At 37.2% G+C, this 125,302-nt stretch overlaps 3 protein-coding genes, 3 long non-coding RNA genes and 1 pseudogene across 12 annotated transcripts; 3 read left to right on the top strand and 4 right to left on the bottom strand.

Annotated features, from left to right (window-relative positions):
- Positions 1 to 10,544: 10,544 nt before the first annotated feature.
- On the bottom strand, positions 10,545 to 14,995 carry LOC129350126 (uncharacterized). 5 transcript variants are annotated; one of them, XR_008603384.1, is made up of 4 exons: positions 14,868 to 14,995; positions 13,852 to 13,952; positions 12,002 to 13,118; positions 10,545 to 10,947 (listed from the first exon to the last, which is right to left on the bottom strand). It is a non-coding gene; the product is annotated as an uncharacterized LOC129350126 (long non-coding RNA). The 5 variants fall into 5 exon arrangements; XR_008603383.1 differs by having other exon boundaries at positions 10,545 to 12,102; positions 12,977 to 13,118; XR_008603385.1 differs by having other exon boundaries at positions 12,002 to 12,102.
- A 6,773-nt stretch (positions 14,996 to 21,768) lies between these two features.
- LOC129350228 (uncharacterized) lies at positions 21,769 to 23,279 on the bottom strand. Its single transcript, XR_008603578.1, has 2 exons — positions 22,048 to 23,279; positions 21,769 to 21,984 (listed from the first exon to the last, which is right to left on the bottom strand). It is a non-coding gene; the product is annotated as an uncharacterized LOC129350228 (long non-coding RNA).
- Positions 23,280 to 31,578: 8,299 nt separating this feature from the next.
- med23 (mediator complex subunit 23) lies at positions 31,579 to 64,408 on the bottom strand. 2 transcript variants are annotated; one of them, XM_035955086.2, is made up of 31 exons: positions 64,254 to 64,323; positions 62,291 to 62,322; positions 62,083 to 62,170; positions 61,877 to 62,001; positions 60,449 to 60,560; positions 59,732 to 59,830; positions 59,535 to 59,636; positions 59,369 to 59,438; positions 58,471 to 58,583; positions 58,297 to 58,392; positions 57,689 to 57,706; positions 50,919 to 51,125; positions 50,543 to 50,686; positions 48,797 to 48,942; positions 48,465 to 48,710; positions 48,242 to 48,384; positions 47,243 to 47,417; positions 46,388 to 46,551; positions 45,573 to 45,697; positions 45,265 to 45,470; positions 41,695 to 41,875; positions 41,422 to 41,592; positions 41,103 to 41,319; positions 40,798 to 40,907; positions 40,330 to 40,456; positions 39,891 to 40,056; positions 39,248 to 39,320; positions 38,338 to 38,552; positions 38,140 to 38,260; positions 36,000 to 36,131; positions 31,579 to 32,061 (listed from the first exon to the last, which is right to left on the bottom strand). In XM_035955086.2, the coding sequence occupies exons 1-31, from the start codon at positions 64,302 to 64,304 to the stop codon at positions 31,834 to 31,836; spliced, it is 4,203 nt and encodes a 1,400-aa protein (XP_035810979.1). In that variant the 5' UTR covers positions 64,305 to 64,323; the 3' UTR covers positions 31,579 to 31,833. The 2 variants fall into 2 exon arrangements, with proteins under 2 accessions (XP_035810979.1, XP_023140802.1); XM_023285034.3 differs by lacking the exon at positions 57,689 to 57,706 and having other exon boundaries at positions 64,254 to 64,408.
- An 868-nt stretch (positions 64,409 to 65,276) lies between these two features.
- On the top strand, positions 65,277 to 76,438 carry il20ra (interleukin 20 receptor, alpha). Its single transcript, XM_023284995.3, has 7 exons — positions 65,277 to 65,586; positions 66,738 to 66,861; positions 67,944 to 68,152; positions 68,830 to 69,005; positions 69,269 to 69,413; positions 70,431 to 70,567; positions 71,770 to 76,438. The coding sequence occupies exons 1-7, from the start codon at positions 65,538 to 65,540 to the stop codon at positions 72,826 to 72,828; spliced, it is 1,899 nt and encodes a 632-aa protein (XP_023140763.1). The 5' UTR covers positions 65,277 to 65,537; the 3' UTR covers positions 72,829 to 76,438.
- Positions 76,439 to 78,567: 2,129 nt separating this feature from the next.
- ehd3 (EH-domain containing 3) lies at positions 78,568 to 106,879 on the top strand. Of its 2 annotated transcripts, none has more exons than XM_023285021.3 (9): positions 78,568 to 78,858; positions 79,267 to 79,518; positions 86,624 to 86,800; positions 89,429 to 89,526; positions 99,034 to 99,175; positions 99,273 to 99,372; positions 99,718 to 99,888; positions 101,298 to 101,462; positions 102,492 to 106,879. In XM_023285021.3, exons 2-9 carry the CDS (start codon positions 79,292 to 79,294, stop codon positions 103,017 to 103,019), a joined length of 1,608 nt encoding a protein of 535 aa, XP_023140789.1. In that variant the 5' UTR covers positions 78,568 to 78,858; positions 79,267 to 79,291; the 3' UTR covers positions 103,020 to 106,879. The 2 variants fall into 2 exon arrangements, with proteins under 2 accessions (XP_023140789.1, XP_054871729.1); XM_055015754.1 differs by having other exon boundaries at positions 78,568 to 78,934.
- On the bottom strand, positions 78,882 to 86,629 carry LOC118471299 (uncharacterized). The gene is made up of 2 exons (XR_008603445.1): positions 86,094 to 86,629; positions 78,882 to 79,665 (listed from the first exon to the last, which is right to left on the bottom strand). It is a non-coding gene; the product is annotated as an uncharacterized LOC118471299 (long non-coding RNA).
- Positions 106,880 to 121,051: 14,172 nt separating the features above from the next.
- On the top strand, positions 121,052 to 123,602 carry LOC129350262 (C-C motif chemokine 3-like; annotated as a pseudogene).
- The last annotated feature ends 1,700 nt before the right edge of the window (positions 123,603 to 125,302 follow it).

Raw genomic sequence — 125,302 nt, 5'->3', positions numbered from 1 at the left:
CATAGTATAATAAGGCATTTTTTTACGCCAAAATTCATGATGATTTTTTTTTCCAAAGAAAACCTTTCTGGAGTGTTTTTCACGGCCTCCTTTACATTATTTCATCATATGGCACGTTTTTACAACATGTTGAAAAATCGAATTTTTTTTCGACATAGTATAGTAAGGCGTTTTTTTTGCGCCAAAATTCATGATGATTTTTTTTTCCAAAGAAACCTTCTGGAGTGTTTTTCACGGCCTCCTTTACATTATTTCATCATATGGCACGTTTTTACAACATGTTGAAAAATCACCTGTTTTTTTCGACATAGTATAGTAAGGCGTTTTTTTTGCGCCAAAATTCATGATGATTTCTTTTTCAAAGAAAACCTTTCTGGAGTGTTTTTCACGGCCTCCTTTACATTATTTCATCATATGGCACGTTTTTACAACATGTTGAAAAATCGCCTGTTTTTTTCGACATAGTATAGTAAGGCGTTTTTTTTGCGCCAAAATTCATGATGATTTCTTTTTCAAAGAAAACCTTTCTGGAGTGTTTTTCACGGCCTCCTTTACATTATTTCATCATATGGCACGTTTTTACAACATGTTGAAAAATCACCTGTTTTTTTTCGACATAGTATAGTAAGGCGTTTTTTTTGCGCCAAAATTCATGATGATTTTTTTTCCAAAGAAAACCTTTCTGGAGTGTTTTTCACGGCCTCCTTTACATTATTTCATCATATGGCACGTTTTTACAACATGTTGAAAAATCACCTGTTTTTTTCGACATAGTATAGTAAGGCGTTTTTTTGCACCAAAATTCATGATGATTTCTTTTTCAAAGAAAACCTTTCTGGAGTGTTTTTCACGGCCTCCTTTACATTATTTCATCATATGGCACGTTTTTACAACATGTTGAAAAATCGTCTGTTTTTTTTGACATAGTATATTAAGGCGTTTTTTTTGCGCCAAAATTCACGATGATTTTTTTTTCAAAGAAAACCTTTCAGGAGTGTTTTACACGGCCTCCTTTACATTATTTCATCCTATGGCATGCTTTTACAACATGTTTTAAAAAATCGAATTTTTTTTCGACATAGTATAGTAAGGCGTTATTTTGCGCCAAAATTCATGATGATTTTTTTTTCCAAAGAAAACCTTTCTGGAGTGTTTTTCACGGCCTCCTTTACATTATTTCATCATATGGCACGTTTTTACAACATGTTGAAAAATCACCTGTTTTTTTCGACATAGTATAGTAAGGCGTTTTTTTGCACCAAAATTCATGATGATTTCTTTTTCAAAGAAAACCTTTCTGGAGTGTTTTTCACGGCCTCCTTTACATTATTTCATCATATGGCACGTTTTTACAACATGTTATAAAATCGCCTGTTTTTTTCGACATAGTATAATAAGGCGTTTTTTTGCGCCAAAATTCATGATGATTTTTTTTCCAAAGAAAACCTTTCTGGAGTGTTTTTCACGGCCTCCTTTACATTATTTCATCATATGGCACGTTTTTACATCATGGTGAAAAATCACCTGTTTTTTTCGACATAGTATAGTAAGGCGTTTTTTTTGCGCCAAAAGTCATGATGATTTTTTTTTCAAAGAAAACCTTTCTGGAGTGTTTTTCACGGACTCCTTTACATTTTTTCATCATATGGCACGTTTTTACAACATGTTTTTAAAAATCGCATTTTTTTTCCCGACATAGTATAGTAAGGCATATTTTTGGGCAAAAATTCATGATGTCTTTTTCAAAGAAAACCTTTCTGGAGTGTTTTTCATGGACTCTTTTACATTATTTCATCATATGGCACGTTTTTACAACATGTTCAAAAATCGCATTTTTTTTTGACAGTCGAATTCTAAGCGTAGAAGGATGTCTATGGCCCATTGGACCTGGTGTTGGGCATCTGATTTGGAGAAGTTTTGACAGTACAGCCACTCTCCAAATTCGAGCAGAATGCTGACCTTCTGCCACCGAGTCTCTGTGCTTATGAGAGAGGTCATGGCTTTCTGGTAGCAGGTTAGCTGTTGAGTTAAACTGCCAGCACATAGTGCCACCCAGTGCCGCATAAATGAACAGCATTCTTCTCCTTCATGTGTCATTCTAAAATCGTTATAGTATAGCATGTCGCTCTAAAAACGTCATAGTATAGCATGTCGCTCAAAAAAGTCATAGTATAGCATGTCGCTCTAAAAACATCATAGTATAGCATGTCGCTCTAAAAACGTCATCGTATAGCATGTCGCTCTAAAAACATCATAGTATAGCATGTCGCTCTAAAAACGTCATAGTATAGCTTGTCGCTCAAAAAACATCATAGTATAGCATGTTGCTCAAAAACCCTCACAGTATAGCATGTCGCTCAAAAAACTTAATAGTATAGCATGTCGTCCAAAAAACGTCATAGTATAACATGTCGCTCAAAAACCCTCATAGTATAGCATGTCGCTCAAAAAACTTCATAGTATAGCATGTCGCTCTAAAATCGTCATAGTATAGCATGTCGTCCAAAAAACGTCATAGTATAGCATGTCGCTCTAGAAACGTCATAGTATAGTATGTCGCTGTAAAACGTCATAGTATAGCACTTCGCTCAAAAAACGTCGTAGTATAGCCTGTAGTCCACAAAACGTTGTTATGTCCTGGCTGTCTGAAGTAGGTGAGGGGCAACACAAAAACAGTCCAAACGCTGGTTTCCAGAGGGTTAGACGAGTATTTATTTGAAAGAGTAAGTTTACAACAACACAACATGTGAGGGGGTTAAAAAAAAATAGGTGTTAGTAAAATAAAAATAAATAAACAGAACTAAAAGTGAACTTCATGTTGACATTGATGGACATTCCAACTAGGAACAAAGTAAAAGATAATCAATACGAAAAAAACTCTTCCTGTTCACCTCTTCAAGCCCAAAAACACACCGCAGTAGCATCCTAAACTAAAACTACCAATGAGTTCCCTGTTTTCCTTTCTGAACAAGTCAAAGGTCCCTCTCTATCTCCCCACACATCCACCAACCACTGGAACACATCTCCAAAGTTCTGCTGGACCAGCTCAGCTTCCCCTCAGAAGAAGTTCCGCCACCTGCCAGATGAAGGAGCCTTTTGAGAGGCAGCTGGCATCGTGATTGGACTGTACTTTGGTCTGTTCCAATCCAGCTTCAGCTCCAGAGACGGCAGGCGGGACGAGTCAGCGGAGGCCGGGTGGACGAAGGCATGTGGCTGAGTACAATCCAGAAAACAAAAGAGGAAGAGTGCAGCGGTGCAGGGCCAGAACAAGCAGAGTATGTCTCTTAGAAAATATCATAGTATAGCCTTTGGGATGAAAAAATGCCATCATATGCATCGTAGATTGTACAAATAACAAGTCAAAGGAAAGAGACATGCATTGTAGAATTGTAGTAATTGTGGGCTGACTGATTTACTGATTATCAGTATTTTATTTTTTACTGATTTACGGTAATAAATACATTTAAAAATGGTGCTACTTTGGCTCTGAACCTTTGTCTTCCTGTGGTCGCTCTGTTTTCTGGAGTGATTTGATTGGTTATACGTCACGAATAAAACTCCTTTAACTTAACATCTGTAAACAAAACAAAAATGTGTCAACAAAGTTTTCTGTTAGAGTTTGTGTTCTTCTAAGTTTAACTCCAAGATTTTAAATACTTTCATTTACTGCAAATGAATATCTACTCCAAATGTCTCACTAATAATCATTATCAGCCTTAAAAACCCACAAAACACCCCTCTATACTCGACCACACTTAGTACAGTCCGGTTCCCCCTTCTATAAATCTGCTTGGAATCTTCCACTTCCTGTTTGTCAAAGTGGCCTTCTACCTGGACAGGTTTTGTTGGAGCTCATGCAACAAACATTTTGGGTAACTGCACTTTAATATGGATGGATGACACTGAATTAGAGTCTGTTTTAATGAGACTGAGTTAAGATGTGTAGCTCTGTCATTAAATAGAAATTATTTCTCAGAATTCACAGAGAAAAGTCTGAAATGTTTGCTAGGTTAGCGTCCCACATGTTCTTTGGCTCAGCTAAAGCTAACTCTCTCCAACTTCTGGATCTCTTGAGTTGCTTGTTGTTAAAATATCTTGCTAGGTGCTGAAGCTCAGAAAGTCTGAGATGTTTGTTCAAAATAAGCTCATTCTCAAGTCTTATCTGAACTGTCCTCTTTTGTTTGAACTTTCCCTAAACTTAGGAGTTAATGACAGAGCAGCACATCCAGACTCAGTCTCATTTATGTAGAGATTAAACTTCAGTGTCATTCATTGATGTTAAAGTGCAGTTTTTCAAATGTTTGTTGCACATGCTCCCGACCAAACCAGTCCAGGTGGAAGACGATGTGAAGAGAAAGCTCCAGAGGATGAATATCACACATTTACGTTGGAAATAAATGTCCTTTAATTAGACATTGTCATGCAAAAGTTGGATTTCCCTTTAATGATGTTCAAATCTTTGTTGAGTGTTTTGTTGATGTTGGTTTCTAAATGTTTTTTGACACTCGGCCCCAAAGATTAAAACCTTCTACGGCTCACAAGCTGCAACAATTCACACATTATCAACTATCTTTCTGACTAAACTAAGATAAAAAGTGAAAAACTGCCTGATTCCTGCATCATGAATGTAAATCTTTTTGGTTTTTATGACAGTAAACTGAATATATTTGGGTTTGACATTTTATAAACCAAAACAAGAAATGAATTACTGGAGAAAACAATCAACAGATTAATGGACAAAGAAAATGTGTTTTCCAACATATATGGCTGAATTACTCCAACATTACAAGATACATACAATTTTAATTCAATTTTATTTATATAACGCCAATTACAGGTCAAATTGTCTCAAGACGCTTTATTTTTATATTTTTTGTCATATTTAAAATATGACAAAGTAAGAAATTTAAACCTCTTGACTAATCCAATTTATTATTTGGTTTTTAAGAGACTAATTGACAATTAAAATAACTTTCTCCACTAAAACTAATAAACATGAGGTCAAATAGAAGGAACAGTTTTAAATACTGCAGTCCCACGACGACAAGAATAAAGTTTGTCAACAAAAACTAAATCTGCTGGTGGATTCCATTAAAGTCCTAATAAATGATAATAAAGTGTGATACTAAAGGTTTGTGGTGCTAAAAATGTCAAAGTAAAGATATCAAGTTGAACATCTGGATGGAGGTTGATAAAAGTTGACCTCCCTTCATTTCTCTGGAGCGACTCCATGGATTTTATGGATGGTGGTTAAAGACCTGCTCTTCTAGTCGTCTTCCTTCTAGTCGCTGTAAAAAGTCAGTCCATCCTGGCCGACTTCAACACCTCTTCATGACAACTTGTTCTGCCTCCGACCTGGTGGAAACTCCAGAAACTCGGGAAAACCTGTGGAGACTCGAAGAACTCGTGGAGACTCGAAGAACTCGTCGGGCGGGGGAAGGTGTGGTGGTGGTGGGGGGAGGTGGGGGAGTAGAGGGGGGAGGCCGCCACCCACCTCCCCGCCTACTCTCCGCCCTGACTCCACCCAGACTCCGCCTTGGCTCCACCCATGTGGTCACTTCAGGAACTACGATGCCAAAGGGACGACGAATTTATTTCTTTTATCTGATCTGTAGCTCAGTGAGTTAAGGATTTGCCTATGGAGCTGCAGGTCGCTGGTTCAAGACCAGACACTTCTTAAATTTTCTCAAAATCCTGACAAAGACAAAGAAAGAAAATGCCGTGGCGGGTCTTGAACCTGCGACCTTCCACTTGGTAGTCTCTTCTTATCCCCTGAGCTACTCGCTCAGATACTAATTCTTCTTTTTTTTGCGCATTTATCATCTATTTTTTGTCGTTTTCGAGTTTTTTTTTAACTCGAGTCTCGACTCGACCGTTTTTCTCAGGAGGTTGGACTTCAGCCTTTGTGCTGGAGGGTGGAACCCTCAGTTCCAAGACTTTCCAAAGCCTCCAACACCTCTCGAGGTCCTCAGGACCTGAGCTTTCACACAGTCTGAGGGCTGAAATTTTCCTAAGTCCCCACAGTAGTTCCCTGTTAGATTGAACTTTCAGACAGTCCAAGGACTGAAATCTTGTAAGTTCCTGAGTAGTTCTCTGTTAGTTTGAACCTTTCGACAGTCTGAGGACTGAAAAACTAAAAGTTCTTGAGTAGTTCTCTGTAGTTTGAACCTTCAGACAGTCCTGAGCACTGAAATCCTTCTAAGTTCCTGAGTACTTCTCTGTTAGTTTGAACCTTCAGACAGTCTGAGGACTGAAATTTAAAAAGTTTCTCAGTACTTCTCTGTTAGTTTGAACTTCTGGTTAACAGAAGCCTTAAAACTTGTGACCCATGACGTCTGATTTCACATTTTAGACCATCCATCTGAGTTCTTCTCAGACCTTTACCTGTGGGTTTTTTAGAAATCCTCAATAAACTTTGATTCTCTTCACTGAACAGTAAAGTTTGTGAAGATCAGAAGGTAACAGTTTGATCAATGCCTTCAACTAACTAGTAGACTTTATCTGGAAAGCAGTTTTCTGAAATGAGTTCTTAGTAAATCTGTCTACAATCAAACCAAGAACATAGAAAGAGGGAAATGTTTGAAGAAACAACTTGATCTTTTCATTTCAGACTAGAAAACACTTTATACCTTATCTGTTTTTGCTCTTTTTGATCGTTTTATTGTTTCTCTGTTTAATTTGATCTTCTAAAGTCTAACTGGTGTATTTTCAAATATTTTGTCTTTAGTTTGATTCTTCTTAACTGTTTACTTTTGCTCTTTTCTCACCTTTTATTCTTTTCTAATGTCTGATTTGATTTAGAAACGTTTTGTCTTTTTAATGTTTAATTGTTTGTTTTTTCAAATGTTTTATCGGCTTGTTTGAAGAATTTCCTTTTCTTTCTCAATGTTTAATTTTTCCATTAAATCTTTAAGGTTTTTCTTTTTAAATGTTTTGCCTCCTCTTTAATGGTTTAATTTTCTTTTTTGAATGCTTCATTGTATTTTCTGTTTAATTCCTATTTAAAGTTTTTATTGTCTTTAAGACTTAATTTTCTAATTAAATATTAATGTTTTGTCCTTTTTAAAGGTTTAATAATCTAATGTTCTGTATTTTTTTTAAATGTTATTATTCTTGTTTAATTGAATTTTAAAAATGTTTAATTATCTAAAATATTTCATCTTTAATGTTTAATATTTGTTTAAACAATTTTGCTTAATTTCATAATTACATGTTTTGTATCTTCTATTTAATTATCTAATTAAATATTTTGTCTTTCATATAATGATATTTAATGTTTAATTTTCTTTTTAAAGGTTGTATAGTATTAAATGTTTTTTTTTCCTTTGATTTAATTGCTTTTTTAATGTAGTTTATTTCTTTAATCTTTTTTTTCTGTCAAGATATTAACCCCAACATTTAAAATGAAACAAACCCTTAAATCACAATGAAAATACTTCTGTTGTCACAATCATGAGTTAGTCAATTATTCAGTTTATCAGCTTTATTTGTTTAGCACTTTTCACACAGATGACAAAACTAAACATGCAAAGAGAAAAAACCTATGCTAAAACTATGATTAAAACTCAAAAATATACTTAAAAAAAAAAAAGATTTAACATGGTAATAAACTATGTTGTGTCCAGGGGATGGAGGGAGTTTATTGAAGTCTTCTTGGGCTCACATGGTAAATCATTTAAAATATAAACTTGATATTCAGTCTAAGGAAACTGGAAACTGCAGAGCGACGGAAGAACCAACAATATCTCCTGTTTTCTCCTTTAAGGAGTCGACTCTTCTTGTGCTTTCAGACCAAAGAACTACAGACTCTTCATAACCTGCTCAAACTCTTGGTACAGGACCTCACCACACGGGTCAAGAAGGTTTCTGTCTCATTTCTACTCTGAAGCTCACCTTCTCCTGCTCAAACTGCCGACAAATGTTTCTGCTGCTCTAAAGTCTGGTCTCCAGAACTTCCTAAAAACTCTCAAAGTCTCTTCTGCTGCAGGTTGCTTTGTAGAACTGTTGCAGAAAACCTCACTAAACCACATGGAGGGGCTTCAAGATAGTCGTCCAAACGAAACCATACAAAAACCAAACTAGCACAACCCAAACGCTAAAGTCTCCTGCAGCCTACCAGAGAACCTCTGAGAACAGAGAATCAGGACAGGAACTCTTACCTTCTGGACAACCAACGCTGGTTCACAAACAAGAATACAGAATGTGTCTGACCAAAAACCTCTAAAGACTCACTACAGCCAAGATAAAGACACAACTCACCTGCACCAAATCCACTAATCACTGCACACATTAGCACCATGTGCTAACTGTGGCTAAAGAACCTCATTTACCAAGACAACTATCCAGTACAAAGCCCTAAAACACACCAAGAAACACATTAAAGCCTGTTTTACTGCTGGAAGCTGCAAGCCAATGCCTAAAGAACAGACTAAAGCAACGGGGCCAAACCAGGTTCAGTGGTGAAGGGAAGCAGAGGAAATGTTTGCAGCCAAATAAAGCAGGAAGACAGTGAGCTGCTCAGGTGTTCCTGATAACACCAAGCAGCCACCTGGACAGCCAATAGGAACACAGCTTACTGGAAGTCCAGAGGGCTGGGTTAGTGAAGGAAATTTAGTTTAAAGTTGAAGCAGAAAGTTAACAAAGAAAGTTGAAAACCACCTTCTGATACCTGAAATCTCTGAGTTTTCACACAAAGAACACCTGAACATGTCAAACTGGTTCCATAGTAGAACCATCATTGTAAAAACGTCATAGTATGGTGTGTTGCTCAAAACCATTACAACTTGGCTGTCTTGGGTCGCCGAGGAGCAACACAAAAACAGGACAAACGCTGGTTTCCAGGGGGTTAGGAGACTATTTATTTGAAAGAGTAAGTTTACAACAACACATGTGAGCAGAAAAATCACAAAGTCTGTCTTTAGTTCAGCTGAAAATATTAGGTTTTGTCTTTTTTATTGACCAAACTTTTTAGGAAGTAGATGAAGAATAATTAAAGCTCTCATGTAGAAGTCCAACTTATTTTGGATCCTTATGGAGAGTTTAATCTTAGAGTTTGTAAAGCTGTTGAGTTTTTAGAATCACATGGATTGTTTTGACATTTAATAACCGAGTCCTGAAATAAAATTACAGTTGTGGATTTCTGTCATTTAGTCTGGACTAAACAAATAACAGCAGCATAAATCTCAAACATCATTATGAGGAGTCTGGATTGAGGTTTCTCACTTGATAATGATCAAAACATGAAATTTAGGTTGGTTTAAAGGAATATTCCACCTTAAATCTTTGAATGTTGACCTAAAAGGTTGGTTTCAGGAAGTATTCCACCTACAAGGTCCTCACACATCCACATTAAAGGAACATTCCACCAAAAATCCTCGGACATGCACCTAAAATGTTGGTTTAACCGAGTATTCCATCCAAAATCCTCAAAGAGTGGTTTAGAAAAAATCCTTCAATGTACACCAAAAAGTTAGTATGGAGGAATATTCCACCGGAAATGTAGACCTGAGAAGTTGGTTTGGAAGAATATACCATCCTCAACATCTTTACATGTAGACTAAAAGATGGTTTGGAAGAAAATTCCACCTAAAATCCTCCAATGTGGACCTAAAAGGTGAGTTTAATGGTATATTCCACCCAACATCCTTGAACATAAACTTAAAAGTTCATTCAAAGGAATATTCCACCTAAAATCCTTCAATGTAAACCAAAAATCTTGGTGTAAAGGAGTATTCCACCTTAAATGTAGACCTAAAGGATGGTTTGGAGTAATATTCTACTCTAAAATCTTCCAATGTAGACCTAAAAGGTTGATCTGATGGTATATTCTACCCAACATCCTGGAACATTTACCTAAAAGGTTGGTTTAATGGTATATTCCCAGAAGAACCCTTGAACATTGGGCTTAATGGCATATTCCACCCAAAATACTTGTACATATACCAAGAAGTCAGTGTAAAGGAAATGTAGACCTAAAAGGATTGTTTAAAGGAATATTTAAACGATTATTTTCATTATTTAATAATCTGTTATCAGTCAGAACCCTGGCAAACTTATTTTCATCAGTTTTTTTAGTGGAAGTCACAAATAAAGGAGCTCTTGGTTTTTCCCAGCGTTACTGAGTCCAAAGCTGCTGTTTCAACACAGATACGTTCACATGCATCCACAAACCTCTCAGCACTCAAACACCCACAGACAGGAGGCCGGCTGGACTGAGACTCGGCGGCGTCCTCAGACCCACGAGTCGGGGAGTCGCTGAACTTGTTGGTCCGGTTTGAAGGCCTCCATGTGGTCCAGTAGAAGTCCACGTAGTCGGTGTTGGCTTTGAACCGCAGCGACTGGCCACCATCAGGTGGACCGGCTCGTCCTCGTAGGACTCCTCCTGAAGCCTTGAGGGAACCACAGGAACATTCAGTAGCTGTTGGAGTTCTTCCTGTCAGGCTCGTGGTAGAACGGCTCTGAAGAATCTTGTACTTGTCTTATCTGGAACAATCTAACAGCCTAAACTGTTAACAGCGGTGTAAAGAAGCAAACACAGGCATAGATTAGGACTCAAACTAGATTTATTTTAGAAAACAAATCAACTTAGAGGCATTTGTTCACACGTGGCTGAATAGGAGGCCGTCCAATCAGATTTGAGGTCTTCACTCTGTAGGTTGTTTGTTCGGTGAGACTCTTGGACCTCCATCAGCTGACGTGGATGTTTGATGGTCTTCCTCTCTAGTGCCAGATGATTCATCCATGAATTCAGCAGCTACAGACTGAAATGAAGCTCATGCTGCCGTTATTGAATTCCTGTTCCAGATCAAATGTTCAGATCTCACCTTGAATGCAGCCGTCTGCTGTCTGATAGTTTTTCTCATTGCAGTCTTCAATAAAGTCTTTTTCTTCATGTCAGGATGTGGTGAGACTCTTTCTCAGTCTCTGCAGACGTCCCTCATTGTGCATCTCCAGAGAAGAAACAGAAAAACTGGTCACTGCTTCAGCATCACAAACACTCTCCAGCATTGAGAGTGTATTAGGAATTCATTCATTGTGTTGTGAACTTTGAAGGAGCAGAAACTTTACACCTCCCCAAGATATGAGCTCCAATTCTGGATGTTTTAGGAAATGAAGTTCATCAAATGAACACTGTTTCTGTAGGAATAAATAAAAATAAAATCTGTTCATTTCCACATTATGCACATTTATTTATTCTTAATATCTCAGACTGAATAGTAGCTGGCAGTAAAAACAAACTCATCTGCTGGACTGCATTTCCCAAAATGGAAACATGGACAAAATTTAACACTCATGTATCCATGGCAACGCTAAAGTTTCTGCTTCTTACCAAAGTTCACAACACAAGTAAAGATTTTAATATAAAACTTCAGGGATGACTGCTGACCATAAGTATTCTGATCAATACTTCATGATCAATATCAGGACAGATGTTACAACTCCAGCTGTTACATTAGACTGCAGTTATTCACAGAGAAATTAAAACCTCACAGTCCTCATAAAAACTAGATGGGACTTTTATTAAATAAAGTGTTGGTGAATAAACAGTGTAAAAAGTGCAAAGCAGCTCCATTAAATCAGGAGATGTGAGACTTCCACAGCATGGATCACCATCTGCTGTGTTGATTCATAGCTGAATGTCAGAATGAACTGAGATAGAAAAGCTGCTTTGAGCTGCAACATTACGGTCTGACAATCCAACACCATCACAGTTTTCATCTGGTTGTTTTGCTCCAACATGCTGTGAAGTTCAGTTTTTACCTGAATCAATACAGAGATTCTATTTCCAACCAAGACTGGAATAAAAATTAAAATGTTATGAGGTTATTAATACATCTAGATCCTTTCAGATGGAAGGATTTACTTCTAAGTTCTAATTCAAGTTTCAGTTGGAGCACATTGCATTCACAAAGAAAAACAGCGATACCTTCATAGCAACATTTAATAAACCTAAAGCTTCCCTGTTGGCTCATTGGTGGAGTTTGTTACTGAGCATCTGAACCTTAAATCCAGTGAGACGACCATCTTCAGTCGAGGCCAGTCAGAGAACTTCAAGACCTTCCATCAGCTGGACCAGATGTGGCATCATCTCCCTCTGAACATCTGGATGACAGGAGAAAAGACAGAAATCAAACACAGAAATACAATTTATTCACTTTCATCATTTTATAAAAGTAGCATGAACTTTATTAAAACTTGACAACATCAGTAATGAAAGTAAATGTTTTTATCTCGTGTTGAAGCTAAATTTAAAGTCAATTTTAATGACAGTTTATCCTGAGAGGAGTGAGAATGGAGCTTTTCTTTCCTTTTTAGAATATTCCCTCAAAATATTCTGTTTATTATTGGCTTTAGAAGCATTTTTCTTTACTTATTTATTTTTAGATACCTCAGACTGATACACTTTGCTGGTTTGCAGATAATTTCATGTACAATGAATATAAAGATCTTCTATTGTAACATATTTTGATAAAACAAGAACTGCAAACCTTCTCAACCATCTCTCAGTCTGCAAAATTCCGACTGTGACAAAAAATTCTGATGTTGTTATTACAATCTGTACTGAACCAGCCCTGGAATTAATAAAAATCTGTATATGGATATGATTTTCTCTGATTGCACCACTAAAACTGCATACAATAAAGTAAATCTCTTCTGCACTGCACACATACTACACTTTTGTATAACTCTGGATGTCAGAGTAAAGGCAGACAGATCCACCAATCAGCCACAACATTCTGACCACTGACAGCTGCAGAGAACAACATCCATCATCTTGTTCTAATGCAACGTTCTGCTAGGAAACCTTGACGTTCATGTGGATGTTTGACATGTACCACCACCTAAACACTGCAGGACAAACAACCCCCTAGTCTCCATGGCAACAGCAGTCCTTGATGCCAGCTGCCTCCCTCAGCAGGACAAATTAAACTGTTCAGGAGTGGTCCGAGTAACACGACAGAGCTAAGCTGTTCACCTGGGTTCCACACTCCCCACATCCAGATCTGATGGAGCATCTGTGGGATGGTCCAGGATCAGCCTGGTCTAGGTAGGACCCACCCTGCAACCCACAGGATCCACAGAATCCACAGGACATCCCCAGAGGTTCTGATGAACCACTGGGTCAGAGGAGTTTTAGCAGCATAAAGGGACCAACACAGTATTAGTCAGGTGGTCAGAATGTTATACTGTTATATTGTCATGCTGATTATGTGATCAGTAAATGTTACCATCAATTACAACGTCCACATTGATCAGGAAAAAAAAAACAACTATCAGTTCCTTCAGAAACTGTGGGGTTAACCTAAAAACACGGACCTCAACAGCAGTTTGTTTCAAAGCAGAACACCAGCCGGTTTTCAATAAAGAAGCTTTAAGAGCAACAATTAAATGACAGTTTTGTTCTCATTAAGTTCACAGAGTCAGAGTCAGCCAAAATAATGTACACACATCAAGAAAAGAAAAACTTTTATAAATATTTCATTTGTATAAGTACTTCTATACATATAGATTCCTCTTTCTAAGTTTGATCAAATCAAATCATCCTGTTGTACAATGTTTTCCCAACAGATGGCGCTACCCTCATGAATGGAGCATCAACAACAACAACAACATCTACAACACAACAGAAATGTCTGGAAGCCAGTGGCCACCACTTTGAGCACCTCTTGTAATTGTAGAGGCCAAAGATAACTTTTATTAATCTCATGATGTCTGAATAAATTTAGTATTGAAATATTTATGCAAGTTTTTCTTTTCCTGATGTGTGTAAACATTTTTTTGGCTGATTCTGTATAATAGGTTTCTGACAGGTCACCAGGCAACATCTTTTTATAATAATGACAAACATACCTGCATTCTACAGGAGTGATTTTCCTCATGTGCAGGTAAAGATGTGTGAGGAGCTTAGAGATGACAGGAGCAGGAGTCATCCTCACTAATTCAGCTTCCACCTAGAAACAGAAAGACAAACAAATACACTGATATACTCTAAAACGTTCAACCTCACAGCCTCAAAATATCTGTTTAGGAAGTGTTGTGTTTCTAAATTGTGCTGAAAGCATTGACAGACATTCTCTTACAAGGTTGTGTAAAAAGCAGCCTGTCCTCTGAGCTACTGAGAAATCTTCCTGAACAAAGTTTATACGTGTAAATCAGCTCAACAAAAACTAAAGCCTCGGTCAGAGATAACAGGTATCACAAGTGATAAACAACTTTCTTTGTTAACTCAGACTTTCTGCTTCAATCTCACATAAAAAGGGGGGTTTAACTCATCAGGTGACTGAAAATGAACGGCTTGTGCAGTTCTAGATCCAAAAGTTGGATGTTTCAACTCATGTTTTACTACAAATACATACAGTAATAAATAAATACAATGGCTGGTTGGTAGTTTATTCACTATTAATGTCATTTTATATACTGGATTGAACTTGAGCAGTGGAAGAGAGAAGGAATTTAATGAAATTATGGAGATTCAGAGAGGTAATGTTGCGCAATGTTAAGTTAAGCGAGGTTTAATTCAAACCAGCTGTATGTTAAACTTCAGTGCAGCTGAACGGGTTTCAGTTCACCTTAAAGTAAAATTACTTTTTTAAAAGCTAAATTACACAGCAGAGAAATACAGGTTGAGAAGTTCATTCTAATCATGAGGACAGCTGATGCATCAACTAACACAGGTATTCAGCGGTAAGTTAGCCACCTGTGTTAATTAGCCCGCTAGCTAACTTAGCCGCTAGCTAACTTAGCCGCTTAGCTAGCTAACGCGTCCGGACCAACTGCTCAAACACGACAAAACACAACGCTTCACAAGTCGCTGACTTAACGTACAACAAAACAACGCTACAGGTTAGAAGTATTTATCTTCTTACCGTATTTTACTCCAAAAACAAGATCAACAGCAGCCACAGATGCTACCAGACGTGCCTACCATAGAGACATAGCAGACTAGATACGCTAGCTCGCTGTCTTCTATGTTATCTATGGTCTGACCAATCACTGCTCTCTGGCTCCGCCCTCTGAGAATCTTGTTGTCGTTTGGCTCCACACTTGCTGATGACCACTTCCGGTCTCAAAATAAAAAACTTGATCTTTTTTCGTTTCTGTCTCTTACCGAATTTATTTTTTTGTTATTCTAAATATAAAATGAAAATCAAAACATTTTTAAAATTTCGTATATCCCTTTTTGATCATGAAAAGGAAAAACGCCTTGTATTTCAATTTTAATTTTTGTATTTTAAAACGAAAATCAAATAACCACTGGTTTTTTGTTTTTCAATACCCGTTTCAGAACGGAAAATCCAATTACCAGATAAATACACGGACCTTGAATATGTGCATGTTCACTTAGTTGCTGAGAGTTGAACACATTGATGCCACTCTCATGTTTGTCCATTTAGCAAAGAATTGATTAGCTAATCTTTGTAGAACAGACCAAAATAAGGGAACACTGCAAGCTTATCTCTGTCCAAAGATCTGCCAACGATGAGTACAGTTTTGTTTGAACACTGTGGGGTCTGAGGAACCTTGTCTAGTAATCTTTTTTGCAGTGGACGCTGAATTTCTTGCATTCTGGTGATTTCTTTTATGCACCAACGTGTAGCTTCTTTAATCTGTATTGTTGCATTTATGGGAGTGCAACTTCTTTCAGTGTTTTATTGGTGACGTATACACTGTGTCTCTATGCTTATGCCACCAACCACTGTTCCCTCTAAGCTGCGCGTGTGCGCAATTGCGCACTGCTGACACGGTCTCCGTGCACAGAAAATCTGCGCTGCGCACAAAAAAAAAATCCAACCTAAATTGTAAATAAAATAAACGTAACAATTCATTCTGTGCTATTTTTCAATGTGAGTCAGTGAGTGACCGGTGACTGGCTGCTGCAGCCAATGATGCGATTCACATACGTATTTACCATAGACTGTATATAATGGTATTTACGCAGCTAATCAACGTCAGGCGTCCTTATGTGCAGCCACCGTTGTTCTCATAGATATGAATGAATAGATAGGACACGCCCCTTTGAGCTGTGTGCTACGGCGAGGCTAAGCTAGTGGGGGAAAAGTTTCAGTGCATTCTGTTGATGTAGACGGCGTGAAAACGGAAACAAGTATGCTGTTTGCCTGTGGAGTTGCAAGTCGCTGGTTCAAGACCAGACCCTTCTCAAATTTGTATCAAAATCCTGACAAAAACAAAGAAAGAAAAGTGCCACTGGTGGGTCTTGAACCTGCAACCTTCCATTTGGTAGTCTCTCTTCTAATTCCCTGAGTTACTCAGATACCAAATCTTCTTTTTTTGTGCATTTATCATCTATTTTTTGTCGTTTTCGAGTTTTTTTTTTTTTTTTTTTACTTGAGTTTCGACTCGACCGTTTTTCTCAGGAGGTTGGACTTCAGCGTTTGTGCTGGAGGGTTGAACCCTCAGTTCCAAGACTTTCCAAAGCCTCCAGACCTCCCGAGTCCTCAGGACCTGAGCTTTCACACAGTCTGAGGGCTGAAATTTTCTAAGTCCCACAGTAGTTCTCTGTTAGATTTAACTTTCAGACAGTCCGAGGACTGATATCTTCTAAGTTCCTCAGCAGTTCTCAGTTTGAACCTTTAGACAGTCTGAGGACTGAAAACCTAAAAGTTCTTGAGTAGTTCTCTGTTAGTTTGAACCTTCAGACAGTCTAAGGACTGAAATTTTAAAAGTTTCTCAGTACTTCTCTGTTAGTTTGAACTTTCTGGTTAACAGAAGCCTTAAAACTTGTGACCATGAGTCTTGATTTCACATTTAGACCATCCATCTGAGTTCTTCTCAGACCTTCACCTGTGGGTTTTTTAGAAATCCTCAACAAACTTTGATTGTCTTCACTGAACAGTAAAGTTTGTGGAGATTAGAAGGTAACATTAGTTTGATAAATGCCTTCAACTACTAGTAGACTTTATCTGGAAAGCAGTTTTCTTAAATGAGTTCTTAGTAAATCTGTCTACAATCAAACCAAGAACATAGAAAGAGGAAATGTTTGAAGAAACAACTTGATGTTTTCATTTCAGACTAGAAAACACTTAAGACCTTCATCTGTTGTTGCTCTTTTTGATCGTTTTATTGTTTCTTCTGTTTAATTTGATCTTCTAAAGTTTAACTGGTGTCTTTTCAAATGTTTTATCGGCTTGTTTGAAAATTTTTTTTCTTTCCCAATATTTAATTTTTCGATTAAATCTTTAAGGTTTTTCTTTTTAAATGTTTTACCACCTTTTAATGTTTAATTTTCTTTTTAAGTGCTTCATTGTGTTTTCTGTTTAATTCCTATTTGAAGTTTTATTGTCTTTAAGATGTAATTTTCTAATGAAAGATTTAATTTTTAATTAAATGTTTCGTGTTTTTTTTTTTTTTTTTTAGAAATTTTTTTTGGCTTTATTTTCACAAGCACAGTGAAAGAAAGACAAGAAACAGTGGAGAAGGGCTGGGGGAGGACATGCAGCAAAGAGCCGTGAGCGGGAATCGAACCCGGTCCTCTGCATCAGGGACCAGCCCTGTACATGGGTCACCTGCTTAACACGTTGAGCTATACAGATGCTGTTCTGTCTCTTTAAAGTTTTAATAATGTAATTAAACGTTTTGTGTTCTTTTAAACGTTGAATGTTCTTCTTGTTCAATTGTATTCTTTGAATGTTTAATTATCGGAAATATTTTATCTGTAATTCTGAATATTTGTATTTGAAAAATTCTGTATAATTTCATAGCTACATGTATTGTATCATGTTGAATTATGTCATTCCATATTTTTGTCTGTTTAATATAGTTAAACATTAAATTACATTAAATTCTATTAAACAGACAAAATATGGAATGACATAATTCAACATGATACAATACATGTAGCTATGAAATTATACAGAATTTTTCAAATACAAATATTCAGAATTACAGATAAAATATTTCCGATAATTAAACATTCAAAGAATACAATTGAACAAGAAGAACATTCAACGTTTAAAAGAACACAAAACGTTTAATTACATTATTAAAACTTTAAAGAGACAAAACATTTAATTACAAAATTAAATGTTTAATTAGAAAATTAAGTCTTAAAGACAATAAAACTTCAAATAGTAATTAAACAGAAAATACAATGAAGCATTTAAAAAGAAAATTAAACATTAAAAGGTGGTCAAACATTTAAAAAGAAATACCTTAAAGATTTAATTGAAAAATTAAATATTGGGAAAGAAAAAAAATCAATTTTGTTTTATTTCATAATTACATGTATTGTATCTTGTTTAATTATCTAATTCAATATTTTATCTGTTTAATATAGTTAAACATTAAATACAATTAAATTCTATTAAACAGACAAAATATTCAATTAGATAATTAAACAAGAGACAATACATGTAACTATGAAATTAAACAGAATTTTTCAAATACAAATATTCAAAATTACAGATAAAATATTTTCGATAATTAAACACTCAAAAAAATACTTTTTAAATAATAAACCTTTTTAAAAGTTTTATTGTATTAATTTTTTTCCCCTTTGATCTAATTGCTTTTTGTTATGTAGTTTATTTCTTTAATCTTTTTTTGTCAAGATATTAACCCCAACATTTAAAATGAAACAAACCCTTAAATCACAATGAAAATACTTCTGTTGTCACAATCATGAGTTAGTCAATTATTCAGTTTATCAATTCAACTTTATTTGTTTAGCACCTTTCACACAGATGACAAAACTAAACAAGCAAAGAGAAAAAACTATGCTAAAACTATGATTAAAACTCAAAAACATATTAAAAAAAAAAAAGATTTAACATGGTAATAAAATATGTTGTGTCCAGGGGATGGAGGGAGTTTATTGAAGTCTTCTTGGGCTCACATGGGAAATCATTTAAAATATAAACTTGATATTCAGTCTAAGGAAACTGGAAACTGCAGAGCAACAGAAGAACCAACAATATCTCCTGTTTTCTCCTTTAAGGAGTCGACTCTTCTTGTGCTTTCAGAACAAAGAACTACAGACTCTTCACAACCTGCTCAAACTCTTGGTACAGGACCTCACCACATGGGTCAAGAAGGTTTCCGTCTCATTTCTACTCTGAAGCTCACCTTCTCCTGCTCAAACTGCTGACAAATGTTTCTGCTGTTCTAAAGTCTGGTCTCCAGAACTTCCTAAAAACTCTCAAAGTCTCTTCTGCTGCAGGTTGCTTTGTAGAACTGTTGCAGAAAACCTCACTAAACCACATGGAGGGGCCTCAAGATAGTTGTCCAAATGAAACCATACAAAAACCAAACTAGCACAACCCAAACGCTAAAGTCTCCTGCAGCCTACCAGAAAACCTCTGAGAACAGAGAATCAGGACAGGAACTCTTACCTTCTGGACAACCAACATTGGTTCACAAACAAGAATACAGAATGTGTCTGACCAAAAACCTCTAAAGACTCACTACAGCCAAGATAAAGACACAACTCATCTGCACCAAATCCACTAATCACTGCACACATTAGTACCATGTGCTAACTGTGGCTAAAGAACCACCTTTACCAAGACAACTATCCAGTACAAAGCCCTAAAACACACCAAGAAACACATTAAAGTCTATTTTACTGCTGGGAGCTGCAAGCCAACGCCTAAAGAAATAACTAAAGCAATGGAGCCAAACCCAGTTCAGTGGTGGAGAAGCAGAGGAAATGTTTGTCTGCAGCTAAAAAAGCAGGAAGACACTGAGCTGCTCAGGTGTTCCTGATAACACCAAGCTGCTCAGGTGTTCCTGATAACACCAAGCAGCCACCTGGACAGCCAATAGGAACACAGCTTACTGGAAGTCCAGAGGGCTGGGTTAGTGAAGGAAATTTAGTTTAAAGTTGAAGCAGAAAGTTAACAAAGAAAGTTGAAAACCACCTTCTGATCCCTGAAATCTCTGAGTTTTCACACAAAGAACACCTGAACATGTCAAACTGGTTCCATAGTAGAACCATCATTGTAAAAACGTCATAGTATGGTGTGTTGCTCAAAACACATTAGGACCCGGCTGTCTAGGGTCGCCGAGTAGCAACACAAAAACAGGACAAACGCTGGTTTCCAGGGGGTTAGGAGACTATTTATTTGAAAGAGTAAGTTTACAACAACACAACATGTGAGCAGAAAAATCACAAAGTCTGTTTTTAGTTCAGCTGAAAATATTAGTTTTTGTCTTTTTTATTGACCAAACTTTTTAGGAAGTATATGAAGAATAATTAAAGCTCTCATGTAGAAGTCCAACTTAATTTGGATCCTTGTGGAGAGTTTAATCTTAGAGTTTGTAAAGCTGTTGAGTTTTTAGAGTCACATGGATTGTTTTGACATTTAATAACCGAGTCCTGAAATAAAATTACAGTTGTGGATTTCTGTCATTTAGTCTGGACTAAACAAATAACAGCAGCATAAATCTCAAATGTCATTATGAGGAGTCTGGATTGAGGTTTCTCACTTGATAATGATCAAAACATGAAATTTAGGTTGGTTTAAAGGAATATTCCACCTTAAATCTTTGAATGTTGACATAAAAGGTTGGTTTCAGGAAGTATTCCACCTACAAGGTCCTCACACATCCACCTTAAAGGAACATTCCACCAAAAATCCTTGGACATGCACCTAAAATGTTGGTTTAACCGAGTATTCCATCCGAAATCCTCAAAGAGTGGTTTGGAAAAAATACTTCAATGTACACCAAAAAGTTAGTATGGAGGAATATTCCACCTGAAATGTAGACCTGAGAAGTTGGTTTGGAAGAAAATTCCACCTAAAATCCTCCAATGTAGACCTAAAAGGTGAGTTTAATGGTATATTCCACCTAAAATTCACTACTGTAGACCTTGGAGGTTGGTCTGATGGTATATTCCACCCAACATCCTTGAACATAAACTTAAAAGTTCATTCAAAGGAATATGCCACCTAAAATCCTTCAATGTAAACCAAAAATCTTGGTGTAAAGGAGTATTCCACCTTAAATGTAGACCTAAAGGATGGTTTGGAGTAATATTCTACTCTAAAATCTTCCAATGTAGACCTAAAAGGTTGATCTGATGGTATATTCTACCCAACATCCTGGAACATTTACCTAAAAGGTTGGTTTAATGGTATATTCCCAGAAGAACCCTTGAACATTGGGCTTAATGGCATATTCCACCCAAAATACTTGTACATATACCAAGAAGTCAGTGTAAAGGAAATGTAGACCTAAAAGGATTGTTTAAAGGAATATTTAAACGATTATTTTCATTATTTAATAATCTGTTATCAGTCAGAACCCTGGCAAACTTATTTTCATCAGTTTTTTTAGTGGAAGTCACAAATAAAGGAGCTCTTGGTTTTTCCCAGCATTAGTGAGTCAAAAGCTGCTGTTTCAACACAGAACGTTCACATGCATCCACAAACCTCTCAGCACTCAAACACCCACAGACAGGAGGCCGGCTGGACTGAGACTCGGCGGCGTCCTCAGACCCACGAGTCGGGGAGTCGCTGAACTTGTTGGTCCGGTTTGAAGGCCTCCATGTGGTCCAGTAGAAGTCCACGTAGTCGGTGTTGGCTTTGAACCGCAGCGACTGGCCACCATCAAGTGGACCGGCTCGTCCTCGTAGGACTCCTCCTGAAGCCTTGAGGGGACCACAGGAACATTCAGTAGCTGTTGGAGTTCTCCCTGTCAGGCTCGTGGTAGAACGGCTCTGAAGAATCTTGTACTTGTCTTATCTGGAACAATCTAACAGCCTAAACTGTTAACAGCAGTGTAAAGAAGCAAACACTCAGGCATAGATTAGGACTCAAACTAGATTTATTTTAGAAAACAAATCAACTTAGAGGCATTTGTTCACATGTGGCTGAATAGGAGGCCGTCCAATCAGATTTGAGGTCTTCACTCTGTAGGTTGTTTGTTTGGTGAGACTCTTGGAGCTCCATCAGCTGACGTGGATGTTTGATGGTCTTCTTCTCTAGTGCCAGATGATTCATCCATGAATTCAGCAGCTACAGACTGAAATGAAGCTCATGCTGCCGTTATTGAATTCCTGTTCCAGATCAAATGTTCAGAGCTCACCTTGAATGCAGCCGTCTGCTGTCTGATAGTTTTTCTCATTGTAGTCTTCAATAAAGTCTTTTTCCTCATGTCAGGATGTGGTGAGACTCTTTCTCAGTCTCTGCAGACGTCCCTCATTGTGCATCTCCAGAGAAGAAACAGAAAAACTGGTCACTGCTTCAGCATCAAACGCTCTGCAGCATTGAGAGTGTTTTAGGAATTCATTCATTGTGTTGTGAACTTTGAAGGAGCAGAAACTTTACAGCTGCCAAAGATATGAGCTTCAATTCTGGATGTTTTAGGAAATGAAGTTCATCAAAGAGATATATAGAAGACTAGATCCGCTAGCACGCTGTCTTCTATATTATCTATGGTCTGACCAATCACTGCTCTCTGGCTCCGCCCTCTGAGAATCTTGTCGTTTGGCTCCACACTTGCTGATGACCACTTCTGGTCTCAGAAAATGAAAAAAATGACCTTTTTTCGTTTCTGTCTCTTACTGATTTTACTTTTTTGTTATTCTAAATATAAAATGAAAATCAAACCATTTTTAAAATTTCGTCTATCCCTTTTTGATCATGAAAAGGAAAAACGCCTTGTATTTCAATTTAAATTTTTGTATTTTAAAACGAAAATCAAATAACCACTCGTTTTTTGTTTTTCAATACCCGTTTCAGAACGGAAAATCCAATTGTCAAAATATACACGGACCCAAACTGGCTGAAAAATGCATTTTTATTCTCGAGAGGCTGTTGAGTTTCCTTCAATTCTGGCTAAAGCCTCATTAAAGGCACCAAAAAATTCCTCCATGCACAAAATACCCTGGTCATGTTGTCTGAATCTTCAGAAAAAAAAATCTTTCCTGCAGCTTCCACCAAGGAGTTTTAGCAAGTCATGATACCACTAACAGAATAATTAAAAGGATCCGTGTTCACTCTGATGTTCTGCTGCAGTGGGATTTTTATGATGCTGCTTGGAAGATAGAAAATCAATCAGAAACCTGCATGATCCTCTGAGAAAAGTACAAGTAGTTCATAATAAAGCAGCTGCTGGTGAGGGTTTGACCTGATTTTGTGTGTTTGCGATGAGCTGGGCTGTGAGACGGGAAAAGGGGAAGCGACGAATTTATTGATGGTTCACTTTCACGCATCAGGCGGCTTCGTCTTTGTCCCTCAGACGGAAATTGTTTCGCCTTGGCGTTAATAAAGGCTCCGATTTGCACAGCAGGAAAAATGCCACCAGCAAATTTATCCGTGAACCGACAGGACATGAGCAGCAGAAACATAAATTGAATCACTCATTGCAGAGAAAAACCATGTGGTTTGATTGTGTTAAGAACTAAAAGCTCCATGTTTTGGCCTTGAAAGCCGTTTAAACCACATTAAATTTGGTTTACTTGATGCAGGCTGCAAAGATTGGAGCTGAAATAATAATCCTTCCTCTCTCTGTTTTGCCTCAATCAGAATAAAAGTGAGGAAAAGCTGCTGCTCTGGGGGTTACGTCTGGAAAACAAAATCCTTATTATCAGGCCACATTCATGCGAACACGCACACGAACTCTCTGCCAACACCAGCGCCTGTTTACATGTTGATCAAGTGGAAGAAACTTGCAAAACCACAAAGATGTGTTTAGCAGAGGCCGACGAGGCTGTTGCACACAAACACACAGCAGCTGCAGTACAACAGGCGGTAAAACATGTTCCAGCTTCGTTTTGGCAGCAGAGGAAAAGATAAAACCCTGATCGCAGAGCTGATGCGGGTTTCTGCCACATTTCTAACCGCCGTCGCTGATTTCTGTTGCTCCAAATGTTCCGTTTGTCCTTGGACAGCGTTCATGTAGCAACACATGACTGAGGAGGTTTGTGTGATTTTTCAGTTCTAATCAGTAATGATGAAAATGAGAACATCCTCCGTCGTTTCACAGATTACCATCTGCTCTCACACACATGCTGCCGAGCAGGTGGGACCGAATCAAAGTGAATTTAAAATTGTTCACCCTAGCGGAAATTAGCCACCAGCGCTAAAGTGAGTGAGGGTTTAGTATCAGATATGTACTCTCTTTACCTACTCAACAACGTGTGTCCAGACGGAAATGTGGAACGAGATGATTAAGGTTCTGGTTGCTGCATTCTGCTGATGATTTTAGGTTTTCCTGAAGAATGTGGATGTAATTCTCCTCCTTCACTTTCCATTTACTTTGTGTATAGCTCCAGTTCCACAGAGCACAATACTGCTACCACCATGCTTGATGGTAGGTTTGATGTTCTTGGGGTACCAGACCCAGCAGAGTATATGTAATTATAAAATTATATTATATTTTGTGACTTAAAGGAATTATTGGAAACTCAAGACTTCCAAGATACACACAGTTACCACAAGTGTGTAAACTTCTGTTCACAGCATCATCTGACCTTTCCTCAGGGTAGTAAAATAATTTCAGTACTATTTAAAGATTACTAAGACTATTAATTTCCAAGAAAATGCCGGAATAATGAAAATTGATTATAGCTAATAGTTGTTGGGGAAATATGGTAGAGGGGCTTCTTACCATGTTTTACTCTTTAATAGCAAAACTCTGCACTGTTTTGATATTTTGTGTGGAAAGGTCGCAATGAATGTGTAAATTGGCATCTCTGGGAAAAGAATAGAAAGGCTATTGCACATTGATCTGTTTATATCGACCCTATAAACTATTTGGTGCCATTTTTATTTACCGATTTTCAGGCCGGTCTAAGGACTAATATTTGTCTGTTTGGTTCCGAGTCCCATCTGAAGAAGATTTCTGAGTTTTGGGAGCAGGTGTGATTTTTGATCAATCAGCACCCATCAAATTTGACATCACCACCTCCTGCTGTCAGTCCATCACTCCTTTCCCTTCACCTCCCCCTCCTCTTCCTCCTTCATCTCACTGCTTCCTGTCAAAGCAATCAGATCATCGGATGGGATTCAGGATTGTCGGGTTAGAAGATCATCTCAAACACACACTAAACCAAACACCTCCCCCCAGATACATCCGGTTACCATGCCGACCCCAGGCGAGGAGGAAACCAAGCGCTCTGTGTTTGTGTGTCTTTTAGTTTGCAGGCTTCCATTTAACAGTAATTGATTGTAAAAGTTTGAGTGTTTACGGCTGATGCCTGCAGATTACAGGGTTTGTGCGCTCGAGTGTCTTTTTGTGTCTGATCAAGGGGAAATGATGAAAATTGTTTTTCTGGGAAATCTCTCTTTGGAGTGAAACCAACTAATTGAGTCAGCGTGGAACTGAGGCTTTGTAAGAGATAGCAACACTGTAAAATTTCATCGCAATCTATTAGTCCGTTTTTGAGTAATGTGCACAGAAAGACAGACAGACGGACAAACGTATGTCAATCGTCACATAACTCTGCCGCGTTCATTGGCGGAGTAAAAAGATCATAAAAATGCATCTCAAATTTAAAGCACTGGTTTAACAAACAGCACGAATCCCTTTCAATCATGTTCAAAGATGTGTAAAAATACAGTTTTAATTAGAATTTTATTGAAAAGTCCACAAATCTATAAATATACAAATTCATTTTAAAAGATTAGCCTCTGCTTTCTACTGCATCGCTGGTTTGTGCAATGCAGGTTTCAAGTTTTCACATTATTCTGGTCTACGTTGCCTTTTAGATGAGGACTGACTTCTAAACAAGCTGTGATAATAAAGTCACTGAACAAATTAGGTTACTGGTTACTAGACATTTTGCTTCTCTTTTAGTTGTTTCATGTTTCTTTGTTGTCATTTTGCATCTGGAAGTTTTGTATCTCTTTGTGCGTCTATTTGTTGTAGTTTTGTGTTTGTGCTCATTTTACATCTCTGATTGTTATGTTGCATCATTGTTTTACCTCTCACTGTAAATGTTTTGTGTCTTTGTATTAATTTTCTGTCTACTTGTGGTTGTCTTAAATCACTCTGTAGTCATATTACATCTGTGCTCATTTCGTAGTAGTGTCTAGTAGTAGTAGTAGTAGTAGTAGTAGTAGTAGTAGTAGTCTGTGTACCTTTATTGTAGTTTTAAGACTGTTCTCTGTAAACTCTGGCCTTGTTAATGATTGTTTAGTTTTTAGTTTGCAGTGTTTTTATTGTTGCTTTGTTTGCTTCTCTTTGTTGATGTTTGTCTCTCCATAGCAGTCTTCTGTCACTTTGGCATTGTCATTAATCTTTATGTTGTTGTTTTGTGTAACACTGTAGTTGTTTTGTGTAACACTGTAGTTGTTTTGTGTCTATTTTAGTCATTTTTTCTCTCACTATTATTTTGTGTTTCATTGTAGTTGTTTTGTGTCTATTTTTAGTCATTTTCTCTCATTGTAGTCATTTTGTGTTTGGTTGTTATTTTATGTCTCTTTGTAGTTGGGTTGTGTCTATTTTTGTAATTTTGCTTGTAATTGTAGTCATGTTGTGTTTGATTTCAGTTGTTTTGAATGTCTTTATAGTTGTTTTTTGTAATTTTGTAAACTATGATGTTTTAGTGACGTTTTGGACGACATACCAAACTATGACGTTTTTGTCATATTTTGGACAACATACTTAATTATGATGTTTTTTACTCAATTTGGACGACATACTAAACTACGATGTTCTTAGTGGCAAATGACAAATAGCATGAAAAATGCCACTACAACGTGATTTTATATTGTGAGCAGGTTTAGGAATGAAGTCTCAGTAATCTGTGGATGACACATTAACGCCTCATATACCATCATGCTAAATTTAAACCAGCCTTCCCACGCGACGGTAGCAGTTCTGAAACAGAGGAATCATATGGAACAACAGCTTTACTGAGCCGAGCTGTCATATCCGACCCGCTGTGCAGCCACAGGCCTCCACGATGCCACATTAGATTTAGTGCCAGAGTTTAACGGGTGAGCCAGAGATGTGGCAGCGCTGCAGGATGACCTACATCTGAGCCGGGAACTTATAGGAACCATAGCATGACTCACGGAGGTTCAAAGAAAGAAGAACAGGATTAAACAGAGAAGGCATGCAATAAATCATGGTAGACACTTACTAAAACCCCAAACTGAACCAATATTATGATAAGAGAGAAGATAAAACTTTACTAATCCTGGAAGAAATTGTTGTGCCAGATGTTGCTCAGAGAAACCACATGACATATAACACAAGACGACAAGCAGGGTCTAAAAAGTGTTGTTTTGTGCCTCATTCTGGTTATTTGATGTATTACTTTGGTTGTTTGGTGTGTTTTTGCTTTGTGTCTTTTTTTGTCATTTGATGTCTCATTTGTGTCATTTTGTGTCTCATTTTCCTCATGTGTGTCTCGCTTTTGGTTTTTTGTATCAGATTTTTGTCATTTTGTGTCTGGTTTTTGTCGTTTTGTGTCCAGTATTTTTCTTTCTATGTCTGATTTTTGTCATTTTGTGTCTTGTTTTTGTCATTTGTGTCCATTTTTTTTGGTTGGTGTCTGATTTTTGTCATTTTATCTTCAGTATTTTTCATTTTGTGTCCAATTTTTGTCATGTTGTGTCTTGTTTTTGTCATTGTGTGTCCAGTTTTTTTCAATATTAAGACATAAGATAAAGCTTTATTATTCCTGGAAGAAGAAGATGTGCCAAACGTTGCTCAGAAAAAACAAATGACACAACAGAGGAGATGTAAGGGCTAAAAGTGTTGTTTTGTGACTTTTTTGGTTGGTTGGTATGTTTTGCAGTTGCGTTTTGCCTCACATTTCCTCATTTTGTGTTTTCTGTAGTTTTTATTATTTTGTGTCCAATTTTCTTTGTTTTGTGACAGTTTTTTTGTAATTTCGTGTCTCATTTTCATCATGCTGTGTCCAATATTTTTTGTTTTGTGTCAGATTTTTCTCGTGTCAGAAACAAACTCTATTAATCCTGGAGGAAATTCTTGTGCCAGATGTTGCTCAGTAAAACCAAATGACAAATGTAAGAGATGCAGGGTCTAAAAAGTGCTGTATTGTGCCTTTTATTTTTGTTGTTTGGTGTGTTTTTGCTGTTGCTCTGTGTCCGTTTTTGTCCTTTTGTGTTAGATTTCTCCCATTTGGTGTCTCATTTTTGTCATTTTGTGTCCAATTTTCTTCATTTTGTGCATGAATTGTATTATTTTCTGTCCATTTTTTTTCTTTTTGGGAGTGATTTTTCTCATTTTGTGTCTAGTTTTTTTCGTTTTGGGTCTCAAAACAAAACTTTATTAATCCTGGATGAAATTCTTGTGCCAGATGTTGCTACGAAAAAAAATACAAAGCATAAGAAATCCAGCGTCTAAAAAATAAAAAGGAAAAACGTAAGTAAGTACAATACTGAAATTACTGGGAGAAATGAGCTAAAATAAAGCAAGAATACAACAGTAAAAAGTAATACTGTCAGTTATCCTGAGGTAACATCCTACAAGATGGTAAAATAATAAAATGAGATGTTCTACTGCATCTGAAAAATGAAATGCACATATTGACAATGCTGTACGTGAAAATGAATTATTACACCTGAGAAATGAAATATGAAATATTGAACGTGATTAAATGCTACACATGATGCAGAATCTGATGTTGCACAAACTATGTAGAAATAACATTGCAATGATATTGATAATATTGTTGACATCTGAATGTCCAATTATCCAATTATTATTCGATACGAAGCTGCACTGTCGTCACCAGATCTAATTTAATCAAAGAGCTCGTATAATGTTCAGCTAACTCACTTACAGCTGACTCATGTAATGTAATTTAGAGTCTGCAAGCAGCAATGAGTGATCATTAGCATTAACCTGATTGTTTTTCTTCTCTTTTATCAGGATTAAACGCTGCTGTGGGGAATAAAGATCATGAGGATGAAGCCAAAGTCTGAGATCTTCTGAGGTAAGACTGTAAAAACTCCACCGGCTGGATCTTTAACCTGTTATTGGCTCCGACCTCCATCCTATCGATTGATGCTTTTCAAGGTTAAAGAGCAATTTAGCACCAGCATCAATCATCTGACCTCCACTAGTTTAACTTCTGACCTCGCAGTGCACTCTGAAGTGACTTACTGGATAATCGCTGCTGGGTTTGGTGTTAAACATCTCATTAGTGGGCAAGAATGTCGCCTTTAACCCTCTAAACTCAAAATCCACCAGCCAGTTTGAAATGAATGCTTTCTTTTTTTTTTTTAATGTTTTTTTTTTTAAAAACCCGCAATAATAATGCCATCTCTCAGAGCCAGGAGCATGTACAGACATTGTTTTGTGTCTAATTTTGGGATGTTTTGTGCATCACTTTGTTTTCTCACTTTTGTCTTTTTTTTTTTTTCCATTTTGGGTCTCATTTCTGTTGCTTTGTGTCCGTTATTTGTCATTTTGTGTCCGATTTTTTTGTTTTGTGCCAGATTTTTGTCTATTTGTATCTAATTTTTGACATTTTGTGCAATTTTTGTGGCTTTGTGTCTAGTTTTTGTATTTTCGTGTCTCAATCTGTCATTTTGTCAGACATTTCTCATTTGATATCTCATTTTTGAAAACACAAATCATTAGATCTTCAATTTTGCGGTGGTCTGTGAATTTGGGAAAATGGCCAAAAATAGGCTTAAACTTGTGATATTTCATTAAAAGCACTTTGTTTCATTTAAAAAAATTACCAAAAATATACCATTTGTACTAACCAGATTTTATTTAAAAAAAAAAAAAAAAAGAAAAATTCTGCACCCTTTGTTGTAACCGTGAAGCCATGACTAACTCAGCTGTGACCAACATTCATGTGATAAAAATTCACAAGTTTCCAGGTTTTTTTCAAACCTTTTCATGGCATTCTGACTCTGTCATGTCGCATGAAAAACCTTTCAGAGTTCTCTCTCCTTCTAGCATAGTTTTTCTGTTTCCATGCAGGAGCTGGACTTTATATTGCAGTGGGGCTTAACCAGATTAAATCAGATACTTTTCATTATTCTAACGTGTCTCCTGGCTTCCTTCACTTGTATTTCTTGAAGGTGCATTCAAGTAAGTGGAAGATCGTCCGTGATGGCGGCGGAGGAACGATTTATGGTCGTCAGGAGGAAGGAGGACACAAGGAAGTTAAACACAAACCATCCATGGAAGGGGCATATGAAGCAGCAGGTTGGAAACAAACAACACACTCGTTTTTTTTCCACAACTTTTAGCAGGAATTCCCTTAGTGGCATCTTAAATATTAAAATTTCTTCAAAAGTACAAACTAATGACATCTTTGTTCTCCATCACTGTATTGTAGTTAGCAGTAGTTACCACATAATACTTGCTAAACATTATGCAAACATGTTAGCATGCTAAGAATGAGATAAATTGTACTCTGATTGGTAAAAAAATGAGTTTTAGATGTCATTAGTTAGGATTATAACTAGTACAAGTTACATTATGGATGCATCCACTTGGAATTATAACACAACAAAATGAAATTATAGATATGTATGTGAATTTGAATAGAAGTCAATGACAAAAGTTGCAAAAGTTTTTATAAGCGAATAAATTTGCACTAGTAAAGGTTTAACTGCTGATTAATTTTCATTTCATTCATATTTGAAACCAACTGGCACTGAGCAGAAAAAAAGTACTGTGTTAAGCACCCCTAAGATAAAGACTTTAATAATTAATTCTGTGTTTTATACCGTTGGGGGTTGAGAGAATTAACATTTTGGCTCCTGAGAAAAGAACTGTACAAATCTTTAATTAGAAATGGTGCCAGTTAAAAAGCAATATTTGGTATCTACTGCTGGTTAAGGGCTCACTGCATTTAAAAAAAAGCACATTTTTATAGTTTCTACTTTGTCCAAATCTGATATTATAACCAGTTTTATAAAGACTGTTATTTTGAAATACTGACTTTTCACAGCAGAACGAGGCTGCAGAAGCATCAATCCTTCATCTCCAAAACAGCCAGAGGCTCTGCTTTGCGTTTAATTTGATTTCCTGACCCAACAAATGCACCCCGAGGATTTGGAACCAAGTCTTTCCTCTCACCACTGGTTTCGCTGCCAGTCGTCCGATGGCAGAAATCCCAGATCCTACTCTCCATCGAGCTGAAATCTGAGCTCTCCAACAAACTTAATGGCTATCTGTTCAGATGTTTTTATGAGACGTTCTGGCAGAAAGACGATCAGGAAGGAAATCTCATGTCTGTCTGTGTCCAAGAAATTAAATCAAATGTAAATGCTGGACTCCCTCTGCTGGTGTAAAGCTGCTATGATGTTCTATTAGAGTTTTTATAACAGAAACTGAGTGCTGTGTTGACATTGTCGAGGTCATTGACTGATGAAAAGGTGTTTCTCCACACTCAGCTCAATAGCAGACTGAAGTTATCAGACAAAACAAGCCTGGAAAAGGCTGCCAGGTTAAAAAGATATAGAGATTCTGACTGGATTAAATCATGTTGTGCATAATATTAACATTAAGCAATGAATGCTAGTCAGAAAGTGAAATGGCTCATTTTCGCTTTGCACATAAGCATAAAAATGAAAAGCTTTTTTTAGTTACCCACAAGTGTTTATTGAAGTAATGTACAATATAAAAAGTTGTTTACAAAAAATAACAAAAAGATGTGACAGAAACAAGGACTATAGTTGAGAGATTTTATTGTGCAGGTTCTGCTCCAAATTCCTTCTTTTAGACACCTTAAAGAAAATTTTAATTGCCCCCTGGGGACAAATAAAGTTTTCTGAATCAGAAAATATGACCAAATTCAGTCAAACTGTTTGATTTTGAGAGTTTTTGACACAAAAATGAAGAATTTCTATACCTCTGCTAAATGAAATTGTAGATTTTGTGTGTGTTAAAGTCCACCTTGGTGATTGTTTCAGCGTGTTCACCCGCCTACATCGAAGCGTGACTGTGCTGAGAGGAAGATGACGGCGAGGCGGCGGCGACGTTGGACGACAGCGAGGAAGGAGGCGGCTGAGGAGTGACGGCGGCTGAGGAGGACGAGGCGGCCGAGGAGGCGGAGGCACCGGTGGCGGCTGATGACGACATCTCGGTTTTGTGCGTGATGAAGCGAAGACGGAGCTTCATGGCGGGACGCAGAGTCATGATGATCTTCTCCACCTGGAAGCATTCACAGAGGAAGAGATCGATAAGAAGGAACCAAGAGAAAGGAAAAATGCAACCCACATGGTTCTGTTTTGGGCTGTTTCAAAGCAAGAACTCTGACTTCAAGGAATAAAAGGTGAGTTCAAGAAGCTCTGAGATTATTCCTGTTGCACCAGAATGCAACATTGGCAAGAAACAACCGTCACAAGACAGCATTAGACCCTTTGGTTACAGATGTTTCTGTGACCACTGACAGCTGCATGTCAGCATTGTCGTCATGGTGACCAGATGAGGGTCTTTGGCAACCACCAAGAGAACAAACAACAGTTTTCTTCTCTAAGATTGGAGAAGGACCATTTTGTCAGGAGCATCCTTGCTGTTTTCTTCAGCATTTATGTAGTTTAGCAGCGTGAACTTACTCCACAAAATCAGACTGTCAATGCAGAGTTTCACTGTAACATCTGAGGGAGAACATTTGGAGCAAACCATCTGAAATGTGGTGCAATCCTACAAGCTTCAGTCAAAAGCAACTGGACCTTCTCTATTGTGGCCTGTAAGAAGTTTCACCATCTTACTTGTAAGATGAGGTCTTTTTTTTGAGGGGGGGGGGGGGGCACAACAACATAATCATAGACTAGTTGAAGCAGATTTTGGCCAAATTTAAATCAGATATGATCTTTTTATCGGCAGAGAATTGCCCTGGTAAAATCAGTCTTAATAAATGAAAATAAATGCAGGAAGATACACTAATAACTTCGATAAACAGCTGAGAGCAAAAAGTGTTGAAACACTGCTGAAAAGAAAAAAACACAATTAAGTTTTACCACAGAAGTCTCATTGTAGAGTGACACTCTGCTCCTAGTGCTCCTGTAGCGTTCCCTCAAAGTCTGAAACGAGCTGATTCTCCTCAACTGTGTCAAAACAGCCACTTGAATTTCACTTTGGGGAAGAATAAGAAGTCACCGGGAGAAAGACTTAATAAAATCAGTGAGAGCAGACGGCCGATTGTGTTGCTGTGGCCAAAAAACACCTGTTAATCAGTGATAACCCAGTGTTCTCCCTGAGACTCCTCAGGAGAACTCAGTCCAGCTCTAAGGGATGAAATCACGGTGCCCAGCCTCATGAATGTTGAAGAAAACTGCTGTTTCTTCTCCCGGTGGTAGCTCCAGACCCTCCTCTGGTCACCATGACGATCCTCCACATGAAGGTTGGATCATCCAGCTGCTGACTGACAAATTCTTCTCTCTGTGAAAGTTGGAGCTCCATGGAGAAATCAGCAATATGTGGAGCTCCAAGAAATTTTTTTAAAGGCTTCTGATCCACATAAACAGTTAATATACTGCCAGGTTATGTTTTGAACACATCTGCAGCTGTTCTTCCTGCTTCAGTGGTGAAGCTTAATATATGATACAGATATATCCAGCTGTTACAGTTCGAACCTGTGGTGCTTCTTCGACAGACGTGTTTATTTATTTAGTTGTTTAGCAGCTTTAGTACACAACTCTCAGCCTGTAAACTCACTACACACACACTATTACTGTATTTAGTCAGCTATAAGCATTAAAAATGAATATGTCACAGTGGAAATTATTACAGTGGCTACAACAACAAAGAAATAGAAGACTAGAGGATTGTTTCTGTCTCTTAACACTGACTTCATGCAGCAGTAGTGTGGGTGCAGTGATGGTTATGCTGGCTGAAAGTTGTGTACTGAAGCTGCTGAAGTTCCTGAATTTCTAAATAAATAAACACATTACAGGTTCAGACAGAAACAGCCAAAGTCCAAACTACAAGCATGTATCGAGTTAGAAGACAGAGCAGCTGGATACTGTCTGAGATCAGCCTTCAGAAATGAATAACTAACAATATTCTTATCATCTCTGCTTCTTGTAAACTGGAAGTGAACTGGACCGACACGCCACTGTTCAATAACGGATCAGAAGGAGTAAGAAACACAAATCAAAAAGATTCTCACTGTGATTCCTGCAGGGCTTTGTGTAAATGTGAACATACCAGCAACCACAAAAATACCTGTAACGCCAGTCCTGGTGTTGGTAGTGTGATGTTATGTGACATTCTGACTTCCTACAGTTGACATGCTGCATCAGGAACAGTCACACTGAGCCGCTGTTTACTTACTGTAGCTGATATTCCCTGAACCATCCATCAAACCTGCAGCTCTCCTACTGACCTCCTTTACCCCCTCAGGTCAGTGTCAAGCCTTAGTTATACAATTTTCTATTCCATACACGTACAGTGGATCAGCATCTACGTGTTTCATGGCGTCGTATTGTCATTGCACAATCACAAAGCCCTCATGTCATTTCACTAATTGCATATCCTCGATTCGTTTCCTTCTGTCTTATTGCCTCTCACCAGAGATTCGAGTGGAGGAGACGAACTTAAGAGTGTATATTTTTTTTTACATATAATCGAACCAATGCTTACTTAACCCTCCTGTTGTCTTCATTTACGGGCACCAAAAGATATTGTTTCCTTGTCTGAAAAAATCCAAAAATTCTGCAAAAAAAAATTCCCAAAATTTCTGACAATTTGCAAAACCTTCAGGAAGAAAATTCTTGTCATTATTAAAAAAAAAAAAAAAAAAAAAGTAAAAATCTTCCAAAAAATCCTAAAAATATCTAAAGTGGTTATATATACACATCAGTAAAACTACTAATATTTTCTTTAAGAACATTCACAAAAAAATCAACCAAAATCCAGCAAAGTTCGCTGGATTTTGGTTGATTTTTTTGTGAATGTTCTTAAGAAACATTTTTTTTTTAACCAAAAATGTTCATAAATGTTGAAAATGTGGAAGTTTTCAGTGTGAAAATATTTTTTTCCCCACATTGTCAAACTTTAAAATGGGTGAATTTGACCCACAGGACGACATGAGGGTTAATATGAAAATTATGACTGAGTGATTGTCAGTCCTGCTGCCCATTTGGTTTGAATACTCCAGCTTTTATTTCACTGATGCAGGGAAGACTTTATTGAGGACACAGCTGTGCATCCTCTTAGGTCCTAAAATGCATCTCGAGGTGAATCCTCAAAGTCTTGACATTAATGAAATGTCACAAACAGCTGCAACGAGCCGCACCACAATGTGTGTATATATAATAATAATGTAGCCACTCAATCATAATATAAGGGTGCCATGACTCTTTTCTACTTCACTGCACCATGATTGGCATTTGTATAGTGTCACATTCTGCCACGTTGTGTATTGACTTATAGTAAATATTTACTGTAGGTTCTCATGAACACTGTTCTGCTTATCTGACAGAGATCATAAAGCACAGCGACAGGTTATAACAACACTATGGAAGGGTGATGCAGCTGCGACAAACATCATATTTAACTGACGTGGCTTTAAAACAGCAGCTGTCAGGTGATAATGTCTTTTTTTTTGTTAAACGTTTTCTGTCTTGACTCCTCTCTTCTCATGTTTCTTCCTCACCTCCTCTGCTAGCATCTTTGGTGGGAAGGACTGAGACACAAGGAGAGGAGTTTAGGACGTGCAAACTGGAAAATGAGGAGAGGTAATTGACTTAAATCTACTGAAAACACATCCTTCAAGTGGATTAGAAAGTAGCACTGGTGAAAACACCTATGCTAACACAGCTAATGTAGCAGCACACCTTCACTTTTAATGGACTGGACTTGCAAAACCTAATGGATTAGCATAGTACTATTTAACTTTTGTGATATTACTTGCATCAATAAAGTTATCCTGGTTACTTTTAATCTGTTTTTTTCACATTCATGCGTCTGTTGTGTCATGCTAACATTATAAAGATTCAACATGCAGCTCTTTATCTCTGTCTGGGCTCCACTAAGTACAAAGTCAACATGCCAAACTGCTTTATTTCATTCTCGGTTACAGTTTTTAAATCTGCTGACAGAACTAAACGGTGACGTTATCCTGAAATAAGAAGTCAGAAGCTCACCTGCTCCTTCACGCTGTCTCCAGTGTACATGTACTTGATGTGGTAGAGGAAGTCGCAGATGGGGTCCATGTAGCTCAGGTGTTGACAGTGTTGGTCGACGGCCTGCAGCATCTCGTAGAAGGCCACACCGATCTGATGCAGAAGCACGGGAAGATGTCAAAAATGTACAAGCACAAAGTGAAACTAAACTCGGGCAGATAAAGACGACTTAAAAGCAACTTGCTGGTTGAATTTTTTTGATAAAGTTAGGTTTTAATATCTCTCAGAAATTGTGTTTTTAAAACTTAATGCAGGATTTTGTATGTTTTCTTTAAGACACAAAGGCATAAACTCAGGTGAAAAAGTAAGAATTTTTGTTGTTTTTGTAACTTAAACCATTTTACTATGTCAGCTACTAAAGTTGTTTCTGCCTCAGAGATCTGTGCAGCAGTAGATTGTAGTGAGTCTAAACAGCTTTGACTTACAAAATCCTTTCTTGTTTATTATTTTGCATTTCACAATTTTTCACCATGAAAAGTTAATGAAATATGGTGTCTAGCCACCTCCTCTGCTCTTAACTGGTTGACCACAGATTCATTTCTAAACCAATCTCCTCTAATACTCGTACATTTTTTGTGTTCTTGATGCTCGGCAGGTTTGTTATTATAAAGCTGTGGCCTGTCATGTATTTATCAACATGTTTGACCTTTTCAGTTAGAATCCATATTTGTTATTACCATATATGACCATAGTTTAGCTGCTCTACCCACTTTGGCAAATAAAATATAATAATATATATTAAAATACAAATAATACTATAAAATAAAAACAAAGGTTGGTCATGGAGATCCAGTGAATCCGTGGGTTTGTTGGGTTGAGTCAACATTTAATGCTGTAGAGGCTCAGCCTTAATATTCATATTAGTTAGGTTATTGTCCATAATTAAAACATTGTAGGGTCTCAGCCCTATTATGCATCCTAAACAGGTAAACTAGCGTTTCATATAACTTTTCAAGGGTTTAATTTCTAATATGTAAATTACTTAGATAAAATCACACCATAAAAAACACTGCAGGGTTTCAACCTCAACACTTCCACTTGTTAGATTACTTTACTAATAATGCGTGATATTTCTTTTTACTGGATGGCAATGAGATTGTATGGAATATGCTTTATAAAAAATACTGAAAAAAAAGTTTAAATCCCATAAATTGATAATAAAACAACTGATTTTGTATATTAGTTAAAGTTGCATAATTTATAATACAAAAGGGTCTCGGCTTTAAAATTACATTAGTATTGTCCAGGAATAACAACACTGTATGGTTTCAGACTTAATATGTATTATAATCAGGTAAAGTAGCATTTTATATCATTTTTGTAGTGTTGTAATGCCTTATACATAAATTACTCGGATAAAAACACACTGAATAACACCACAGGGTCTTCACTGCAATATCTGCACTTGTTAGGTTACTTTTGTAATAATCTGTTTTACTTGAGGACACTTTGACACAACAGCTGTTGTCTTGAATGTGCTCTATTTAAAAAAAAAAAAAAATCATGCAAAAAAAAATCACATAAAATAATAATAATAAAATTGATAAAGAACATTTTCCATATGAGTTAGGTTAAGTTCTAAAATGTATAATACAGTACTGTATTAGCTAAATAATTACATTAGTTTGGTTATTCTCCATAACTAATCACAGAGCCACAGTCATATTATGTATTACAGTCAAGTAAAGTGGCATTTTATATCATTTTTGTAGTTTTAATCCCTAGTATATAAATTAACCAAATAAAAATACTCTATAAATATATATAAATAAAAGGCCTTGACTAAACAATTGTAGCTTGTTATATTGCATGCATAGAATTATTATATTTGTTTTAATTTATTTTTACTATTTGTCTAATTTGACAACTGATTAAATGTAAAGCCCTTTGTAAGTTTGTTTTCGAAAGATGCTAAATAAATACAGTTATTATGTTGGGATGTCTTGGCTAAGTTGTGTTATTGATGTGGGTATGAAACTCTAAATATAAAATTAAGTTCCTGCTTTACTTTATTATTTTACTGGAGCTGCAAATATGCACTCTAAGAAATGCTTTTCAATCACACATATTTCAGAATTGTAAGCCACAAATCTGGATTTACCTCCAGCATGCATCGCGTCCTCTCTTGCTGGAAGCGCTGCAGAAACGGACCAACCAGGTGGTAAACGTACAGCAGCTGGAACTCTGTCTGGACGATGGGCTTCAGTGTCTCTGACAGGAATCTGCAAAACACACCAAGACATGAAGAACATACGAAGAAAAGGCAGTGACAGGACGGACAAGATGGAGACGGTCTTACTTGGGAATCAAAGACAGCTGTCCGATGGAGGAGTGATGCCAGACGGCGTGCGCTAACGCTAACACGTAGCTGCAGTTCATCTCGCTGTAGCTCTGGTGGCAGGCGGTGAAGTCCAGCAGGGCGAAGGGATAACCGGCCCACTCCGTCTCCGACGTCAGCGCTGGAGAGCTGATCACCGACACGATGCGGTCGTGGAGGACGATCCAATAGGGCTCCTGGAAGAGGAGTAAAGATGGACATGATGTAAAAACTCAGCAGTCGTGTTTCCAGATTACAGTCAGTCAAATCTGAAGCAAACTTTTGGCATCTTGCAATAAAAAAAAAAAAAAAAAAAAACACAAATTAGTTTCCAGGTGCTTTGGAGCAAATAAACTAGGCTGTGCAGTGGCGTTACAGGATACGTATCTTTAATAAACAGAGTAGAAGAAGTCGGCAGCAAACCCAGGTGTTAGCTAAATGCTGAAAAAACAGAAAAAATTGGAACAACTACTAACTAAATTTTGCCTGTCTAAGAGAGAAAAACTGAGAAAAGTCTACGGGAACTTTTCAGTCAGGAAAGCTGCAAATATGCTTTAATGTCTGGAGACAAAGACGACCAAAAAAACAGTTGATTACTCGTCTGTTGAATGTTTTCTTCATCAGGGCCTATTAAAAAAAAGGGCGTTTCCAGCTCTCAGGAAGCTCATGAACTATTTATCAAAAGGTTTTTTTTTTTTTTTTAAAACAGCTCAAGTGAGCATAAAAACTTTTTTGCAAAATTGGAAAAGTTGTTTCAAATATTGCTGTTTCCATTAACTTTTTCTGATGCAATACTTCAAAATGTGCATATAAAAAACACTACGGTGTCGCAGCTTATGAGAATTCATTATCCGTTGTGAAAAATGGTGAAGGTGTGCGAGTGTTTTCTTACAGGAAGAGCAGTGATGACGAGTCCAATGGCGTTCATCCAGGCTGTGATGTTCTCTCTAGGAACCAGAGGTTGACTGAAAGGTGAGAAGGAAAATCTGAATTAATACTGTGCAACACATGTCAGCACTGTGCACATACCATAACTAACGGCATTGTGTTGTAGCTATCTTTACTCCAGGTCAATTAGATCCCTAAACTGTCTAAAGATTATGTGCTATTTGTACTCAGTTTTTTTTTTTTTGTCCCAATCCGAGATCACTTTCGCAGATAATAACCACTTCGCGTATTGTAGATATTAAAAGAAAACGTGGATTGTTGTGTTTTTTTCCTAGTTTAATTATAAAGTATTTTATGTATTTATACATATAGAGAGAGAGATAGCATACTGTGGGGGTTTAGCTTATAAAGGGGCACCATGACAAAGACTTCTGTGACACTTAATGACCTCCAGCCAGTGCACACATATTAAATCACACCTAGATTAACGAAAATGACATTCCTACTTTTATCAGCTTCTTTACCATGTGTCCATACTTTGTATTATAAATTGATAATGCTGTATTTATTGGGAATATTACACAAACGACACATGTCAGTTAAAAATTGCCTTGAATGGGACACCTCTTGCTATTTCTGTATCACACCTTTTCAACACCACGTTGAGCAAAGCATTGCCGACGTCTTTTCCCGGAACGGCCAGCGCCATCAACTCCACGCAGGTAACATGCAGAGCGTGAGCTGCAGGGTTTGGGAACTCGTTGAACCTCCAATCACAGTTGGGGAACGGACCAGGTGACTTTCCTGCCATCGGTTCGACAAGAGTTAAGGAGGGTAAACTGAAGTGTTATCTGTCTCCATTTTAATTACTGTAGCAATGTAACACATCAACCCCTTCAACAGGTTTAACTTTTCTATTATAACAACCCCACTGGCGGCAATAAAATGAAATGACAAGGACAAATCCCTCTTAAAAGCCATCAAGGGACACTAGATGGTAAATAAATTATCCAGCCAGCCCCTCTTTCTGATACCAGACATCCGTCTAATGTATTTACAGTGATGGGTGACATTAATGAAGGATATTGTCCACCAGGCGTCCAATCAGCTTGCAGTAGTAGGTGTCATCAGGGATCCAGACGTTGTCCTCTCTGGGGTTCATGCCGAACTTCAGGTAAGTTTCACTCAGACACCACCCAGGTGTTCGGTTTTCCTGAAAAACAACATTACACTGTAAAAACTGCTAATATCATGATATAAGCCTTGTATATCTGCATATGAAATGAGACCAAAACATGCATGGTTTTATTTACGATACATCGTGTATATGTTTGATTGATTTTCGTGTTAAGCACACAAGCATGGCCAACCCACATGGGTTTACAAGACACCAATATACTAGCATTGCAGCAATACATCCAAAATGCACATTATTCTGCTGCTCAGTTCTCAAACAAAATATGTTGTCTTCTATCCCAGTCCTGACATTCTGCCATGAAAAAGATTCTCCTTCTAAAACAGCAAGAAAAGACTGTATGTGAGTTCTCTGCCTACCTTCAGTGAGGACATGATGGCGTGAACCAGCTTTCTCTTCAGGTTGGTTCTGTCTCTCAGGTGTCGTTCGTAGTAGTGAAGAGTGTTGTATAGGTAGGTGACTGGACGATCTGTACATAAATACAATGCTAATTAGCACATTACACATTCTAAAAAATATCAGAAGTCCATAAAACAATACAGTTAAAGGACCAGACTGATAAGCAGTACCAGTAAGAGTGGTAGTGCTGCTAAAATCTCATAGATGCCCATCTCTATTCTTGTTCTTTATCTGCAGACTGACACATTGAAGCATCCTGACTCACCATGGAACTTGTACAAGCCTCCTAGATGATCCAGCAGCGTTTCCAGACTCTTGGAGACGGGAAGAAGCTCCAGGAAGCGATGGATGACGATGTCAAAGACCGGAAGGAAGCGCAGACACACATTGCCAAAGTAGATTGGCAGGTACTGAGGCTGGAGCTGCATGGGAGGGTTGACTTGGTCCGCGAGACCCTCAAAGTACAACTTCTCTGGGTATTTCTGGTAGAAGAACAATAACGAGATATTTTTTAATTTCTGTGCACTGTGCTTTTAATTTTGTGCTTGCAGTAACTGTATTTGTGGTGTTCAGTAGATGTGCACCTTGTGGTAGTTCATGTGTTTGTTGTGCCAGTCACTCTGCAGCCAGTGCTCTGGAGCGTTCTCCTTCACAAAATCATTCACTCTGTTCCTGAAGTCGTTGGGCTTCAGCAGCAGCAGCTGAATGATGAAGTAACAAACCTGAGCTTCGTTTCCCTCGTGGCTTCGCATTGCCTGAAGATAGAGGCAAAGAACAGCGACATAAACTCACCTTTAGCATGTTTCTGATGGCATAAAGAGCTAAGGAAACATCTATATTCTTCTGTATGTCCTCACCAGACACAGGATGAGTCTATCCAGCGTCACTATGTTGTATTTCCAAACCATGTCATTGAGTATTTCGATGCACTTGTTGAGCTGCTGTCCTCCAGCCGATGTCGAGAACTCGTACACAAGGAAGTCGGCAAACGTGCGCACGTGAGCCACCAGCGCACGAGCGCCAATTCTCTCCAACACCCTGAGTGAGGAAAATAAATCAGGCTCATCATCTCATAATAAGGCTTCACTCTCCCTCTGGATCAATTAGTCAGTTCGAGTCTCAAGAAAATCCTCCCTTGGGCCAATTAATGTAAATATTAAAGGCCTCAGTGTCAGCGGTGAGATGCATCATTAACTCAAGCTACATCAAAATAAACTCAGTGGCATTCGCAGGAATTAGTGTAAAAATGAAAATATAAAGAAGTCATATGCTCCAAAGCCAGGCTCGGTTCTACAGGGCCGCAAAAGCAGACCTTTCATCCTTAGTTGAAATCTGACTAATATAAATGTCAGAATTTAATTGCGAGGAACTCGTGCTGAGTTCATTGCATGGTTAGTCTATTCACTCTGCAAAATGGTGTAACATGGTGATTAAAACAGGACTCGTGTGCTGTCAGTCTGTGCATCTATGCTTGGATAACTCTGACAACAGCAGGATAACTTTAATTTGTGGTGTTTGCAGAATTTAGTGCGGTGTATAGATAATGGATGGATGGATGCTGCCTGACTCGCCGCCAGCCTTTGACCTGAAACTTTAATAAGCACCAGACAACCTCGGTGAAGAAGAACCTGTGCAGATATGTCTAAATAAATGCACAGCTCATTTAGACGGAAGTATACAGTGTTTGTTTTGCAACTCTTGGCTTAAAAACTGAAAATATTCCTGAAGAAAATACGCTGTATTTTGCGACATTCATAGAAACTTTGGTCCAAAAGGAAATGCAGATGTTGCGTTAAGTTTTACACCTTTGCTACCACTACTGATGAATGTCAAGTTGTGTATATTTGACACTTTAATGCAGACAAAAACAGCTGTATGCGTATATTAACAAAGTGATAATTGCTGGACGATGATCACTTCTAGGTGTCTGCACTCATTTCAGATGCACCAGAAGTCATTTTTTTCTGGAGCCATGTCTTCGATTTGGGTTTTGCATTTGTAATTTATTTAAGTTAGTTTGTAAAGTTTTCTTTTCTCATTTTTGTACATATATTGTGTCTAAGTATTTCATTTGAGGGCATCAGACAGCTGCCAAAATGGTTGCATATGGAAACTTTACTTAAAGAGTGTGCAAGTTAAGATGCTTACATTTGTGCAAACACATGATGATCATTAGGCTGTTTCTGGTGATCATCTGACCATCAAGAGCAGCTACTGTGGTTGAAAATAGACTCCTTTTTTTTGTTCTTCACTGGCTCAGTAAGGCTCTCCCTGCCTGACACTTAAAACAACCCATTAGTGAAACAATCTATACCTGAGTATTTTTTAAAAAGAGGAGTCAGAGGAGGCTGAAGAAGAAGGAACTGTGCAACTCTGACATAGCTGATGATAAAAACTGCAGAGGGATTACAATTGAGTCAGTGAAGAAGAGAAAGTAGCTCATTACATTCAATCATGTTGGCTAACGCAGTGCTAGGGCTAAAATATTACATGAATAATATATTAACAGCAATCCCAGTTTTGTCTTCACAGAATTAAAAGTAACACGATCGACTGCAGTACTGATGTTTAAAATGCTCCACTCATTAAAAACAGCCGATATAGATAAACTCACTTTTCCAACTTGGGAAAATATGACTTTAGAACATCTTATTTGGCTGTTTTCCAACAATTTTTGGTCTTACACCTGTCTGAAGAGTCTGTGAGGTGTTTAGGAACATCTGTAAATTGTAGTGTCTGTTAATAAGCACATGTTCAGTAAGTGAGGAGTTTAGCCCCTGCACAGATTATAGGAGTGACTCAGACAACCTCACAGAACAAATTAATGTATTTTTTAGGCTGAAATATTTTACAAATGTCAAGTCTTAAGTCACTGACATTCTTTACATTGATAAAGTTAGAAAATTTAGTCTGGAGTCATGCTTTTGATCAAAATATCCTCATTTTTTTCCACTATAGTCTGCTTGTTATACTGTGTGTAGAAGGTAATTTTTTTGACGGCAGACCTGAAGCCGATCTGGTTGATGTGGTCGGTCTCCAGCAACATCTTCCACAGCAGACAAAGGAACAGCGGTGGCGAACCCTGCATGGAGAAGTGCGTGATGATGTCATTCTCGTTGGCCATCGACTTCCACTTCCTGTACTCCTCCTCCACGTTCTTCTTGAGGTTGAAGCGGGACTCCTGGGGCACGTTGTTCTGTTTGAAGAACGCCTGAAGCAAAAACAGGGGATTGATTACTTTAATTTTGAATAAAACTGAAATTACAGTTAATAATTTGTGCATTTGGTTCATGAAAAGTCATCATATTCACACCTGTAATGGAGCGGGGAAGCAGGACAGAGTGTGTGAAGCCCAGTTATGAGGCGTGAAGTTAATGATGGTCTGCAGGATGTCTTTACACCAAGTTCCATGGATGGAGTCGGACCCTGTGAAGAAATCTGAACAGATAAGTTTGTAAAGTTTTCTTTTCTCATTTTTGTACATATATTGTGTCTAAATATTTCATTTGAGGGCATCAGACAGCTGCCAAAATGGTTGCATATGGAAACTTTACTTAAAGAGTGTGCAAGTTAAGATGTTTACATTTGTGCAAACACATGATGATCATTAGGCTGTTTCTGGTGATCATCTGACCATCAAGAGCAGCTACTGTGGTTGAAAATAGACTCCTTTTTTTGTTCTTCACTGGCTCAGTAAGGCTCTCCCTGCCTGACACTTAAAACAACTCATTAGTGAAACAATCTATACCTGAGTATTTTTTTAAAAAGAGGAGTCAGAGGAGGCTGAAGAAGAAGGAACTGTGCAACTCTGACATAGCAGATGATAAAAACTGCAGAGGGATTACAATTGAGTCAGTGAAGAAGAGAAAGTAGCTCATTACATTCAATCATGATGGCTAACGCAGTGCTGGGGCTAAAATATTACATGAATAATATATTAACGGCAATCCCAGTTTTGTCTTCACAGAATTAAAAGTAACACGATCGACTGCAGTACTGATGTTTAAAATGCTCCACTCATTAAAAACAGCCGATATAGATAAACTCACTGTTCCAACTTGGGAAAATATGACTTCAGAACATCTTATTTGGCTGTTTTCCAACAATTTTTGGTCTTACACCTGTCTGAAGAGTCTGTGAGGCGTTTAGGAACATCTGTAAATTGTAGTGTCTGTTAATAAGCACATGTTCAGTAAGTGAGGAGTTTAGCCCCTGCACAGATTATAGGAGTGACTCAGACAACCTCACAGAACAAATTAATGTATTTTTTAGGCTGAAATATTTTACAAATGTCAAGTCTAAAGTCACTGACATTCTTTACATTGATGAAGTTCGGAGTCATGCCTTTGATCAAAATATCCTCATTTTTTTCCACTATAGTCTGCTTGTTATACTGTGTGTAGAAGGTAATTTTTTTGACGGCAGACCTGAAGCCGATCTGGTTGATGTGGTCGGTCTCCAGCAACATCTTCCACAGCAGACAAAGGAACAGCGGTGGCGAACCCTGCATGGAGAAGTGCGTGATGATGTCATTCTCGTTGGCCATCGACTTCCACTTCCTGTACTCCTCCTCCACGTTCTTCTTGAGGTTGAAGCGGGACTCCTGGGGCACGTTGTTCTGTTTGAAGAACGCCTGAAGCAAAAACAGGGGATTGATTACTTTAATTTTGAATAAAACTGAAATTACGGTTAATAATTTGTGCATTTGGTTCATGAAAAGTCATCATATTCATACCTGTAATGGAGCGGGGAAGCAGGACAGAGTGTGTGAAGCCCAGTTATGAGGCGTGAAGTTAATGATGGTCTGCAGGATGTCTTTACACCAAGTTCCATGGATGGAGTCGGACCCTGTGAAGAAATCTGAACAGATACAAAGCAGGTCCCCATTTAACAGAGATCAGGGACAGACAAGTGAACTAAACTTTAACTGATATTTCATATTATATATTTTTTCATTTTCATATAATTGTCAATGAATTTAAAGTTAAATTTTAAAATGTTGTGCAAAAATAATTGTCAATTAGGCTTGTTTCCATCAAATGACTTGGAGTGAATAAACCAGGCTGCATTGTGTCGTCAGAAGAAGCCGGTTGCTTTGCTAAAAAAAAATCCTACAAAACCTGCAAAAGCAAGAAGAAACAAACAAAACTTGGTGCATCTTTGACAGAAAAATTTTCAGGAATTTGTCTCAATCAGAAAAGTTGTATTTATTCTTTAATGTCAGCTTCTATCAGTCATGTTTCAAAGGCAGACGGCAAAAGAAACTGAAAAACTGACTTAAATGTTGCTACCTCAGATCTTATTCAAAAAGGAAGTTTCCGTCTCCCATAAAGCTCATTAACTTTATAGATAAAGTCAAAAACCAAGTCAAATGAGCATATAAACTTTTTGTCTTTTATTTTAAAATTTTTCCATTTCCATCAGCTTTTTCTTGTGCAGTACCTCAAAATAAAACATAAAATGTCCTGGAAACATGAAGAAAACACAAAAGACAACAACATAACAACCAAGATTTAAAGAAAAATAATAATCTAAAACAATTAGCGGTACCTGTGACATGTGTGGCCCTGGCCAGCGTCAGGATCAGGGCTCGGTTCAGCTCCTCGGACTCAGCCGACAGAACCGTCTTTGGGTCATTGAGGAATCTGGTGAACTGAGGCTGAACCTCTGAACTCCCCAAAGCTGTGATTAACCGCAGAGCTGTGCTCTCAACACTGAGGAAAGAGGCAGAAAAACATTAAAAAAATAAAACAGACAGATGATGAAAGATGATTCTGAGGCTTTTTTTCCCGTGTTGTTCAGTGGAGGTGAACACAATAAGAACCAGAAAAGCACTCAGAGCGCATCACTCCATCAAGCCCTCTCAGTCATATAATTTCTGACAGATGAAATCTTTAAAAACAAATTCGTGGATCCAGACTATAAGCTGGATCACTGCCGAAATATAATAAATTGGTCCCTTGTGTCATTTCTGACCTTCCCTGAAAATTTCATAGAAATCAGTTTATCCATTTTTCGGTAATGTTGCTAACAGTGAGACAGACAAACAGACAGACAGACAAACCAACAGCGATCATCACACAACACAACTGTTATTACTCCTTGGCAGAATAATTACTCCTTGGTGGAGTAACAACAGTCGTACAGTTCCAGAAGTGTGGAATATGTTAAAAATGTGCTGCTTTCTAATTTAACTTAAAGGTGCTGCATGCAGCATTCAAACCAATGGGTGTCAATAGAGCAACAGCATCTAACACCAAAAGAAACAAGAAGAAGAATCAAAAATAATTTGTGTGAATGTGGATGCATTCACCTCAGAAACGATCAACCCATGTTGTTTTGCACTGCTTTCTTGGACGAGTTGCATGTAAAGGATATACAAACAAGACTGTGTGGTCACGTTACCATAGATGCAGCTGGTTCTGGTTGGTCTGAGGAACAGCAGCCAGACTGTGCAGGTGACTCAGCAGCTGGACTCTGTAATGAGGCTGGATGTGATGCATCCTGTAGCTGAACATCTCCAGTAACGTGTGGAGGATTCCCCAGGCGTGAGACTTAAAGACGTTGGGCAGCAGCTGGCCTAAAACAGAACAGAGAGTTATTATTCAGCATGTTTCTGCTGTTTCAAAGAGACAAATCCTGTAATTAATTATTTAATGACTAACAGTATTTTCTCTCGTATATTCTTTTATCTGGCCCTGCTTCAACGTATTAATTGCTAGTCACACTGATCCTGACATTTTTGGCTCTATTATTCAATTCAGTCCAGTGTTATATTTGTTTATTTGTTTAGTAATATTATAGCTGATATATTTAAATACTCGGGTTAAGACATAACAGTGTTATTTATGGTGTGAAATTACCTGAGTAATGTACATATTATGGATTAAAACCCTACAAAAATTACTCAACATTAATGAAAAAACAAGAAGAAACAATCACAACTTGGTGCATCAATGAGAGAAAAATGGAGGAAAGTCTTCAAGAACTGTTCTCAATCCAGAAAGTTGTAATTATTCTTTCATTTTATTTTATAGTCTCCCTTTTCATTTATTTTTACGGCTTGTGCAGTTATAGATAAATGACTGGGATGTTTGCAGTCTTATGAGAATTATGTGCCACTGTTATATAGAACAGTTAAAACAACAGTCATTGCATCAAAGCATTTTCTAATAAAGAAAAAGAATATATTTGTTGTTACAAATTAACCTGACTAATTTAAATACTGGGGGTTAAGACCTGGGGTTAATAGTGTTATTTATGGTGTAAAATTACCTGAGTAATTTACATATTTGGTTTAAAACTTTGCAAAAAAACTAATATCTGTTATTGGTTTTTCTTGATTATTTTTTTATCTGTATTTTCAACACAATGGACATTTTTAGTGAATTAAATTGCACTCACTGATGAATCCTTTGATGCCAAGAGACTCTATTTCCATGTAGACCAGCAGCCGGCTGTATGTTTCTACCAGAGCTGGAGCCAGAGCAATGCTGGACTTAGCGTGGGCCAACTTGATCACACGAGTGGCGATGCTGTGGATCAGACTAGAAACACAGATGGTTTACTGCATTTCAAAAAACTTTTATTTTTAACCAATCATCTAAGCCTGTGATCTTTCCACTACCTCATCTTTGCATGCACAGTGAGTGAGTCCAGCAGGTTCATGGGAAGCGGAGTGACCGATCCCGATGCGATGCAGCTGGTTCCCGGCAGGTTGATCTTCATGGTTCCGTTTCCGTAGATGGTTTCCACTAAGACGCCCATGGGCAGCGTGAAGCACTCGGAGTTTGTGCTGTAGGCGTTACACAGCAGCGCGATCTTATAGTCGGACATCCCCAGAGTCTTGTTACGCAGAGACTGCTGGAGAAACCTGCAAAAAAAAAGAGGAATGTTGGTGTAAAATTAGAGAGTTTTGTGGCATTTACATACTCTGATGAGTAAGTTAAAGGTTCTTACTCGTGGTGCAGCTTCAGGGAGTGAGGTATTGGGATCTGCAGCTTGGAGTTGTCGTTCTGAGCTTTGCGGTTCAGGTGGATCCAGATGCAGGTCATCGCAAACGAATGAGTCGACTGGGGCTTGTTGATGTCAGGAACTGGAATGCACTGAAGAGGGACAGAAAACAAAGGCTTACCTTACACAACTGGTAGAGCTTCACAGTTCAAACGAAGCCAAAATGATAATTATTTTGACAAATATTGAGACTATTTATGGCGATGATTCATCCCTGCTAATGCACAAATCTCTGCATCACAATTACACTCGTCCTTACTCACAGCTCATCTCCTACCTGCAAAATAAAAATAAAACTCTAACAAAAAATTTAACTAAACAGAGCTGCTTTCACTTTGTTGTGCAATTAAGTAATTCATTGTATAGCGTCTCCCTCATGAACACCCGAGTGGACGCTGGGTGAGGAAGAAGAAGAAGTGAGGTAACGTTGGCTTTGTTTTTCTTGGCTTTCATTTGTTTGTGTTGCAATTTGTGTTATTTTTTTTAGCTGGTTGAGCAAGTTAGCTGTGTAGACGAAGCTTAAAATATTATTATTATTGCTTATAATAAAACCAACTACTTAAACAGTCTGGTCTTTACCTTTATTAAACTTGTCAGCCCTTTAATTCCCTTAATTTTGATTCAGTGTTTTTGATTTTATTGCATACTTTGTTTTACGTTTCTACTTTTTTACCTTAACTTGTGGCTTTTCTGACTTTTTGTCAATTAGTTGCACTTATTCAATAAAATTTGTGTGCATTTTATTTAACTTATCTGTACTGTTTTTAATTATTTTAATGGATTTTACTTAGCTTTTAAGTTATATTCTTAGAACTTGGCTTGTAAAGCACATCAAAAAACCTCTATGCATGATAAGATGTTAAAGAAATAAACTTGATTGCTTGCCTTGCAGCACAGACACAACTCTCATGCACTGCTGCACGCAAATGTTGTGTTCTTACATCCAAACAACAAATGCTAACCTACTTCGAGGGAGTAACCTTTGATTTTCTGCTCCAGATATTTCATTTTACTAATCTGTTCTCTGTTGTATCTCACTTTTCTACTCCAGACTGCAGCTACAGCATCCAGGACATTTTGCATAGATGCATGACGTAACACAAAAGTGAAACCGAAACATCTGGATCGGTCCCTGCTGGCTGGCTGACCGGTTTAGCTTGATTTGAGATGTAGCAGAGCATTTAATACATCAACATTGAAGTTAATTGTGTTTATTTAGTTACAAGAGGCCAGAATCATGATCAAGATTCATTTGTAATGAATTGTGCAGCTCTAACCACTAGTACTGTTGGTTGAATTTACTCCCTACATTCAAATGCTGCAACTACTACTAAAAAAGCAGACCTTATTATAGCTAGCTGAAATGCTAAATTAAATATTTAATGCAAAACACATGGTACACAACAAAAATAAAATAAAAACCTGTTGTAGGGTTCACATGACTGATTTGTTAAAGTCAGTGGACAAGAAGCTGAAGGTTTTTTTGTCCTTGTCCAGCATCAACAACGTAAACTTCACCGTATAAGCTAGCATTACATAGGGAAAAATTAATTCTTCTATTTCCTCTGTGTTCACAAAACTGCAGAAAACTAATATTTATAACTAATGTTTGTTTTGTTAAAATCATGGGCAAGTTCCTGCAGCATAAAGCCACCTAACGATGACTGAATCATGTTTTTGGCAGACTTGTACCTCTTTTTCAGGGTAAAGCAGGTCGAAAAGCTTCATGACTGGTAGGAAGTCGGCCAAGGCGTTCTTCTGAATGCTTCCTGATATGAACTGCAGCAGGACCCACATCAGATGATCCCTTCCTTTAATAAGACCTCTGCCTGCAAGCTAAAGAGAAGGAATGAGTCAAAGAAAAAGACAAGTAGTTAAAAATACGTTGTTGCCTTAACTTAGCTTTTACCTGTGTTCCCTATGACTCAGAAACAAGTGAACTCTGTATTTAACAAGAAATGTGTCTGTTTCGATAGCAAATTTCCTTCCTGAGCTGCCCTCAATCTGCTTAAATTGTCTGGATTCAAAGTAAAAAGTGACAGATTTCAGTGTTTTTCTTCCCTCTTACCTTCTGGTGTAGCGACAGCACCATGTGAGGGAAGCTCGCGAACTGAAACAGCACAAAGAAGATGAGCTGCGAGGACAGATGCTGCCACAGCAGCTGGCTGGTTCCTCCGATGTCGGCGTCAAAGTGCTCCTCGGTCTCGGATCGCTCCATGGCGTAAACCACCAGGTCCACCAGCTGCTCCTCCAGCACCGGGCAGCGCTGCTTGTGCTGGGAGGGCAGGAGGGGAGTGTTACAGGGGGAAGAAAACGGTGGGAGAGGAGGTTAAACCGAGGAAAGGGAGGGAAAGACGTCCGAGGACAGAGAGGAAAAGGAAGGAAAGAGAAAGAGGGAGGGAAAAAAAAAATAATAGAAACATCTTAAAATTACTTCACATTCAGAGTTATATTGATAGATGCTCCAGCAGCTGTTAGAAAACATGCATCTCCTTACTGCCTCTGTCATCTGGTACAACTTACTGTAGACTCATTCCAGCATTTATCATACCCTTCGTCAAATTTTTAGAAACTGAAGTGTCCACGTAACTGCCACTAAGATTTCTGTCAAATCTTCTACAGTTCAAGACCTTTAAGTTAACTTACATGGCAAAAGAAGCTTTTTGTGTTTTGTGGGCAGCTGTGATATTCTAGACCCAAGATTTATCTGCTGATTAGTGGTACATTAACAAAATTAAATGCAGATGAATATGTAAGAAAGTAATGCATTTCACTAGCATCCTGTTCAAACACTGCAGCTCTTTTGTTCCTCAGGTGGTTACAGTTTTGCAGCTTTATTTCTGTTGGTTTTTGGAAAAGACAATACCATAACCCTTTCTGCATTGATCTGGGATGATTTGCTTATTTTTGTTCATTTTGGCCAGCCAATCAATCTTCTGTTGTTGATTGTTTATGCCCATTTTTGAAATAAATGTAAAGATTAGCTGCAACCGCTTGACTCTTTTAGTTATGTTGGACCTACTTTGCAGAGAGCCTTTTTCTGGAGACTTTAACAACAGAAATACTGATAATTGTGCAGAATCTTACATCAAACTTTTGTTAATGCAAATATATTGTAACACTGCTGACATAAATAGAATTGAGCTCAGCAGAAGTCTTACAATGTACCTGATTTTCAGCAGCATATTTGAGCTGCATAATAAGGTGCACAACAAGCTCACCTGCATTAAATATATGCAACAGCAACTATTAACAGTCAGGATGCTGCATGACTTTGTGCTGTTAAGACCTGTGTTACACATTTTTGTAAACACTGGCAGCTACATATTTGTGGTTTCTCTGCAGCAAACAAACATCCACTCAGCAGCAAGATAATCCAACTTTCACGTGGAGGATCATGAGAAGCAGTTTAACACTGGAAGAGCTGCAATCTCCAAGAATAGAGAAGGACTGCACTGGACTCAATGTGTTTCAGTACAAGCAGTTAAATAATTTCTCACTTTACTATCCTTAACTTTCAACGCAGAGCTGCATTACAAACACTGCAGGAGCACTGTGAGCAGAGTATCACTGCACCGGAAGATTATCTTGACAAGGATGTGCAATCTCGGAACTTTTTGAGTGCACCTTTATACACCATGGAGGACATAAAAATGCAACATCTGTGAACCTCATAGGAGTACCATACCTGAAGCAGAGAAGATGAGACTCTCATGTATAAAAAGGGGAGTTTGATAAAATATGGGATTAGAGAGGGAAGGAAGCAAGTCAGAAACGTGGCTGGAGGTGGGGTTAGGTTAGCTTAAAGAGAGAGATACAGGGAGGTGACAGGAAGGCAGGTTAACTGTATTTTAAAGCCCCGATCAGCAACTGATCACTACATAAAAACAGGCACAATATTTCCAAACATATGACCTTCACTTGTGTTTAATTAATTCCTGTAAGACCTATAAACTGTAAAATTAAAACTATATACACATACAACCAAACTTAAATTCGCACACCACTGACAGAGCAGACGGAGTAAAAGGTCTCTTAGCAAAGGGTTGAACAGCACAGCACAACACAACACAGCACAGTAAAGTACAAAAGCACAGCACTAAACAGCAAACCAAACCGTGCAACTCATTCCAGCATGCACACTAACAGGTCTGGGGAAGGAGGTGCATCGGGAGGGCGAAGAAGAGGAGCTGTGAAGTCGACGGTGGGTCACTTTATTACACTTTTACGTATTCGCCTTCAGTACAACTTCTCTTCTGCTGCACCCGAATACAGCGTCATGCTCACAGAAAAGGAGAGAGAAGGCGACAAAGAGACACAGAAAAAGAGGGAGAAGAGAGAAGGGTCCACAGGCATATCTTCTGGAAGAAAGCTGCTTACCGAGTTCAATCCAACAATAAAACCAGAATCAGCAGCTGGTTTTAACCTCATCTATCACCTACCAACATCCCAACCAGTAGCAGCCTCATCAGGCAGAACGGTTTATGCATGAACAGCCAATTTTTGACTTTGTTTTTAATTCTGTAGAGCTGGTACGCGAAGTTAGGGTGTATTCAGACAGGTACAATCAAATAAAGGTGCAACTAATGCTGGTTATCGCCTGTGTTTTTGGAATAAATGCATAATTCTAGTCAGTAACCTGTTAATAGTAAACAAAAACTGTGCAAATGCAATAAAGCACTACGATCTACACAGCCCATCTATAAATCAATCAATAAATTCATCAAACTTCATCTGTGTCGCACCTTTTACACAGCTGAGTGCTGTTCAAAGTGCTTCACAGATGACTGATGACCACAAAGTAAAACATAAAGCAATGATGAAAAGATTAAAAATACAAAATGTGAAAATGAAACCATAAAAATTAGATAAAATTTGATTTTAAAAAACAAAGCATAAAAATTTAAACTTTTCACATTAAACTTTATTCTACTTAATGAAATGTTTTTTTCTTCTTTGTATTTTAATCTAGAATTACTTAAACACTGAACTGAATTAAAGAATTTAATAGAATAAAAACAATAAAATGAATGAAAATATTGAAAGAAGAAATATCTAAAAACCATATTAAATAAGAAATGAGGCTGAAGAGGAAGGTTTTAATTTGACATTTGAAGATTTCTCAGGTCCTCTCTCAGACTGTTTCAGCAACAACAGCTCTTTTGAGAAAAATTAACTCTACTAGGTGACGCACATAACATCGTTTTATTGTGTTCATTATCTAAAAGAGAAAATTTTCATTTTTTTTTCAGTCATCTGTGGATGTGAGTTCCAGATCTCTAACAATCGTCAAAGTACGAACTGAGACAAACCAATAAAAAGCCTCAAATAACCCGTGTTTTTTGTTTATCGCACTTTTTGAACATCACATGACAGAAGTTGCAGCCAACCAGACCACACTCATCACCCAACCTGAGCAAAACAACCATCAAATAAGTAAAAATGACAACAAAAACTTTTTTAGAATACATTTTCAAGCTCTCAATGGTAATTAAAGCCCTCTGCATGCTAATCTTGTTCATTTTCAATGAAAAAAATATAATCTCATCTTGAACCTGAAGAGACAAGATGTTTTTTTTGGTTGATAAACCAGTTTAAAAAGGAATGGAGTTAGCAGAGTGTGACCATTACAAATTACAAGTGTTTATCACTTTGAGTGGATTGCACAAGCTGCATTAGAATAAGGTTTGCTGATGTACTGCAGCAACTAAGCACAATAAGTTAGTTTAAAGTGAAAGTAGAAGACATTGCAGTGAAGAGTTCAGTGTCATATATTAAGGTTGTTAAGGTTCTACATTAAGTTTATACACTGCTTGCACTGCATATAGGTGCAACATTTTTACGACTTATTTTAATGCTGACAAATACATTTTAAACTTTAAATACGTAAATGGTCACTTACATATATACAGGAATACAAGTGCAAATAAATGTTTTGTTCTTTTTCATCAGGACAATCTGTGACTTAAAGTTAGTCAGTTCTTGTTTGGTTATATTGTAAGCAGTGGTAAATGTTAGTCGCATTTCTGACTCTTCACTGCTTTGGTTTGTCACTGCCTGGCGCTGAAATTCACTTTCAAATTCAGAATGTTGATGCTTTGATAGCAAAAGCCCTGTTTGTAGCCATGCATTGGCTGCAATAAATGCATAATGTTGGCAGTTTCATCAATCTTAGCACTTCCACAGGCTAAAAAATTACTTGTGGTGGCTGGTGATGTGGATGCAGTTTAGACTGCAACTATTTTCTGAAGATACAATTGACAAATGTCCTATAAAAGCCTCCCATGCAACAGTAGATGTTGCTAGCTGGCTGTGCACAGGGAAGCCTCTAGTCTCCATCAATTACTGCAGCACAGCAGCTCAAAAATTTGTTTGAAATGAGTGGAACTGGTGCTCTGTTGTCAGATTTAGCTTTAGTTGAGATCAAGTGACACACAGACGAACCTACAAAATGTTTGGAGCACCTATGCGACCAATGAAACTGTTTCGCCACACAAATATATAATTTTTTGGCCATTAGAGCCGGGTTTCATTTGCCTAAAAAAATAAGAATTTTATTGTCAAGCACAGTGTCCTATATGACTGATTCTGCAGTTTAATCACTGTCTGAAAACCACAAACTATAGCTCCAACTCACTTCATTTGCAGAGCTATTCTAAGCTATGGATGTGATAAAACCTAAACATATTAGTGGCCAGAGTAATACCACTACTTAGTCCATATAGTGAAGTTTTGCCCAGGTCAGCACAACAGAAAGCATTGGCGACCTGACACAGGAGGATCCTGCTAACAACAGGCAAACACCAGACTACATCCACACATGCAGAGCAGCAGGACTTGAAATGTCAACAGCAGGGTTTAGAAATACTTAAGATCAGCTGGAACTAAACACACTGTTTTCTGTAACCCAAAGAACCCACAGCTCTTTTCCGTCTGGATAATAAACTCTGAGTTTATAAATCAACCCAGGGTTGTAAAATAAAATCTTGATCAACAAACACTGTTTTGCAAACATGCAGAAGAAATAAGCAAATAAGGCGAGTTAATCATTAATGTAGCAAGCAAATCCAACGATGCAGAAACATTAGAGGCTATAAATTTAAGCAGCAGGCACTCATGAGCTGCTTAGACCCTGAACTGACTTCCTGTTTTTCAGCATTAGTGGCAACTAGTTCATAATTCCTGGCATATTTTACTTTATTATTTAAATCAGTTTTACATTTCCATTTTAAGTGCCAAGAATATGGGCTGATAAACACACACTTAATATTAATGCTAACCCTTTGAACCCCAAAGCAGCATTTTAAAGTAATTTAATTTAAAAATTAATAAAAAGAAATAAAAACCATGGCAAAAAAAAATAACCAAAATATGAGCTTAATACTGTAAAACTTCATTTCTACATGTTTCAATTACAAAATTGAAAAAAAAACCCAAAACATTTACATTAACCAGATTCTGTAGGAGACAAAAAATTCTGCCCTCCTCGGCAAAACCAAAGAACCAAGAATGACTCAACTGTGAGCAACAGTCAGGTTACAAAATGTTCAGAATTTTGGGCTGAACTGCAGGCTGTGTTTACACAGAGCAGAGAGGAGATGAGTATGTAAACTATTTATAAAGAGTAAGAGGAAAATAAAAATGACTGGATTAATAAAATAAATCCAGCATGGCTCAAAAACAGTAAACAGCAGTGCAAGTTGTTGGAAGATACATTCATCATGGTGAAACAACTTTCTACAGCTGATGTTCTGTAGAGGCTGTAAAAATTTAAATTTCTATAGTATGCAGAGTCTCTATGTTTTTCCAGTATTTGGAACATCTGCAGACATTCAGAGAAATGCTATACATAATGATTCAAAGTTTGTATTTAAATTATGATAGTTCAACAAATTTGTGTTATTTTACAAGTCTCCTTTAAGAATTTGCAAAAAAAAAAAAAAAAGCAACAGTTTGCTCAAACCCAGTTCTGTCAAAAACAAAAAAATCTACACTCCTCGCGGCAACTATGAAGCCATGACTGACTCACCAGTGATCAATATTAATGTGCCAAAAAAAACATCAGTGTCAGGGAACACGCACTGAAGATATGTTCAGCATTTTGGAGTAGGTTTCTAGAATTGATGTGTTGCACATTGTGGGAAAATACTGCGTTTGTAGCTGTTATTAAAATGCAAATACAAAAACATCTACAGTTTGTGAAGCCCACATCTAGCATTGGAAACAACTGTGGAAACTTGGAAAAACCTTGTATGTGTCAAATCTAAGTTTTTAAATCGTTGCAAAAATAAAGAGTTGAACCAATTTCACTTAAATTCTTTCTTTTACCATGATTTATGGTAGTATAACTGTGTCATACTGCAGTGAAAAAAACAGCAACAGCAAAAAACAAACAAAAAAAAAAAAACAAAAACACCTACAAAACTGTTGCTTGGGGTTCAGTGGGTTAACAGAAACTCTTGGCCATCTGTGGCTTTAATTAATACATTTTTATTGCGACTGTAGTGATTCTGCTACGGAAAAACCACAGATAAGCTATCATGCAAAGCAAACTGATGTGAAAGGAAACAAACGAGGTTAATAATCCATAAACTGCCTGCTGTTTCCGATCTGCAAGACTTTATCTACCTGTTCAATGTATATTTAACCACATCTGTGTTTGTCTACTAATCATATCTCTATGGAGCCCTGCTGCGTCCATCTCAAGCTCTGTAGCCATTCTCATTTGTTCCATTTTCTTGTCTTTGTCCCGTTTCTAAGACATGCCTACAAAGCTAATCGTCCAATGGGCTGGTTAGTTGGTAGGTCAGGTGACCAGGAAGAGGAACAACAACATACCTGGGCAATGTTCAGAGTCTACAGAGTGCATGGCAGAGAGACAGACGAACACGACACACAACCAGAGGACAAAAAGAGAGAGAGAAGGAAGAGAAACAAAGAAAGAAAGAAAGAAAGGAAGAAACAGAGAGAAAGTGGTGACTAAGGAGCTAGGATAGTTCGCTAGTCTGTTCAGCTCATGTAGCATCAGCTCAGCCGGGTAAAACACACAAACCGGATCATTTGTTCGAGGAAAAAAATCCATATCAGTGTTGGAAAATGTTTGGACTCAGTGATAAGCTGGACTGAGCTGAAGCTGCATGAACCCAACAGGGCAAACTGACACCAGTGCATTATGGGTCAAGCTCACAGCGCTGCTTTACACATGGTCTTATTATACAGCTGTGTTACAGAGGATTACAAGGGAGAAGACGGGTGAAATTAGGGGAGGATGGCAAAGAATAAAAGGTAAAATTAATACAAAAAAGAACCAACTAAGAGAGAGAAATGGAAAGAAAAAAGGAGCTAAAGGAGGGGAAATGAAAATAAAGGAGGGATGGCAAACAGAAAAAGGGGGCAGGTGGCAGGAAAAGCAGAAGAACAAGAAGAAGAAGAGGATGTTGCTTTACCTGTTTGTTGAGTCCTAACATGTTGCACACCATCTCTCTGGAGTACGGTTGTTCCAGTACATAACGCAGCAAACCGGTCTGAGGCTCAAACAGGTCCTACGTACAAAAACATACTTTATTAACACTTTTTCTGCATTTATAAATGTGTTTTTAGCCTGTAGGTATATTTATTACCTTATCAAAAGGCAGCATTCCTCTCAGAGGGAAGCGGAGAGTTGTGGGATCTAATTTCCAGGAGTTACAGATTGCTCCGCTGTTATTCACAACTGGTAACAGACTGCAGCGACCTGTGGACACACAATCACACAAAATCTGGATAAACATACATACTACAAGAAAATCCAGTGATGCAAAAACATTATTGGGTGTAAATTCAAGCAGTAGACACTGATGAGCTTCTTGGACCCTGAATAAACTTCTTGTTATGAGCAAAAGTGTTAACAAGTCAGTAACCACAACATATTTTCACTCTATTTATTAAATTTGCTCATTTTATGATGATTGTATAATTCTAAGAAGTGACGAATTATATTTTTGGGGCCAAGAACACTAAGTAATATACAGAAACTGAATTTTAACTCTCTGAACACCAATCTGGTGGCAGTCTAACCACAGCATGCAGCCTAAACCACGGAATTTACAATTATAGATGAGCAGCATGAACAAACCTGAAATTTTCAATTTGCTTGAATTAAATTACAACATTATTAATTAGTGCTGATTGCATTGTTTCAAACTGAGATTTCAGGCATTGTGCAAATGTGTTTTATGGTAGTGCTCATGCTCGACTTCAAACGATGTGTCTCAGGAAGGAAGGACCAGACTTTTCTGAGGACTTTGGGTTTTGTAAATTTGCAGACCTTTTACATGCACAAAAAAGTACCTCTATAACACACTAAAGGAAAAGAGGTAGCAAAAAGCAGAATATTGGTTCTTTAAAGCTTCAGTAAAGCATTAAAATTAGAGAACCAGATGGTCAAAAACAGGAATCCCTGGGTACAACAAAACTTTCTGTGATTTGAATACCATATATTATAAACTTCCAGTGTGGGTGTTTGTATGTTTCTCTTACCACAGATCGAGTTGATTCTGGCTGTCGGTCTGAAACTGTCCACGAAGTCGGATATCATACTGCCTAGAAGCTACAACCGAAGGAGACACATAGAGACAATAACGAATCGACAAAAGACATAGTAAGAGGAAAAGACACTCAGATAAACAGAAAAAACACATCTTACCCAGTGTGACAGTTGTCCCTCTGGATACAACTTTCTGATTTCTGTAACAGCAAAGTAAGCTGGCAGGAGGCAGGCGTTTCTATCCAGGATATATTCTACCACCTGGAACGAGAGAAAACACAGAAAAGCATCCAAATAAAGCCTCAAGATTAAGGTTAAATATCCATTTTTTTGTGTGTAAGGCAGGAAGACGATACCTCTCTAGCAGCCAGAAGCTGCTGGACGATGGCTGAGCTGACGGTGGTGGGAATGGTTTGAATTTTATCCAGAACAGTTTTCAAAAGGTCACGGACGCCCTGAAACACAGTATAACCAAAGAAGACTTCCGTGTTAACAACAGTCTCTTTATAAAGCTTAAAATGCAGATGACAAATCCACAAAAGGTTCTGATGCCTGGAAAGGGCAATGAGAAAGTATGAATTATTGGTATTTTGAGGTTACACTTGAACTGGACTTTGAATGGACTAATAGAGACGCAAAATGAACACAAACAAATTCAAAACCAATGCTAGAGACAACAACAAAAGGACACAAAATTGCTCAAAACAAGCACCAAGAACCACAGTGACAAAGACACACAAAAAATGGATTCAAATGCTTTAAACATGCTGCTAACACTAGATTTTTGATATATGTTGGTCATTTTGGAATTCATTTACACTAATAAGTTTGCAGGTAGAGTGTCTCAGATCATTGGATTAATCTACAGGTAACATGCCGATCGATTGGTTAAAGAGTAGCTACGATTTCAGTCCATCAACATTTTCTTTGGTTCACTACAGCCCTTGTGGTAACGATGCCAAAAAAGCAAGAAAGTGCAGATTACTATACAAAATGTCATTGTAAAGTTTGTCATCTTTGAGCTTGTGTTATCATTGTTTCAGCTGTATGTGTGAGAACTATGTGTCTGACACCTTGTAGTCGACGCCTCCGATGATCTTGTGGATCAGTTTGAACGTTAAAGCCCACAGCTGAGTCCTCTCCCACTCCAAACTATCGGAGCTGATCAGAGCAACGCACACCATCCTGAAAACAGACACATTTATTAGATGCATGATAAATACACTACGCTGCCTAAAGTACTGGCTTTACACGCACATGAACTTTAATGACATCACATTCTTAATCCGTGGGTTTAATATGGAGTTGCCCCACCCTTTGCAGCTATAACAGCTTCAACTCTTCTGAGAAGGCTGTCCACAAGGTTTAGGAGTATCTCTATGGGTATTTTTGGCCATTCTTCCAGAAGTGCATTTGTAATGTCAGGATACCGATGTTGGACTAGAAGGCCTGGCTCTCAGTCTCCGCTCTAAATCATCCCAAAGGTGTTCTATCAGATTGAGGTCAGGTCTCTGTGCAGGCCAGTCAAGTTCATCCACACCAAACTCACTCAGCCATGTCTTTACTGACCTTCCTTTGTGCACAGTCATGTTGCAACAGAAAGGGGTCAAACTGTTCCCACAAAGTTGGGAGCATGGAATTGTCCAAACTGTCTTGGTATGCTGAAGCATTAAGAGTTCTTTTCACTGGAACCAAAGGGCCAAGCCCAGCCCCTGAGAAACAACCCCACACCATAATCCCCTCTCTACCAAATTTTACACTTGGCACAATGCAGTCTGACAAGTATCGTTCTCCTGGCAACCACCAAACCCAGACTCGTCCACCAGATTGCCAGACAGAGAAGCGTGATTCATCACTCCAGAGAACATGTCTCCACTGCTCTAGAGTCCAGAGGTGGCGTGTTTTATACCACTTGCCCTTGGTGATGTAAGGCTCGGATGCAACTGCTCGGCCATAGAAACCCACTCCATGAAGCTCTCTACACAGTGTTCTTGAGCTAATCTGAAGACCCCACAAAGTTTGGAGGTCTGTGGCTGTTGACTCTGCAGAAAGTTGGCAATTTCTGCACACTGTGTGCCTCAGCATCTGCTGGCCCCTCTCTGTAATTTTTACGTGGCCCACCACTTTGTGGCTGAGTTGCTGTTGTTCCATATTGCTTCCACGTCATCATAACAACACTAACAGTTGACAGTGGAATATTTAGCATTAGGGGAATTTCAGTGGACTTACTGCACTGGTGCCTACCTATCATGGTAACACACTTGAATTCACTGAACTCCTGAGAGCGACCCATTCTTTCACAAATGTTTGTAGAAGCAGTCTGCATGCCTTGGTGGTTGATTTTACCCACCTGTGGACATGGAAGTGATTGGAACACCTGAATTCAATTATTTGAAGGGGTGTCAACTTTTTTCAATGTAGTGTAATTATCACAGATGGTGTACCAATACTTCAATTAATGGACACATCATAACCCATAAATATCCTTCATCCAGTTTTACCTGGGCGGTAACAGACTGGTCTCCACAGCCATCGCCAGACAGTCGTACAGGAAGGAGATTCTTTTAGGGCTGTGCTGACTGTGAATGAAGCGAACCACCCACTGCACACACTGTTCATGAGACTCCTGCAGAAAGACATCCAAGTGATTAAAAAAAATACAGCACACATTGATCAGTATATGTGAGCAGCATGTGTGAGTAGAAACCTGAGGTAAAGTTCCCCAGTATTGTCTGAAGGCTCCGAGGCAGCTGATCAGTTTAGTCCTCTCATCCTCTGGAGTGTCCATAAACATCCTAAAAACCCAACACAAATCATATTTTAGGCTGTGCAATTTATAGTTTTACAGGTAAAGAAAAAACTAACACAATTTTCAAATTTATAATAACACAAAGATGAATTTAGAGTCATCTTACCCAGCAAAGGCCTCTTCTATCATCTCAGTTTTCTAAGAAAGTAAGGAGAGAAATAAGAACATGAAAATGTTAGAATTTATCACCTTTGTCGGATTTCATTTTAAAGCTTTTAACTGTTTTTGATCACAGTAGCTCAAAACATAATCATTTCCACTTAATGTTGGCAAAGATTAGAGCGTCTTGCTCAAAGACACCTCAGGAGGATGAATCAATGTCTCTTTGTGAGTCAGTGCAATCTACTGTCTTGCAGATTTAAAAATTTATGTGGGGGAATCATAAGTTCTGTATTTTGTGTTCATTGCTTCTTTTTACGGTCAGCTGACAGAAACGGTAAAGGTGTAGTTCATCAACACGTTTTACCTCTGGTACAATCAAAAGTTTCAAATGGTTTCCTGCACACAGTCTCACTTGCAAAAATACGTGAATTCACAATATTATGGTGCTGGACCATCATCAGGAAAATGGTTTGGTGTAAAGAGGAGCCATCTCAAAGAGGAAATGGTTGCAATTCCACAACCAATAACATTGCCTGTGCACATTGGAAAGCCATGGATCCTAAAATGAACTGAAACACAGTTTTCAATATATTACAGAAAATTTGAAAAGTAAAGCACTCTGCATAGTAACAATTATAAACATACCCCCCCAAAATTATTATTTTACTATAAAGTGGATGCTTAAAACTACATTCCCAAAGACATTTATATTTACACTATTTTGAAGGTTATTTTTGTAGATTAACCTACATGTCCTATCTGAGAAAGACATTGAAAGACTACTGAATGCTTTTAATTTCTAGGGGACATAACTACTGTAATGCTCATTTACAATCATTAAACAAACTTCAGATGATCCAAAATGTAGCCGCACATCATTTTAACAAAACTAAATATAGAGAACACATTACGCTTTCAAGGCTCTTTGTTGGCTCCACATTCTTTTGAGAATTTAAGATTTTCTTTTGGTTTTTTGTAAGTTTCTTAAAGGACTAGCTTCTGACTGTTAATCCGGTCTCTTAAATGTTCCTCAGAGTAGCACTAAGGCATATGGAGATGCTGCACTTAGCATCATCTGCCTTCAAACAATTGATTAGTAGATGGTTTCTCACAAAACCTTAAATCTTTTCTTTTTCAACTGTGTTCTTGCCCTTTTTATGTAGTTTTGTGCAATTTACGTGCAATTTACTGATATCAGAGTTATTTACTATTTGTGTTATGGAGTTTTGTATTTCATTGTCTTGTCGCTATTTTTTCACTATTTTATTGATGTAAAGCACTTTGAGTTGCACTTTCTGCATTAACTTTGCCATTCAAATAAAGTTATTAATGTATTATCATTACTATTATTAATATTATTTTGTATTCACTATGAGACACGCTGTGAAGGAAATTGTGCAAGCATTCACTTTAAAATTTAGAACTTGAATTCACGTATTAATTTCAACATAAACAATAACATCAATAGTATTTGCAATAACACTCTTAATAATATGCGCAATATAAGTTTTAGTATCATTATAATATGCAATATATCATTATGATTATGTGTAATAGTGTATTACTTCAGCATCAGGCCAGCACAATTCCTCACTTTTCTATTCTAATTTTTTAATTCATATTTACTCTGGATTTCTTGTCATGGTTTTGCATTTTTTTAGCAGTATCTGGCTCAACAATTTTCTTCGATATGAATAAAGTTGCACCTTATTTCACCTCATAGCAGAAACTGAGTAACATTATAGACAACTGTGAGTCAGAGATGAAAAAGGGACATTCTCAAAGTTAGCCTTTTCAGTATATTTAGAAAGTAAAAGGTGCTATCTGGTGAGGTATTTAGAATTACTAACTGGCACCCCAAAAAACCCAGGTTAAATGAATGAGTGTGAGCAGAAAAGGCTAACGGTGTCTGAGATGCTAATTGATGTTAGCTGCACCGTAAATGATTAAATAAAGATAAAAGTTACCACAACATCTTCAAAGATGCTCTGCAGCTGCGTCTCCATCGAAAGCGCCATTTGTGCAACAAACGATGTCAGTTTTTAGCCAAACATCACACAAACAACCGAGGGTAAGAGCGCACACATCACGGCTAAATGCTAACACAAACCGGAAGTCAAGCGCCCGAAGACGCGCAACAGTAAAAACAATCCGGAGACAAAACAGAGACACCAGCTGAAAGGTTCCGCATTATTTTGTTGCGAGTATCGGTGAATTTATGCCTCTTAAGGTTACTATAATGTATTATAATGTATGATATATGAATTTCACACAAATGTATAGCACTGCTTACAGTTGGTGGCTTTATAAATATAAATTTAAATTAAAAATCGTCAGTATGTGGCAAAATAAAATGAATGAGGCAGAACGTGTCCACCAGATGTGCACAGAGGAGTGTGTTGAAACTATTACTGTGGTTTTATTGTTGCTGTTTCAGTGGTAAAAGCAAATACTGACTGTGGAAAACACCTTAAATTACTCAGTGCATTTAATAGTTACAGTTTACCAGAACTTGGGAATTTTTAAAACCAATGCCAAGTGCAGCTGCACTCAGGATTACTACACAATAATAATAAAATTATTATTATTATGATGATGATGATGATGATGATGATGATGATGATGATGATGATGATGATGATAATAATAATAATAATAATAATAATAATAATAATAATAATAATAAACTGTATTAGTTACCTGCTTTACAATAAAGACAAAAACACGTTGCAAAACACAATAAAACATTTGTGTGTGTGTGTGTGTGTGTGTGTGTGTGTGTGCGTGCGTGCGTGCGTGTGTGTGTGTAACTAGGTATATACACTTTTCACATACTCTTTTTGTTGCTGTAAACATAGTTGTAAACTGAACACACACCGCAGGGTTTTTTACTGCTTCAAAGGACATTCACGAGCACGCGCTCACCTGACCAGGTGTGATGTGAACAAACAGGTCAGGTCACATTCCTTCCTCAAACACGGAAATCTGTGCGTCGCGCATTCTTCTGTGACTTTGACCGTAAAAACCGGTCAGGTTTTTCCAGCTGACTGTCACAGATGTCAGCTCCTCCGTTTCGCCGTTTCTTTCTGCGGACATGTGGCTGTTAGATTTTAGTTTGTAGACATCTGCGGACATTTGAGCTGCACAGGTGAGCTGGACAGGTGAGCTGGACAAGTGGACTGGACAGGTGGACTGGACAGGTGGACTGGACAGGTGGGCTGTCGGCGGCAGGTGGAGGAGCTGAAGATGAGATGTGGAAGGTGGTGGTTTTTCTGAACCTGTGGATTCTGCACTGCACAGGTAAGAACAACAATGATATCTTACATTCTAATTAATTCTCTTTTTGTTGAATTTCCTACAAGTAACAGCTAAATTAAGCACAAATAACAGTTTCAATGGGCTGGTTGGGCTGTTTTACTGTAAAATAACGAGCAAATGTATTAAATCTCACTGTGGAGCAGATCAGATTGGATATTTATTGCATTAAAACCATGGAAGATTACTTTTATCCAGTCACTTTTACTTACAGATGAAGTAAACTCTTATAATCCAACATAATTTACTCACTGCAATCTGCACTGGAACCATTATGCAAATATACAACCAACTGAATAATGTATTTTAATCTCATGCAGGCTGGATGTAGCTGTTTGCAGGACACAACAATAGAAAAATATCTATATTTAGTAAACATAACAAAATAGCAGCTCTGCCTTGTAATTTGTCTGTCATTTGTGTGTAAACTGACCTGCAGGATGAATCGATTATTTGTTAAATACTGAAGTAGTCGACATCTGTCTTGATTAGCTTTCATTTATTTTTAAGAAAATCTGTCTAAATTTACCAATTGCAGCTTTTTAAATGTGAATTTTTCATGATCCTTTCCCTCCTTTATGACAGTAAACTGAATATCTTTGGACAAAACAAGACATTTGCAGACATTTGTCACCATTTTATGACATTTTATAGGACCAAAAAAGTAATAGAGATTATTCAACAATAATTAGCTGCCTCAGTGTGTAGATTTAATGAAAATTATTAAACTGTGGTACTTTCAGTCAAGTTGAAACTCAGTTTAAAGGTTCAAGTTGAAAGTTATGTAACCTTACACATACTTTTATCAATAAAAACACCGTTTAATGTCCTCTGCTTGGTTCTTCTTTCCATTTTGGAGAACCTCATTACTTCTCTGCTGATTCTTTGGTCAAATGTTTTTACTAGAAACTCAAAATATCAAAGGAAGTTTCTTCTTCTGCGCAGTGGGACAAAGTTTAGTCAGTTACAGCCTTCAGGTCGGACCATTAAAGATATTGCAGCTGTAAATGCAAGAGGAAGTTAAAAAGTCACTCAGGAACCCTGTGAGACTGAAAGGAGGGAAAACACCTGCAACTACAGAAACTGTTGGACTTCATTCTCAGTCTGAACATTTCATTGTCTTTCTTTCTCCTCAGTCTCCTCCTCTCCTCCGAGTCCCGTCAATGTGAGCTTCTCCTCGCTGAATCTCAGGAATGTTCTGCACTGGTTCCCAGCAGACGGAACACCGGATCATACTCACTTTAATGTGGAATACGCCATGTAAGGGAAGCTTTGAGGGTTTAAACTCATGCAAAAATCACCAAAATGTCAAATTATTCTAAATTCTGACAACTTCTAGTAATCAGATTACTTCTAAATTGAACAGCAGGGTGGTTTTTCTGATGTCAAATATAATACTACTAGTTTAGATTTGCTACATGAGAAATACAGGCCCCACTGTAGAACTCAATGCAACAAAAGTTTCAGTTGTTTAACTTTTTCAGTATTTCATAAGGAAGTCCATCTTTTTTTTTCCCTAATGACAGATAATGTTATGGTCGGACAATTTTCAGTCATTTTGGATCATTTTTAACTCGTTTTGGACAAATTTCGAGTAATTTTGTAAGAATTTGGAGTTATTTTAAACATTTTTATGCCATTTTAAATGAGTTAAGTGAATATAGACAATTTGTGGTCATTGTGGACCATTTTAGACTCATATTGGACACATTTTAAGTGATTACTGACAAGTTTAAAGTCATTAAAACAATTTTTAAACCATTTTGGACATGTTTTTAACTTATATTGAATCAATTTTGAGTGATTTTCTATAAGTTTTGAGTTCTTTTAAACAATTTCTATGCCATGTTGAAAATGTTTAGTCATTTGATCAGTTGATCTGCCGTCTTTGTGAAGTCAGTCAGATTTTCAGATGACAGTTCTTTTCCACGTGGAGCCACGATGAAGACACTGACACAGTCCATATGTCCAAAACTGAGAAAGTTCAATTTAGAACAATGTTTTTGCAGCTGATTGGAAATTATAGGCAAACCCAGTTTCATTTCAGTGACCACAACTGGATTTACTTTTGTTGCATTGAGTGGATTCTCAAGATTCTTTGTTTTTGATACTGTTTGCACTACAGTAGGTCTAACTTGGACGCCTGGTCTCGAGGGGAATATTGACAAAAAGCAGCAGAGAAAGGAAACAAAAAACATGTAACTGGATCCAACAGCAGCCAATATAAGCCTATACATTTCTTTCTTGAGGGGGGTTCATACACTGAGATGAGGTTAACTCCCAACACTCTCATTGTTCCAGCTAATAAAGACATCTATTTGTGTCTGCTCTGTCTTCCTCAGCTATGGCGACAGCATCAAGGGCAGCAAAGGAAGGCGGGTGAACTGGAGGGCAGTGAAGAAATGTACAGAAATCGTACGGACTTGGTGCGACCTGAGCAACGAGATGTGTGATCTAGAGCAGGGATACCATGCCAGAGTCCGAGCTGTGGGCAGGAAGTCATCTTCCAAATGGACTGTGACAAGAAGGAGATTCGATCCAAAGTTGGACAGTAAGTTAAACACAGGGAAAGACTCGACCAAAGACAAAAAGTTGAGGTGTCCCTCCTTCATCTTCAAACTCTTCCACTTCCCCTTATTTTATTCTTTAGCAAATATCCCTTAAATGAAATAAAATGGCTACAGCTTGTAAAACATTCTGAAACAGGTAATTTTTGAGTCACTTTGAAAAAAATGCTGTTTTTGAAAATTTTGGGTCATGTTAGAAAATGATTATTTTTTCATTTATTTTCATTATTTATTTAGTTTTGTATTATTTTACATAATTTCTATGCTGTTTTGAATGAGCTGAGTGAGCTGAACAATTTTAACTCATTTTTTGAGTCACATTTAAAATAATTTTGGACCATTTTCCAGACATTTTTGACAATTTTTAGCTTGTTTTTGAAATATTTTGAGTCATTTTGAACAATTTTTAACTCAGACAAATTTTGAGTCATTTTGGACTATTTTAACAAATTTTTTGAACAATTTTAGACAAATTTTTAATAATTTTAGATTTTTTTTCAGACATTTTGGCCAATTTTTAACTTGTTTTGAAAATATTTAGAATCATTTTGGGCAGATTTTGAGTCATTTAGAGGAAATCTTTAATCATTTCAGACAGATTTCGAGTCATTTTGTTTCCATAACATATTCATAATGTACATTTTTTTATTAACCCCTACAGCTAGTTTTGGCCCCCCGTTGGTTTCAGTGGAAATAGAGAATGACGGTCTTACCATCAATCTGAAGGGACCAATGAGGTATCAGCCAAACAACCAAACACCGGTGGTTTCCATGGCGACGCTTTACCCCCAGATGACCTACATCGTCTCCATCCGTAACAACCAACGCAACCAGGTGGTGAGTACACATATATCACAGTTAAGGCTTGTTGTGTGCAAAAAACATGAGCAAAACTGCAGAAACTTGAGGAAATGTTTTCATATTTAGCTTCTAAAATGTCACAAATGGACTCAGCATCCACGATAACCCCTCCTAATGCTAGTGGTTATGCCAACATATGCAAGTAATATCTGGTGGTTTGTTGATGCTGGGGACCAATACTGGCAAACAAAATAAACAACATCCACCCCATTAGCACTGAATAATCCATATGTTTGCAGCATCATTTTTCGGTGGATACTGGTCCGTTCAAGTATCAACTGCTGGACTACAACACAGAATACTGCTTCTCTGCTGAGTCTAAGTTCCTCTCCATGCCGATCCAGTGCCAGTCTTCGGCTTGGCAGTGCATAACCACACCCAAAGGTAAAACCGCCGTCTCTGTTTGACAAGTAGAAAGACATGAATGTAATTAAACATGATGCAGACGCTATAGAGAGATGCCTTGTTCGGTTTGTGTTGAGTTTGCTTTCTGTCTACACCTACACTGCAAAAAAAACAGTAATATTTCAGCAGCGGGCACACGGAAATTACTGTAAAATAACATAAAAGAACATGTCATAAAAAACCCCACAATTTTCCATAATTACAGTACAGTTTCAAGCCTTAATTGTTACTTAATGTGCTTTACTGTAGCTTTCAAATGTTTAATAAACAATGTTTATATATAAAAAATATGAAATTACAGATAATATGGTTCCTTTATTAATTTAATTTTATGTTAATTCAGTAAATCAATTTGTAATTGCAAAAACCTACTGATAGCAGTAGATTATATCAACTTACATATTAGTTTTTACATAAAACTTTAAATTAATGGATTTACATTTGAAAAAAGTAAAACTGTAATTACTAAACAAATACTTATGATTATAATTTCAATAATAAACTGCTAATTTGAGACAATTTCAAGTTTATTAAGTTTTGTTTTGTTTTTTTACATAGAACTTAACATAAAAATCTGGCATATTTGACAGATGTTTAATGCAGAAAATGTATGTCCACCTATAAAAATTAATGGATTTACAGTTAAAAACAGTAAAGCTGTAGTTATTAAACAAATACTTATGATTACAGTTATAATAATAAACAGTTAATTTCAGTTTAATAGAAGTTTTTACATGTAACTTTACATAAAATTCCAGTTTTGTGTGTGTGTGTTTACATTAGTAAATTCAGTCTGTTTTTGTAATTTTATTGGTGTTTTTACATATTTCAAAATTACAGACAAAGAATCTGGAAAATAAATCAGAAAGTTTCCATAAAATGATCACATTTTTTGCAATGTACATAGACAATGCAACGAAAAATAGAAATGTGTAAATGAAAGATCTTACTGGCGTAATATATGACAACATTTTGTGAACTCTTTTCTTCCTGCAGACCCTGTGGTTGTACAGATGCAGTGGGTGGTTGTGGGTATTGTTGTTCCATCTTTGTGCGTCTGTGTGATGGTGGTGGCCGCCTACTTTCTGTATCACTACCTGACAGGGAAAGGACAGAAGAACCCGTACATACTGGTAATACTGTCATCTCTGTACACACCCTGATAATTACAAGGCTAACCTGTATCGCTTCCTGCTTGGCTGTGAAATACTATGTAACCTGTATAGGCTGTTTAGCTACATTTAAACTTGGAGCTACACTAAGTTAGAGGCTTCATTTACAAAATAGTAGAGCAAAAGATGTAGACATAAATAATAGAAAACCGAGTTAAAGTTAGCAAGAACAATAATACTAAAAAGGCAAATTTGTAAAACAATAATAACCATTAAGAATACATAAAGCTGTTAAGATTTAACACAAGGTAGATCAGATGAAACAAGAACATGAAGCAAAATAAGATGACATTCATATGCAGTGTGAGTTTGGTAGATTGTACATCTACTGTGGAATATTAGATCTCACCTACTGGATCAATAAAATTCATGCAGCATGACTCAAAAACAGTAAACAGAGGAGCAAGTTGTTGGAAGATACATTCAGCATGGTGAGATATCTCTCTACAGCTGATGAGCAGAGTAGAGAGAAAAAGTTTGTCGAGACTGGAAACATGGAAATAGTTAATTATCTGTAGTATGTGGAGACAAAATGACTACAAAGAGACACAAAACGACCAGTAGAGCACAGAAAGCAACAAAGACAAGCCACCAAAGGGATACAAAATGACAAGAAATGAGGCAGAAAATGACAAAAACAAGACACGGTACAAAAAAAAAGAGACAAAACGGCAAGCGGCATGACTCAAAAACAGTGCACAGAGGAGGGAGTTGTTAGAGATACATTCAGCATGGTGAAACATCTTTCTACAGCTGATGAGCAGATTAGAGAGACAAAGTTTGTACAGGAAACATAGTTACATATCTGTAGTATGTGGAGCCTCCATTAGTTTTCAGTGTTGTAACACCTGTGGGCACTTTGAAAAACACTGTCGAATTCAGTTTATTTTCAAATTTTGTAAAAAGCAAATAATCAAAGTAATTCATGCTTCTGCTGTTACCATAGAGTTGCAGAACTTTATATTGCAGTGACAAAATATCAACAGGAGCAAAAAGCGCTCAGAAATTGCTTGGAGTTTAGAGGGTTAAAATCCTGTAGGGACTCACAGACTTAATCTTAATGACCAATATGTGATAAAGAAGCACTGCATGTCATCTCAGTCATGTAATCCAAATCTCAAAAAATGTCTCAAGAGCTAACGTTTAGTCTTTTCCATCTCCAGAACCCGCCTTCTTTCCACCCGCCGCCTCTCACGTTCCCTCCTGAAAATCTGAACTTCATCCTGATCAGCATCATCAAAGACGATTCGCCATCGGATGCTTGCAGCGTTGCATCAAACCCTGCATGTTCCAAACCACAGCTATGTATCACAAGTGCTGCTCCACCCTGCAGCTACTTCCCTCAGGGGTCCGAGACACCTCCACTGCCTGGAGAACCCTGGGATGATTCGTCCATCGACTACGGATTCATTAGCACGACTCCTAGAATCAACGTGGGGAGGCGTGACAAAGGCGAAGAGGGGATGAAGGAGGACGATCACCCCATTGGAAGTTACGCTCCTCAGGCAAAATCAGTTCACATATGCAGACAAATCCAGGTGGCTGAGGTGAACACACCTGTGCAGGTTCATGCATGGTCACAGGTAAATCCAATTGTACCAGAAGTCAACAGAAAGCAGGAGTTTCCAGGTTTGTTCATTAACAAAAACCAGCAAAATGACCTCTTCACTGTTCCTCTAAATCTAAATAAGGAGGTAGGAAGAGAGGAAAAGATGGATGAGGAGATGAGAGCAAGAGCAGATAGGAAAAAAGAGGTTGACAAAGATGAAAACATGCCTCTTCTCTCTGGCTATACCACCCAAAACATCCAAAACATGCCCCATTCTGATCAGTCTGCTTTGTTATCAGATGATTACGGTGTTCTGAGGCCGGCAGCAGCCCAATACGCTGAGGAAGATGATGGTTATGATGATGAGGAGGAGCAGGGAGCTATTTGTGTTAACTGGGATCCCGAGACTAGAGAACTACAGCTGCCAGAGTTTAATGGAGAAGAAGGGTTGGATAGATTAATGCTTCCATATGCAGGGAGGCAGGACAGGATGGCAGATGAGGATGAGGAGGCATTTGTGATGAAGGGCGAGTTGAAGTTGGAAAATGTGTTTGTCAGACAAGCTTCTGAGGAAGACGAGGCCCAGAGAGAGGTGGAGCAAGGCAGGGAAACCGGGTGGCAGGTGGATGATATTTTGAGCAAATGGAACTTAACGATCTCTATGGATCAGTAGATGATATTCATCAATATATTTTCTCCGAAAATATAAGAAATCAGTATGTGATAATATCAATCTTGTAGGAGCACTTAGTACTGTAGCAGGGTTACTTTTGTATCTGTGAATGTTGCTCCTTTAGTATCGTCATGATCAACAGTTTACTGATTAACTAATGCCTGTAATCAATGTACTGTAAATACATATGAAGAAATCACACTGTGATCAACTCTGAAGGAAAATATGGGTTCAGTTTAATCTTAAGAAAAACATTATTTATATTATTCTCTTGTGTTTTTCCTACCACCATCTCAGCCAAACAAAATGTACTGTTCTGGACTGCTGTGTTACACATGGTTGTCCAGAACTGGCATTAAAAAAAATGCATGGTGCGATCAAAAAGTTCCAAGACTGCGCTAATAAAAATCAAACGCTTCTCCTGATTTAAAAGCGGCAGCCATCTCTGCTGACAGTCTCCTCGTGCAGCAATACTCTGGTCCCAGTGCTCCTGCAACACTCTTCCTGGAAGTCCATCCTTCCATTTCCTTCCGTTTATCCAGAGTCAGGTCTCGGTGGGTAGCTGGCTAAGGAAGGCATTTCAGACGTCCTTCTCCACTGCAACATTTTCCAGTTCCTTCTTGGGGAGGAAGGATGGGATTTGTGACCTCATTCTTTTGGTCACTACCCAGAGCTCATGGCCACAGAAGAAGGACAGAACATAGATCAATTGGTAAATGGAGAGTTTTGCCTCAACCTTTCTGTACAACACTCTTATTATTGGTGACACTACAGCAATCCATCCAGTCCATCTGTCCACTTCATGCTTCATTGTCCAAACCAGAAACTCCAATGCAAAGGAGCTACCGGTCGTTGCTCCTTCACGCCAAAAGAAACCAGCTGATGTGGTAAGGATGCCTCCTCTGTGGCTTTCTTCTTTTGGAGACATTCACCCAGTAAACTTGAGTCCCATCTCAGACCACAAAACTGGTTTTATTTTTTCCCTTAAGTTACATTTTAAATGTTCGCAATCTGTGTTTACTTGCGTTTTCAGTCTGTGTCTGGGTAAGTTTAGGCACCCAAACCACTCAGTTAGGTTTAGAAAAGATCATGGTGCGAGATAAAATATGCAGTTTGTGTTACAAAGCTCCATTTTGTACCTTTCAACGGCGGCTACAGCACCAGAGATTTTACATGCACTGTTGTTCATAGCATATCATCATGTATTCTGTTGACTCTAGACAGTTGCTGTTTGCTTATGTTGGTCACGCATGATGCAACGTAAACAAGTCTTGGAACTTTTTGATCGTACTAATATATTTGTTTTGGACTGATTGTGAGATGATAATTTAGCACAAAAAAGCCCATTTAGGAAGCTTTACTTGAGTATTTGCTTTTAGTGTGGCCGTTTGCTTTCACGTGACCACAGTTTACTGTAGATATAACTGTACACTGCCCATCGCAGCTAGTTTTGGTTTCTCATCAGTCTGTCCAGGTGAAGCACCTAAACTGTTCTGGAACAGAGTTTGAGTCGTGTTGACAATAATTACTCATTTTATCTCTCAGTGATAACAGCAGTCATTATAATCTGTTGTAAATAGTGACGATCAGAAGTGCAGGGTCTGTACCTTTGTGTTTGTTCCTCCTGAGACTCAGCCTACTGACTGTATCCTCTGGAGGGGATTGTTTGTTCACATGCATCTCCTTTGACACTTTAACACCACTCTATGAGTCTCTGTTGTATTGTAAAGAGGACATGCTGGGCTTTCTACGTATATGTCATAAGATAGGTTGGGCTGCTGGGAACCGCTGTTTCTTTACATGCAAAAGGGTTGACGAAAGAGGAGAGAAAAGCTGTGTATTGATTTTTTAACCATGATAATCACATATGTTTATCAGAATGTCAGTATGGATATGTTTACCTCTAAAAACTTTGTTAGACCAAGACTGTCTTAATGTACTAATTAACTCCACATTGTTGTAGGTGACAGAACTGATAATTCTCCGTTAGATAGTTAAAGGAGACTGATTTTTCTGATAAAGAAAGTGATAAGGAGACTTTGAACCTGTGAGAAAGGTTTATTAGGTTCGTATACGAATCAACCAGAACTCCATTCATTCCTATGAGAGCCTCCATTATCTCCAATGTTTTCAAAACTCATCTTTTTTTTTTCTAGTCTGGAATGTGATAGTATGATGATATTTCAAGTTAGCAGCATCCTGCAACAGATTATGCGACAGCAGTTGTAAAGGCATGGGTTTGTGATCAGTAAAGCCGATACCAGTCTGTTTAAAAAATGTTTTGATCAGCTCTGATTTGATCTTTGGGACTGGATCCAGACATCTCTACTTAGAAATCAGGTCAATTTGTACCTGTAGGGTTAAAAATCGTTCCCTCCAGCCATTAGAGGTAATGTATTGTGTTCGAAAAGCATGGTTTTCACTTTAAACTCAAGATTCGTTTCAGTTACATAGACATTTAAAAGGTTTACCTTCACTTGATGGGTTCTTACAGATAGTAGAGTGTAAAAGAAATCTTTGAAAAGCCAAAGATCCATGAAAAATCTGGATCTCACACAACACACCTGTACAAATGTCCATGTTGGTGTGAAATCACCAACTTACTCTGCTAAGTTTGTGATTTGTCTGTTTCTGTCTCTTGCAAAGATTAGCCATTTTATCTGGATCCAGGTTCCTCTCACAAAACTGCCTAAAATATCGCAAAAATATAGAGGTAAAATCTTTATTTTTATTTAATTTCATCCAATGTGTCAACACAACAATGAGGAGGTGCAACTTCATACATTTGCTGAGACTGTGGTGTGATGAGGATGATTAAGACCCAACAATAGCACTTCATACTCCTTTATTCCAACATATATTCTCCATATATGTATGTTATTAATAATGAAGTGTCTGACCTGCAGTATGCATCAACTTCCTTTCAGCGAGTCAATCTGAAATCTTTACTGCGCCTTCTTTACTTTCTCGTCTGCAGTGTTGAAACCATTAATCATCACTCTGTCATCTTGTTTTTTTACATTCATGTGATGTTTGCTTGGATTTTCCTGAGCTGAGAGGCGTGAGAACTTAATTTTTATTGCGTCTATTTTAAAAGTAGCTAGACTTTATTATTTGCTACTGTGACTTCTGCATTCCAGCACCATGAACAAGTTCAAAACAATGATAAAAATGTGACGACTAAAGCAAAGTGGAAACTTTCTGTTGCACATTTATACCTTTGCTTGTTGCTTAGATGAAACCTAAATAAGTTTCATTTTACATACAAAAAAAGGAAACTAATGTACATTTGGTAATCTTGTTCCTTTTTTGTTTTTGTTGCGCATTCATCAAGTTAGAGTTATAACTCAGAATTATACGTCATAAGCACATAAAAGTGTCGCCACATGCACCTTCCTCCCTGTAAACTGGTTTCCTTTGATTATCTGAAGGTGGAATTGTGAGACAACAATTAATTTCAGATTCATGTCATGTGATGTGAGGATACATTTGGTGCAGTGCATGAAGTTAAACTCTGGGGGGGGATAAAACTTGTAGTAATTTACATTTTAACAGTTTTGCTTGTTGTACAACATAATTACTGTATATATAAAAGAAATTATTAAGTAAATGTGTTGCAGCTCGTCTTTTCTGGTGTATTTTTATGCAAACGGCAACTTATTTTGTCTTCAATTTTTTCACCACAGGTTTCTGCTCTTGCCAGCTTTTATACAGCAAACATTCAAAATACTGATATATTTAAAGAAAGTGTGCACACAATATGATTAACTTTTGCACTGCACTGTGTTATTTTTATTCCTTTCGTATACTTCTGTACAAAATGCTGTTAGAGACACCTGCTGGTCACATTACTAACATCCATCATGAAATTTGCAGTACAACTAAGAGTAAGGACACTCACTCCAAAGAATTATTAGTAAAAGTGCTACCTACTTATGAAAATACTTTCAGATTTCTAGCAAACAGATATAGTTAACCTTTGGCAACATTGCAACAAATCTGCAGGAAGGTCATATTTTCAGATGCAAGTTAGATTTGCGTGACTTCTAGCTGACTTTATGGAAAACTTCTGGGAAACACACCAAGTGATGTGCAATGCATATTAATACAATAACAGACTGTGCTGGCATCTTACTTTGTAACATGTTATTTTCAATACAGCAACAGTATTTTGAGTTATGTGAAGCAATTTAAAGATTTTTTCCCCACATTTCAGCGCCAATATTGGTCCAGAAACATTCAAGTTTGTGTGACAGAATGACACACACACCTTTTTATCAATCACCTTGGTCCACAATTTCTAATCTATTAGGATACAAATGGAAATGACCAAAAAAAAAAAAAAAAAAACCCACTACTATGATAAAAACAAACACTAACAGCTTAATGATACTCACCAATAATTGACATAATTTGCTGCTGTTTTCTAATGTCACAAGACGTTAACAGGAGCTGAAGTTTGTTGCTTCCAGTTGTTTTGGACTATTTCCTCTGAGTTTCTGAAATAATTGCAGTGGGATCCATGTGAGGGCCTATGAAGAGAGAAATCTGCACACATTTACACATAACTTCATTATTTATTTATATTTCTAAATGATCCCTGACATTGAGACAGGATGGATCAGGATCTAGCAGCTGTGGACTTCACTTCACCTCAGACAGGTGGGTCATAGTTTATCAAATGCAGGGAAATCATCCGTTGGATCGCAGCCCTGAACTTCAAAATGTCACCATTTTATCATAAAAATAAAACTGAGCTGATAATGATTTGGATAGTTTGATTACATGGTGATGTTTTTTGGATCTTGGTCTGAGAACATAATTTGTGTTCCTGACAACATCCTCTGAATGTTGATGATAAAACATTAAAACATTAAATTAACTTCACAGGAACACTATTGGATTTTTTAAAAACATTCTTTAAACATTGTTCTTAGAAAATTATTAGAGCTATTCCTGCCAGCTGAATAAACATCCTTTAACCCTGGTGTCATCCTGTGGGTCAAAATTGACCCGTTTTAAAGTTTGAAAATGTGCATATATATATATATATATATATATATATATATATATATATATATATATATATATATATATATATATATATATATATATATATATATATTTTTTTTTTTTTTATTTTTTTTTTATTTTTTTTCATTGTGAAACTTCTGATGTCCACATTTTTGGGAAATCTTTGAACATTTTTTTGTGGAAAAAAGAATTGTTAAAAATGTTTCTTAAGAACAGTCACAAAAAATTTTTTATGTGAATGTTCTTAAAGAAAATATTAGAAGTTTTACTGGTATATATGTAATCACATTAGATATTGTTAGGATTTTTTGTAAGATTTTTACTCATTTTTTGAAAATATTTACAAGAATATTCTTGCCAAATTTTGGGGATTTAAAAAAAAATAAAACTTTAAAGGGAAACTTTATAGGAATTATTTGAATTTTCTTCCTGAAGGTTTTGCAAATTTTCAGAAATTTGGGGAATTTTTTTGCTGAATTTTTGGATTTTTTTGTCAGACAAGGAAACAATATTTTTTGGTGCCCGTAAATGAAATCAGGAGGGTTAAAATCTATTCCCCGGTAATATTTATGACCTTTAGGTGGCGCACTGTGATTGGACCGCAGCTCCTCCATCACCGCCTCCTCCAACATGGCGTCCTCCGGCCAGGCATCAGCTCCATCAGCGGGGGCGGGGCCTCGGAGGGTCGGGCTGCCAGGCGTTGGGCACTTCCGGCGGGGTTCGGGTTTCCTTCGACTCGCGTTTAAATGGAGCCGCAGGACGGCAGCTGCTCGACATCCAGCACCGAGCCGTGACACCGAGCCACCGGCCTGGAACACGGCGCAGAAAGCGGCTCTTTTCTGCGGAGCTTCGTGCGGCTTTTTGTGCGCAGAGCAGCGGAACAATAACGGAACCGTGACCACAGCTCGGTGCATCATCTGCGGATTCCTGCATTCTGGTGGATCCGCTGATGTGGAGCCTGATGATTTAGGATTTTCTCCACTGTTGGAACAAACTGTATGCGGCGTTTTGAGTCGCTGTTTTATTATTGTTGTTATTAGTGGCCTGGATGAGAGCGCATTTAAATAGTCAGGTGGATTCCTTATAATTAGATTGTTTTGCAGTTTAATTAGGCATTTGCACAGACTAATTCCTCAACATAACCTAAAAATTAACATCTAGTGCAGGATTACAGGCTGATATTTCATTTTTGTGCACATTTACATACAATTAGTGTGACACAAACGCTATTTTCAAGACTTTTAAATAGATTTGCATAAAAAAAAATAACCTGCAGAATTAAGTATTTTCAACATATATGTGGGGAAATCTCACTTTTAGCTTGACTTTTAAACAAGAAATCACATTTAGTGGCCTAGTGCATCAACAAACTGCATTTTTTTGTTGCAAATTCACCCCTACTAGAGGTTGAATTACACCACAAGCGACCATGTTCAGCTGGCTGGGAACTGATGACCGCAGGAAGAAGGAGCCGGAGGTGTTCCAGACGGTCAGTGAAGGCCTGAAGAAGCTCTACAAAACCAAGCTGCTGCCCCTGGAGGAGAGCTACAAGTTCCACGAGTTCCACTCCCCGGCACTGGAGGATGCAGACTTTGACAACAAGCCCATGGTGCTCCTGGTGGGTCAGTACTCCACCGGCAAGACCAGCTTCATACGGTGAGGAAACACACCACCATCACCAGAAACTCATGACAGGCCTCCAGAAAGATAGCGAGGGAGAAGCAGACACACCCAAACCGACTCCTGCAGCAGCCTCAGTCCTGTAGTAGAACATCAGCCCCACCTCTGACAGCTATGCCACATCTGTAAGAAGTTTATTTGACAGACAACACAACACACACACACACACACACACGCGTGCAAACTTGTTGCATCATTGCAGCTTCTCTGACTTCATGCAGATGGATGCTGCTTCAGGGTGTGGTGGGAATACGTGTTTTCACTTCACTTTGGACTAAGAAAACTCTGTTTATTAGTTGTTTTACATTTCTTAGGTAGAAATTCAAGGTATTTAGTGGTTCATTAGTGGTTACGTTTAAGAAAAATAAGGAAAAATTGTGCAAAACAACACGCAATTAACTTGCAAATTGGGATAATTGAAGAAATAAGGTGCAAAAATTGCAGCTGTTTACAGTGAAAGTGCAAAATTGCTGGTGTTTACTATAATAAAAGAGTATCAGACAGTCTAAGCACAGTTAAAAATAGAAATAATGATGAGCATATAGGAGGGGTGCTTGAGTCCTGGTCAACTGAGGATTATTGGGCTCAGATTTTATCATAAATTTGCGTACATGTGTCATTTTCAATGTAAAAACTGAAACACAAAAATTAGAATGGTAGTAATAACCAAGTAATTACCAGGAAAAGTCAGAAAACTATTAGGGCAATCAAAAAAAGGTGATAAAATTTTTACATTTAGAAGCGAAAAACAAACTTTAAAAAAAAAAAAAAAAAAACTACAACACCGATTAGTTTTTTTTTACATAAACACTTTAAAACTTTCATGTTAGCAGAAAACAGCATTGAACTATGGGTTCTAAGTAGATTTTTGATTTCAGTTTTTCGCTTAGAAAAACACGTTCATCACCTTTGCAAGAAAAATATTAAGTTGTAATTCAAAGATTTCTCTTTTCTGGCAATTCCAAACAAACTAATTCCACTATGTGAAAATATATTCTAGCTTAAAAAGTCCTACAGAGAAGTTATTGTGTTGAACAGTTGTTGTCACTTTTGTCAGTGTTGCTGTCACGCCCTGAAGTCTCCACCTCTCACAGATCTTTACATCATGGAGAAAACGTATGCAAACATGGGTGTTCTCTCTTTTCTTTAATTAAAATGTAAAGCTGCCCATGTTTCCTCACCATGTTAGATGTAATGTTGCAGTGGGCGACTCGGGTAGAGAGTCTGATGAAAAACTGGTGCAATCTGGGGAATTTTCATGCAGCAATTTCTGCATTTTGTGCGTCAATTTATGGTAGAAAATATGTATTTTTTTTCAAAGGGAAACCAGTTTACTCTTCAAACTATAATGGAACATATTGCAACAAGATTTTTAGATGTTCTGTGTTGCTTTCAGACATTTATTCTCCTGTAGATCAATTTTTCTTATTTAATTTCTGCACATCTAGGACACATTTGAGATGCAGAAGAAATAGAAATATGCTGCTGTTGGAGTTATTGTTGTTTCTATTAGTAAATGTTTGCTTTTTGTTCATATTTTTACTTAGAGGGAGAAACGCACGTTTTAAATATTGCATCTCCCCTGAAATCTACCTCATTGCGGTGCAGTTTAGTGTAGTTTTCCTCTGTTTTGTGCAAACATTTTCAGTTTTGTTGCATCTGTTAGCTATAGAAGCTTTTCACATTTTAATATCATACTGACCATTTTTTTCTGTTCTGGTGTGGCAGCAAGATAGATTGATCCAGTAGCTCACACTTTACATTTGGGAAAAAATAGGGAGACAAATGTGCAAAAGAACACAAAATTAACATACAAATCACGCTGGTCGAAAACATAAGGTGCAAAGCTGCTGGTATTTACAATAAAAATAGTGTTAAAATGTCAAGGAAGAGTATAAAAGTCAAAATCAGAATAATTATAAGGGAGGGGTAAGAAATGAAATGATTCATAATTAATCCTACATTCGGGAAATTTGCAGCATTGCACCAGCAAAAGACACGAAATTATGACAAAAAGAAGCAAAACTGGACAAATTCTAAGTCATTTTGGAGTTTTTGTTTGTCATTTCAGAGATGCCATTTTGAGCCATTCTGGACAGATTTTAGGCGAGTCTTGTCATTTTGGACTATTTATTGAGTCCTGTTGGAAAAACTTTAAGACAGAAAGGTTTAAAATCACTTCAAATCTGTTCAGAATGACTCAAAGTTCTGTCTGTGAAACTGGTGTTTATGATGGTGATAATGTTAGCAGCGGCGTACTGAGCTGCTTTAAGCTGCTGCTAACGCAAACACAAACACACTGAGCTGCAGAGGATGGTGGGTAATTAGTGAGCAAAGCCTTTGAAAGCCACAGAGAGGATGCTGTTAGTGACTTCCTGCTATAAGACATGAAACATCCTCTCCGTTTTCTCTCTGACTGACAGTAACACACCCGGTCAGCACACGGACCAACATTGTAGCAGCGACATGCAGAATGTGCAAACTGCTGCTAAGGAGCTGCAGGATTCATTTCAGAGCTCCGTTTCTAATAATCTCACCTAAACTACAAGGACGACCCTGTTTTCCACTCAGCTGATGCATTTATTCAGAAGAGAAGTCACAATAAAAGTCTTTATTTAAGCCTGAGTGCAGCAGTTTTACGAAGAAATACAGTTGAGATAAATAAGTTCACGTAACTTTGAATAATCCTCTAAACCCTAAGCACTTTTTGGGCGTTTTTTTCCTCACTGCAGGTTAATTTTTCAAGTTTGAACTCTTCTGGTTATTTCCAGTTAGAGATTTCTGCCTGGTTTTTAGTTTTTTTCAGAGAGTTTATGGTGGAAAAGAAAAAGAAAAAGATTCTTTGCACCAATCAGGATTTAACAGTATTTCAGAATCTGATGTTTGTTAGCAGAAAACAGCGTTTCGACGTGTTTAGGGTAGGGTTGTGCTATAATATCGACCCACTGATATTACTGGCCCGATATTGGCATAAAAACGTAATATCGGTCAATATCGTTATTGTTTTTTTTTTTTGCCTATCGTGAAAACCAAGAAAATAATACCTGGATTTGGCCGACATTTAACGGCGTGCACAATGATGACATCATCAAACTGCTTCATGAAATGTGTAAACAAGTGTGGCTGCAGTAACAAGCTTGCTGTGCCTGACTAACAATATGTCTGTGGTTTGGAATTATTTCCAAGCCCACATGTATCTGTATCGGTTGATATCTGAATCGGAAATTGAGAGTTGGACAATATCGGTATATCGGTTATTGGCCAAAAAGCCAATATCGGACATCTCTAGTTTTAAGTTGAGTCTTTTTCTTGTACAATGCAAAGTTTCTTGCTAAGAAAAGCAAGTTTCTCGCCTTTGCAAGAACAATATGAAGTTATAAGTCAAAGATTTGTCTTTTCTGGCAATTCAAACAAACAATTCCACTATTTGAAGATAAATTCCAGCTAACAAAGTGCTTCAAAAACTGCATTTAGAGATGAAAAACACTGACTAAATCACATTCCTACATAAACACTAACTTTAAATCTTTCACGTTTGCAGAAACGGTGTTCCAACGTGTTTGAATCAGATTTACGAGCCTTTTTCTCGTAGAATGCAACGTTTCTTGTTAAGAAAAGCAAATCTGTCATCTTTGCAAGAAGGATATTAAGCTGTAATTCAAAGATTTCTCTTTTCTGGCAATTCCAAAAATTAATTCCACTGTTTCCATGTTTGCAGCCTCTACAGATATTTTCTCTCTACTCTGCTCATCAGCTGTAGAAAGATGTTTCACCATGCTGAATGCATCTTCAAACAACTTGCTGACAACTTGTGGTCGTTTTCGGTCTCATTTTCATAATTTTTTGTCTTGTTTATGTCGTTTTGTGCCTCTTTGTGGTCTTTTTGTCCCCACATACTACAGATATTTAACTATTTCCATGGTTCCAGCCTCTAGAATTTTTTTTCTCTCTGTTTTGTTCATCAGCTGTAGAAAGATGTTTCACCATGCTGGATGTATCTTCCAACTACCTGCTCCTCTGTTCACTGTTTTTGAGCCATGCTGCATTTATAGTATTGATCCAGTAGGTTTGATTTTCCTCTCAGTCTCTCCGTGGAAACACTGCCTGCAGTTCAACTGAAAACTCGGAATTTCAAATAGTTTATTTTTGATGATTTGTTTTGAATGAGATATGTAGAATGAAGTGATTTTGATGAAATACAACTTTAAGCTCAGATTTGGTAATTTTTTTTTTGTTGACAGAACAGCATGTCACATGAGGTAGAAAGTTAAAAATCCAACCATACTTTTTCTTTTCATAGTTTGTGACTGATAAAAGGGGTCATTTTGGTGAATTTCAAAGCCCTGCCACCAGGTTTTGGGGTTCAGAAGGTTAAATTTATCAGGTTCAAGTAAATCTCTTGGTGTGTATAACTGTAGTGATGGAGACGGAGACCAAGAAAAATGTGTGATGCTGCGGATAATAATAATAATAATGAGGAAGGATTATAGTCCAAAAAAGAAAATGCTATTAAAAGGTGGCGACAAAACTTGCATCTTGCAGATTTAAAATCAGATTTGGTTTGACATGAAGTAGAAAAAGTCACAGAATGTAAATGAATATCTGTCTGGCAGCAAAAAGAACGAGGGAACAGGTGGAGGAGAAGGGGTGCTGATGGAAGATAAAACAGATATCCAGAGATCAGCAATCTGAGCCTGTTTGCAGTTTTGGGCTGAATATATTGATTTTCCTTGTCAAAATGCACGGCATCACCAGAATATAAGTTTTCCTTCAAGGTGACTGAACACATTTGCTCGTGCAGATTCACTCATATGACAAAAGATGCTTCAGAGCTTTAAATTTCAGTTTTAAAATGCACAAAAAGCAGAATAACGTGACATGAGCTGCACATACCCGCAGCGTATCTGTGATTTCCAACACGCAGTCTCGTGCATATACATTGCACAATCTTTGCACACACATTGTGGCTCATGTTAAACGGAGAGATGGCTCTACCAGGCACTGCTGCCTCCCTTGACAAGGTGTCTGCATCCTTACATCTGCTCACAGTTAACATCCCACACTCGCAATTTAGACGTACGACCCCTACAATCGTAAATCTGCAGCCTTAAATCTGTTTTTATGGTCAGCACTGACATTGTTGGGGTTGTGAAACTAACAGAAACACACCAATCTTCACTTGAGGCTCGTGTGATGTCACCGAGTCAACAGCTGAGGGTTTGAACTTTCACATCTGAAGCAGATGCAAGTCAGCTGTTCCAGATGAAGTCAGGATACTTTCTGCAGCAGAACATATTAGATTTTTAAGGAGTATACTGTGGTGTGTATAGAACTGCATGTTCCTGTCCACAAACCTTCTCCACCTCAGCTGTTTTTGATTATCTGTGAGCAAACAAGCCTCTGGCAGGGTCATATATTTAACCAAAAATGCCCTTAGAAGTCCAGTCTGCATATTCTCCATGTTGTCAGGACTTTAACGGGATAGTTTGAGGTTATGCTGGAGAATATTGAGTCTTTATTCCTCTTTAGATCCACTTTCTGCAGCTCATTATTTGCCGAGAGTCATTTCTGACAGTTGAGTGCTTCACATTCTCAGCTTTAAATTAAAAAGTTGGCTTTGATTCTTAAAGGACTAGTCTGACATTTTTGAGAACTATTTTTGCTAATATGCGAGTGAGAGCAGATATCTCTGATGTCTGTGCACAATTTGATGGTTATGTAAGTGCAGCATGAAGGCTAGAAACATCCAGCTTGGCTTTGTCTTCAAGTCCAGTAACTTCATTAAAGTTCATTAATTAACGGGTTTTCATGAATTTAATGCTCTGAACCCCAAAAAACAAGTTTGAAAGGCATGTTATCTTTAACAAACTAGCAAAAAAGATACCATTTATCTGTCAGAAACTCAAAAAACAAAAAGATTTGTGAGACTTTCCAACCATCCTCGAACATATCATGTCTGACTATGGAGTTTTACCTGCAAAATAACCAAATTTAGGCCTAAAATTGTGATATTTCATCAAAATCACTTTATTCTTTGTGTCTTTTTAAAAAAAAAAAAAAAAGACATATATACACAGGTTTGCAGCAGATTCTTTAAAAAAACTCTTCGCTCCTCTGTGCAACCGAAAAGTTAGGAGGATCAACAAAACCAAATGCAAAAAATGTGAATTATATCACAAATTACGAAGTTGTTTCAAGTGATTGTATAACAAACAGGAGTCTCTGTTACTCAACAACCTACTGGTGATTACAAAAGTTTCTCTGTAATATTAAATATACATAAACTGAACTAAACTGTAACCTCAGTTAATCCGAACAAACACACAAACTGTCATCAGATTGTGAAATATTGCTAAACCATGATTAATGCATAGATGTGACAGTTTTTTCCCTTTTTAATCTGAGGAAAACACAAATATACACAAAAAAGCAACAATCTGTAAGTAGAAATAACCAAAATAGTTCAACTTTTGCTCATGTGTCACTCACAGTAAGAGCCTGTTTGTTTTCAGGAGTCTTCATCTAGTGAATGTTCTCTATCTTTGTCTCACCTGATCACGAAGCTTCCCCCTTAAAGGTCTTTTCTTTGTCCATGTGGTCTACAGCAGATTTAATTTTGCTTCTTCTGGAGCTGGTGAATGGCAGCAATCCAGCCCACGATCATGTAGAACTCCCCTAATCTTTGTTCCAGCAGCATCTAATTGAAGGCAGACCAGTTTTCAGGTTATTTTTGAACTGTGTGTAACCATCCAGACCAATTTCTTTTCAGTTTTGTAGTTATGGAAAAGCATGGGGGACGTATATGAGGCTACAGACTCCAGATATAATAGAACAGTCTGTTGTCATTGACTGAACACATACGGATACTTCAAACTGGATATAATGGTTATTTTAATGGCCTTACACTATATAATACACTCCACACTATTGTTTTTTGTCTCAGGTAAGTTGATCTAGAAGGATTATTCCAGCATACCAAATGGGTTTTCATGTATGGTTGATTTATTCTCACCTGGTGTAAAGCTCATCAGCTTCTTATCTTGTTTTGTTTTAACGGCATCTCCTTCTATCGCATCTGCAGTTACCTGTTGGAGCAGGATTTTCCGGGGATGAGGATCGGCCCTGAGCCCACCACAGATTCCTTCATCGCGGTGATGCACGGCGACACAGAAGGCGTCATCCCCGGCAATGCCTTGGTTGTCGACCCCAAGAAGCCCTTCAGGAAGCTGAATGCCTTCGGAAACGCATTTCTCAACAGGTAGAAGCTCAGACACAAATATTTACGTTATAAAGTACAGAATGTTATACAAAGGCTGGACGATATAGCGAAAAAATCCACAGTATTAAACTTCCCATTTCACAGTACCTATAAAAAAGTATTTACCTTGCTTGATGGTTTTCCCCTTTCATTGCTTTTCAACATTCAATCAAGGTCAATATGATTTGCCTTTTTTGACAAGAACTTCCAAAGAAGATTATTTCATGTCAAAGTGAAAACAGATTTCTACAAAGTAATCACAATGCAATGGAGATCATCTGAGTGCAGTGAATGTGTCTCAGTGATTGTAGTATGAAGACCGTATGTATGTAAGACCTGTATCTGGAAGATCCAGTCACTGGTGAATCACTACTACTGGATATATCTACATCATGAAAACTAAAGAACACTCCAAGAAACTCTGTGAAAATACTGAAAAGCATCAGTCAGGGGATGATACAAGAACATTTTCAAGTCACTGAATATCCCTTGAATTTCAGTTAAATTCATCATTAAGAAATGGAAGGAATGCAGAACATGAGAATATCTGACTAGAGCGGGACGTCCTCAAAAACTGACTGTACAACAAAGAGACTAGTGAAGGAGGCCACTAACACACCTACGATTCCTTTTAAGGAATCATAGGTGTCTTAAATCAAAGTTATTTATGGGAGACAAAGAGAAAGACACTGTTGAAAAAAGCTCATATTAAATCTGGTCTAGAGTTCACCAGAAGACACATGGAGACTCTGAAATCAACTGGAAGAAGGTTCTTTGGTCTGATGAGAAAATGTGCTTTGTAGCCATTAGACTAGATGTTGTGTTGGGTGGAATCCAAGGACAGAACATCAACACAAATACACCATCCCCACCGTGAAGCATGGTGGTGGCAGCATCATGATGTGAAGCATGGTGGTGGCAGCATCATGATGTGAAGCACGGTGGTGGCATCATCATGATGTGAAGCACGGTGGTGGCAGCATCATGATGTGAAGCACGGTGGTGGCAGCATCATGATGTGAAGCACGGTGGTGGCAGCATCATGATGTGAAGCACGGTGGTGGCAGCATCATGATGTGAAGCACGGTGGTGGCAGCATCATGATGTGAAGCACGGTGGTGGCAGCATCATGATGTGAAGCACGGTGGTGGCAGCATCATGATGTGAAGCACGGTGGTGGCAGCATCATGATGTGAAGCATGGTGGTGGCAGCATCATGATGTGAAGCACGGTGGTGCCATCATCATGATGTGAAGCACGGTGGTGGCAACATCAAGATGTGAAGCATGGTGGTAGCAGCATCAAGATGTGAATCACGGTGGTGGCAGCATCATGATATGAAGCATGGTGGTAGCAGCATCAAGATGTGAAGCACGGTGGTGGCAGCATCATGATGTGAAGCATGGTGGTGGCAGCATCATGATGTGAAGCATGGTGGTAGCAGCATCAAGATGTGAATCACGGTGGTGGCAGCATCAAGATGTGAAGCACGGTGGTGGCAGCATCAAGATGTGTTCTCAGCAGCAGCCATAGAAGGCTTAAAGGTAGAGGGTAAAATGAATGCAGCAAAGTATAGAGAAATCCTGGAGGACATCCTTATGTAGTCTGAGAAGAACTCAGACTTGGGAAGAGATTTGTTTACCAGCAAGATGATGAGCCGAAGCAAACAGCCAAAGCGACACAGAAATGGTTTAGAGACAAGGTGAATGTTCTGGAGGTCGAGTCAGAGTCCAGACCTCAATCCAACCGAGAACTGGTGGTTGGACTTGAAATGAGCTGTTTACTCACAATTTCTCTGTAACCTGACAGACTTTGAGCAGTTTTGCAGAAAAGATTGGGGTAAAATTACAGCGTTTAAATGCTCAGGCGGATTGAGACCTATCAACATGTCTCAATGCTCTAACTGCAGCCAAAGGGGCATGGAAGTCTGTTCTCACTTTGACATGAAAGTTCTTTTTTGCAAATTCCTGTTAAAAAAAGCTAAATTAAATTGACCATGATTCAGTGTTGAAGAGCAATAAAATGGGAAAACTTCCAAGAAGTGCTCATACTTTTTATAGGCACTGTATTTAACTCATGATGTGTGTTTTAGCATATAAAAAACACCATATGGACATGAGAAAAAGGTTGAAGAACTCTTTAGAGAAACTTATTTTTTCTATTGCTATTGATGAAGTGTCTATGTCTGGTATGTGTTGGTATCCTTTTATCGACCAGGCCTCGGTCATACCAGGGTGAAGTAGGTAAACGTAAAGGAACAGTCTAAAGAAGGCAGCGGGTAAGAAAGAGCAAAGAGAGTACGAGTGAGAATCCACACCACGACTCTACATTCCTGCCTGATTGAATTTCCCTCTGCTCGCTGCTCAGGCTTTCCTCTGTTAACGGCGGAGTGCGTGTGACACAGCCAGGCATCTCTGCAGAGTCATGCTTCCAGAAAAAGGCCAACTCTTGCAGCAACGTCCTCACCGCAAGGGCCCACCGCTGATAGAAGTGTTGGGGGGGATTAGAGGGTTCGCAGTGAGGACGACCACTAACCTTTTGTATTTATTCAGCTGGGAGAGCAGCAGAGAAGTGGTTTGGTGGATGATGTTTGTTGTTAAAACGTTTTACACTTCTGTCCATGTGCAGGTTTGTTTGCGCTCAGCTTCCCAACCCGGTTCTGGAGAGCATCAGTGTGATCGACACTCCAGGAATTCTGTCCGGAGAGAAACAGCGAATCAGTCGAGGTACGACAGACTCCATTACATCCCTGTGTTTATGTGTGATGAGCGATTGTGTGCCTGTGTGAGGACTCATTCAGCTGCAGCCTCCAGCCTCCCCCCTCTACACTGAACTCTGAACTACAAAGTCAGCGTTTCCTTTGGACATTTGTGTGGCGTTTATTTTAGCTTTTGCTATCAGGAGGATTATGCTTCTTTCATTTCAAAGAACAGGAAGCAGTGACAGAAAGATGAGCTTTGGTTGTGCTCTTTCACCCACTCATGCACAAACACAACTTGACTTTAACAGTTTTCACTCTTTGTGTTAAAGTTGAACATGGAAAATGCTCCTTATGCCAACAACCAGAGCTACAGATAAAGGAAACATTCCATGAAGTGCCTATAAAGGAAGTTTTCCCCTTTTGTTGCTTTCACCATTGAATCATGATCAATTCTGATAGGTTTTTTTTTGGATCAGAATTTCCAAAAATGACTCTTTCATGTCAAATTGAAAACAGATTTCTACAAAGTAATGTCATTTAATTAAATTTATAAAACTTTAACTAGTGAGTACATAAGTATTCACCCTCTTCAGGTCAGTATTTAGTAGATGCACCTTTGGCTGCCTCAGTCAGCCTTGCACATCTGGAAGCGAGAATTTTATCCCATTCTTCTTTGTAAAGCTGCTCAACCTCCGTCAGATTAAACAGGGATAATGAGTGAACAACCCTTTTCAAGTCAAGCTACAAATTCTCAGTTGAATTGAGGTCTGGACTCGGCCTCCAGAACATTCACCTTATTGTCTCTAAACCAGTCCTGAGCAGCTTTGACTGTTTGCTTCGGCTCATTGTCTTGCTGGTAAACAAATGTTCTCCCAAGTCTCAGTTCTCTTCAGACTACGTCAGGTTGTCCTCAAGCATTTCTCTACACTTTGCTGCATTCATCCATTTCGTAATGATGGATTTAATTGTACTCCAAGGGTTATTTATGTGGGAAATATTCTTGTATCCATTTACTGACTTCTCCAACTGGCTGCACATGTGTTGATTTAGGTGAGTCACATTTTATGTTTTCGATTTTTAATTAATTTACATTCCTTGCTGAAATCTAGCAGAAATCTGTTTTCACTTTGATGTGAAAGTCTTTTTTGTGAGTTACTGTCAGAAAAGAAGAATTATATCAACTATGATTCAGTATTGAAAAGCAATTAAAGGGGGACTTCCAAGGGTGGTGAACACTTTTTTTAAAAGTTGGATCAGTTTTCACTCTGAATTAAAGTTAAATCATGGAAAACGCATATAATGAAAACAAACCGAGAGCTGCAGATGTAAGAGGACTTACATATATGGGGTGTGTCAGTAGCTGAGTGGTTGCAGAGTAGCTGTAACTGCATCATCCTTCGCTTTGTGTTTCCTGTCTGCCTCTTCACTGCTTACTGTCCAATAAAGGCAAAAATGTTCCACTTACCGAGGAAAAAACAAGAAGTAGTTACACATGTTTTAGATTTAGCTCTGAAAGAAAATCCAGCATTTGTGGGGACGACCACTTTCAGAGTAGAACCATAAAACTGGTCAAAAACCATTAAATTTTCCTGTTTCATCCTGTTTTGAGTTTTGCATTGGTCAGGCCACGACATGCTTTCACAGCCTGATTGGCTGTAATGACAAAAACAAACTAAATTCCTAATTTATAGCAGCTCTATTTATATCATCCACAGATTTCAGACAGCCTCAGCTTGTTGGAGACTAGAGTGTTTTATAAGGTGATGATGGCAAATAGGGATACAAATTTTACACCAATTTATTTACCGATTGTCAGCAATGAATCAATTCAGTCAAGTCAGTCACTGTTTTTTTATATAGCAAATTAAAACAGCAACTGCTGCAACAAACTGCTTTCCAGTAAAATAAGATCATGACTGGCATTATAATTTAATCTCATCAACATGAATAATGGGGTTTAGACCCTCTAGTGTTATTTCTGATGTAATTTTACCTGATTAGTGCACAGATGAGTGATTATAACCCACCAGAAATGATGTAATATACTACTTTACCTTACTAAAATACATATAAAGGCTAACACCATGCAGCACTATGAATTATGAAGATGAACCAGACTAAACTGGAGCTAAAGTTTGCACCCTACAAAAATAAACACAAAAGTCCAACAAATCCAATGATTGCCTGGATCCTATTGAGTAAGCTTTGTTTTTTGTTTTTTTTTAGTGTATTTATTATTATTTTTTAAATTATAGATATTTTTTGTATTTTATGTTTTGTTTGTATCCGTAGTTGAAATTAGTGAAAACAGGGAATGTTTAACCATATGCTAATTGCTGAGTATTTTTAATTTATTACTGACACTTTTTTTTGCTGTAAAATCAGCTCAGTTACATTGAAAATTTGAAGAACAGCTACAGTAGTGAAGATCCTAGCCTAGCATTGTTAGCATGAGCCTCAGGTAGCTAGCTAAGCCAGACAATCTTTGTATAATTAAATGCTGTAGAAATCAACGCGGCTACCACAATGTGCTAGTTTTATGGACCTTTAGAGGTAACTGTTAAATCTCATTTAACAGTTAGAGGCTCCACCTGGTGGAACAACAAGGTACTGCATTTTCTGACATGCATGTTCCTCTACAGTCTTCTGCCCCGTTCATTAATATATTTTTAATCAATAAAAATGTTAATCGCAATTAAGTAATTAGATTAATCACTGACATCCCAAGTAGTTAAGATACCCTGATGCTTTAGTTCATGACTGCACAAGAGGGGGGACTACTAATGTTGCAATTTTTATTAAACACTAGAAATACTAGTTGTTACAACACATTGGTAAAATTTTATTAAGGTACATCACCCCAGCACTGGCTAACTGTTGTATCTAAGATGTTATCTCTCCCTGTGAATGATGTGATCCAGCAAGGTGCAAAGTAGGACAGATGATATCTTCTAAATAAACCGCAGTTTGTCTGGTTTGGGCTTTGATGTGGATTATGAAAGTAAGATTGAATAAACTAGAATAAACTAGTACATACCCACTGAAATGGAGCAATGTGTAACCACATTCATCACAGGCATGTGGATGTTAACTTTTAAGCTTCTATTAATGAGTTGTCACCTTTTGTAGGATGATGCAATGTTCATAGGAGTCCCACTTGAAGTATGTGATAAACAGTTTCAAATGGCTTGTAAATCCTAAATGCAATATATATTTCTGTCAAATTTGAACTCTATTGTTCTGCTTAATTTTGACAGTCTGAGTTCTTTCTTACTGTTAGATTAATTTAAATTCCAGTTTAAGAGGGAAAGCAGTTGTCAGAACCAGCCCTAATGTTGTTTTGCCATAATACTTGCACAGAAATCACATTAGTAAGTTGTTCTTTGCTTATGCACTGCTGCTTATCTCTTGCCACTGATTCCAGCTGATTCAAACTATTAAGAATTAAGGATGAAGTATAAAATAATCACACATTCATTCAAGTAGTTGTGCACAGATCGCAGCCACGATGAGAACTAAACTGCAGAGATGACAGGGTGAAGAGAAGTTTACAGGAATCCTCCTCAGCTTTCCCACAGGTTGATCACTGTCTAGCATGGCTGGCATTCCTAAAGCTAAACACTGGCATCACTATACCAACCGCTAGCATTAACAAAAGAGCCGAGTACTAACTAAAGACGCTCATAATTTACTCTTAAATGCATTTAACCTCTTTGAATTTTAGCCTTTGCTGGATTCTTGCTTTGTTTCTTCATTCTCACAGATTATTTTTGCACTACTTTCATGTTTAATGTCAAGTAAAACCATTTTTGTTATTGACTGTCCTCATAGTGAATCACTGATTGCATCAATCACAGTAGTGGTTGATGGTTGATGCATACAGTAACAGCAGATCCTGATCCAGTAAAACTATATCTGCAGTCAGATTGTAGAATTTATCTGCACTCCAAACAGGTTATTAGATTTTGTGATAGTTTGTGTTCATTATGTGATGGATAATGGGCATTATTAAGTAGAATCTAAATTATTATTTCTCATAACAGCGTTTTTTCCTGCCTCAATTATTATTTCCCAACTTTTCATGCATGAGTAGTATCATGAAATTCAAAGTGCTGACATAACAAAATGTAGAAATATGCAGCTTTCAAGGAACAAGACCAAGTGCTGGTCACTGAGTTCAGTGCATTACTTCATAGTTGCGTTGCGTCTACTGGGATCTGGGTTTTCTTGCCTGTTATGACAGCACTGCTGTTGGGAAACAGCTGAGAATGATTGGCTTCTGAGCACCAACAGTAAAGATTAACGATATTTAACTAGTTAACACATGTAGGAGTTGTCCACACTGTGACCATCAGATTGTTAATAAAACTAAGTGTAACGTAACCAAACGTTAATATAATTTGCTGCGGATCACATGGACAAAGAAAAGGCCTTCTGGAGAAAGTTCTGAGGTCAGATGGAACAAAAACTGAGCTTTTTGGCCACAGTGAGCAGAAGTATGTTTGTAGAAGAGAAGGTCAGGCTTTTAATCCCAAGAACACCAAACCTACTATCAAGCACGGTGGTGGAAGTATTATGCTCTGGGGCTGTTTCGCTTATAACCTCCGCGTTCTTCAGGAAAACCTAAAATCATCAGCCAGAAGGTTGATCTTGGACACAGTTGGATGTTTCAACTAGACAATGAGTCCAAAAACAAATCAAAAGTGGTAAAGAACTGGTTAAATCAGGCTAGAATGAAGGTTTTAGACTGGTCTTCCCAAAGTCCTGACTTAAACTCATCAAGAACCAGTGGATTGTGATGAAGAAATAAGTCTGAGTTAGAAAGACAACAAATTTAGTTGAACTGCACCAATTCTGTCCAGAGGAGTCAAAGATAAACCAGAAGCTTCTGGACGGAAACCAAAAGACCTTGTTGAGGTGAAAATGGCCAAAAGGCATTTAAGTTAAGATTATTCCAAGTTTAAACTGAAACAGAGCAACATCAGATCTGTTTTACTGCCTGTTTGAACGTGTTGTCAGACCAAATAAAATCAGCACAGTGAGGCGAGACTGTGCTTTTGTCTGCTGGATGTAGAAAAACAATAATACAGGCTAAACTTAACCTCTGCTGAGCACAGCTGTGTTTTCTCTGAGTGTGTGGTGAAAGTTTAGTTTGTGTGTTCATTTTCTTTCCATCTTATTCCATTCATTTGTTTACTGCCTGTCATATACATGTTTATGTGTTTCATTTGTATGTCTGATTTATGTCTGTTGTTTTTCATTCTTCATTTTTCTTCCACCCTGTTGCATTGTGTTATCATTGTTTGTTTTTATTTGTGTGTGTCCAGATGAGGAGTCAGGCTATAGCTGCCTACATAGATGTCCTTATGGAGGTATTGTAGATCTGGGCATCAACCTGCAGCTGCAAAAAGTCTAAAAAATACAATGATACCTTGATTTTGAGGAAATTTATAGGCTGTTAGCACAGACTGTATATAAAAGATGGACGTAGAAGACAATTCAGAAGTAACTTAAACCTGCTTTCTTTGTCATCCAGCAGCAGATTATGTGGATATCTATAAATAAATCACCCAAATTCTCACTTGATTTGTTACCTCGGTATTCTTCCTAATGAGTTAATGGTCTCAATCATTAGTTTCAAGTCTCCTTCAATACAATATAGTGTCTGTTATGTAAATTATGGTCCCATTTAGAGGACAATAGATGATAAAGCTGAGAATATTTTACTATATTTCGCAACCCTCGTTTGTTGCATGACAACCGATCTTAGTTTCAAAAAACCTAAGACGCCGATGGACAAATTCCAAACTTGAGGTGTCATAATAGAAGACTCCAAACCAGTTGGTGATTTTATTGTGGCTACATCCATCTTCTTTATACAGTCTATGGTTGTTCCGTGTTCTTCGCCTGCCTTGTCACATGGCTTTTGGAAAAATCTGCATTTGCTGTAAATTCATTTTGTTAGCTCCTGGTAGTCAGTTCATCACGGTGCTGTCGAGGAAACTGACATCCTGAGCCTGTTTCATTGAGGTTTTTTTTCCATTTTCTCTGTTTGATAATGTAGGTTTTAATGTTTTTGCCCAACTGTCCAACACTGACATAACAGGATATTCCAACGATTACTTACCAGCTGATTTAATGCAATTTTGGTCACCATCAGATTTGATTGTCAGAGAGCATTTAAAGAGATTTCTGGATTATTTAAATATCTTATTTTCTCCATTAATGTGTCTATTTGTGTCTCCAAATGTCATGCTATCTTAGTAGTCTTCACCTCAGTTGTAGAGAATGAGGCAACAGAGTGATGGATTAGCTTAAGTTCTGTTCAGTTTTTCCTAAGAATGCTGATTTTTACACTCTTAGGAACAGTTTAAAACTTTCAGTCTGCCTGAAAGGAAACACAGAATTTGGCAGCCTAGAACAGACATTTTGGTAACTGCATTAGAGATCTCCATCCTGGAAACTTGCTTCCTGTGCAGATCACCAACATATTATCTGGTTTATTTTTATGCATGAGACTGACCTTCACTGAGGATGCAGGCAGAAACACAGCAGGACGTCCTGAAAGACAACATCTCTCTGTAAACTGGTGATGTTCCTGTACTCACTGCTTCACTGCTGGATAACTGTTGCTGCAAAGATTCTGTTCATGAATCTCCTAAATGGCCCAAAAAGTGTCCAAAACAACCTGAAACTTTCCCAAAATGATTCTAAATTTGTCCGAGGTGACTTGAAATCTGTTCAAAAAGGTCTCAGATGATTCTACAGGTGTTCAAACTGACTAGAAATTTGTTCAAAATTACAACATATTTTGAGATTGGAACCTGTTCAAGGCAGACTTAGAAAATCTCCATGTTTCCGTGGATGAGAGGAATCCAGCTGTGGAACTACAACTAATGAACCTGGAGCTCTAATAAACATCCTGGAGATGATTTTTCACTTCCAAAATCAACTGGAAGAAATAACTGAAACACTTAGCTCTACATACACTTAAGAAAAGAAAATGCGACAAGAAAAATGTGTGTTCTAGGCTGCTAATTTCTGTGTTTCCTTGTAGGAGGACTGAAATTTTAAAATGATTCATGTAAATGCCGGGTTTCTTTGGAAAAATGTGGGGATTGCAGGCTAAACACTGTAGAAAAGTGCAAAGTTTGTATGACATTTACAGCCACAATAAACACAAAAATTACACAGAAGGTAGAAATAAAGCAGAATTCTCTTTAAATCTAGTTTCATCCTTCAGCCAAAATATCAACTTCGTACATAAACTGACTGCAGAATTCACTGTGTGTATTTAAGAGCTTCTTACTTCCCTCCAGCACCAGTGTGTCAGTTTTATGGACTGTGAAATAGTGAGATTCATTCTGGCGTGGCTCAGTGTTAGGAACTTGATAGTAGAGCTCATAAAGCAAGTGTTGTTCTTCTCTTCAGCATGTGACAAGTGCACCGAGTGAAGAATAATCTACAGCTCAGAGTATCAAGGTATCTGGTTCTTTGTTGAGCTGCAGTTTGTCCTCTTTGTCCTCTCAGCTCTGTTTCTACAGGACCTAAAGACTAAGCTACAGAACTGTTTCAGTACATTTACATTTACATACTTATTGCTGCTACTGCTGAGGTTTTGCTCACATCCCAGTGAGGAATTACTGCAAACTCAACATGCAAGATGGTCAGTTTTTGATGCATTTCATGAGCATTTCCATTCATGTTAGGAGGTTCTGTTAAAGTTTTCTGGAAACTATTCCTGTACCGGGAGGAGCAATGGTGCAGCAAGTGTGTAAAAAAGGGGGATTTTTTTGTCATAGCTATGTATGTAATAAAGCTACTAAAGAAAATGTTAAATGAAATCGTACCGATTCTTCAACCAGTCGCTTGAAAATAAAAAAAAATCTGTTATTGGTAGATAAACTAACTAGTAGTTAAGTCTAGTATTTGCATCAACCTGTTTTTTTCTATTGAAATTATATGAACAGACTCAGTTTTGTGAGGTTCTGATAATAAATCAACTTGTTACCCAACACAAGACCTACATAGGGGAGAACAGAGACAAGGTAGCTGCTGTTTTCAGCAAATATCAGTTATTTTCTTGATTAATTGATTTGTTGTTTGGTCTATAGAAAGTCTGAAATTGGTGCAAACTGTCAGAGTTTCCCAAAGCCCTTGTTTTGTTCACAAACCAGAAATATTCAGTTTACGATCACTGAAGTAGAAACAAACCAGAAAATATTCACATATAAGAAGCTGCAATAAGGGAATTTTTAGAGTTTTTATCTAAAGAAACCCCACTTAAATGGATTAATCGACTTATCATAACAGTTGTAGATTAATTTAATAGTCGACAACTAATCTATTAGTGTTTGCAGTTGTAATTTTTAGATGATCTGACATGTTGGTTGTTGAGCTGCAATATACAAAATGTTGTTTGCAGAGTTTACACTCCACTTTTTGTGCATCTGTTTGAAGAAGGTGCAGAAACACCAACTCTGACATGAAGTCTGTTAGTTTGGAGTCGAGTAAATGTCCAGTAAATGCAAAATAAATTAGATTTAGCAGTTTAAATTAGGGTGTGAAAACGTTGAGATGTTCATAGGTAGTTTGTTCCTCCTACTGCCAAAAATAATGGCATAATCCTGGAAAACTGACATATTTATGTGTCAAATCAGGTATAGATCTATATCGAGAGCAAACACATGCAAAACCTGTAGATCCAGTTTGACGGTTTTCTACAAACATAGTGTCAAAAGAATCCAATATATTTAAAAAATCCTGACTTAACATGAAGCTGCTTCCTACTACCAACTGACAAACTGCCTCCTGGTTGTTCTCTGTGAATTATAATGACTACTTTAACTCTTTTACCTTTGTCTCTGTCCTACAGTGTCAGTTGGAGACTGTAGCAGCTCACTAATCCTTCATTCTAGTCTTTGTTCTTTGTTCTCCTCTAATATCCAATTTAATTCCTTCAGGTAAGCCTCGTCCTTGAGAAAGTCAAAGGAGTCGATGGTGAATGTATGGATCCATTCATGCATCATTACTCGATTCTTATGCAAAACGCCATGGCTACGTTGCATTTTTCTAGCATGAACTGCTTTTTTATGATGCTAAGGAAGTAAAATAAACTGGATTACATAGTTTTCATAGGGTTATCCTTCATTATTTAGCTTTAAAAGCCACTTTGGCAGCAGCGTCTGAATCAGTAAACACACATTCTTTTCTCTCAGCATGTCGCAATATGGGCGTAAATTCTTGTTGCCTCCTCTTTGACCTGCAGTCACTGTAATGGGAATATTGCAGTGGAGGTTCCCACTTGTCGGATTATAGATAATGTTCATGAAAACCAGCAGCATGAATCTTTAATTTCACTCCAAATGAACGTTATTCTGACGCTGGTATGAGACAGGAGGAGAGAACTGGGAGATAAAGGGATGCAGAATTATTGTCTTACTTTCTGTTTTTTGCTCACTTTATCTAAAAACCTTCTACTGACCTTTAATTTCACAATGCACCCTCCTCTTCCTCCTCTTCCTCCTCCCAGGCTATGACTTTGCAGCCGTCCTCGAGTGGTTTGCAGAGCGAGTGGACCGGATCATTTTGCTGTTTGACGCTCACAAACTGGACATTTCTGATGAGTTCTCAGAGGTGATAAAGGCCCTGAAGAACCACGAAGACAAGATCAGGTTTCTAGTTTATTCATCTTAATAGATAATTCATATTTATTCATACTAATGAGTGGATGTAGCTATAAAATCAATACTGTTTTTGCTCCGTCTGCAGAGTGGTGCTGAACAAGGCCGACCAGATTGAGACTCAGCAGCTGATGAGAGTCTATGGGGCCCTGATGTGGTCTTTGGGGAAAATAGTCAACACCCCTGAGGTATTTTAACTACAGAAACAGATGGGCATTTGTATAGACATTTCTCCTTTTAAAACTTTTGTTTGCCAAGAAAAACTGAGTTTCAGATCCATAATTTTGTACAATCTGATGACTTTTTAATGCTTGTGAATCACAAGAAAATCAGCATTTCGGACAAAGAGTTGAGAATATTCCAGGAAAAAAGAGTTTATCTTAAATTTTCGCTAAAATGAATATCTAAATAAAATAAGTAACTCCAAATCTACATCATTATTTTGCTCACACATAAAACACTTGTGTCCAAAATTTTATGGGAAAGTATTTCGTTTTTGGTCCAACCTTTTGCTTGTTTCTCGTCATTTCCAGGTGATTCGTGTCTACATCGGTTCGTTCTGGTCTCATCCTCTGCTGATCCCCGACAACAGGAAGCTGTTTGAAGCAGAGGAGCAGGATTTATTCAAGGACATTCAGTCTTTACCGAGAAACGCAGCGCTGAGAAAACTCAACGATCTGATCAAAAGAGCGAGATTAGCCAAGGTAAAGACGACAACTGATTCCGTTTATCAGGAAACTTTAAATGTACATCTGATGAATAAATCTCTTACTGTTGAAGTTATGAGCTTAAGGTGTTAAACTACAATAATCAGTCTTGCTGACATGTTTTTGAACTGTCAGTATTGTATTTAAATCACATGAAAATGTAATTATTTTGCATTTTTTTCTGTTATTTTTACAGTTTTTAGTTTTTGAATGACAAAGTATTCCTCCATATTTTTTCTGGACCTCTTGCTGCTAGTTTTTTTTTTTAACTGATTTTTTTTTTTTTTTTTTTTTTTTACACTGTCCCTCCCTAAGTGAATTATTTCCTGTGCAGACTGTACAGAGGGAGAACACGTGCAAACACTCAAACACTGATTAATCTGAGTGTTGACAACAGCTTTCCTGGTTGATAACTGATTGTGTGTGTGTGCATGTGTTGAGTTTCAAGGACTTTAGGTGAACACTGGGAAACACACACTTACCACCACAGCAACACAACAAACATAGGTTTTCTCGTGACTTTTATAATAGTTGAGTTGGATATTAAAAACAAATGTCAGCAAAGGAGATCTGACAGATTTAGTGGTTAATTATTCTGGTTAAAGCAGTGTTTAGTACCAACAGACCGAATAGCACAGTATAATGCTTATGATGTTACAGTTTAACCATTTGTGAACAGTAATGCAATAGTAAAAGGTGGACAACACAACAGGAAGAAGAACATAAAGAAACCACAAATCTAAGTGGTATGTGATTAATCTTTGTTTTTGGTGAGATGACTATGCTCAGTATACTCCAAATAACTTTTTTGCAGCCACTTTTGCGACCACTTTTTAGTCATTTTGGAGACGTTTTGATTATTTTGGACAGGTTTACAGTAAACACTACTAGACGGTTGTGCACAAGGAAGCCTCTAGTCTCCATCAGTTACTGCAGCTCAGACAGCTGACAGAGTGAGATAAAGACATTCTAATGTCAGATTTTATCTACACGGACTATCAAAAGTCAAAATATTGCCATCAGTTATAAAGTTGTGAAAAGCCAAAATTATGATTGTGCCTAATACTTGATGAACTGAGCTATCATATTAGTTTGGGAGTGAAAGTTATGTAAATGACATCCTCATGTACCAGATGTTGCATTGTGGTGTAATCTGGAATAGCAGAACAGCCAGTGTTTGACATGTTGAAAAGGAAAGATATTTGTATTGGTACAAGTATATCTCAAACTTTTTATAGAGAAGAATTTGCAGCGTAAACAGACGCACAAGCTGCTCAGCTCCAAGTCTTGACTAAACATAAAATACTACCACTAAGCCAAGAGGAGGCCAAGTCAAACAGAAATAACTCGTAAGACCTGCTTGAAGTCTGATAACTAAAAGCAAACAATTTACTCTTTGTTTACAGGTTCATGCTTACATCATCAGCTCCCTGAAGAAGGAGATGCCTTCAGTGTTCGGGAAGGAGAACAAGAAGAAAGAGCTGATCGGCAGTCTGGGAGATATCTACAAACGCATTGAAAGAGAACATCAGATATCCCCTGGAGATTTCCCGAATCTGAAGAAGATGCAGGTAAACAAGAAAGAGCCAACAGTGTTTGGATTTACACATTAGGTTTACAGTCATGAACAAAAGCTTCCATACACTAGTAAAGACCTTGTATATCATGTCAGTATGAGGTTCCAATGAGTCCTATAACCCAGAATTTACTTGATGGAATCACTGAAACACAGGAATCTTTGCAACAAAACAAAAAAAATCATACATTTTGGTTCTTTTGTAGATTTATTAAATGTCTTCTGGAAATGACAAAATCTCCTGGGTCAAAAATATACATACAGCAACTTGAATCCCAAGTCTTTAACCCCAAGAAAACCAAATCTACCATCAAGCATGGTGGTGGCAGTATTATGCTCTGGGGCTGTTTTGCTGCCAGTGGAACTAGAGCTTTACACAAGGCAAGTGGAATAATTGACTAGAGAAGGAGGATTACCTCCACATTCTTTCGGAACACGTAAAATCATCAGCAGAAGGTTGATCTTGGACACAGTTGGACGTTTCAACAAGATGAGTCCAAATACACATCAAAAGTGGTAAAGAAATGGTTAAATCTGGCTAGAATGAAGGTTTTAGACTGGTCTACCCAAAGTCCTGACTCAAACCCCATCGATAACCTGTGGACTCTGAGGAAGAAACAAATCTGAGTAGGAAAGACAACAAATTTAGTTGAACTGCACCAATTCTGTCCAGATGAGTCGAAGATAAATCCGACAAGCTTGTGGAAACCAAAAGAACCCCAATGAGGTGAAAATGACCAAAATGACACTTAACCAAATATTAGAAATGCTGTATACATATTTTTGACCCAGAAGATTTTGTCATATTTCCAACAGACCAGTTTTAAACCTATGAAAGAACCAAATTACGTGACTGTTTTTTGTCACAAAGATTCATGTGTTTCAATGATTTCATCATGGAAAATTATAGAAGTCATTGGAATTTTAACATTGCCATGACACACATGGTCTTTTACAAGTACATGGAAGCTTTTGTTCACAGCTGTAGATTATAAAAGCTTAACTTGTGAAAAACTTTTTCCAGGACCAACTCCAATCTCAGGATCTTAACAAGTTCCAGCCTCTGAAACCTAAACTCCTGGAGGCAGTCGATGACATGTTGGCCAACGACATCGCCAGCTTGATGGTTCTGGTCCGGCAGGAGGAAACCCAGCGGCCCAACGCGGTGGTGAAGGGCGGCGCCTTCGACGGCACCCTGGATGGCCCGTTCGGACACGGCTACGGCGAAGGAGCTGGTGAAGGCATCGATGAAGCCGAGTGGGTCGTGGCTCGAGACAAACCGGCCTACGATGAGATCTTCTACACTTTATCTCCAGTGAACGGGAAGGTGACGGGAGCCAACGCCAAGAAGGAGATGGTGAAGTCGAAACTGCCCAACACGGTCCTGGGAAAGATCTGGAAGCTGGCAGACATCGATAAGGACGGGATGCTGGACGATGAGGAGTTTGCGTTGGCGAATCATCTGATCAAAGTGAAGCTGGAGGGACATGAACTACCGTCAGACCTGCCCGCACACCTGGTGCCTCCTTCCAAGAGGAAAATACCCGAATAAATGTAAGATTCCTCCACCACCTCCCCTAACACCTGTAAGTAGCCCCACCCCCTTCCGTGGAGAAAATAGTCCCAGTAGCATTATAGCAAAAAAATGAAAATTACTAAAGAGAAATATTAAATTAGACCCCATTTCTGATTCTCAGTCCTGCTCTGTTGCTGCCATTCCCATTTCTGTAGTCTAACCTTCAAGTAGCAAATACATTCAAGTAGAAATGAAGCTGATGAAGTGGCTGTTAGGAAATCAAATGTTACTGTTCTGTAGGTTTTATGTACCAGAATGATACCGACTAGTGATCCAGCACAAGAACTATTGAGGAATATGGTACAAAGAAGTCAGGTTTTAGATGTTAGTTGCTGAGTTGTTTCGGATGTTATCAGCCCATTTAATGGCAGCAGATCCTTCCTTTTTGTAGGCTCATGTTTCCACCAGTGTAAGGCTGATGGAGACACGATTTAGCGCTAACAAAGAGGAACTAAAGTCTGCATGAGGTTGAGGCATAAGTAAGCGAGGTTTCATTCAGAAGACCCGAGTTAAATTCCCATCTCTAACTGTAGTTATAGTTTCATTTTGATGCCTAAGTCTTGTTCTGACTTTGGTTTTTACTCGGTTTTGAGTTCCACTGGCATTTTCAGTCGATATTTGGTTAAGTTTAGGCACCAAAACTGTTCAGTTAAAGTTGGAAATGGCTCATGGTTTGAATTAAAATGGACAAAAGAATAGAATCCCTTTATTGACATTGGACAGTGTAGAATGAGATTAAGCAGTAATCCTGTATGTCAGTTTAAAGAAGTAGAATAAGAAACATGCAAATATGTAAACACACTAAAAATGTCAAGTACATAAGCATTTTAAAGAACATATTAGCTTTTAAAAGTTGAAAATATACTGTATAAAGCCCCTTTTTCTAGGTTTCCAGGATAGTAATGCCACTGGACATGACTACATGACAGTAGAAGGTTGGTAAGAGATTTCTTTCTGTTTATCTTTGACCAGAATGGGTAATAAATGGGAATAAAATGCCTCTTGAGGCTACTAGAAGGTGGTAAAGGTCCCTACTGGAAAAAGGATCTATGATGATTTAATGAGTTGGTAACATCCGAATCTTTTGCATATTCAAAAATTCATTCTCAAAGTTTTGACATGACTTTTTGAACAAAATGCAGCCATACCGACAACTTCTTTAACATGATTAAAGTTTGGAGTTGAGAAAACCTTCAATTAAAGTTAAATAAATTTGATCTAGCTGTCTCCATTGGGTTGGACCAGTTCAAAGGTGATAAAACTTGTCAAATCTGTCGCCACAAATACTGGATTCATCCTGGGAGGCTGTTAAAAAAGAACTTTTCTCCTTGTGAAATTAACACTAGAGATTGTCCAACCAATGAGACTTTGCAGATCAACCAGCTGACCAATCCATCAGAACACTACAGCTCTACTTCTAGCATCATTTAAAAGCTTTTACTAGCTATTCAAATGGAATAGTACTAAAAGTAACTCCTGTTTTGTAGTTTAAAATGAGTAGTATTTAGGTTGGACAGGTGAAGAAACACTGGAATACAGAAAAATAAAATCTAAACTACTAGAAGGAAACAAGAGAATGTGAAGACGAGAAGGAAGCAGGAGATAAATATGCAAAAAAAAACAGATTATCGCCATTAAAACTCTATGAAGCAGTCTTTTACTCTGCCTCCTTGTATTAAAGGTCCTGGCTTATTTTCAGCTGAGCAGTCTGGCTTTTGTTTCAAGGTGACATGTTAAACAGCGACAAAGATTTCCTGGAAGCTGTTTGGAGAGCATAAATTTGAAGCACACAGCAGAATAAAAGAGTTTGTAACAGATTATTATAGAAAGAAAATGGCCTGAATTACTTAATAACGTCTTAAAATGTGATTATTATTTGTCTGGTGCCTGATTTGAGGTTTGCATTGAAAGAGGATAAACTATGAGTGATGTTTTATGTCTTTTCTGATTTCTGAATAGTCTCATTAACATGTACTGATACTGTGACTATGATAACAAACTATATTGTGGGTATTGTTTGGACACGCTCAGTATAAATGTGTTGTGAGGACTCTGAATGTGTTTCTGTGTGTCCTGACTGTTGTATGTATGTTTGTGCGCATCTGACCACATGTATCAGTGTTATTATTTGTATGTACTCAGTCGGCCACTGAGTTGGGAGGATTCCAGGCGGGTTATTAATTAAAAACTGATCAGTTATTATGATTATTCATCTTCTAGTATAATCTAACATGGGAGTGAACAGACAGCTGTGTTTTGTGGTGACACTAATTGACACGTTTTTAAACTGTTTTCCATTCACGTATTTAAATTGTACACATGTAATAAATATAATTCCTCTTAATGTTTCTCATACGCCGATCAGCCACAGCATTAAAGTACATTTTGCCTCACTGTTGCTCATGTTTCACTGCAGTTTAAAGTCCTGCACCTCTATGGAAACAGAACAACCATGACAAAGGAGAGAGAACTCAGAAATGTCTTCTGTGCAGAACGACACAGAATGCAATAAATCCTGTAAAAGACAAAAGTGAAAGTTGAACTTCTTCATTTGTTTTGCAAAATTTGCAAATAAAACCAACATTTTTCCAAGTGACCCAAGATGTTACCAACACTTTAAAAGCATAGAGGCTCCACATACTATAGATATTTAATGATGTCAATTTTTGCAGCCTCTGTTTTTCATTTTACTCTGCTCATCAGCTGTAGAAAGATGTTTCACCATGCCGGATGTATCTTCCAACAACTTGATCCTCTGTTTACTGTTTTTGAGCCATGCTGCATTTATTTTACTGATCCAGAAGGTTTGATTTAATAATAACTAACTCTCACCTTTGCAGAAACACTGCCTGCAGTTCAGCAGAAAACTTCTGCAGTTTTTTTTTTTTTTTTTTAACAGAATCTAGTGCGAACCTTATATTTTTAGTGAAACTTTACATACATAATGTGTGATTTTGATGAAATATCTGAATTTTATGGTTAGATTTGGGTAATTTTCTTCACCAAAATCGCAAGTAGGAAACTTGGAAATCCAACAATTAGTTTAGTTTTTCAGTTTCTGGCTGATAAATGGTGTTACTTTGACCATTTTTTAAACGATATAAAATGCTTATTAAACCCACTGGTGGGTTTCGAGGTTCAGAGAGTTAACTGGAGTTTCATTTACTCAACGTAATAGACATTTTTGTTTATTAAATGGTCAGAAATCATCGTAAAATACTGTGATTTCTGTAGAATAGTGCAACAGACTAGTTAGTAGGTGGGTTTAATGTTGTGGCTGATTGTATAACTGTAGCTATATGCCAGTATGTGTGTGTTTTCACATTAGGACCATGCTTGTGGTTTGTTGCACAATTATCATGAGCCTATAATAAGATAAAACACTCAACTAACTACAATTGGATTCCCATATGGCATGAACATGTTGTATGATCTGCAGAACCGAGATATTTCCACTTTTTACGAGCCTCCTCGTGTATTTTCTGTGCCGTTACTGTAAATCAGATGTACATAAGACGACTGGTTGCATTCCATGAACACAGATTGAAATCATCTGCCTCATCCCGAGTGGTTCACCGGCTCACGTTTCAGCCACATCGGATGGGAAAATGTGAAAAAGATGCCTGCAGTTACAAGTTCTAGTAATTGTTTTGTAACCCTGACAGATTGCAGCATTAAGTCCTGTGTAGTGGTGAACACACTAAGTGGAAACACTGGCGTTACGGTATTCTTGTCTAAGATGGTGACGATTGCATTGCTTAAATCTGTACTTCACTGCTTTTCTGTCGACATAAACAGTCCACAAGTGTAATAAAGTTCATATATTCAACTCTGAATCAGTGCTGGCTTTATTTTTTAGAAGAAAATGAAGCATTAATTTACATGTAGAGCCCAATAAATCTGAAACAACCTGCAAACATGTAACTTGAAGTAAAGATTTTATGTATATTTTACTAATCTAATAATATCTTGCAAGAAGAAAAAAAGATTCAGTAACGAGGGAAAGGTTTAGGAATTTCATTATATCAAGTTATTTTAATGTGATTGGACACTGCAAGCCTGAGCAGACTGTCCCAAGTAATTTCACAAGTGTGCAAGTCATGAGTTTCAACAGTTACATCAGTAAAGTATTGAGCAAATAAGTTCCATAAGCACATTATTATACATTTAATTTTCATGGAAGCATTACAGTTTCCCCCTTCTGTGTTTCTCGTGTATTTTTTTCTTATTTTTAGGGGTTTATCTGTGAGGTGCTTCAAGGAAACTGTTCATGACAGAAACATGCTGTGTTTAGCTCCAACTAATGAAAAACAGGGTGGTTTAGAAAACGGAATTCCTTCATGTGATTTCTCAAGGGGTTCTTTCTTATCTTGGATTAAGTTTAGGGAGGCTTTCTTTCTGTCACGCCAAATAAATGAGTAGTTAATGGCTCTTTGTCCTCAAAAGATTCCATATTCTGCACATGTACAGTACAGGTCAGGCTCTGCTAGGATCTGTTTACATGCTTTAAGATTCAAAAACACATGATTTTCCCTTTTACTCTATAAGGCAACTCCTCTTCAGTCTGAAACATTTTGTTGTAGCTCCTGTCTCTTTTGTTTGTTTCAGACCAAACTAGCTGTTAGCAGCAGTTACGGTAATGTGTTACATAACAATGTAGATGAATAATGGAAGAAAGTCTGGACAAAAAGCAACTTTATATAACACAATGACAGAAAGAAGGAGCAAAAAAGCAGAATTTAAGACAGGTGAAGGTAGCAAAGGTAGAATTTGCTGGTAACTTTATAAAGTGTTGTGGGAACGTTCTCGGCCAGCTGGCACGGAGCATTTTTTGAGATTCTAACATGACAGCAGCAACGAATGAGCGGAAACGAAGCCTGAGATAGAAGCTGTGGACTCCAGACTTCACTGTATTATCAGGGGACTTCCTTAAATATGTGTGTTTGTAGCAGGAAGGCAAAGCATCTCTACGCAGCGTGACTTATAGACCTTTAAATACACACACAAACACACACACATGCAACATTCTCTCTTCTCACACAGGAAGTTGTGTTCATGTCCACCATTTCCTGTCTGTCCCACCTTGACCTCTGTCATCTCTTTAACCACCACATCCATCCTCCATCCAATGTGAAAATCTTCACATTAGCATCAGTATACAACAGAAAACACATTAGTTTTATCTGCCTTAAATGTCTCTTATAGTAAAGAAACCAGAGGAATGTGTGATGATAAAAAAAATAAAGAACAAAGGCGTGCGTGCAGCACTTAGTGATTTATAATCGGTGTTGTTCTTTTTTTGTCATATTTTCTTCTGGAGAATAATTAACGGCGACTACAGCGATAAAAGGAACTGAGTCTGGATTATATAAAAAGACAAAATGTACTAAAACTACGTAAATAAGAGGAAATATAAAAGTAGAACTATTTAAGTGCAGTATTTTTGTCTTTCCTGGAAAGTGTGGGGGAAAAAAATCCCGCAGTGACAGAGAAAGACAGACAATGAGAGGCAAAACACACTACATTTACTTGAATACTGCACTTTCAGTAGAAATTTGAGGTACTTTTACTTCCCTTGAGTTTTTTCTTTTGTCATTTTTTTCTTTTTCTCCACTACATCTCAGTTATCCTGTAACTAAACATTGTTTAAAATCTTTTATTTTTTCCATTAATCAATTAGTTGTTTAGTGTATAAACATCATAAAATATTTAAAAAAAAATACCATCAGTGTTTCTCAAAGCCCAAGATGACAAATTGTTATACAACAGAGGAAAGAAACCAGAAAATATTGACATTTAAGAAGCTACAATCAAAGAATTTTTCATGGTAAAACATCTCAAAATGCTTAATTGATTATTATTAAACAAACAATCTATTTCACAGCTTTATTGATTTAAAAAATCAGGATTTCTGCACACAAAACATATAAAGAGCCTGTAAAATAGTATGCATTTATAGAAATTAAAGTTTGCAACAGCTTGTATAAGAACTGCACAAATGATTAGTCAGTTTATGATTAATTAACTGACACTGAATCTGCAAATACTTGGATTTAGACAACATTTCTTACCATTTTCCCAATGTTTTAGAAACCAAACAATCAGTGAGTTAATGGAGAAAATAATCCGCAGATTAATTTTAAATTAAAAATGATAAATAGTTGCAGTTCACTTCAACAAACTACAGCAGTACAATCCTGTTTTTCCACATAATTCGTGATAAAATACTCTAATTAAATCATATATAACAGCATAACAGTCACAAGCACCGAGGTCTGTTACTTTATAGTACCTTACGTACATGCAGTACTTTTACAGCGTGGTATCAGTACTTTTACTGAAGTGAAGGATGTGAATTCTTCCTCCACTGCTGCTCAAGTGTTTCAGTTTTATCTTTTCAGCAGGAAAACGCTACTGTTTGGAATTCAGCTGTGATAAATGGGGGACGTCCGTCAGCTGTGATGTATGAACGTGTGTGTGTGTGTGTGTGTGTGTGTGTGTGTGTGTGTGTGTGTGTGTGCAGTGATCGATGTGTGTGTTTGTGTAGTGGAGATGCACAAGGAAGCTATTCATCAGGTTTAAACGTAGACACCCAGAAACACAAGGGAACCAGGCTTTCAGAGTGCTGGGTGGAGATGATGCTGTCACACATACATCATATTTATATATATACTTAAAGTCTCCTGGAAATATGGCATCATCTGCTGTGTGAGCTTTGGTGATGTAGAAAGCTGTGTTAATCTTTTTTCTTTAAAAATCATCGTCTTTTAACTACTTGTAAGTGATTGTGATTGACTACAGCTGCTGACTCCTCTGAGCCAATTTAAATAAAACCCATCTGATCCACACATTAGACTCAACCACTACAGCGGCAAAGTCTGAGGATCTCAGCATAGATCTGAAGAAGCAAACCATGGACTTAAACAAGTCAAAAAAGTCACTTATAGTTATTTCAAACCAACTACGGGTTTCAAAAGCATCTGTAAGTATAAAGTTCATGGTCCAGTTGTGTTGCTGCCACCATCAGGAAGAAAACAAACTATCACCTGCTGCTGAGAGATAATTGGCCAGGATGGTTGAGAGTCACCAAGAATCAGCAAAAAGCAGGTCTACAATTAATGAGAAGCTGCTGGAACACAGCTGTCAGTGTTCACAGTGTTTTACATCAACATGAGCTGAGAGGCTCCATGAAGAAGGAAATTCTTCCTCTAGAAGCAGAACTTTAAAGCTCCACTCAAGTTTACTGCTGATCACGGGGACAAAGACAAGGCCTTCTGGAGGAAAGTTCTATCATTAGATGGAACAAAAACTAAGCAGAAATATGTTTGGAGGAGAGAAGGTGAGGTCTTCAACCCCAAGAACACCAAACCTACCATCAAGCATGGAGGTGGCAGTATCATGCTCTGGGGAACTGGTACTTAAACACAAAGTAAATGGAATAAGGAAAGAGGAGGAATACTTCCACATTTGTCAGGAAAATCTAAAATCAACAGCAGAAGGTTGATCTTGGACACAATTGGATGTTTCAACAAGACAATGAGCCCAAACACACATCAAGGTGGTAAAGAAATGATTGAATCAGGCTAGAATGATGGTTTTAGACTAGTCTCCCCAAAGTTCTGATTTCAACCCATCAATAATTGAATGATGAAGAAACAAGTCTGAGTCAGAAAGACAACAAATTTAGTTGAACTGCTACAATTCTGTCCGGAGGAGTCAAAGATAAACCAGAAGCTCAACTTTCAGCTGAGGTGAAGGAGGTCAAAGGACATTTGAACCAACTATTAGAGGTGCTGTATGTATATTTTTGACCCAGCAGATTTCATCATATTTCCAGAAGACCTTTAATAAATCTACGAGAACCAACATTCATAACAAAGATTCATGTGTTTCAAAGATTCCAACAACTTGAACTGAACTTCCTCTCATAACATTTAATGCTCCTTATCAGCAGATGGATTTTACTTTGCTGTCATGGAGAACAGAACGTTATTAAGCAGCTGACTGATTGGATTATAATGAAGATGTTATATAACAGAATCAGTGAGTGATGTGTAGCTGAGAGGCCTCCTTCATGCCACAGTTTCATCTTACTATATTAAACAAAACAGAAAAATGACATATTACATAAAGCGTACATACATTGTGAAATACTGATGTCGAAAGTAGTGTTGGGTTGAACTACACTGTAAAAAATACATTCATAAAAACTGGCAAAAAAACTGGATGCAAGGGTGCAGGATGTTGTGGAATGCTGTATTGTTCAAAAATCGCAGAAATATTACCTTTAAAATAATAATATTGAAATACAGTAAACTGATCACGTTTTTCAGATATTTTATACAAATTTATGGCTGTTTTTGTATTTTAATTGTTTCCATAACTTATCTTCTTTCAAAATTTCTTAAAAACTATAGTAACTATAGCTTGTTTCTGAATTCAAAGTACAAATGTCATCGTAATTAACTGTAAAAATAGAAAAAAGAAAGTTCTCAGAAAAAAATTATGAATAAAATGGTGAAAAAATGGAAAAAATCTGCAAAATATACATTTTTGTTTTTATTAAAAATATATAATTTCTATATTATTTAGTTTTTGTTTTAAATTAATATATTTTGTGAATTTACTAGATATTAATTGTAATTAAACTGAAAATCCAAATCAAACATTGTAAAAGTTTTTTTTTTTACATGTAACATGTAAATCCACACTTACATGCTACCATTCGCATTTTATTTACATTTCTGACCTATTTGTTTTTGTTTTTTTACATTCAACATGTAAATTAATAACCCTTTTCTGTGATTTTACTTGATATTATCAATAATTAAACAGATAAAATCTGTAATTTTTTCTCCATTTGTCTGACAGCTGTCATTACAACTTACTTTTCAGATTTTTCATAACTTTCCTGTCAGTGAAATCCTTTGTCTTAAAATGTGCTGAATGTTAATGTAATAAATTCAAAAGTTTCTGAATGAGTTGAGGAAACTGTCCTGCTTTTAATGTAAAGAAACTATTTAAATATAAATAAAATATATTTATAACAGATACACACACACACACACACACACACACACACACACACACATATATATAACATAATATTATCTAATCACAATATGTCAACAATGAGTCATCAATGTCTGCCATCTTGAAAAATTAACACCATTTTTACAGTACATCACAGTACAGGAACACAACTGGTCATTTTTGCATATTATTATAATGGTATAATGAGGATTTTTCTTTTTTAAATTGACCTTTTCTGATTTGTTTTAATGTAAAATTGACACTGTGCAAAAATGTCAAAATTCTGCTGAATTCTTGAGGTCAGAGGTCTTTATAAAGGTCAGCATCAATAAAATGTCCCTTTCTGGTTTAAAAACAAACCTTTAGCTGCTCAAAGATGAACATTTGTCGGATGGAGGAGAGTCAAGGATCATTTAAAAGCTGAATTTTTCTGGTTCTGTGACCTTGAGGAGGCTTTTAGTCAGACGTGATTTTCTGACATGTCAGCTGCTTGTTTTCATCCATCGTTTACCACGAGGACAGAACTTCGACCGATAGGAGGCACCGATGCTGCGACGTGGACGAGATCTGTCACTTTTTCCAGCATCAGTTCTGTTTGTTGGAACGTACAACCAAACAGAGTTGTGTATCTGAGAACACCGACAGCGACTCAGCGAGTGTTTGTGGCTGCGGTGATCACAAGGTTCATCGAGTTGTGACACCCTGATGCTAATTGTCCTCCGTCACCATGGAGACACAGTGTGACAACAGGGACGGTTAATACAAACAATAAAATGCCAATTTAAATAGTAGAGCTAGTACACGGTTTTGTATTAATTTAAGTGACTGTTTTGTATTTCAGCTGTTCCAATAGTCCACTGCGATAAAAAAATGAAATACTATTTATAAAAATACAAATTTTTGGCATGTTTATTTTGTTTTATTTTGTTAACAGTTCGTAAATTAATACTTTTTTCTGTGATTTTACAAATTTTTACTAATTTTACTAGCATCTGCAATTTAACAAAACACGGAAAATCGAGCTTAAATATGTTGAGAAAAAACCTGTAATGTTTGATATTCTCTTATTTCGTTTTAGTAGTTCACATCCAAACTAACTTTTTGTTCACTAGTTATCTATAATTTAACAAAACAGGGAAAAATTGTAAAATATTAGTAAATTGTACAAAAAATACAGCTTAAAACTGTGAGGAAAAAAACAAGAACTTCTACTTTAGATTCTTGAAGATGTTTCACCTCTAATCCAAGAGGCTTCTTCAGTTCTAGATGAGATGAAACATCTTCAAGCCCAGTTGCTTTTTACTGAGATGTCTCAAATTTCTATCACTTGGATTTCTGAGAATCTACACAGAAAAAGGAATGTAATCACGATAATATTTCATAAAACATAAATAAGTTTGGCATCTCTCACACTGGCTGAGTTCGTCTCGTTTGCATCCTGCAGCTGAAGGAAAGAACATCGTGTTAAAAATAATCTGAATCCTGGTGACTGATCCTTGAACCTTTTCCTGACTTAAACATCGGTCATGAATGAGGTCGACTTCCTGTAGAACACACAAACACACCCAAAAACACACACAAACATGCAAACATGCCCATATGAAGCACTAATCCAACCACCTTTGGCTCTTGGCTAAATCTCAAATCACCACATTTTAAGAACAATTTCCTCTAAAGTATCTCTGATATTTATAAGAAATCAGATCAGAGATGGTCAAGCAGAAGGAACCAGGTAATTAATGAAAGGATGGAATAAGCCCTCTTGTCTTGGTGGGACAAATAAACTCCACTGTTGTGGTAAAAATTTTTTTAAAAATCTTTCTTTAAATAGTGCTCAGTGGCTCAAAAATGGCCCATGATTCTTATTTATTTGATTTACTTCAGACGTACCACAGTATCACGAAGGCAAAAAAGAGAAAATAAAGCTTAATAAATGAAAAAAAACAATGAAAATTAAAACCTAAAATAAAGCCTGAAAACTAGCAGCTCTGAATTTTAGTCTATTTCCTCTGTGACTTTTTCCAGTTGTTGTAAAGCTGCCAATAATCAACACAGAAAATACAGAAATATTTAAATTTTTATAGTCAAACATTAAAGAACAAATTACCAATTGTAAAAAAAAAAGCAAAACATATTTTTGATTTTTTAAAGATTATTTTAGTTGCAGCTTTAGCCTGTGCTTTTTTTTTTTTTTTTTACATTTAATCAATTGTTAATTAAATATATTTTCCTGTGATTTTATTAGATTTTATCAGTGATTTAACAAAACAGAAAAATAAGAGAAATAAAAGAAGTAAAAAAGTTTCGTTTTAACTGTTTCATCATCATATAAAACAATGAATTACAGCATGTTGTAATTTAAACATTCTGTTTATGTTTTACAGTCAGCATGCAAATTAATGTTTTTTTTTTCTGTGATTTAGCAAAATATTATCTGTAGTTTATCAAAACAGTAAAATCTGGGAAATAATGCTAATTTTTTTCTAATTAAAAAAATTTGAATTTTTACAGTGTAAGACGTATGTTTTTTAAAAAAAACATTTTTATCTAATGGGCTTCAACTGCTTCTAAGAGGTGTTTTTCTTTTTTATTATCACATAATTCTTGCATTGTGACTAGACTGTTTTTGGCTCCAGTTATTACAACTAGTCAACTGCACAAAATTTTCACAAATGCGATCAAAATTTGTCAGGTGTGACCAAATATTTATATGGTGCCACAAAATCACTTGATTTCAGGTAAATATGACACTAGATGAGATAAGATAAACTTTGTTGATCCCACAATGAGGAAAGTTCACCGTTACAACAGCTCAAAAAGTACAACCTCATTTCACTGTTTAAACAGATTTTTGGTCTCTCAGCTGTCTGAGTTGATGCAGTAACTGATGGAGACTAGAAGCGTCTCTGTGCACAACCTCTACTTATACAGATTTAATATTGAATACTATTAAACAGTGTAAATTTGCAGTCAAACACTGTAAAAAAATTATTAAAAATGTAGTTTTATGGTCAAACATTGTAAAAGAACAAATTATATTTTACTCTTTGTAAATAGTCAACATGTAAATTAGCTTTTTATAGTTTTCAAAATAAAAGTACTGCATATAGTGTCAACAATCCTGTATTTATTCTTGTATCATCAGGATCTGCAGAATTTGCACTAAATTTTGGCTTTATTTTAAAACAAGTTATTCTACAGTAGCTTCACATTATAATTAAACACTCATTTTCCTTCATTTCTTTAGCCTGTTGTTTAAATTCATGTGTTTTTTGTACAAATACTTTTGAGAGCAGAGAAAGAGTTAAATTCCTTAGCTTGTGTTCACATATTTGGCCAAAAAAAGCAGATTCTGCAGTGTGAAGGTTTAATTAAATCCCTCGTGATTTAATGTTAAAGAGGCTAAAGCAGTTTTTATCTTTGACATTTTAACTCCTCTGACAGTCAATTTTTCACTTAAAATCTAAATTTTAATGTCAACGTGTGTCTATTTCTGTGCAGTCTCAACGTATTTACACAGTAATATATTTAGTTTTTATTACAGAATACACAGAAAACTAAATTATACATTACATAATAATACATGATGATTTAATCGTCCTTCTGTTCTGTTTATCCTCAGTTTGTTTATCTGTGTATTTTCCACATGTATGTGCATGTCCACGTGTGAGTGTGCATGTTCACGTGTATCTTTTGTCCACACAGATATGCAGGAACAAAGATTTCTTCACCGTTACATAACAAAAGCTGTCAGGATGAGAAATTATTCGATATGTTATCAGGGAACATTATGTTTTTAGCAGAAACAGGCTCCAGACTGACTCAGCTGCAGACATTTAATCAGTAACTGAGTACTTTTACTCAAGGTACTGCATTTAAGTACACTTTTGCAGTACTTATAGTTTACCTGAGTATTCACATTTTCTACTGCTTTATACTTCCACACGGCTGCAATTTAGACGCAGAAACTACACTTTTTACTCCATATTCAGATTAATAAAACAAAATACAATAAACAAATTAATTATGATGCAATATTACACGTTAAGATAAACTTTACAGGTATCAAAAGTAGTTGAATTGCCTTTACTGGCTGCAAAATTAAACTGATGATCTGAAATATGTCATTCTGCATAATGAGTATATTTACTTTTGGTACTATAATATACTACAGGATGTCCCTGAAGTCTGCACACGTAGGAAATCTCATTAACTATCATTTTTTGGTGTTGAACTGGTACCCAGTGGACATGAAGGATGAACATAACGAAAGATAGCAGATGAATTTAATTTTTCAATAAAGCCATATTTAGTCTGTGGAGGCAAATATATATATATATATATATATATATATATATATATATATATATATATATTTTTTTTTTTTTTTTTTTTTTTTTTAATTTATTTATTTTTTTTTTATTTTTTATTTTTTTAGGAGATTTCCTATGTGTCCAGACTTTAGGGACACCCTGTATAATGATAGTACTTTTAAACTTTATATGAAGTAAAAATTCAAATGCATGATTGCATTTGATAAAAAGCTATTTCTACACTGTGGAATCACTACATTTACTCAAGTAATAGGACATTTATCATGAATATTCTTATTTATGACGAGTAAAAAGAAAGTTAAATCAATATTCTTGTATAATTTAGGTTTATATTTTAAGGTCATTCGTTGATATTTAAAAATCTTGAAGATTTCCTTTCTAAGTTTGTCTTTTTCTAATATTTGGGAAAGTTTTCTGCACTTGGAGAAAAATTGGTTTCCAACATCCCTTCCCTGCAGACTACAGCAGCTAAATCGTTACATAACTGAGTGATGTTGCTTACATTCAACTAAAACATTTAATCCTCTTGAATGCAAATGTCCTCGTTAGAGCAAATTAAAGTGTTTTCCCTCCCTGCCTTTCTTGTGTTTTGGTTTAATTCGCTTTTACTGAGTCTTTTGCAGCCTGATTTGAGTGTGTTGTGTTTTAATTGTGTGATTTTGGTTTGCCGTCGCTGGTTCTGCAGGGAGGTGTTTCGGGTGGGAAATGAGCATCTGTTATCTGAAGAGGTGAAAGGCCACAGACAGGATGTGCTCAGTGGAGAAGGTGCATGTTGTTTACTAAACGTTTTCTTCCTCAACAGACAGACAGGATGTATTCTGCGAAAAATCCTCGAAATGAACACGTGAGTCATTAAAGAACAGCCTGGATATGAAATACTGGCTAAAGTTCTGTCACATTTGTTGATTTTTACACAAACTGTCCACATCCTACTTGAAATTTCCTAAAAGATCACTGGAGAATCAATAACTGAGCCTTCAAATGTGTCTTTTTGATTCAATTAAAGTTTAAATTCTCCACTCAGATCAGCTTATTCTGAAAAAACAAGTGCAAACGCAAAAGATAGACTCTTTTCTACAGCTCTAATGCCACCTAGTGGTCACTTAATTACCATGACACTTCAAATTTATTGTTCAAAACCAGTAGTGGAAGAAGTACCCAGTTTTTATGAGTAAAAATACTCCATTACTCGTAACAATATGGCACAAAGCAACGTATTTCTAACAAAGTAAGAGCACTATGAGTAAACTTGATGTCCAGTCTAAATGTTCTTTACACAGCCATGAAGAAAAGTTTAAAGATTATAATGTCAGTCTTGAGTTTTAAATGACTCCTATAAATCTGAATTTTCTATGATGGAATCATTGAAACAAACAATTATGTATTTTAGTTCTTTCATAGATTCATTGAAGGTCTTCTGGAAATATATGACAAATTCTGTTGGATCAAAAATATACAAACAGAAATGCTAATATTTGCTTAAATTTGTCCATTTTCACCTCAGTTATTTTCGTTTCTGTCCACAAGCTTGTGGTCTATCTGTGACTCCTCTGGACAGAATTGGTGCAGTTTAAAAAAAAAAAAAAAAAAGACTAACATGTATCAGATATGCGAAAGGATCTGTGCTGAGCTCTGAAATGTCTGGCAGGTGAATAATTGTCCAAGGTAAATATGCTTCTACCTGGAAACAAACAAATTTCAGTTTCCTGCCAAATGTTATAGTAAATGCATGTCGTTATTGACAAATGTGTGTAAACTTGATTTTAGGAATACAAAAGCTGTACTTATTCATGTAAGAAAATAAAAATAAAAATGATGATTTGTGCTGAACAAAAACAAGGTATTTACTGAATACATTGGATAACTAAATGATAAAATGTAGTTTAGTTTTAGTTTAGTTTTTGTAGTTTAGTTTCAGTATATATAATAGAAACACTCAGCCATACATGAAATAACATACAAAACGAATATGGGTCATTTTTGACCCATGTTGTACATTAAAAAGATACAATAAAGGATTTTATTGAAAGAGTAAGAACGGAAAAAATAAAATAAGGATGTATGATGATCAAAAACAAGTGAATTGAGGAATGCCTGTAATACTGATTGATGAAATTAACTGCTGCTACCATAACAACTCAAGTGCCATCATGACAATGTCTACAACAAAACCTGGCAAATGTTGCTTTTGTTTACTTATTTAAAAAAAAAAAAAAAGCAAAAGGAAAGACTTCATGACTGTCTGTGATTTCAGTTGGAGGATTTTTGCATTTAGTTGTTTAGTGTTAAAGAAAAATATTGTTTTGTCTGTTTGACCTAAATGTCCTTGTCAAAAATTATTTATTATAAAATAGCTCCATGTGCTTTTCATAAAATATTTTTATTTTAAGATTTTTGTATTAAGCAAAAAGAAAAAAAACAACAAAAAACTGAAGCAAACTTCTGCAAAATACAACTCTGACAAAATGACTTTAAATAAGCCCAAAGGCACATACAGATCATTCATTTAAATAAAAAATACCACTGGAATGAGAAATAGAACAGCTTTGTATTCTACTTTTGCAAAAAAAAAAATTTTAAAAAATAAAAAAAATCCTGTTACTTCCCGCACCCAGGTCTAATTATCAAACTCGAACTTGTTTTCTGGCATTTATGCAGGTTGCTGACTAGATCCTCGCTTGTGTTGTATCTACTCTCAGATGTACGTCGCTGCATAAAGCATCTCATAAATAAAATTGTAGAATTGTAGAAATTGTTGATCGCAAATGACAGTAATGCGATCCTGTGGTTCTTAAGTAATTAGTGAGGTCAGGCAAGTTAGTAATAATACTACAGATGGTACAAGTGATGATAGAACTATACAGAATAGTAACATTATTGTAAATAATATCACTGAAGCAACAAATATATAAATATATATACACTACAGGGCAAAAGTTTGGAAGCAACTTCAAGTTTCTGCTCTCAGTGTCTTTCTTAAAAAGGTAAAAATAACTACAAAAGCACTCAGAGAGTACAGTACCCTTCCAAGGCTGCTCAGCTGTATCATTTCCAACAGCTGAACTATTTTAAAAAAATCGTGGATCCAGACTATAAGACGCATCACTGCCAAAATCGAATCAACTGATCCTTGTGTCATTTCTGACATTACCTGAAAATTTCATCCGAATCCGTTAATTGGTTTTTAAGTAATGCTGCTAGCAGGCAGACAGGAAAACTAATGCCAGCTGTCACATAGAGAAATAATGGAGCAATAATGTATCAGTGATACTAATATGTAGAGCAGTTTGATAACAGTAAAAACTATTTAAAACTCTAATTTCCACTCAGACATTGCCCTATTTTGTGGCTTTAGCATGTAAACACATTGAGAACATGTGGTTGTAAGTATGTCATCATTATACGGCATGCGTGTGATGTAGAGATTAGCGATGTGTTGACTATGAACCACAACATTTAGCTGTGGTTTATCATTCAGAATCATCTTTCTGCTTTCAAAATCTCACAAGATAAACAGCTGTGAGCATGTGTGCTTATCATAACATTCCACTGCAACACGGATCTTTATCATCCATGATCTATACACAGCTTAATCTTTATTAGGGTCGTGGGGGGCTGGAGTCTATCTCAGCTGAGTTAGGGTGAAAGAAGGGGACACCCTGGACAGGTCACCAGTCTGTCACAGAGCTACATATACAGACAAACAATCACACTCACATTCACACCTACGGAAAATTTTGAATTATCACTTAACCTCAGCATGTTTTTGGACTGTGGGAGGAAGCTGGAGAACCCAGAGAAAACCCACGCATGCACAGGGAGAACATACTAAATCCACACAGAATGATTGTAGGCTCAGGCCGGAACACAAGCTGGGGATATTCCAGCTGTGAGGCAACAGTGACAACCACCAAGTCACTGTGCAGCCCCCGATCTATACCCTGAAATATAATTTTAATGCACTCTGATACTAGATTTAAAGAAAAAAAAAACATTCTGATTGGCATTATTAGCATGAAAACAGTCAAAAATCAGACTGTATGTTTATAAAATGGCTCAAAGTCATGCACCTTGTGCTGGAGACGCTACAACAGTAAAATACGTACGTATATGAACAGAATAAGTCATAAATAACAAAGCAGACTAAGTTAGCTCGTAGTTGTGAGGCCTGCTGCTGTAAGATGGTGAAAGAAGGTTTAAATTACAACTCTACGAAAAGTTCACTTATTTAAACATCTTTAGATTTTAACCCAGCTGTGCAAAAAATTTTGCAAATTTGCAGGAAGTTTACAGGCGTCACTGTATTTTATTTTTTTTTTTTGCTGTTTGTCGTGTTTCATTATTTGAAACTTACAAAGTAGCAGCAGTGAAAGCAGCTTAAAGCCACGATGCATCTGCAGGTTGCACAAACAGGCACAAACGCACAGCATGTCTGAGGTTTAAGTGTGATGTTTCAAAGAATCGGTCCTCCCCCACCTCCCCACACTTTGTTTCCCCTGACTGAGAAGAGCTGACCACAGGGCTGAAGGTTGTTTACACGCCCATTAGTTTCAGGTTCTGGTCTGCGATGTGTCATGGAACAAACACCACGAACAGCATGATAAAAGCTGACAGAGCAGACTGACGAAGACAGAAGCAAACATGATGATGAAGATGAAGATCGCCCTGGTGACCTGCGTCCTGCTCGTCTCATCTCTCGCTGTCATGGCATCTGAAAGTAAGCCGACTAAATAACATTTATTTTCCATTTTTACCTTGGTTTGTTAATATTCCCTTGTCGATTAATGAGCATAATTTGGTCAAAAGAGAAAATGTTCAATGATTTAAAAAGAAATCATTCTTAAAACAAGTGAAAGATAGTTTTATTGAAAATGAAAAATTAGAGAAAATGTAGATTTATGCTTTTTTTTTTATATGAATATCATTGTGGTGCAACTTGTCATACCTGCTCAGTCAGTTTCATTTTGTGATAAAGTATTTCATATTTAAAGTATTCTCTATATTTTATTTTGTATTGTGACATGCAGCTAACTGATTCAGAAACTATCACTAGTTGACTTCTTCATTATCAGTTTTTTAGCCAATGAGCTAGAAGGTGAAAAACTTTCCTCTGTTTACTGCTTTTGAGTCACGCTGAATTTTATTGATCTAGAACGTTTCATTTTCTTGTCGTCTTCTCTCAGCTCTATGGAAACACTGCCTGCAGTTCAACCAGGACTTTAAACTTTGATTTTGGTTCATTTTTCAGACAGAAATGCTGACATTTTTTACTGTTTTTCCAGTTTCAGGCTCTGACAAATGGTGTTCATTTATTTATTTATTTTTGGGTACTGCTTTTAAAGAAAAGATTCCTTTCTAATCCTTCTGTTCCATCTCAGTTTTCAGACACCTTTAGTCCTGAGTATTGCTGTTTCTCGTTCTACGAAAGCCGCCTGAGGAAGAGCAGCGTGGTGGAAGTCATACATACAGACAAGTTGTGCACTAAGCAAGGCGTCCTGTAAGTAAACTTCAGCCTAAGATCAAATCAATGCAAAACATTTGACTGACACATAAAACTGGGAACTAAAATGCTAAAGTTGCACAGATTCTGGGGCGCCCCAGTAGCTCAACAGGTCCATAAACAGGGGCTACAGTCCCCGATGCAATAATCATGGGTTGGAATCCAGCTCATGGCCCTTTGTTGCAGGTCCTTTCCCAATACTTCGCCCCACTTTCCTGTCTCTCTCACACTGCTGTCTGTCAACAAAGCTGGACAAAGGCCGAAAAAAAGTTGCACAAATGTGAGGAGCCTATATGAGTCCACACCGAAGAGTTATTCTTTCCTACAGGAAATACTGAATTTGAAGTTACTTATCTATATCATAATGTAACACATTTGCATAATTCCTGCTTCTGTTAGTTTGGCCAAATAATAATAACTGAAGAAAAAAAAATGATAATTTATTTGCAGAACTTATTCAGAAAAGGAGTCTCCAGCTCCAACAAAGATCTGTAAATACATGTGTAACATCTAAAATGTATAACTTCTAAAACCACCTCAAGCAAATTTGACAACTTTTCTTGCAACTTTGGATCCATTATTTCAAATTTTACAATTTTCATGAATTTTTTCTGATGAAAAATTTCAAAAATGCGTACGGAAGCACAATTAGCTACCTGTCAGTCCAACATTACAGTGCTGGAAAAATTGTTTTCGGACACCCTTAAAATTTTACACAAGCTGAAATATTATCACAAAAGTTTCGTGGAAAAATCTTTTTTTGTATTTCAAAAGGTGTGGCTGCATTGGACAGACACAAACAAATACAAATTATATTTTTTTGTTTGTTTATTGTTCACAAGAAAAACTAACAAAACTAAATTCTACCAAAATGACCCAATACTCAAAATTTCTTATTTTTATGGAACCAATCCATTTTAACTTTTTAATGGCTTTTTTTTTTTTTTTTTTTTTTAGGATTTGTTTAGTATTATGGCTGTTATTGTACTAAAAGAAGTTGCACTTATTGAGTGCACCTAAGAGTGATTCTTAATGCAATAGACATGCAAATGTATGAGGTGTCCAAAAACTTTTTTCCACACTAAAGTTCTAAACTGAGCGTTTCAGACAGAAAAGAAGCTGTAGTAATATACAACGTGAGGAAAATGTGGATTTTTGAACATTAAAGTAGGTAAAAATATTCTAACAGACCCCAAAAATCTAATTACAAACCTGTAAATGTGCAGAATTTGGGCTCTTTAAACAAATAGAACCCACTTTATAGTTATGTTTGACGCATGTACATATAAAGAACAAATTTGCTCTTTGATCCGCTAAAATGACTGAAAAAAAACCTGATATTAAACTAGCATCAATCTTTTTTGTGTTCATTTCAGCTTCAAGATGACAAATGGTAAAAAAATCTGCGTCGACCCAAGTGTTCAGTGGGTCAAGAACATCATCGAGGCTAAGAACAAAGAGCTGGTGGAGAAGTGAAAAGTTCTGACTGACCTGATAAACACCTCAACACCCAAAAAAACTTCCTGAGATGAGCAGCAGCAGCAGCAGCGATGTAGTAAATCAACAACTTTCTCTGTTTATACGCAGAATAATTCTCTAGTAGAGTAGCATTCAATGAAAATATTCTTCTATATAATCTCTTCTTCTCTTTGCATGAGCGTTTTCATATTAAATCATGTGCTGGAATCAAAACTGAAGCTTGTCTTGATTTATGTAATGCAAACTTTGACCACACTGTTGTTGTCATTCAGCTCATAAACATCATTTATACCATATAACAGTGAAGTATTAAAACTCATGTGACTTCTGGGTAATAAATCCTCCCCAAAAATCATATTTGCACTACAAACTTTCCATATTTAGGTGCACAAACAGATTTTACAGGTTTTACTTATCTATTTATTTTTATTTGACCTTTTTTTCACCAGGTAAAAAAAAGTTTTAGAACTAGTTCTCATTCATATGACCTGGCCAAGAGGCGCCAGCAGGAACAAATGCACATGTAAACCACAGACAGACATATGAACATAACAGAGAACAAAAGCAAACAAGTAAGAAGCATATACATGTGAGTGAAAAAATGTGCATGAGGTGTAGGAAAGTGTGTGTGTATCTACAGTCATGGAAAAAAATACGAGACCAACCTTGTTTTCTTCAGTTTCTTGTTCATTGTGCCATTGCCTGGCACAACTAAAGGTACATTTGTTTGGACAAATATAATGATAACAAAAATAGCTCATTAGAGTTTTATTTAAGAGCTGAAATCTAGACATTTTCCATGGTTTTCTTGATAATAACCCAAATCACTTAAGTATTAGTAATTGCCCTGTTCCACCCATACTGAAATAACCCACTGATCACTGATCCACCCCCATGTTTTACTGTATGGGCAAGACAGTCTGGTTTGAAGGTTTCTCCAGGCTTCCTCCTAACCAGTACGTTGGCTGGAGTGGGCATCAACTGAAAACTGGATTCATGAAGAGAACCTTAGCCCAGTAATCAACAGTCCAACTGGGCTTTCCTCTGCCTTTCCTTGATGAAGGGCTTCTTCCGTGCCCTGCTTAACTTTAAACCAGCTTCAAGAAGTCGGTTTCAAACTGTCCTTGCACATTTCTCCACAGTGCCCACTCACTTTTTAGTTCCCTGGAGGAGTGACGACGATTCCTCACACAGGAATGGATGAGTGACGGTCATCTAACGGGGTAGAAAGACGTTTCCTGCTGCGATCAGCTAGCAATTTGGTAGTACCATGTTGGGCTTGTTTTTTCTTCTTGTAATGAACGGCTGTCTTGGAGATCTTCAGTTTCTTCACTACCTGTCTCTCACTCATGCCAATTTCCAGCAGTGCCAAGATGTCTGCCTTTGTGGCTTCACATAATTATTTTGTTTTAATTTTAGAGTTCAGAAGAGCTGACAACTTCTGAGTTATGCTTGAATGTCAGCAGGAAACCACTCTAGACATTTGCATGTGCAGTGCTGCTTCTGACATGAAACAGCCTCTTATATACCCTGGGAATACAGTTAAGCTTAAGCATGTCAAATAGGACATAAAGTATCATGGAATCAGCTGCATTTTTTGACGTGTTCATTGTATTCTTCAGATAATATATCTTTAGTGGTACCAGGCATTAAAATGAACAAGAAATTGAAGGAAACAAGCGTGGTCTAATCATTTTTCCCATGACTGTATAAGTATGCGTGTAAGTAAGGTCTGAAGCGATCAGCACGAGCAACAGTCAACTACAATCTGTAGGAGTTGAAGCTTGAAGGAAGTGAGTGGAGTCAAAGATGCAAGTTTGAGAGTGTTTTGTAAGGCGTTCCAGTCGTTAGCTGCTGCAAAGCGAAAGGTGATACGGCCAAAAACAGTAGGAGTACTGGGGATGATGAGCTTG

The sequence above is a fragment of the Amphiprion ocellaris genome, chromosome 12 (genome assembly GCF_022539595.1).
Source record: "Amphiprion ocellaris isolate individual 3 ecotype Okinawa chromosome 12, ASM2253959v1, whole genome shotgun sequence".
Lineage (NCBI taxonomy): Eukaryota > Metazoa > Chordata > Actinopteri > Pomacentridae > Amphiprion > Amphiprion ocellaris.
The sequence above is the reverse complement of the archived record's forward strand: the minus strand, read 5'-3'. Positions and strand labels throughout refer to the sequence as shown.

Excerpts from the sequence above, each read along its gene's own strand:
- med23 (XM_035955086.2), bottom strand. The coding sequence starts at position 64,304 with ATGGCGCTTTCGATGGAGACGCAGCTGCAGAGCATCTTTGAAGATGTT. Across the intron at positions 48,711-48,796 it reads TCCCTGAAGCTGCACCACGA|GTTTCTCCAGCAGTCTCTGC; the intron begins GTAAGAACCTTT and ends TTTTTTTTGCAG. Across the intron at positions 47,418-48,241 it reads TGGCATCAAAGGATTCATCA|GCCAGCTGCTGCCCAACGTC; the intron begins GTGAGTGCAATT and ends GTTCTGTTTTAG.
- il20ra (XM_023284995.3), top strand. The coding sequence starts at position 65,538 with ATGTGGAAGGTGGTGGTTTTTCTGAACCTGTGGATTCTGCACTGCACA. Across the intron at positions 68,153-68,829 it reads ATTCGATCCAAAGTTGGACA|CTAGTTTTGGCCCCCCGTTG; the intron begins GTAAGTTAAACA and ends TAACCCCTACAG. Across the intron at positions 69,414-70,430 it reads GTGCATAACCACACCCAAAG|ACCCTGTGGTTGTACAGATG; the intron begins GTAAAACCGCCG and ends TTCTTCCTGCAG.
- ehd3 (XM_023285021.3), top strand. The coding sequence starts at position 79,292 with ATGTTCAGCTGGCTGGGAACTGATGACCGCAGGAAGAAGGAGCCGGAG. Across the intron at positions 89,527-99,033 it reads GAAACAGCGAATCAGTCGAG|GCTATGACTTTGCAGCCGTC; the intron begins GTACGACAGACT and ends TCCTCCTCCCAG. Across the intron at positions 99,176-99,272 it reads AACCACGAAGACAAGATCAG|AGTGGTGCTGAACAAGGCCG; the intron begins GTTTCTAGTTTA and ends CTCCGTCTGCAG.